Here is a 121,896-nt window from a genome sequence, read left to right on the forward strand (position 1 = left end):
GAGGAGGAAGCAGGCTCCCCACTGAGCAGAGAGCCCAATGTGGGGCTCAATCCCAGGACCCTGGGATCATGACCTGAGCCAAAGGTCGAGGCTTTAACCCACTGAGCTACCCAGGTGCCCCAATTTGAGAAATTTTGATATGGATTTGGTATTGGATAATATTATTCTAACAACATAACACTTCTTGGATGTGATAATGGTATTATGATGATGCAAGAGAATGAGAAAATGCTCTTCTTATTCTTGGGAGACACATGCTGAAGTAGCAATTAGGTAGAAAGTGGCATGATGCCTGCAATTCAATTTCAAATGTGTCACCAGACACATTCATATGTGTATCACATATGCATATATGGAGAGAGAACATATGTGCAAATCCAAAATGTGAGCAATTTCCAGGTGAAGGCTATACTAGGATTTATCATAGTTTACCTCTGAATGATTCCAAATGAAAAGTTGGGGGTAAAACATAAATCCCTTCCTATAACTCCACGCCAGATGTGCCTTCATCCCCAACACCTGCCTGTACCCCAATTCTTATATGCCTAATATGTCCTATCCCATAGCAAGGAGAGAGTGGGAGGTAAGGACTCATGAAATCAGGGAAAGCTTCATGAAAGCAGCTACCTCTGAACTGGGCCTCCAGGGATGGGACAGGACTTCACTAAGCAAAGATAGCAGGGAAAGAACTTTTCAGAAAGACGCCGCAGCTCAAGTGAAGCTCGAAGAGCATGGAGCAGAGGTCCTCAAGTTTCGTGTGCACAGAGTTATGTGAGGAGCTTGTGCAGATTCTTGGATCCCAACTCCAAATTCTGATTCTGTAGATCTGAAATGGGCCAGAAATCTGAAGGTTTGAAAAGCACTAAGATGAATCTGACGCAGGGGTTGGAGGACCGTGACTTGGGAAATGCTGACACGAGCAGTTACCTATTTCACTTACACAGGGAACTGGGCCCATCTCTCTCCTGAATCGGCCGAATCTGTCAAGGGTGCCTTGTCACCAAGGCTGCAGCAGACCTTCAGAGGAAAGCCCTCCGTGCTAGACCCGTTCGTCATGGTGCCTGCCAAGTCCAACACCGTGCTCGCTGCCTCCTGCTCAGGAAGGAAGGAAGGACACTGTGGCGCAGAGGTGACCGTAACTGTACCAGCAATAGGTCCTGCAGTTTGGTGACAAATAAGGTAGCCAGGGACAAAGGGCTCTGTCTAACAGGATTGATAGTAATAAGCTAAGGCGATCAGACCAACACTCTTTGGAACTGTTCCTGTAGACTATGGAGTGAATTTTCCAGTTGGTGAGAAGAGAACACCGCAGTTGGGGTGTTAAGCAGGGACAGTATACAAGAGGAGACCAAGATGCCGGTGGGGGGAGCTGCTTTGGAATCTAGTTGTGTATATCCTCACCGTAATCTTCTTCCCTTGAGGTTTCCTAAGCGGATTGATGCTCCCTATGATAAATGGGTTAAATGAATGCACCTTCTAGGAGGTTCCCCGTTCTTAGAGAATGCCTCATGGCCGCGCTGAGAAAAAAGCATGTTGCTGCTCACCTGAGGAGCAAGAGGAACAGAAATGAGCTAATCGGTTCCTAGTCTCTTGTCTCTTCAAGCAAACACATGTGCATCAAGAAAAGAAACCGGGAGCCCACTTTCTCGAGACACTTTCTTTTCTTTTCTTTTTAAATATGATTTATTTATTTGAGAGAGAGAGAGAGAGAAAGAGCATAAGCAGGGGGAGCAGCAGAGGGAGAGGGAGAAGCAGACTCCCCACTGAGCAGGGAGCCTGACCATGACCTGAGCCGAAGGCACCCTTTCTCTCTTATGCATGCCTGGGTCCCAAACACCTCCCTTTCTTATCCCTAGTCCTCCTTGCTTGGCTCAGGATGGTGGCAACCCCAGCTTTTATGAACTGCTTTTATGGACTTTTATGAACTGGTTTCTTCCCACCACCTCTGGCTCCAATGCAAGTAGAGCTCAGCTTGGTAAATCTATGCCCAGAAGTCAAGAAGTGAAACAATCATCCTCTGTTCCGACGAGAGCAACAGCTGCTGGAGGGGGCGAGGGGGGGTATAGCTGAAGCCGGTGGGGAGGTTATTTCCACTGCAACTCTGCCAGTGGGCAATTCGGCCAGGGGGACCGGCCATCTGGCTGGACTCCGGGAAGGAAAAACTAACCATCACAGGCCTGAGGGCACCTACACGTTGTAGATTTTGGATGCAGGGAGGGGAAGGACAAAGTCATGGGGACCGTCTGTCCCCGGCTCTTTGCTGTACACCAGTCGTTCCGCTGCTCTTCCCCCCCCAACCCCCGCCTTTATGGAAAGAAGCCCAGCACAGCTTGGCATTGACTTTGGTTTGCCCTTGGTCTCCTGAGGTTCTGTTTTCCAGGCAGGATGACCAGAAGCTGTCAAAAGGAAAAACGCTCATCCTAACGTTCCTTCTCTTCTTTCTCCCGACCCTGGGGGCTATCCTCTGAACTTGATACGTTTCTCGGCTAGGGAGATGCATTCTAGCCCCAGACCTGTTAGGAAAGCACAGTACGCTGCTGGAATGGTCACTGAAGACCTCAGCTTTCTCGAAGGGCGATTATGCAGAAAGCCTGTAATCACTTCTGTGGACAAATCATCAGGCCTTCTGGAAGAGCAGTCCTCTGGGGACGTGGTGAGTGGAAACGGCCCCGCTCCTCATTAGCCAGCTTCAGCCAAACAGAGAGAGCGATGATCTAACATCATGACAGAGCTGAAGATAAAAAGAGTTCGTAAATCATGAGAATGAAAGACCTATATAAACAGAAGGGATGTTGGAGAGTCTTGAGATGAGAAATCTCTATTGATACCGCTTGATACAAGATGGGGGTGGTGAAAATACAGACAGTGTCATGCTGGGATCTCACCATCGTACACCTCCTGAACCAGCAGCTATGGACCTTCGATCTAGAGTTGGCCAGTGTCCCCCAACGAGCTCCAGTTAGCTGGTGATTTGTGAACTATCCAAGGAGCTCCACCTGTCGCGCCCTCTGGGAATCCCTGTCCGTCAGTATGGATCTGCCCGGCTGCCGGGTCAGAGACAAGGGGCTTGACTTCTCACAGCAAGCGTAGTAGCCAGACTATAAAGATTTTCTTGTGTCACTTTCCCTTGTCTCCAGATTTCTCAGGAGCTCCTCAGAAGGGGCCAGGCGAGCCCTAGACCTGGTGTGGATTGTACGGCAGGAGAGCAACACTGAGCTTTGTGAAGCCGAATCGCTTATGACAGGCAGTGAGTATGCCTTTCCTTTGCTCCAGAGTGAGACACCACATCTTCCAAAGCTCTTCACTCTACAAATATTGTGGAAAAAAATATTCTGGGCCAGTGTCGGCTCAGAAGATGCACAGAAACATGAGAGACCCATGGGGGAACGGTCTCCCTTTGCCACCGTGACTACTAGAAGGTCCTGCTGTCTCACACATCCTGCCCCGTTCCTGCAACAGTCCTGTGGTGGCCAGTGAAGCCCCCTGTGTCTTTCTTACTGCCTTTTCTCACTCATCTGCTCATCTCCATCCACATCCTGTCAGGACTTCAGTCCCACTTAGTTCATTAATTAATTCTTCATTCATCAGACAAATATTTATGGGACACTGCCCATGTATCAGATACTGTGCTGGGGGCCAGCGATACAGCAGAGAATGAAAAAGATGTGGTCACCACCCTCATATCGTTTGCCCTTTAGTTGGGGAGATAGACATTAAATAAGCAAATAAGAAATTATTGGTCATCAGGAGAACATAATGTATGGAAGAGAGGATTATCCCATTTCCCTCTTTGGATCTGTACTGCCTCACTGAGAGACACTGTCCACATGGGATCGTATCTCTTAACCACTTTTCCTTGATGGAGTCCCTCTTCACTTCTGGGCCCTAACTAGGTGAAAGGTCAGTCTAAACTTGTGGACCAGCTAGGATGTAGAACACTGTCCAAGGAGTGGAGTCCTATTACTTTCCAAGACGGGCAGAGACACTGGTGAGAGAAAGGAAGGAGGGTCAGGGAAATGAGGCTTCTAGAATCTGCTGAGGACTTAAAAGAACAGATCCCAGTTGACATTCGCGGAGCTATCTTGAAGACAAAAGACAGCTGCCAAAGGAGCATTTGTTAACTGATCTGTTAGCCTTCACTCTTCAGGAACCTACAGAGTGCCCTCATTTTTCACAATTAGCTACAAAACCGCCTTCCCTCTCTTCAGAGGTCAGCCTCACCTCTGGCAGGTAAAGAAATGATCACGCACTCCAAACCAGTGAAAGATTTCATGGGTTTTCTACCACCCTTCCTCATCTTGACTGAATATTTTTTTCTCTCCAATAGGACTGTAAGAACCTTGAAGGCAGAGGCTGTATCTGACTCTTAAAACTCACTTCCATGCCTTCCCTTCCCAAGAGAGCCTGCATCTGTTCAGGGACATAAACAATCTGGTCTATAAATAAATAAATAAATAAATAGCTAAAAAAAGGAATGATACTGTGGAATGGAATGGTGTTTACCACAGATTCATGGTTATTTTATTTATAAAAATTCTCAGACTTCTCTGGTCAGTCACTTCCTAGGGTATCAACAAAAATATTTTTCCCCAAGTGTTTTGCAAGCCCAAATTGGTCTTCCTCATTTCACAGAAAGTCAGGTGTTAATTTGAACCAATCCTGTGCTAGTGCGGTACTGCTAGGAATAGAAGCAAGGAAACATTATCCTTAACTCTCATTTTAATCATTAGCTCGGCCTCTTTCTTCATCTAATCCCCTCGATCATGAGTCAGAGACCTTTCCGAGTGGTATGCCAAATCTTCTGTCAATGCTCCTCCCTAGGGCAGGGGGCGAATGGCGATTAACTTCGGGAGAGGGAAGGAGGGAGGAGGTCATTACCTCTCAGCTGTTGCACCATGGCGGCCTAGGGAACAGAGCAACTCTTTGGAGAGAATGAGATTGGCGGGAACTTTCAAAAATGGCAGCCAAGAGACCCACCCAAGAAGGGTCAATAACTCCTAACTAGATTCTAGAGAGGAAGGATGGTGTGATGGGAAAAGCATGGAATTTGGACTTTGACAGTCCAGTGTACTTAAGGAAGGTCTAAAATTAACATATTGACATACCTCCTAAAAACTATGAGAAACTTAGAGCACTGGAACTGTAATCACTTCTTTCCAGATACTTCTCCATTTTTTTAAAAGTTGGGAAATATACTTACAGATTTTTAGACTTTCTTTTTAAAGTCATTTTTAAGTTCCCAGCAATATTGAATGGAAACTACAGAGAGTTCCCATCTATCCCCTGCCCACTCCCCCACTATCAACATCCCACACCACAGTGGTACATTTGTTACAGTTGGTGAACCAACACTGACACATCATCACCACCCAGAGTCCATAGTTTACACTAGGGTTCACTTCTGGTGTCAAACATTCTGTGCATTTTGACAAGTGTATAATGATACCATTAAATATCATGCAGAATAATTTCAATCCTCTGTGCTCCATCTATGTATCTCCCCTCCCTAACCTTTGGCAGCCACTGACCTTTTCACTGTTTCCATAGTTTTTCATTTTCTAGAATGTTCTATAGCTGGAATCATACAGTATATAACCTCAGATTGGCATCTCTCACCCCATATATTCATTTAAGGTTCCTTCGTGTCTTTTCATGGCTCTAGAGCTCATTTCTTTTTAGTACTGGTTACAAACAAATTTGATGCAGAGAATACTGTTGTGCAGCCCAATGAAAATTTTCAAAAAGCTAACACCGGGGGCGCCTGGGTGGCTCAGTTGGTCAGTTGGTTAAAGCCTCTGCCTTTGGCTCAGGTCATGATCTCAGGGTCCTGGGATCAAGCCCCGCATTGGGCTCTCTGCTCAGCAGGGGGCCTGCTTCCATCTCACTCTCTGCCTGCCTCTCTGCCTACTTGTGATCTCTGTCTGTCAAATAAATAAACTCTTAAAAAAAAAAAAAAAGCTAACATCGTAGGGAATCCTACTACCCAGGTCAAGAAATAGAAGATAGACAGCTCTCAAGAAATAACCTTCTTCCCATGTGGGGAACTTCCAAAAGACAACTAGTCTGGACTTTTCAAAATATCAATAACATGACAAGAAAGGTTGGAAGGTTTGTTTTAAATTAAAGAAATCTGAAGAGACAAAGCAACAAAATGCAATACGTGAATCTTGTTTTGTTACTGTCTCTACCCAACCCCCTGACAAAAAAGATAGATAAAAGACATTCTTAGAGAAATTTGAATGTGGAATGTTTATTAGATTATACTATAGAATTATGTTAATTTATTCAAGAATGATAGTAGTATAGTCATTATGTAGGAAAATGTCCTTATTTGGGGAAGATGCATACTGAGGTATTAAAGGAAACTTTATCCTAATGTCTGCAACTTATTTTGAGATGGCACAACAACAAATATATATGTATATATATACATATATATTCCACTTCCAGCATGACCGTGTGAGGAGCTCTGTAGATCAGCCCTCTGATGAAACTGGTGAAAATTATGGAAAAATATATGCAATCATTAAAGGTCTCTAGAAATGATCTTAAGGATATACATCAAATTAAGAAACATCTATTCAAGAAAATCTGTTAAAATTTGGTGAGAACATGGAGTGTCTATGGTATTTGAACCAAGACCTATTCCCTCGAGTCTCCCTTTCTTAACCCTGTGAGGAGGGAACTCCACTCCAGATTGGTGCAGCCAAGAACCCAGGGCTCCAGCTTCTCCTAGCTCCCAGTTGGAGCACTATTTTCTCAGGGGGAGCAGGAGGTAAGCATTTCTCCTCTGGCCCTTAGCTACCTATTGCGGGGTCTTAGATCCAGTGACTGTGAAAAGGTGCAGGCTTCCTTCTTCCACCTAGCCCCACTTGTGGATGGAGGCATGGCACCGCTGAGAATATGGGGATCCCAATCACCCTTGCCCTGCCTTGTAAGGTGGTGATTCTGTGTTAGGAGGAGCAAGCTTGGAAAACTTGAAGCTACTGCTCCTTGTTTCACTGAGCACTAAGCTTCTAGAGTGGGGGTGCCATCAGAGAGAAATGCACCATTATGCCCACCCTCAACTCTAGATCCATGGCTCAGAGATTTTGCTGGGGGAGGGGGGCGTGAGAAGCAGGCCATAAACAGAGGTCTCTGAATGTCTTCCCAAAAGAACTGATTTCATTTGCAATGGTATAGAGAAGTTTTAGTTTAAAGGAGCCCTCAAAAATAGTGGAGGTTGTGATGAAAGGCAATTGGCAGGAGACTAGTAAATTCACTAGTTTTCTGGAGAGAACCTAGGAAAGAGACACCTGAGAGGAGTCCCTCTGGGGTCAGAACAAAGGTCAAAACACTTCCCTTGGGAATTGTCCTTTCTGAATTTGACTGGGTCAGTCTATGGAGAAGTTTAGGGCCCTGGGCATTGTTGAAAACAGCAGAGCAGTCTACTGACAATGGGTAGAGCTTAACCACTAGATGTGGTTAGGAAAAGAGATAAGAAGAACTCTGTGAAAACCACTGTCATCCCAGGGTGACTACTGAACTACCCAAGGCTGCACCCCGGTGAGGAGCAACATCAGAGCCTTCACACTGTGGTAGTGGTGGGTGGGGGACAGACTTCGCTTAACTAATCCAGATGGTCATGAAATAAATCAAACAAACAAGTAAACAAATTCAAATAACAAGCCATAGAGGGGAAACCAGTATCCAGAGTTGCTATAATATATTATCCAAAATGTCCAGTTTCCAACACAAAAATTATGAGGCATCCAAAGTAATCAGGCAGTTAAAAAAAAACAACAGGCAACAGAAACTCTCGTGATGGCATTGTGGACCGAATGTGCCCCCCCCTACAAATTCACATATTGAAGCCCTAACCCCCAACGTGATGGTATTTGGAGGTGTGGCTTTTGGAAGGTAACTAGTTTGAGAAGAGGTATTGAGAGTGGGGCCGTCATCATGGGATCAGTGTTTGTGTAAGTGTTCTCCACTTACCCCTGCCGCCACCACGCCATGTGAGGAAACAAAAAGGGTGGCCATCTGTAAGCCAGGAAGAGGGCTCTGGCGAACTGGCACCCTGAACTCAGACTTCCAGCCTCCAAACCTTGAGAAGTAAATTCCTACTGCTTAAGCCATCCTATCTACGGTACTCTGTTACCCTTAGCCTGAGTGAAGACCGATAGTGACCAGATGATGGACTTGGTAAAGACTGCATGGAAACCATTATAAACATGCTCAAAGAACTAAAGAAAATCATGATTAAAGAAGAAAAGGTATGATGACAATGTCACATCAAATAGAGGACATCAGTAAAGATGGAGAAATTATAAGAAGAATGAAATAGGGGTGTCTGGCTGGCTCAGTCAGTGAAACGTGTGATTTTCAATCTCAGAGTCTGTGAGTTTGAGCCCCACTTTGGAAATACAGATTACTTAAAAACAGAATATTTTTTTTGGCAGAGGGTGGGAGCAGCAGAGGGAGAGGGATAAACAGGCTCTCCATGGAGCAGGAAGCCTGATGTGGGGCTCCATCCCAGGACCCTGGGATCATGACCTGAGCTAAAGAAGGACACTTAACCAATTGAGTCTCCCAAGTAACCCTAAAAATAAAATCTTTAAAGAAAACCCATGTAATATAAATCCTGAAGTTGAAAAGTACAGTAACTGAAAAGAATTTCACTAAAGGGACTCAACAGTGGATTTGAACTGGCAAAAGAAAGAATTAGGGAGCTTAAAGACAGATCAATAGTTTATCCAATCCAAAGAACAGAGAAAAAAGAATGATGAAAAATGCAAAGATCTTTGGAGAAATGTGGCAAATCATTACACCAACGTACATGCAATGGGTGTAATAGAATGAGAAGAAAGAGAGGAAGGAGCAGAAAAAACTATTTGAAGAAATAATGGCTGAAAACTTCACAAATTTATTGACAAACATTTATTTATACTTCTGGGAAGCTCAAAGAGCTCTGAGGAAACACAAAATGAGACCAGAGCAGAAAATGAAAGAGATACAGAATGAGGAATATATAAAGAACTCTTACAGGTCAATAATACAAAGACAAATAACCCAGTTAAAAATTAGGCAAAGGACTTGAATAAATATTTCTTCAAAGAAGAAATGCAAATAACCAATAAGCACGGTAAAAAAGATGCTTGATATCATGAGTGATCAAAGAAATATAAATCAAGAGCACCTGGGTGGCTCAGTGGGTTAAACCTCTGCCTCCGGCTCAGGTCATGATCTCAGGGTCCTGGGATCGAGCCCCGCATCGGGCTCTCTGCTCAGCGGGGAGCCTGCTTCCCCCTCCCCTCTCTCTGCCTAAATCTCTGCCTACTTGTGGTCTCTGTCTGTCAAATAAATAAAAAAAAATCTTAAAAAAATTCTAAAGAAATACAAATCAAAACCACAATGAGATACCACTCACAAACATGAAGGTGACTAAGAGAGTCAGATAATAACAATTTTTGTCAGAGACTTGGTGAGGTTGGAGCACATATCCGTGGCTGGTGACAGTGTAAGTGGTGCAACCATTTCAGAAAACGGGCTGGCAGGTCCTCAAATGGTTAAACATAGAGTTACCACATGACCAGCCCTCTAATTCCCAGGGATATAACCTAAGAGAAATGAACACACATGTCCACACAAAAACTTGTACACAACTGTTGATGGCTGTAGTATTCACAATAGATAAAAGGTGGAACAACCCACACAAAAACTTGCACACAACTGTTGATGGTGGTAGTATACACAATAAGTAAAAGGTGGAAACAACCCAAATGTCTATCACCTAATGAATAGAGAAACAAAGTGTGATTTATCTATACAATGGAATATTATTCAGTCATAAATAGGACTGCAGGACTGTTACAGACTGAACTGCGCTCCCCTCCAAATTTATATGTTGAATCCCTGACCTCCAAGATGACTGTATTTGAACGCAGAGTCTTTAAGGAGAAAATTAAGATTAAATGAGGTCATAAGGGTGGTGAGTCAGTCTGATAGGACTGGCATCCTTACAAGAAGAGGAGAGGGCACTTGGGTGACTCAGTCAGTTAAGCATCTGCCTTTGGCTCAGGTCATGATCCCAGGGTCCTGGGATTGAGTCCTGCATCAGGCTCCCTGCTGAGCGGGGAGTCTGCTTCTCCATCTCTGCCCCTCCCCACTGCTCATGCGTGCTCTCTCTCACTCTGTCAAATAAATAAATAAAATCTTAAAAAAAAAAAAAAGAAGAGGAGGAGGAGATACCAGAGCCAGCCCTCTCCTTCTCTCCGCAGGTACACAGAGGAGAGGCCATTTGAGGACCCAGCGGAAACTCGGCCATCTGCCAGCTAAGGAGAGAGGCTTCACTGGAAACCAATCCTGCTGGCACCTTGATCTTGGACTTCCAGTCTCCAGAACTGTGAAGAAACACATGTTTGTTGTTTAAGGCACCCAGTGTGTGGTATTTTGTTATGGCACAGCAAACAGGCTAATACAAGGACGAATGCACACCGCAACATTTATGAACCTTGTAAACACTTCTCTAAGTGAAAGAAGTTAATTGCAAAAAACCACATATTATATGATTCCATTTATATGAAACATCCAAAATAGGGCTGGGAGGCTGAAGAGATAGGGAGTTAATAGCCAAAAATATGGAATTTATTTCTGAGGTGATGAAAATGATCTAAAATTGAATATGGTGATGGCTACATGTATTTAATCATGCCAAAACCCACCAGTTGTACACTAAAAATGGGTAAAATTTATGGGATGTTAATTATATCTCAATAAAGCTGTTAAAAATATATATGTAGTGGTACCTGGGTGGCTTGGTTGGTTAAGCTTATTTATTGTTTGTTTGTTTGTTTGTTTGAGAGAGAGAGACCATGAGAGGGGAGAGGTCAGAGGGAGAAGCAGGCTCCCCACTGAGCTGGGAACCCAATGTGGGACTCGACCCTGGGACTCCAGGATCGTGACCTGAGCCGAAGGCAGCTGCTCAACCAACTGAGCCACCCAGGTGCCCAAATAAATAAAATCTTAAAAAAACAAACAAACTTATTTTCACTTTAAAAAGAAAGAAATATGATTTTTAGACTTAGTCCCTCTAGGGGCACTTGCATGGCTCATTCAGTGAAACGTCTGCCTTCAGCTCAGATCATGATCTGGGGGTCCTGGGATCAAGTCCCGCGTCAGGCTTCCTGCTCAGTGGGGAGCCTGCTTCCCCTTCTCTCTCTGCCCCTCTGCTCCTGCTTTCTCTCTGTCACACTTGCTCACTCTCTCTCTCAAGTAAATAAATAAAATATTGAAAACGATAAAATTTAGCCATTCTAGTGAATGTGCAGTGATATTGCACAATGGTTTTAATTTGCTTTTCTCTGATAAAATTGAGGACATTTTTGTATGTTTTTGGTCTTTTGGATTTTTGCTTCTGTGGAGTAACTTTTTGTGACTTCTTGCCCATTTTTCTTATTTTCTTATCACTTTCCAACAATTCTGCATATGTCCTAGAACTCTATTTGTGAGGCATATATTGCAAGTATCTTCCGCTACTGTATGGCTCAGTTTTTCATTCTCTTCATGGTGTCTTTTCTATGAACTGCTCAGTTTTATTGTGGTCAAAGTCATCCATTTTTTCCTTCTATGATTAACAGTTTTGCATACTGTTTAAGAGGTTCGTCACTACCCCAAAGTTGTGACTATAATCATGTAGGTTTTATTTTTTTTTAAGATTTTATGTATTTATTTAATTGACACACAGAGAGAGACAGCGATAGAGGGAACACAAGCAGGGGGAGTGGGAGAGAGAGAAACAGGCTCTCCGCTGAGCAGGGAGCCCAAAGCGGGGCTCGATCCCAGGACCCTGAGATCATGACCTGAGCCAAAGGCAAACGCTTAACTACTGAGCCACCCAGGAGCCCCAATCATGTACATTTTAAAAACATAATTTGGCCCTCTAAATTTAGACATATAATCTACTTGTAACTCATTTGGGTGCATTCGTTGAAGTAAGGGCCCGATCTCTTTCCATTTTTCCATGTGGGTACCCAATCATCCCAGCACCATTTTTGAAAAGAACCATCTGCTCTGCTTGGCTCTTTTTTGAAGAAGAACTTGCCATCCAGCTGCCAAGAGAGTAGTGAGCAGTTGGCCTCAAGCTGCTGCACCTCGGAGGTCTGCTGGAGCATTCTTTAAACAGAAGCCAAGCCCTTCCTGGGTGGGCCCCAGCCACTGACAGAGTCTGGCAGGTATACTCCAGCCCCAGCCCACCAGCTCCCTGAGCAGTGTCCCTAATGCGCTCTCCTGGATGCCCAAACTCTCAGTCTGAGGTTCTCCATTCTCCATCTTTATCTTTCACAGATGTTACCCTCTAAGAAGTTATCTATTCCCCAGCCCCAGGCCCTCTGCCTCTCCACCCTTAGAAGCTGAACAAGTGCCCCCCTCCTTCCTTGACTCAGGGAGTCAAGAAGATTAACACAGTATGGTCTCTGGGGCCATAGAGATGGACAGCCAACAAGGGTGTGTGTATATATGCAGGCGTCTGGGCAAACTCTTATCCTTTGCTGAGTCTCTGGATCAGTGTCAGGTTTTGCAACTCATTGACTAATGGTCCCCAGAAGGAAGGACCCTAAGTCACCAGGACAATTACATACCATACACTAGCCCCGGTTCTTCCCCAAAGGGCCCTATGGCTATTTATATGGGTGGTTGTACGCTGGGGAAAGGGGGAACATTTAGAGGACTGCTGAACATTAATACCCAGGTCTGCTGGGCCTGTAGACCTACCAGGTGGTCATTTCCCTGCTCACTGAGTCTTCAGTGGCAATGACATGCTTAGCAGCTGGAGTAACCTCTGCTTATGTCTTTGTCATGTGTCATAAGAACTCCAGCAGTAGAAAGGCCAAGTCAAAAGTTCTGAAAATGCAGCCCATAGTTGGCATAGTAAATCAAAATCAATACTCAGCCCCCTGCCCCGGGACAGGGTATGGCATAGATCGGGCCACCTTTAAGGATCTCAATGATGAAGGGACAGTGTTCCCCATTCGATACACCAGTATAGACCCTGCAGAAACTGAATAGGCCTTGAAAGATAACTAGAAATGACTGCAAGCTCAAGAAAGTAGAAGCCAATCACAGCTTCTGTGGTAATCATGGTACCTTTGCTAGAGCAAATTAATTTGGCTTCAGGTACATGATAGATGCCCATGATTTGGCAAATGTGTTCTTTACTATCTCAATCAAGAGAGAGAATCGGATAGAGCTCACATTCCTGCCAAATGTATAACAATCTTCAGTTATAGTTTTGTCCAGGGATGTGCTATTTCTCCTGCCTTCTGTCATAACATAGTTCAAAGAGATCTAGCCTTTCTGGACATCTGCAGAACATCACATTGATCCATTACATCGATGATCTCATTGTGCTGATTGAGTGGGATGAGCAAGAGATGACTAGCACTCTGGGGGCTTTGGTAAGACACATGTGCTCCAGATTGTAGGAGATAAATCCTGTAAAGATTTAATGATGTTTTAAAGAATCCAGTGGTCAGGGGCATGCAGGAAAATCCCTACCAAAGCAATAGACAAATTGTGGTATCTTGTAATCTCTGCCACAAAGAAAAAAAGCACAACACCAGGAAGGACCATTTGGATTTTAGAGCAAGTCATTCCATACCTGGGAATACCGATCCACTCCATATACCCAGGGATGTTGAAATCTACCACTTCGCAGTAAGTCGCAGTAAGTCCTTCTTCGCAGGAACTCTGGGTGGTAGAAGCAGCCCAGCTGCTTAACTCCCGTGATCCAGCAGACCCTATGGAGTGGGAAGAGTAAGGGGTGAGAAGACACGCATTGTAGAGTTTCTGGCAAGTCCCAGTGGCCTGAGGTTACAATGGGGACAGAATAAAATAGGAATGTATGTAATCCGTTTGGACAACCCTTGGTGCTCCTTTTTCCTTGCTCCATTTTAATTGCAAATAGGCAAGGGCAGCAGCCCCAAACTGAGGTGTGTGTGGTTACTGGGGCTCGGGTTTCTCAGTAGTGAGGTCTTTACTCACTTCACCAAGTAAGGCACCGGGAGTAGCAGAGGCGATAGTGGAGGGTGAGAGTTGCTGAGGATGGATAGTGAGAGAGGAGACAATGGACTCCAGCTGTAGTTCTGGGACAGACTGTTATGGGTTTTTTCCACTAACTTCCCTCTTCTAAGTTTTACTCAGGAAGAGAATCCCATGGGAAATCTACAAAAACTTGTTCCCAAAAATGTATGGAGAAATTGATCCACTCAGCACCAGGGATGTACTATGGCAGCCATGGAGAAAGAGAATGGGAAAGAACTTGCCGTTGAACTTGGAGGGTGTGCTCCATCCTGGCAATTCTGCCCAATGTGGGGACCCCTCTAACTAGTCATCTTTGCTCTAGAGCTCCCTGTTGGACTGGCCAAAAATTGATCAGGTATGTATCACAGTTTGAGGCTCTTTGCTGCACAATCCTGCTTCCTTCTCTTTGATCTTTCACAGGTGATACTCACCCCACTCCCAATAAACGTCCCACATTTCTAACTCCAATTCAGCATCTGTTTATCAGGGGTCTTGAAATGACAAACCATCGTCTCTCCATTTCTCTGCAGTAGCATCTTTGTCATATAACAAGTCTCCATATATGTGGGTTGTTTTAGGGCTCTCTTTTGTCTGTCTGTGCCAGTATTATACCATCCTGTTTACTACAACTTTATAATATGGCTGATATTTGGTAAAGTAAGTCCTCTTACTTCTGCTTCTGCTTCTTTAAAAGCATCAACAATCTCTCTCTATCAAATAAATAAATAAAAATCTTTAAAAAAAATAAAAGCATCAACAATACCTTTTGTGTTTTTAGATACATTTAAAATTTAGCTTTTAAGTATCTCTATCCTTTCTCTGTGTTCTCTCTCTCTCTCTCTCTCTCACACACACACACACACACACAAATCATGAGGGGTGGTGACTGTAATTTCATTGAATCTGTATTTGGGGGAACTGACATCTTTACCATATGAGTTTTCTTATATCTCTTCTATGTAGATCTTCAGTGTCTCTCAGTAAAGCATTATAGCTTTCCATATAGAGGTCCTACACACATTTTATTGAGTTTATTCCTAGGATTTTTAAAAAGGTTTTATTTATTTGAGAGAGAAAGAGAGAGAGCACGAATAGAGGGAGAAGCAGACTCCCAACTGAGCAGGGAGCCCAACATGGGGCTCCATCCCAGGACCCTGAGATCATGACCTGAGCCGAAGACAGAGGCTTAACCCACTGAGCCACCCAGGCGTCCCTATTCCTAGAAATTTTAAAAACTTTTTATTTTGAAGTAATACCAGACTTACAGATAATGTGCAAGAGTGTATTCTATACCCTTCACATACACAGACTGCCCAAATTACCAATTTACAACATTTGCTTTCTCTTCCCCCATATATTTTTCTGAACCATTTAAAATGTAGTTGCAGATTGGGCGCCTGGGTGGCTCAGTTGGTTGAGCAACTGCCTTCGGCTCAGGTCATGGTCCCGGAGTCCCGGGATCGAGTCCCGCATCAGGCTCCCACCTCCATGGGGAGTCTGCTTCTCCCTCTGACCTTCTCGCTTCTCATGCTCTCTCTCACTGTCTCTCTCTCAAATAAATAAATAAAAATCTTTAATAAAAAAATGTAGTTGCAGACTTGATGTTCCTTCTCCTCTAAATAAGTATTTCTTATAAACAGAACTTCTCATATATAACTACAGAACAATGATCAAAATAAAAAAACTAGCACTGATATACTTTAATCAAATGTACTAATCTTAAATTTAAATTTCACCAATTGTCACCCTGGTCTTTTTTAGGGCAAAAGGAAAAACATCTGGTCCAGGATATAATCTCGAATCACACTGCATTTAATTGTCTTTTTAGACTCCTTTTAATCTTGCTTAGTTCCTCATTCTTTGTCTGGACCTTGACTTTTTAGAGAGTACAGGCCAGTTATCTTATAGAATATCCCCCAATTTGGATTCTTCTGCTGATCCCTCATTATTAGATTGAAGTTATGCATTTTTGCCAGGAGTAGCAGAGAGTGATGCTGTGTCTTTTATAGAACATCAAATTAGAGATACATGATAGTGCTTTGTGCTTTTGCTCACGATGTTTATTAACCGCAACCATTTGGTTAAGGTGGTCCCTAACAGACTTCTGCACTGTAAAGTTACATTTTATTCTTGGTAATTAATACATATCTTATGGAAAGATGCTTCAGTACTGTGTAGATATCCTTTTTCTGGTTATATTCTCACCCTCCAGTCTTAGCATCCACTGGTGATTCTTGCCTGAAACAAGTATTATTATGGCGGCCATCAAATGGTGATTTTCTAGTTCCATCATTCCTTCTACATTTATTAGTTGGAATGCTACTGTAAGAAAGGCTTTCTGTTTGTATCAGTTAGATTCATCAATGTTTGTTATATTCCATGGTGGGTTTTATTGTGAGTTTGTTTTTGTTTGTTTTGATTGTTTTTTTGTTTTTGTTCTTATGGGGTTTTTTGTTTGTTTGTTTTTGTTCTTTGTTTTAGTTTCCCCCCCCCCCCAGAACCTATGCAAATCAGCATGGTAGCAAATCTGTTTATGGTTGTAGCTTGGGGCGGTTATTATAGTTCCTTTGGTAAAATCTATATTTCCTTTCTTTTTTTTTTTCTTTTTTACTGTCTTACCTAAATCTTACTATCTGCGCTCTCTCTCTATATATATACCCTACACACACTTACAATGTTTATAATAGTGCGAATGTATCTTTTTTTTAAAGGTTTCCCTACTTTCCAATTTATTTAAAAATAGTACTTTTGAATGTACGCATTTCGAATACACGACTAAGAGTTTATATTTCATGGGTAGTTTACATATGGTTGGAGCAGTCTGCAGACATTAGAGGTAGCTTAGCATTCTAGAAAAGGCTGTTGTCACAGTGTCTAGAGCAGTACTGTATGCTTCCTGGGCCACAGTATTGTCTGATGAATTTGAAAGAAGCAAACAAGATATGGCTTTATCTTCTCCTTGACACTCCCTTGGACTAATTTTGAGCCTCAGTGGGAAGTCACTCAGTAGGTTCGTAATGTACATGACAGAAGTAAGCTTTACATACTGGTTTACCTTCCTTTAGCTTCAGAAATTTACCCTTGCCTTAGTTTGGAAAGTAAATTCTAGTCCTTTAATTCTCATTTGTAACAAACACATTAAAGACTACATTAAAATAATGCCTACAAGATTGTTCTTACTTAAAAAAGACTTGTTCCTACAATAAAAAAAAAAATTTTTGTGCATATTCTATGGGTTACATTTCACTACTATCATTATTCTGTTCATCAAATTATCCCATATCAGAAGTCATTTCAAGCTAACTTCATTCTTTGAGTAGCTCCTTATTTTCTGGCACCACAAGATATTTCTGTTGTCCCAGCCTTGGAATCAGCCATTTCTCCATGTAGCCCTGGTTCTTTTTACTAAGGAAGAGTAGATCTCAGATTCTGGGCATTAGATGTGCCCAAAGTCATTAGAGCATTATCAGTACTTGGTCTTACCAGTTGACAGAGCCAGAAAATATGCAAGTGAAACTTATTACAAGCCATGAGTTCAGACTGGTAGCTCGGATTGAAATCCAACACCACAGAGTTCATTCTAGCTTTCTTCCCTTCCATATTGTAACTTGAGAATTTTTAACCTATACAACTGAAAAAAAGCCATACACACTAACTAGAGTATACTATTTGGTTACAATTATTTTGTTTGAGGGTATATAGTCAAAAAAATGTGTTCAAACGTTTCTTGGGTTAGTTTTTTCTCCACCCCAAACCCTAAAGCATTTATATTATCTGTTTGAAATATGTCATATTCATTTGTTTCTTTTTGTATTCCATTTGGGGTTTCTGCCCTGCAGAGAGACATGCGAAGAAAAAAGAAAAATTGACTCATACAAAGGGGAAATAAAGTAGTCAACAGAAACTGTCCCTGAGAAAGCCCAGACGTTGGAATTACTAGACAAATATATGTATTTTTTAAGTAGGCTCCATGCCCAATGTGGGGCTTGAACTCATGACCTCAAGATCCAGAGTTGCATGCTCTACTGACTGGGCCAGCTGGGCATAGTAAGATGACTCATTATAAAGTGCTGAAAGAGGGGTGCCTGGGTGGTTCAGTGGGTTAAAGCCTCTGCCTTTGGCTTGGGTCATGGTCCCAGGGTCCTGGGATCGAGCCCCGCACTGGGCTCTCTGTTCATCAGGGAGCCTGCTTCCCTCTCTCTATCTGCCTGCCTCTCTGCCTACTTGTGATCTCTGTCTGTCAAATAAATAATCTTTTTTTTTAAGTGCTGAAAGAAAAAGACTGTCAACTAAGAATTCTATATCCAGCAAAAGCTTTCTTGAAAAATAAGGGAGAAACCAAGACATTCCCAGATGAAAACTAACGGAATTTATTGCTGGATTGCTGGTAGCCCTGACCTACAAGCAATACTAAACGGAGGTTCTCAGGCTTGAGTGAAAGAACAGTAGATAGTAACTTGAATCCACATTTAAAAAACTGATAAACTTCATTATATAGGTAAATATAAAGACAATACAAGTGGGTTTTTTTCTTTATAATGCCTTGTTTTAATCACCTCTTCTTCACCCCATCTGTGAAGAATGGGTTCCCCAGTGTGGAATTATGAGGATGGCCAAACACATGACACCAGACTGTATGTAGATGAGACTAACGGTAGTTTCTAAGTCACATATACTCACAGTCCAGGGGAAGAGGACACCACTTGCCATGGACGGACATATGGGGTTTGCACTTGAGAACAGAATGAACAAACAGGGTCGGTGGGAGGCAGACTTTCTAGTATCAAGAGGGTGAGGTGACCCTTGTTTCCCACAAAGGATGTGATTGGCTTGTTTGAATAATTCCATGGGCTGGCAGGGAACTGAGCCCAGGTACTCAGGGATAAACAAGAACTGTGCCAGCTTCCCCATGATGATAAGAAGTTTTTTGTTTTGTTTTGTTTTGTTTTGTTTTGTTTCTTTGGCTAGGGGACCTTATCCATGGGAGCAGAGTGGAGAGGTGAATTTGTGGTTAGTCTATTTGAGGCTTTCCTGATTTTACCAGCTGTCAGGGCAGCACAGAATATTAATTTTAGGACTGACATCACACCTGACCCCATGAATGTCTTATCAATTTCAATCTTGGTTATGACTGAAGTTTTTAGGGAGTAGAAGAGCCTCCCTAGGAAGTGAACTAAGTACTTGACCAGGAGGAAGAGGGCCATGTGATGAAACGATGGTCAAAAAACATGAACTTTAGAGGGGTTCCCCTTTATGTCCCAAAAAGGCATTTGAGGGACCTGTGTGGCATTGGTACAGGGAGTGCATGTCCCCAGAAGCCATGAATTTAGACTAATCAATGTCTATGGATATAGTGACACCCAGTGGGGGGGGGTCCATTTGCCACTCTGTAACTTAAATAAAAGTTATCTGAGGAGCCCATAATGCCTTTCAATTAAATCAACTCCCTGCGCCCTATAGGGGAAATTGCACTGAATGCCTTCTTTAAGAGCCAGCATTGTATATTCTGAGAAACGAAATGAGTGCCCTTGTCACTAACAGTAATATAACAGTAATATAACAGTAATATCACCAAAGGTGATAAGGAACATCCTGGTACAAAATGAGTGCCCTTGTCACTAACAGTAATATAACAGTAATATCACCAAAGGTGATAAGGAACATTCTGGTAAAGCCTTGCATTGTGTGTGGCCTTAGCATATGTAGAGACACGTGAGCTTCATTTATATTTTGGATATCTGTGAGGGAAGAGATTTCCAGAGTTCTTTACTCCAAAGGGGGCAACTCTTTTTTTTTTTAAGGAGAGTCATATTTATTTATTTATTTATTTAAAAGATTTTTATTTATTTATTTGACAGACAGAGATCACAAGTAGACAGAGAGTCAGGCAAAGAGAGGGGGGGAAGCAGGCTCCCTGCTGAGCAGAGAGCCCGATGTGGGGCTTGATCCCAGGACCCTGAAATCATGGCCTGAGCCGAAGACAGAGGCTTCAACCCACTGAGCCATCCAGATGCCTCCAAAAGGGGCAACTCTTAGGCAGTGGCCCAAGGGTTTTTAAAAATGTGCAAATGAGGGGCACCTGGGTGGCTCAAGTTGGTTAAGCTTTTGCCTTTGGCTTGGGTCATGATCCCAGGGTCCTGGGATTCAGCCCCTGCAGGGCCCTGGGATCGAGCCCCGCATCGGGCTCCCTGCTCAGTGAGGAGTCTGTTCCTCCCTCTCCTTCTGCTCCCACCTCCTGTTTGTGTTCTCGCTCTCTGTCAAATAAATAAATAAAATCTTTTTTAAAATGTGCAAATGGTACTATTTGCTGGCCAAGCATCCAATGTTAAAATGACTACCTGAAGTATGGCCAGTTGTACTGACTCTTGGTGTTGCCATCCTTTTCAGGGACTCTCCGTTATGGAATGAAAACGATCAACATTCTACTGAACTGCATCATGTATGATGGTGCAATACCATCCATAAAGTGTCTGGACTCCCATTCCTGGTCACTCAGTTGATCCTAAAAGAGTCCCTAGGTAGCCAAGGGTCTGGGAGAAGTTTGACCTCCTCTAGCATCATGGCCTCTAGCAAGTGACTGAGGATAGAGAAGGCCAGCCTCCTGTACGTGGGATCTACCAGAGGGTCCAGGTTTGGCTCCACCTAGTAGCGAGGAAGTCTCAGTAGCTGTGATCTGCTTGTGGAGTACTGCTTCCATGACACAAAGCATAATGGGCAGCTGGGTGTAGAATGTTACAGGCTAAGGGACTGTGAGAGCCTTGACTTTCAGGAGATCTCTGTTTGTGGCCAGCAAATTGCTGCCCAAATAGTATAGTGCAGGGCTATGAAGGGCAGTTTCTTATATTAGAAGCCTATGGACCACTTACTGTCATCATAGGTTGTCTGGAGATTCCAGAAGGCATGAAAGGAGGCATGAAGGAGTGTCTGAGGACACTAATAGGAGTGCTTGTTGATTTCAATTTGGACAGATTCTGGAGCTTTTTGTTGGAACCAACAAGGTGGCTCCAGTTTGCAAGCAACAACATGAATGAAATAAAGTAAAATTTGTAAATGAAGAATATGGTATCTCCAGAACACCCCCCCCAAAAAAATCCTAGAAGATATTGGACTTGTATTAACATTGCGGGTGCTAAAGGGTCAACAGGTATTTTCTTAGGTGTCAGAGAAGGAAAAACCCTCAGTTTACTAAAGAATTTTCGGGAATGCAACAGAGATGGCGGGGCCTTGCACTATGTGTGGCAATGGTCTGTCCCCTTTTTGTGAGGTCCTTTATGAGTATTTGTATGTTGTTAGCAAATGTGTTAAGTGAATCTCCCTGGAGGAGGTGGTCATCAAGGTAACATCGTGTCTGTGTTTCTAGAGAAAGGTGGTTGCAGTTAGGATACCGCTAGCAAAGACCGTGTGTAATGGCAAGGCTGCTGAAGTACCCCATGGGTAGCCTGGTAAAGTGTGTCCTTTCAGAGGTGAAGGCAAACAGCAGCTGAGAGCCTGTTGAAATAGACACTGTACAGAATATATTATTCAAATCTAACTAGCAAAATATTTCCTAGTGGATGGAGTCAGTCATTCCAATAATCAGTATTGGCTACGGGGGTCTTGATGGATGGGGCCAGAGCACTGATGAATTCATTCCATTCATTCTTTCCAGGTTTAAGAACAGGCCAAACTGAGATGTTAAATGAAGAAGCAGTGGGGATAATCACCCCTTCACTAATTAGGTCTTCTATAATAACTTTTAATCCTTCAGGGCCCTGTTTTAAGTTGCAACGGGCCATCTTAACTTTTTAAACTGGGGAATCCATGGCATCTCACTTAGCCAAGCCAACTGATAAGGGCCAGAGACTTTATATAATTTTCACTTTACTCAATTGGTCAGAATGTCTGTTTTTAAAAACCCTTAGGACACTGCCTAAGAGTTGCCCCTTTTGTGGAGCTGGACCAGAGTGGGCAGAGATGGTATCCAAAGTTAGAAGACACTTTCACTAGCACACAATAAACCATCGTTGCATACTTGCTATGCGCCAGATGCTAGAAATAGATAAGATTCAGATCCTGCCCTCAAGGAGTAAACAAGTAGGGGAGAGAGATTTGTAAATAAATTAAAAAAAAAAAGATAATTTCAGCACAGAAAACTAGATGCAGTGGTAAAGGTGTATGCTGGATACCGAGAAAGGACTGAGAAGGGGTTTCTAACCCAGGCAAAAGAGATGAGAGAAGTGGTGCCTGATTTAAATATTGACTTAAGACTGACTCATTCATCCATTTTCTAGGATGTAAGTCCCATGAGCTCAGGGACTTGTTTTGTTTACTGTTGTAAGTCTAATGCCTAGATCCGTACCCAGAATGTGGTAGGAGCTCAATATTCACGGAAGAAATGAATACATGCCTACTAAGTGCCAAGTGCTTGGGAGATTTGGGGGAGGGGTGATGGAAAGGGAAGAACCAAGAAAGATTTCTAGGTTTCTGGCTTGCGCAAAAGGATTGTGTTAAGTCTTCTTTAAACTTCTGGTAGCATTCACCAGTGATGCTTTCTGGTCCTAGGCTTTGTTTTGTTAGGAATTTTGACCACCGGTTTGATGTCTTCACTTGCACAGGTCTACTCAGACTTTCGATTTCTCTGAAAGTCAGCTTTGGTAACTTGCATCTTTCTATAAATTCCTCCATTTCATCTGGTTATCTAATTTGTTAGCATACAACTGTTTATAGCATTTCTTTTTAAAAAAATTTCTAGGGGTGCCTGGGTGGCTCAGTCTTTAAGCGGCTGCCTTCAGTTCAGGTCGTGATCCCAGGGTTCTGGGATCGAGCCCCAGATCGGGCTCCTTGCTTGGCAGGAAGCCTGCTTCTCCCTCTCCCACTCCTCCTGTTTGTGTTCCCTCTCTCACTTCCTCTGTTTCTGTCAAATAAATAAATAAAATCTTTAAAAACATTTCTATATGTTTGGAGGTAATGTCCCCAACTGTTATTATTGAATTGTTTATTTCTCCCTGCAATTCTTTTTTAAAAAGATTTTATTTATTTATTTGACAGAGATCAGAAGTAGGCAGAGAGGCAGGCGGGGGTCGGGGGGAAGCAGGCTCCCTGCTGAGCAGAGAGCCCTATATGGGGCTCGATGCCAGGACCCTGAGATCATGACCTGAGCTGAAGGCCGAGGCTTAACCCACTGAGCCACCCAGGCACCCCTCTTCCTGCAATTCTGATGGTGTTTACTTCACATATATGGAGGTGGCCTGTTTTTAGGTGTGTATATATTTATAATTGTTGAATCTCCTTGAATTATTGACCTTATTATTATTATTATAAAATCTCCTTCCTCGCCTCTACTAACAATTTTCGTCTTAAAGTCTATTTTGCCTGATATTAGGATCTCCATTCCAATTCTCTTTTGGATACTATTTTCATGATACATCTTTTCCAGCCTTTTAGTCTGAACTTAATTGTGTCTGTGAATCCAAAGCACGTCTCCTGTAGACAGCAAATAATTAGATCATGCTTTTTTATCCCTTCTTCCAATCTCTGCCCTTTGATAGTAGTGTTTAATCTATTTGGATTTAATGTAATTATCAAAAAGGTGAAATTCACGTCTGCTCTTTTGCTATTTGTTTTTTCTATTTCATGTCTTTTGTGCTCATCAGTCCCTCCATTACTGCCTAATTTTGTGTTAAATGGATTATTTTCTGGTCTACCATTTTGATTACCTTATTGGTTTTCTTCTTTTTTTTTTTAACTATATTTTCAGTTATTTTCTTAGTGGCCTCCCCGGGTACTGAAATGAACACATTGACCTATAAAAATTGAGTCAAAATTCAAGAACTTTGCTCCAAGAGAGCTCCATTGCCTCCTGCCTCCTTTGTACACTAGATGCCCATCAATACAGGTTAATCACGATTGTTTTGTGCAGTTGTCTTTTAAATCAGAAAGGGGAAAAAGGAATGTGATACATAGTCTAAAATTAATATTGCATGTTGCTTTGACATCTGGGAAACTTCGGAATGCCTCCAATGGCCTAATGGCAAATTTCTGTCCCCACTCTGCTTCCACAGCTAAGGACCTCTGGCCAAACAACCCTCCTTATCACGGAGACCAGGCAGGGTACCTACTTATCCCCGAGTAGTGGGCTTTCATTCCCTGCCAGCCCATAGAATGATTTCAACAAGCCAATCACATTCTCCCATGGGAATCAGGGGACACCCCATCCTCTTGATACCACCAAGCCTGCTTCCTTCCCACAATGCTTGGTTGTTCATTCTGATCCCACGTGCAAACTTCGTATGGCTCTATGTGACATACAGTGCCCTCCTCGCTCAGGCTATAAGTGTCTATGACTAATAAACAGGGTCAATCTCATGTGGCCAATGTTGGGTGTTGTGTGTTCAGTCATCCCCATAATTCTAGGGAAGAATCCCTCCCTCATCAATGAGGTGAAGAAGAGGTGATCAAAACAATTGGCATCCTGAAGAGGATAGACCAATCATGACCATAGACAGCTGGTTAGTTTTAATTAAGGGGTCATGGCTAATTAACTGCTTCCATGATATGGCAAATGCTGTCTGGGACAGAGATGCCAATTGCTGATGAACTTGCTCTTCAGTGGGACACTCTATGCTCTTTGCCAGGTATTGGTGCCTCTTCTCACTCGAAATGCTCCAATCCTCATGACAAGCATTGCTGCTAATTGACTTTACCCTAGTATGACATACCATTGGGTTTGGTCTGAGGTTGGCAGCTGGTACCTGAGACTTCTGACTGTGAAAGCAGCACACGCAGTATCCTAATCATTTGGCACTTGAGTCCCAACTACCAAGGATGAGGCTATAGCACTCTGGTGACTGTGTGTAGCCTGGTTATTGTCACTGGCTGCTTGGGCAGCCATGTCAAACTTGTCTGTGATTGTGCACTGCCAGGATGGGCCTGGGGACACCTCTTCGTAAAATTTCTGGAAAGGAAGGAGGCCACCATCCTGGGAGAATGAAACATGGCACCTCAGTTGCCTAACCATCATTGTTGTTCAGACGAGTATCTTTGTTTCTTTCAGGAGGTGCTACTTCCCTTGCTGTTGTCATGTATGATCTCCTGACCCCCCCAGAGATATTGAGGTGCACATCCAGTGGTAACCCATGGCCTGGGTACTGACTTTTAAAAAGGGAAGGGGTGGGGCGCCTGGGTGGCTCAGTGGGTTAAAGCCTCTGCTTTCAGCTTGGGTCATGGTCCCAGGGTTCTGGGATGGAGCTCCGCATTGGGCTCTCTGCTCAGCAGGGAGCCTGCTTCACTCTTCCTCTCTCTCTCTGCCTACTTGTGATCTCTGTCTATTAAAAAAAAATCTTAAAAAAATTTTAAAAAAAATAAAAAGGGAAGGAGTATGTTGGTACTTAATTGCTTTCCCAATGCATAAGCCCCCAGAGTGCCTGGACTTTGCCTAACACTGCTTCTCACCAGTGCGCCAGAGGGCTAAACTTGTGATCATGGGACTTGCTGGATCCCATGCAGGTCACAGACAAAATGATTTTACTCTATGTGTACCTCAACCCAGGGAAGATTCACTGGCATTCTCTGGAGGAAGAGAGAGCTCCCTATGGGGCAGGTATCGGGGTCCCTGAACATTTCCCCAAACCACCAAGAAGGTCCACATCACAGATGAGTGGGCAGAAACAAACTAAAAGTTGAGGCTTTACTTGGCTAGAAATCTAAAAATTTTTTAAAAGATTTTATTTATTTAACAGAGAGGGAGAGAGCACACAATAAGGAGGAGGAGCAGAGGGAGAGGGAGAAGCAGGCTCCCTGTGGAGCAGGGACCCCCCCCAAGGCGGAGCTCAATCCCAGGACCTCAGGATCATGACCTGAGTCAAAGGTAGATACTTAACCAACTTAGCCACCCAGGTATCCCAAAATGTAAATTCTTACTAGGGACTTTTTACAGAGAGAAAAATAGGAGAACAAAGGGAAGCCCTTGTGGGGAAAAGAGTAGGATCATGGTGGAATTGTGTACCCAAAGCTCTTCTGCTACACCATTCTGTTGCTTATGGCTCGATGGCAACCAAGAGCTCACTCCTCAGGGCTACAAGAAAAAAAACTAAATTGAAACAAAGGTACACAATTTGACACTATTGGAAATCCAAAATTTACTAAAAGAATTATATAGCAAAAAGACAAAAGGGCACTGATTGGTTTTGCGCCCCCATAATATAGGCTCTGAATTAATGTCAGCATTTGCTGAAAGGCACCAATTGGCAAACCTACATGGACTTGATCAATACTGAGACTCAAATTACAGTTATACCTGGGGACCCATTAAATTTAAACAAGGTACTCTCTATAATCTTCAGGGAGTTACTGAATATAAAAGAAAGGACAAATAGGTATGACTCACCTTAAAGATTAGAATTATTATTTTATCTAAATTCCCATGGTCATAGCACCTATTACCCTAAAATATCATCTAGTTTTCTGTGCTGAAATTATCTTTTTTTTTAAATTTATTTACAAATCTCTCTCCCCTACTTGTTTACTCCTTGAGGGCAGGATCTGAATCTTATCTATTTCTAGCATTTGGCACATAGCAAGTATGCAACGATGGTTTATTGTGTGCTAGTGAAAGTGTCTTCTAACTTTGGATACCATCTCTGCCCACTCTGGTCCAGCTCCACCTCTAGGCCTCCCCAAAAGCATACACAACTTAATGCGGCTGGGAACACTCGTCAGTTTTTTGTTTTTCCTGGATTCCAGATTCCTTTCACATATAGGGTCCCAGGGTGTTGCCTCCAGCAAAGCCTAGAAGTGAGTCTTGCTTTCTCTCTCTCTCTTTCTTTCTTTCTTTCTTTTGAAATCCTTGTTTTATTCTTTGGCTTCCCCCTTTCTTCTTCAAAATAACTATTTCTCTGTCGCTCTCTCCTTTAATCACTGGCACAGTGGGAATTCCCACTCCCCAACCTGTGCATTGTCCCACCGGGGAAATCCTTCCCTACCGCCAAGACAATAGAAGGCAAGATAGCAGCTGCACCCACCTCCAGCGAGGGAAGCTTTCTCCCCCATGCATGGTAGCAGGAAGGTGGTGCTGGTGGAGGCTGTATTTTTCCTGTTGCTTCTCCCTTGACCTTTTCCATGTCTCATTCCTCCCTCAAGGCTAGGAGTCATAAAGTACTCTCAGCTACACGTGGAGAAGATACTGCTCAACGAAGATACTGCTCAACGCTTTCTTTGAGCTTAGAGAGGGTTTGGGAGATGCTACCCATTTTAATCTTCTTGCTTCCAAAAGGCTACCCTTTCCAATGTAAACTGGGTCCTTAATAATTCCAATCACTGCCCTCATCCCGGATCGGATCCCCGTGGTGATATGAGAGTACGCTCTGGAGGGGTTGTATGGCCATTTTTCCAAACTAGGAACCAAAGATCAGCAAGAATTTGTGCCTAGGTCATTCAACCTCTTTCTACTCCTGGGGCAACATCTCACACCACAGATACTGTTGAGGACAGTGCAACAGAGTCAGTTTGGATGTAAAGCATACTGTGTCATTTGAATGGTGGGACATAGCAGTCACCTGACTCCCTGCTGCATTTTCTACCTGTTAGAGAATGTAATACTGATGACAGAATTTCTGCGAGTCAGTATAATAGCCTCTGTGCTTCTGATGGAAAAGTAGGCCAAGAAGGGTTAATTAGACCAGGGGACTCTGGCCATTTTATGAGGAGAGGCCATTTTTCATTCCACTGAAGCCTTGAGAACACCTCTGGGGGGGGGGGGGCGGAGCGGGGGAGGGACGCCTGTGTGTATGGGCGAGCGTGTTGGAGGAGGCTGTCAGGGAAGGCCTTGAAGCTGGGGAGGGGTAGCACGACAAATGACGGATCTGAGGGACCCGGGGAATGGGTAATAATGATAGGAGGGGGTTAAAGGAGCAGACAGGAAAGACCCCGGGGGTGAGAGGGAGGCTGACAGCCAAGGTCCTCGGAGCCGGCAGGAACTGACAATCTGACAGTGATGACCCACTCAAGAGCCAGAGGGGGGCTGCCCGTGCTTGCTGCATTTCCTTACTAGTTGATCCAGTGTCCTAGTTGGGGCCCCCTGGGCTGTACTAATAATGTACGTGCCCCACTACAATGCCAACATATCAAACAAGCCACCATTAGAACAGGATCATTTTCCTGCAGGCAGCTGCTTGCTGCAATCATTCTGCTGATTAAATTTCATTCTGGAAAGTACTGCACAGACATTAATCAGGTGTCACAGCCCCTCCATCCTATAGAGCCAAAGCCTCTCTGACCTTTAAAAATACACCCAACAGTTGCTAGAACACATCTCCCAGGGGAGGACTGGTCCTCGGGCCAGCTCTCAGAAATCCATGCTGTCCTCACCCCCCTTCCTCTTCCCTGGTGACAGAAAAGGGTAACAGAGACCTTTCTGACATTTTTGCCTGGGGACTCTGGTCAGTCTTCTGTCCTGGTGGTGCCAGCAACCCCCTGCGTATGTGGATTTGAAGTCTGGAAGGGTTTCCCCATCTCAAAATAGCTCCCCCCCCCCCGCCCCCGGCCTGCTCCATGGCCTGACATTTTCGCTATAATAGGCACTCCTCCCTGTTAAAGCACTATAGTCTCCAGAAATCCCCTCTTCAAACAAACACAAAATAAAGCTGGCTTAGCTGGAGGAAGAATCCATAAATAATAACAGCACCTTATACCATCACGGAACACTGTTCCTTGCTTTCAGTGTGCTTTGCTGTACGCTCTCTCATATCATCGCGCATCAACCTTGTGAAGAAGGTACTTGTATTAGCCCCATTTTGCAGATGTCAAAATGGAGGCTCTGAGAGATCGAAGTGGTCCAAGGCCAAGGGCTAGAAAATGGTCTCCTGATGCCAAGCCTTCAGCACTGTCATGCTAACACAAATGAATCCTGGCAACTGAGAATTCTTAAAAAAAAAAAAAAAGAGATGGGCTTTGGTGGGGGTGCAGGCAATGATCGAGATCACCCCCAAATAGGGGGGCAAAGAAAAAGCCTTTTACATAGCCAGAAGGCATGGCGGAGACCATCAGCACCTGGGTAAGAGGAGGCAGACGGGGGTGGGGGGTAGGAGAGGGGTGGTAAGAGGGGGCGGCAAGCAGCCTGATCTCCTACCATGCGGGCGTTGGCATTTGTGCTCCCCTATTTCTTTCCCTCAAGCCAGTAGGTAGGCAAATAAGGTGCCTTGCTCTCTAGCTGGGCTTTCCTGCCAGAAGTCGTGGAGAGAGACTGGAAGTGAACGGAGGGAAGGTCACATATTTTGGTCCCCGGGCTGGGCTGCTCTGGGTGATGGTGCCGGGTCCGCCCACTCTCTTCAGCCTGTGCGCATTCAAGTAACCCTGCATGAGTAATGTAAGACTGCGCAGGGTCCTCAGCGCGGAACGTCGCTTAAAATGCAGAGGGTAGCAGACTGCAACTTAATTGGCAAGGATGCCTTGGACCATTCGGGATGCTACAGAACATTTGGCATAGCCATTAAAAACTGTTCTCCAGAGCCCAGGAAACTAATTGCAAATGGTTAGGTAATGCACAGCTGATGGAAAGAAGATTTCCCCTTAAATTGATTCCATGGTATATGTACAGGGATATTTACTGCAGTACTGCTTGTAACTATGAAAAACTGGAACTAAATTAAATGTCCAACCACGGGGGGTTGGTTAAATAAGTCTGAGACGTTCACACGGTGGAATGTTAGGCAGCTGCTGGGGGAAAAAAAATGAGGTACATCTATACAAACTGATGTGGAAAACTGCCCATGAAACAGAATTGTTTTTTTTTTTTTTTTTTAAAGTTAGTTGCAGCATAAGAGTTACAGTTTGGCTCTATTCTTGTTCAATACCTACGCGTGTAAATGTGTGTGTGTGTGTGTGCAGGTGCACACCTGTATATGCATAGGAAAAATGGAAAAGTCTGGGGAAATACACACCAGACTTTGAACAGAGGTTGCCTCTTAAAAGCGAGATGGGGAAGGGAAGGACTTTTCCCCTGTAGTTTATACACTTCTGGGCTGTTCGGCATGGAGGTGTCGGCTGTTTGCTCAAGGAAAGCAGGCTTTTTTGAACAACCCCTCCTCGTTATAGCGGGTCTCTGGGCTCCTGGGCAGAGCCGAGGGCCAGGTCTGGAGTGAGGGGCATTCCATCTTCAAGGGAACTTCTGACGGTTCCAACTGAACTGCAAAGCTGTGTTTCTTCTGAGCAGTCGGACGCTAAAATGCAACCTTACCAAAGGCGCCCTCGCTAATAAACAAAGCTGCTTCTTTTCTCCCTCTCTCTGTTCTGCCTTTGCCTCAAATTCCACCCACCCACCCCAACCCAGGCAGAGTTCCTTTTATCTTCCCAGACAGGTCAGTCTCTGAGAAAAGCTCTTCCTTTCAGGCAATCCGCAGAGTAGATAGCCCCCTACCGGCGTAATTTCAGGGGCATAGAAAGAGCTGGACCAGAAAAAGTACTTGGCCCCTGCCAGCACCAACAAGCCTTAATAATCATGCGATGAAAGAGAAATACAAATTTCTTTGAAAGAGGTGACAGGTATTGTCTGAAACTTGCACATTGTCTGAAACTTGCACTCGGGCAAGGACAACTGAAAGCAGAGCCGTGTGTTTGTGTGTCTGTCTGTCTGGCTGGCTGTGTGAGAGACAGAGAGAGAGAGAGAGACAGAGAGAGAGGGAACCAAATCAGGGGAGTCCTGAGCAGCCCCAAGCCCATACTGCAGGGAGGACAGAGTGTAATTTATGAAACATTCACCGGTCTATTTAATTTGTTCATAAACTAGAACTTGCAGGGGCGGGGGGGGGGGGCTCATGTTGATAATACATGCTCACTGAACATATTTGGAAAACACGGAAAAGTCTAAAAAAGAAGGTAGTCATCTATAATTCCACTCCCCAGAGTTAACTACAGTAAATATCTTCATGACTTTCCTTCTGGTCACTTTTCTCTGCAGATATATGCAATTTTAAACAAAATTGAGTTCAAAATATACAACCCACTTTTTCACTCATTACTGGGGATATTTCTATGCCCTTAACATTGGAAAACACAATATTAATAGCTATATAACATATGCACCATATGGCTGTGTTATCTGGTTAATCATATCACTAACTTGGGGGCATTTCAGGGTTTTTTTTTCCAATTTTTTCCCTTATTATAAAGAACATTGCCATGGACATTCTTGCACATAAATCTCAGTTCAGACTTCTCCTTCCTTAGTGCAGATTCCCAGAAGTGGAATTAATGGGTCACGGAGTGTAAACATTTTTAAAGGCTCTGTGGGGCAGTTTGAATTGGGAGCAGATCTATTGATTCCCAGAAACTACTGAACACAAAAATCCTCTCCAGTTCAAACCTGAACCAAGCAGTTGGATGCCCCCTCCCCCACCCTGCCTGTGACAATGCCACATCTAATTAGATGTTTAATGGATATTTTTTGATGGGGATACAGGGAAAGGATGTACTCAGCTCTGTAATTAATTAGAGGAAGGAAACAGGGCAGTTACAGCTCAACTGAACGCTATTCCGCCGTCCCCAGCAACCGCCATTTCTAGCAGGTAAACCAGACATCCAAACTGTGAGACCCACCAACTGATCCTCCAACCCAGTCCTGTGGCCTTAAGGCCACTCACTCTCATCCCCTGCCCTTTTCCCCCTGATTAAAAAGTAATATGTGTGGTGAATTTTTCTGTATGGATTTTCCTTCGATAAATAGTTTACTGTATAAAATATGGTAATGATGTTTACCCACTGACCAGTCTCGCTCTAACCTTAACATTCGGTGACTATTAACCTCTGTTAAATTTATTTGAAAATTCACAAAAGCATTATTTAGCCTTTTCGAATATCAAGATTTCCCTAGAGTATTCATTGATGCATGCGTTATTGTTCTGTGTTGCTGGTTTATGCCTTCAAATTAGGGAAGTGTGAAATTCTGTGAAAAAACAGACTTTGATCTTAAAAAGAAACCCTCCCTTTGGTAGTAAGAAACAGATGTTTTTCTGAACTTTCCTATCAAGAATACACTGGAAGCATGTATACCTCTCGTATTTGGACGTTTTTGTTAATTTTCCAAGCAATGTGCTTTGAAATCACAACCATTTCTTTTTTTTTTTTTTTAAGATTTTATTTATTTATTTACAGAGAGAGACACAGTGAGAGCAGGAACACAAGCGGGGGGAATGGGAGGGAGAAACAGACTTCCCCCTGAGCAGGGAGCCCTAGGCGGGACTCGATCCCAGGACCCTGGGATCATGACCTGAGCCAAAGGTAGGCACTTAACCCATTGAGCCACCCAGGCGCCCACAACCATTTCTTTATATTCATCTTCATAGACTTCACTTGATGCTCTTCATCACACATTAGTGATCAGATACGAGTTGTAATTTCCATTCCTCGCTCATAAGAGCTAAGTAGTTATTGTAACATAAATTGAAGAGAGTTTTGTTATGCAAGCATCACTACTGTTGGGTTTGATGGACTGAAGATAATGCAGTGTATTTGAGCACTATTAAATGGAACTTATAACGCTTAACAAAAAAATATTTTCTTTTATTATTGAAAAGTTTGCTTTTAAAAATGGAGTATTTCATTCTCAAACCGACAAAGGCATGCGTGGAGAAAAAAAATCAGGGAAATGCATCTTAGCCCCTAAATTGTTATCTCTGGAGAGTAGAATTGAGGGGAAGAGGGTAATTTGCTGCTTCATGTGCCTCTGCAGGTTGGAGAATTTTTACAGTGTCATGTTTTAATCCAGGAAGCAGAAAAAAAAAAAAACACAATGATTTAAAGTGCCCTATATTCAGCAGGTATTTAAGTCCCTACTACAGACTAGGCATGACTAAGTGACCATTACAGAAATTCTGAAAGCTACGGAAAAAGAAGACTTTGGGGTGTGTGCTACACAGCACAGTGATGAACACAACAGGGAAAACAACTAAGCAGTTGGAGGTTTCTAAGGTTCTTGCGGAGGGTGACACTGTGTTTTCTCCCTACTGGGACTGCTCTCAGCCTCTGCCTCCTCGACCTGTGGTTCCCACCCAGTGTACTGGGCCGCTGAGCTCCCACCGAGCTTCCCGGCTCGCCCCTCCCATCGCTGGCTGTAACCAGGTGTGTCTTAAGTGCACAAACATCTCCTGCACAAGCCAAAGCCAAAGCCAAGAGACTGTGGGGATCCACACACGTGCTGGACATGCTGAGGGTGGGAAGACCCTTTGCTACAAAATACTTTGGAGGACAGTTTGGGAATATGGATGAAAAGCCTTAAAAACATTCAGCGCCTGGGTGGCTCAGTGGGTTGGGCAACTGACTTCGGCTTAGATCATGATCTCAGGGTCCTGGGATCGAGACTACTTCTCCCACTGCCCCTCCGCCTGCGCATGCTCTCTCTCAAATAAATAAGTAAATAATAAATTGTAAATGAGCAGCTGACAAGGGGAACCAGTCAAGCCTCGAGGGGGAAATCAGACCCTCAAGCAAGCTCTCCTCGGTGACGATTCCGCTGTTTGTGGCATAGGCACTGGGGACCAGGCATTGACCTAAAGTACAACTCCAACCTCAATTAGGGATGTTTGGACTCTTTGAGGTTCTAAAGGATTCTGAAGCTCCCTTCTATTCTTACTCTACTCAAGCCTACGAGCAGAAAGGTGGGTGGTGCTAACCAGAGTGGACGGACGATGGCTGGGGCGTTTCCATGCATGTGCGTGCGTGCTTTTGGGAATACTTGTGTGGCCACCATTCCAAACACGCATGAACGCCCTGACGTGCATGTATCCATGTGGACAGGACTCCTCCAGCCCACATCTCTCAAATTTGGAATCAGGAAGGCTCTACAGTGATTTGGTCAAACTGATCTTCAAAATAAGGCAGTGATGGAGCGCTGCGGCTACACCCAGAGTGAATGTGTGAGAGACAGAGCGCCCTCTGGCATTTTTCTAGTGGTCCAAAGGCTTCCGGGGAATGCTCTCATCATCTGAAGAAGATGGAGAGAAGCAGGCGCATTTCCTCGTGCTATAAAACAGTTTGCAACCTAGGGCAACATCATATGCTTGATTAAGCTTGCAATGAAAAGGATTTATTTTAAGCCATTTTAATAATTTCTTCTTTATCAGAAGCTAACCAAGCAGTTTTAATAGTAGCCTTGTGGCATGAAAGACCTGTTCCTTCATCTAGGTGGCTCTCCTATTGGTAGATTTTACTATGAGGCTATTACCGTATAAAATATACATGCGTTCTGACTATGAAAAAAAAATCTATGAAAAAAAAATCAGTGTGGAGCCCATGAAAAAATTGCCTCTTGCTTTCTAATTGTCCAGATCATTCAGAGTAAAATACACTTTTTTTTTTTTTTTTTGAGGAAAGGGGTTCTTTGTACCAGGCTTGGTTGAAATGTGGGTTGGTTTTTTTTTTTTTTCCTCCTTTTCTTTTCCAAGCTCCCATTCTAGTCCCTCCCCTTATCCCAGATCCTCTGTTCAAATAAGCACACCATCTCTGGAGAGAGGACTGCCACTACTCACTGAGCGGCTGCGGCTGCAGCTGCTGCTACGGTCACTGCTCCTGGTCTCAAAGTCATTTTTAACTTGACTGAGAGCCTGCTGTGTTCCAAGTCCCATAAGGTACCCCAAGAGACAGGATGAAGGAAATATAAGTAGGCAGTTCTTCTAAATAGCCAGCTCCTCTCATACTTTTTAAAAAATACCTTTTAATTTTCATGCAGGATTTGGGAATACAGATGTTGCATAAAGCAAGCCCCCCCCCCTTAAGGGTACCTCACTCGTTTATGGCTTTGATTATGGCTTCAAATTACATGGGCCCTCTGTGTCATTTAATGGGCAGTGTGCTAAAGTTGGAAAGGCCTCTGTCCACCGACACCAGCACAGTAACAAGTTTCTATTTGGCTTCTTTGGGGATCTCTAGCTCTCTGGTTGCTAGAGGGGAGCCAAAATCTCCAAAGAATGTGGAAATCTGTCTTTCCCAGCCTGTGTAAGCCCTCGTTTCTTTCTTTCTTTCTTTTTCTTTCTTTCTTTCTTTCTTTCTTTTTTCTTTCTTTCTTTCTTTCTTTAAGATGTATTTACTTGACAGAGAGATACACAGCGAGAGAGGGAACACAAGCAGGGGGAGTGGGAGAGGGAGAAGCAGGCTTCCTGCTGAGCGGGGAGCCCGATGAGGGACTTGATCCCAGGACCCTGGGACCATGATCTGAGCTAAAGGCGAATGCTTAAGGACTGAGCCACCCAGGCACCCCTAAACCCTCGTTTCTTCAAGACTAATTCCACAGAAACAAAACCAGTTAGCTATGAAGTACTCCTGAGAAATCAGCGCTGGTTGCAGGAGATCTTCACATTAGGTACATGAGATACTTAGCGTGAAGAGGGTGGGGAGAGATAAGTAAACAGGACTGAAGACAAACGTGGCAAAAATATAAGTACAGGACTGTTGTCTGCCCTTGTGGGGCTTACGGAGACTAACACTCGAGCCAAGCATGCTTAAGACACACATGTGTACACCAGTGGGCATCCTGTCTCTATCTAAGACATATATCGCAGATTTCTGAACCACATCTACAGTATAAGGCTGCTGATAAAACCCTCACGGGACATTCAGCAGGACCCCCGGGGGCCCAAGTGTTTTACAAAGGGCTTCCTTTTTAACCTTTAGGAAGCATCTTCTTCCTTCAGAAGACGGGAAAGGGCAAGGGCTCTTGGTTCCTTTTGTGGATAAGGAAACAAAGCCTCCCAGTAGATCAGTAAGAGCTGGAAAGAACCTGAGTTCTCTTCCATTCCACTGACTCTCAGGAGAGTTTTGTACTTGATTTCTTTCTTTCTTTCTTTTTTCTGGGAAGACATGGAGAGAGCGTTGCCCCAGTCATCAGGGGAGGTGGTTGGGAAGAGACCTGGCAGTGAGGACCTGGGAGCTCTCACTGAAAGAGAATGGATGCCTTCAAACAGGTAAATTCCGTGGGATGCAGGGCTCACAGGGCTGAGTTGCCGGAGGGAACTGCCAGCCAGCTGTTAATCTCTTCTTCACCTTCTGCCTCATTCTGTTCTGCTGCTGTTTTGAGGACTCAAAGCCACCCTCTGGGCAGACAACATAGTGATTCCAGCTCAATATCCTAATAGGGCCTGGAAGGATCGGTTAGGAGGGGCTTTGCTGTCCTCCAAGATCAAGGACAGTCCCCCTTCACCCTCAGTTTCCCTTAGCAATCCACAGTGGATACTGGCAGCCATGACTGTTTCACTTTTTCCAAAGCTACTGGCGTTTTCATCCTGTTGTCCCCCTTGGGGCTAGAGTACCTTGAGTTTTCAATATGCCATATAGAGTAATCTTCCTTTTCAGCTGCCATAGCAGCAAGAGCACTGACCTGGGAGTCCAACAGATCTAGGTTCAAATCCCACCTCTGCCACTTACAGGCTGAGTGGTTACAGGAAAATTTCCGTGCCTTCTCTACGATTGAGTCTCATCATCTGTAAAATGGGATTATGGATACTTCCTCTTCCTGCCTTGCATGGCTGCTGCTATGAGAAAACGAGACCCCTGACCCAAAAGCATCTTGAGCAAAGCACAGACTGGAATGGTGCTGATGCAAAGTCGTATTTGCTTTAGCTGAATCTCCTTCTAGCTCTTAGGGGGTTGTTGGTTCTAGAATTCTCAGATCTGGTGAATAAGGCTGTGTTCCCTCTCTCCATCTCTGCATAATTTTATACACTCTGGTCACATCCCTTCCCAGCCTTCATCTTTCTAGACTAAAGAGTCTGCGTTTGTTTAATCTGTCTTCATATGGCAGCCCCCTCTCCCCTCCCCCATCCCCTTGATTATAGAGTGGCCCTTCTCTGGATCATCTCCAGCTCCATTATGTCATTCTGGAAGCACTAAGACCAAACCTGCACAAATGTGTGTGTGTGTGTGTGTGTGTGTGTGCCCCCGCGCGTGCGCTCGTTCGTGTGTGTGTGTGTGTGTGTGTGTGTGTGTGTATTCATCAGCTCTGAACCTCTGACTCTGCCCCCTACCCCAATTATAAATCCTAGAACAGGACGTTTGCCCAAGACCCTCTCTCCAAACTACAGAGAAGGCCGATTGGCCCCAGGCTGTAGCCTCCCTCTCTCTCTCTGCGCAGCCCTGAGCCCCAAGGGGCTAAAACGGCTCCCTGTCTGGCTTGGGAGGCTGGGAGGTGGATAACTAGGATGGGGGGGCCGAGGGGGGAGGGAGCGGGGGGTCTTGCGCAAGCGCACGCCGCTGCTCGGACCGCCAATGCTGCTGCCTCCCGGAGCAGAGGGAGGCAGAAGAGGAGGGAGGGAGAAGAGGGGAAGGGAGGGGGAGGCGGCACTTGGGCTGCAGCTCGCAACCAGAGGCAGTCTCTCTCAGCTCTCGGAGGGACGGGGAGCGGCAGCCGCGGAGTAGGATGCTCTGCGGGGCGCCCTGAGCCGGGGGCGCGTGAAGCAGCTTCGGGGGCCGGGGCCACAGGGCAGCTTTCACCATGCATCAGTCCCTGACTCAGCAGCGGTCCAGCGACATGTCCCTGCCCGATTCCATGGGTAAGTCCAGCCGCCCTTCCTAGGGGCGGCGGCAGCTAGGGGTGAGTGCACTGCCTTCTGGACTATGAGCGCCGGGCCGCCCCGGGAGCCGGGAAGCGGGGCTAGGTAGGGGTCCGCGCACCCCAGCGTCTGGGTCGCCTACCAGAGCCCCAGGGGAGCGGCCCGGCGGGGGGCGGGGGCGACGCGCGGAGATGCGAGCGCCAAGCTTGCGTCGGAGTATCCCTGCCCCGGAGTGCGGGTGTGTGCGTGTTTGTGTGCGTGTGCCGACAGACTTGCAGCCAGTGGTAAATTCCAGCTGTCTGGGAATCAAAACACTTCCCTGCAACCTGCGCCTTCGCTTTCCATCCGACGCTCCCTCTTTGCAAAGTCCCTGTCACTTCTAAGAGCTCACGACTAACGACATTAGAAGAAGCAGAGTCCTTGCCCCCTCCCAGTTCTGTCGAAGGTGCCCAGAAATTCAGAGCTGCAGTGGTGGGGGGGGGGCGGACTTGCACCTCGCTGAAGGGGGGGGGGTTTGCGCAACCCTGGGGGATGGGAGGGGGTGGGGGGAGATGAAAGGAGGGGGGCTGGCGGGAGGGGAATTCCTAAGGAATCACTCAAGACAGCCCAGCCCTGCCATCTGCAGCAGCAGGATCAACATTCCTTGAATTTGATTCCTATTCTGCTCCAAATGCATGGAATAAAAATGCGTGAGTGTGGAAAAAAAGGGGGGGGGGACGAGTGAGAGCGGGAGAAAGAAAGAGCCAGAGCGAGCCCGCGCATCTTCTGAAGTCGCGCTTTCTCTCTCGGGGTGGAATGGAGGGGGAGGGGGGACCCACTAGCCTGATTTGGTTCAACACTTTTCCTCATCACATCTGGGGACAGCTACCTCTGGGCATCAACTTGGCTGCCCCTCGAAGCTGCTTTTTGGTAGTTAGAGACAAAACACAAACCCAGTCCCCCTCAGCTGTTAGGCACCTTCCCAAATCCTATGATTTCACTGGGCGGAGAAATTAATTTGGAGCCCGGGAGAGCGGGAGGGGATTGTCAAACCATGATCCCACCTAATCTTAAAATTCGCCTCGGACACACTCTAACCAAATCGGATTATCTCTTGCCAACATACTTTACATTCTGCAAATTTCCTCCGTCCAGAATTCCTGCTATCCAATCTGCTTAGGTCTCCGATGAATTTGCGGGAACATCTCAAGAGGAGGGGGCGGGAGGAGGGTTGAACCCCCTATGTGAGCTCCCTATTGCCTGCGTAAGACTGGATCTCAACAGAATTCGTTCACCGGAGGGGCCCCAGAAAGTGTCATCTCTCCGGTGGTGGGAAGATCCGTATATTCAACGCTTTTGCATATTCAGCATAAGAATTTTTTTATAACTATTATTATTTTTAAGGTCTAGTTATTTGCAACGTGCTCCAAATGAGGCCAAGGACTTGGGTCCGAATCCAGAACCCAGCAGTACCAGATTCTCTCCAGCTGTCTAACACAAGCTGGCACACACACACACACACGCACACACACTCACTCACTCACTCACACAGACACACACGCACGCGCGCGCACACAGGAACACGGAATGCACTCCTCACCTTGGCCAGCTGTGGCGCCAGCGCAGCCCCTGGCTCCCCGACGCCAGACTGTTGCGCCGGAGAAGGTGGGTGGGGGTGGGGGGAGAGTGCGAGCGCCCGCGGCGCGCAATCCCGCGGCGGGCCACAACCACCTGCAAAGCGGGCCTCCAGCGCTGGGCCGTCTGCCTGTAGGGGAGCGGGCGGGTTAGGGGTCCAGGGCTTTAAATGTGGCTGCTTGACACACGGCTCTGTGGGTTGGGGGAGCAAGACGAAGAGAGTTCTTTCTTGGGTTCCTAGGGGCCCTGGGCTAGTCTTGCGTTTTCTCGAAAAGTCTACGCAACAAGAAGCTGAGTGGGCTTCGCCCAGCCCAGACTCGATACTGCGGGAGGAGGATCATAGTGCCCTTACAGACGCGCGAGGCTGCTCCACGCCTCCCGCTTTGTAAAGTCCGCAGACCGAGGGCACTAGCAAATTCCTGAGTCGAGTGGTAACCCTGGGTTTCCACAGTTTGGACAGGGGAGTCTCCCCGGAGTTCCCTGGCTCGGGGCCCGCACAACCCAGGCCTGAATCAGCGTCTAGGCTGTTTAGGAGCGACTCCCACTTAGCTCTGGCAACGCCACCTTCCCTTGCATGGCGGGGGAGGAGAAGTGGAGGTGGGGGTTAGGGTTTCAGCCCCCAAGGGACGGCATTTCTGAGGGGATTCCCCCCTACAGGCAAGACACAACCGCAGCCCAAACAATAACATTTAAAACACACAGACACACACTGCACCAGGGTGCCTGCACACTACGTTAGCTGGCTGCCTGGGGATGAGCAGTTAGTACAAGGCTGGGAGCAGAGGGGCACTTGGCAATATGAAGATGGTCATTTGAACAGCGCCCCTACATCCCCCTCCCAGCAACCCCGCCTCCCTTTTTGCAACACCGCCCCCAGGCTCTGAGGCACCTCTGCTACTGCGGGGCCCTCTTTTCCTCCCAATAACAATTCACCAGCGGCCTTGGACGCCTCTGGTTAAAGAACTGCAAGAGGGGGGAGGGGCGGGGGCGGTGCGGGATATCAGCACCTTTAAGGAAATGTTTGGGAGATTGGCAGAGTCTTGAGGCTCTTGTGTGGGCAGCCACCTGTTTCCAGCTGCTTGAGGCTGGGACTTCCCAGGACCCTCCTTGTGTGGCAAAGCTGACTCAGGTAAGCAAAGCCTAATTGGTTCAAAAGAGGAGCCCCCCAAATTAGCCAGTCATCAACAACATAGTGTACAGGACAGGCTACTGGGCCCTTGTCCTGGCTGCACTCTGATAGCCATTATACCCTATAATCAAGGGGGTAATCAAGAACACGCACAAGGTAAAACATGAGTAAGCAGAGACAGTCATCCCACCTTCTGGCAGCCCACACCTTCCTTCTTGTCAGCTACATTATCCTGGAGCTGGATTTATCATACGGGCTGTGTACCAGACCCACAATTACAACGGTGATCGTAGCGGTTACAGTTAACATGTGTACTGAGCAAAGTATATAGGGACTCTGGAACATGAAATAAGGAGCGATTATAATACAGTAGGCTTGGGAAGAAAAACTTTTGGAGGAGGTGAGTTTTGAGCAGGTTTTAGAGGAAGGGAGGGACTCACATTCAAAGACTGCAGTGCGGGTGGGGACTCTGACCAAGGGGGGGGGGACCAGGCTGTATCTGGAAGGGTGGAGACAGCAAATAATTGGGTGCTTCTAGAGCGTCACGGGGAATCTGGGGTGGGGGTGGGGCACTGCAGAGAGGGAGGGCTGCAGTAGCTCTGCAGGGAGGCTGCTGGGGGCGGAGGGGGGCAGGCGATGCCAGTGACGGGATTTCAGACTCTCCCACTGCTGTTGGTTGCAGGGGTGGCTGTTGTCCTTTAAACAGAAATGTCCTGGGCGCCAAGTAGGCAGGCCAGTTGAGAGACACTGGGGGTGTGTGGTACCAGGTGACCAGAAGCCTTTTAGTTCTGGGGACCCCGTCAGGTGTGCCCTATTTTAAAAAATCATCTCTACGAACACAGCTTATATTTATTCATACAACCCCCACCGTCTTTTTGATTAGAAGGGAAACAATTCTGATATGTTGCCTCTTGTTTATTCAACAAGTATTGACTGCTCGCTAGGTATCAAACACTGCGATAGGCACCCTTTTCAAGTACCTCCAGCTTTGTTTAAGCACCTTACTGTATCGGCTAGAGGTTTTTGGTGGGTTGACTAACTAGACAAAATCAGAATCAGATGTTCCTGCGTTCACGGGAACATCTAAGGCAGGCCCCAAATTGTGCCCTAATAATAGGGCTCCCTTCTAAAACGAAACAACCACCAGGAAAATGTCCTAAACAGACACAACGAGCTACCTTCTAGAAGCCTGAGCCACACGTTCAGAGAACAGGTGTGTCTTATTCTAAGTAGATGTGACTTTTAAGTCGAATTGACACTAAAGGTAAATGGAGAGGTGATTCTTCACTTTTTAAAAGCATTCGGCCCCCTCTCCAGGATTCCTTATGATGGTCAGCTCCCCAGGTGCCACTAGAAATAATTTTATCTTACACAATTATACTCCTTCTAGTGACTTGGGGGAGGGTGCGAAGGAGACAGGGAAAAGCTGTTCAACCTAGTGATGAGAGAGTTTTCTTAGGAATTTTCAAAGCAAATCCCATCCGGAGGCAAGGCCCCTGTCAATCTGTAGGATCTTTGCCCGAGTTTCTCAACTGACTGGATGTTCAATTCAGGTTCTAAAGCAGGGGGGAAAAAATAGATTTTCAAATGACACCATGTGGTTTGCTGAGTCACTTTTCTGACCTGGCTCCTGTGCTTTTAAGAGCTAGAGTGATATTTGCAAAGGAGACCCAAGAGCTGTGAATAGGATTTAAAGCCACTTGGCAGGGAAAGAGCAGGTGAGTGATACTGGAAAATATTAGAAAGACCATACACACGCTCCCCCGCCCCCCTTTAGTCTCTAAAGTTGTGTGTTTTCCGTGTGAAGTGTTGAGACACTTTTGGTGTCACAGAGATACCCTTGTTGTCTCCAGATGTTCCCTCACTGTCTTTTGTTCATTTGAGGCAGGGGAGCACTAAGATGGGGTGAGAGACAGAGGAGAAGGCAGGTGGAATGCGGAGGCGATGTTGATAGGTTTAGGTTAGAGCCCTCTGCGAAACCAACTCGCAGATTCACCGAGAAGCACCCATCATCAAACAGACTCGGAGCCCCTGGTTTAGACATTCATTTAGCCCGCCCCCCTCCCCGCAGATGCCGACAAAGGATAACTAAGCTTCAGGTGAACAGGAAATAAATCTTGGGTCCCCCTTCCCCTGCCCCACCCCTCCAGACCGCCTCTCCCAGCCCTGCTCCCAGCGTTTCGACCAGTCAGCTTGCCATTTGCATCCCAAACAGCCATCTTTCACCAAGGGCCCTGATGTCACAGGTGTCACTAGTGGTCCTTTATGGAGGCTGGACTCAGGCCCCACTGGAGGGGAGCCTCATCTCCCATCTCTCCCCACCTCTGCTCCCAGGTCGAGGTCTGGCTCTTTATAGTCTGTGGGTACCTATAACGGCTCCGGCTACGTCTACATTTCAATGTGAAATAGTCTCAGAACGGGATCGCATTAGAAATGACCCTGATGAGTCATGTCCCTCACTTTCCAGGCTGACGTCAGGGGAGACCGACAGCCCCTCCCACCTCCCTTGGAGCCCTCGGCAGGGCCCCGCACTGGGGAAGACAAGATGGATGGTGGCTCAAACCCAGGGTTGGCACTCCTGGCACTCTGCGTCCACACCAGGAGGGCAGAGCGGCTGTGGGCTGTGCGGGCTGGGCCACAGCCCTTCCCTCCCCCACCTGGCCTGGGTCTCGCTCGCTGTCTCGCCTCCCTCCCCCTTTCTTCTTCCCCTCTCCCCTCCCTCCCAATGGTGCAGTCTGGGCAGCTTCAAAGGCGGCTGCTGCCTTGAGGCTGCAGTGAGGCCTTTCAGAATGACGAGGTCCTGGGAGCAGATTCTAGTGGCCTCTTTAGGCCCATAAATGCCACTCAAGCTGCCTGGGTGGGCAACCCCATCATAAGGCTCCCCGCTGCTTCATCCTTCTCGCTAGAGAACTGGACTCTCCCACCACCACCAACCCCCCCTTTGCTTCTGTTTACAGAACTCCTAGGTGGGAACTCATGCCTGGTACTTCCCGCTGTGAGTCCCTTTTCCCAAGCCACAGAAATGCAGGCAGAGTGTGGGGCGGTGCTCGATTCCTTTTTTTTTTTTTAATTAAATTCAAAAGTGAGTCTAGATACCATTTTTCTATCTGACTTAATAAGCCTGTTTTCAAAAAAAAATATTGGTTTGCGCTATCGTGTCTGATAAGCACTGAGTGGAACGGGTTTCTTGTCATTTATATTTATGTCACCCTCACATAAGCCTAAATGTGTATAAGTTATAATCTTCCCCATCTACCTCCCCTGATACATATCTTTGTGGACTAATGGCCTCCAAACACTTACTTTATTACACACATTTATTATGTGACAGATCTTGCCAACACACCATTTTAAAGTTTATACATGAGGTGGCAAATGTCAGAAAATAAATGAAAAAAAAATCCCAGTACCTGGCTTGGTTGTGATATTTACACTGAAAATGAAATTTCCTATCTCCAGCTTATGAAAAAACCCTCCTTGGTCGCATATTGGCTTTAAGATATTTTCATTTAATATCTCCACACGCACACTTCCCATTTATCATACACCTCATAATTTAGCCTAAAAAAACACTCTACTAAGTAGGTATGACACATCTTTTACAGAATGCTGAAAGCCCCCAAATTTGTTTTTGTTTCATTTCTATGGAACTGGTAACATTTCTTCTGTTGTTCATTTTCCAAATGGAAATATGGTTGTTGTTGTTGTTTTTTTAAATTATAAACGTGGCACGTGACCATGGCAAAAAACCTGAAATGCCATCCTTTCCCAGTCATTCCTCTCCCCAGAGATAACCCCAGCGACCAGCTGAAGTAGGAAAGGAAGACCTTCCTAATGATTTTTCCTTTAAGTCCATTCCTTCTCTGGCCGAAATGAGCAATTTCAGCTTCTCTGTGTGCTTTCAGGAGCCTTCAATCGAAGGAAACGAAACTCCATCTACGTCACCGTGACCTTGCTCATTGTGTCAGTGTTAATTCTCACGGTGGGCCTTGCCGCCACCACCAGGACCCAGAATGTGACCGTCGGAGGTTATTACCCGGGAGTTATTGTAAGTATAAAAGGCATAGGTAGGTCTTAGTGGCTTTCTGGCTCATCTTTCAGGTTCTACTCTGACGGTTTTCAATTCTGCTTGAGTTTCTAGTGTTTGCTCAGTTTTTCCTCCTTGAGGTTTCCCTATATGTGTTTAGAGAGGCAACTCTGGGCCCATTAAGAAGAGCTCTAGAGGGGCACCTGGGTGGCTCAGTGGGTTAAAGCCTCTGCCTTCGGCTCAGGTCATGATCCCAGGGTCCTAGGATCGGGCTCTCTGCTCGGCAGGGAGCCTGCTTCCACCTCTCTCTCTCTCTCTGCCTGCCTCTCTGCCTACTTGTGATCGCTGCCTCTCAAATAAATAAATAAAATCTTAAAAAAAAAAAAGAGCACTAGACTGAGAATCAGAAGAATTGGGGCTCTGTCCAGAATAGTGGTTGATCCCAAGCAAGGCACCTCATTCCTTAGGACCTTGGTTTTCCGGTCTAGGAGAGGTTACTAACTAGCAGTGTTAACCTTAGCCTAAGGTCCTTTTCTCCGGGGCTCCCCGGATCTTCCTGAAATCTGAGGACAGCTTGGTGCTCTGTGACTGACAGCACTGGTCTCCAAAGTACTCCTACACTGCTATCAGAAAATATATGTGGAATATTTACTTCTAAAATGTATGTATTTATTCATTTGTAAGTTTTAGGCATGTTCCTAAAACATACAAAAATGGAAATCCAAAGATTAGATTAAAAACGATTTTTAATACCTTCATACTAACACTAAAATTTCAAAGGATGAACGTGAAGGATAGTGACTATAAATCCTTATTTGAAATACCCTACTAGATGATTTTGAATGTTTTGGGCCTACATATCAGATATGACTAGATTATCATTGGCATTAGTTAAAGATTTTTTTGTTAATTTGAGTAGAGTTGACACACCATGTTGCGTTACTTTCAGGCATACAGCATAGTGATTCAACATTTCTAGACATTATGCTGCTGCTCTCACCACAAGTGTCGCTGCCATCTGTCCCCGTATAAGGTGGCATCCTTGTTTTTTAACGTCAGTCCCACAATGTGGCTGACAAAAAGCTCATCCTGAAAGAAGTGTCAGCTCTGCCATTTTCTTGTGGCTTGCTTCTGCTTACATTATTAGGGTCATCTTTAATTTGTGCTTTCTTAGCAGGAGCCTTTCCAAAACACTTGCCCATTTTGTAGGGACTGGTTTAGTTAAAACTAGATCACACGATCCGAGTACACATTAAATGCTCCACCATCAACAACAACTGGTCGCTGCTAGGATCTTGCTTTCCTCCTGGCAAGGTAGCCCACCTTGGCATCTCACAAGGGCGGGGTGGGGGAGGGGTGCCAGTGACAGTGTTTCTTGAAAATTTGCAAGGCTTAATTTCTTTTTTACCATTTTAGATAAACAATAAATGGGAAACGAGAGTTCAGGTAGTTTCTTCCATAGATCAGTGGACTGCTTTATTCATCCATCTCCGGGGCACACGCAATCCGCTCTGGAAACCCCTGGACTCTTAATATACAAAAACCTCATTTTATGCCAGATTGTCATGTTGTGTACTTTAAACATAGTCACTTTCATTTTCCATTTATACCTCAATAAATCTGGGGAAAAGAAAAGAAAAACAAAAACAAACATGAACGTCGTTCAGATCAGCACATACTGCTTGTTGAACTCAAAAGCCTAACTCTAGAGGTTGGGTCATATTTCACTAGCAATCGTATGACTTCCCAATTATAATTTTCAATTAATTGTAGAGAGCGGGAAGGAAGTTTAGAACAATTTTTTTTTTTTTAAAGTACAGCAAAGAGGTCAGATGTATTTGTGTTGTTGGGTTTTTTTCTTTTTTCTTTTCCTTTTTATTTTTTTGGAGAGGTGGGGTTGGAGAGGGAAGTCAAGGGAGAGGAAAGGATTAAAGATGGATGCCTTTGACAAGCCCGCACTGTGAGTGACCAAGCCTGACGCGGGTTGCCTAGGCCACGGGTTCCACAGTCAGTCTCCTCAATTGCCCAGGTTAGCCAGACTCGGGCTGCGCCTCCCACCTCCCAGGAGCTGAAGGCTGCCCAGTAAGTTCCTTCCCCACTCTTGGCCCTTGGGCCGGCAGGGCTCCCCCCGGCCAACGGCAGGTGTCCCGCAGACACCATTCAGTGCCCTCTGTTAAACATGTGATATGAGAACTCACCCAATCCACTTCCTGTGGTGAGGCAAGAAAGCCAGTTGTCAGCAGAATTGGGTTTTATTTTTAAACACAAGCAGGGGGGTGGGCGGTGAGGAGGAAAGGGGAGGTAAGATTGCACTTTGGTGGCTTGGAAAGGCAATTTATATAGGGTCTGTATGACTTTGCGTGCCTTAGGTAGCTGCGCTTTGTAGAATATTTCTGATGGAGGAGCAAATGCTCGGGCCAAGATTCATGGGTGAGGAAAAGGTGCTTTCTGTGTCGTTTAAGAGTAGGAACTCCTATTCTAGAATGGTGACTGTGAGCCTTCTTTGTAGAATATGGGCCCATGGGTGGCTAGGTTAGAGTACATTAACAAAGGAAGGAGGACGAGTGATTGTTGTGATTGTTGTTATTCGGGTACCTGATGTTCAGCTAGCCAGGAAGCTGAAGCAGTGGTGTGTGTGTGTGTGTGTTTCACTAAAAGCTAACATAGAAATGTTAAGAGAAGAACCATCCCTAAAGGACATTGTGCCCCCACGGTTTAACCTTTTAAAAAGGTGGGAGTTCCTGTAGATTGTTTCTTTTAAAATGGGTTTTAATTATCGAAAATGAATGGGGAAGATTGCAGATTGAAAAACGGAAAAATGCATTTGAGGTCAGATCCCGTGGTAACAAATACAGTAACCACCCAGGCCTGAGAAATCCAGATTTATCCAGAAATGGAGTGCTTTTACTAATCGAATCTTTTGGTTATCAGAGAGGTAGGTACTATATAAACTCTAACCCAATGGTTTCCCCACCTTTGTGTGCATAAGAATGAGCAGGGGAAGCTGGGGAAAATGCAGACCTCAGCTCCCTGCCCCCTAGAGAATCTGATCCAGGAGGTTCAGGTAGGGGTGGGGAACCTGAATTTCCTTTTGATGAGCTAACTTTTGATTGAGAAAGTAATACACATTGAATCTGCATTTTAATAATAGCCCCAGGAGAACCTAATTTGAGTCAACCGGCAACAACTGGGAGAACTAAAACCTAAGAACTAAAATATGTTCAGCCATAAAACCTGAATGAACGTAGTAGAGTATTTTAAGATTGGTCACTTGAAATATAAATGATTCTTGTATAGAAATGTGAAAAATATCAGGCTACTTGGAACTCTGCTGTTTTGGGGTTAACTATCATCCTAAACTTCCTTTCTGCTCTCTCCAGTTAATTTGCTGGTTAAATGTGTTAACAGTACACAAGAATTTAAATTTTTGAAACAGACAAATCAGGGAGCTGATATTAGATTAAAAGAAGAGTTACCTTACATGCAATCCATTTAAATATTGAGATCTCGGGCATTTTAAAATGTAATTATATTTGCACAGCTTAAACTCAGGTGAAACTTTTCTAGGGCATATATATTTTGCCAAGCGAGATGCCTTTGTACAGTGAGGTGAGTTAAAATCGAGCCTAACCCACTCTCTCTGAGCTAGAATGTGGTACCATCATCCTAAGACACACGTACACACACGCATCTTTAAAGACGTGTGGATCTGTACAAGCTGAACTTTGCTATTTTTTTAAAAAATGAAAACCGATAAAGACAAACTGGCTCATGGTTTTTACTGTCCTCGAATGTTCGAGACGTATTCCATTCCTGAAGAGTTTTCCGTGAGCTTTCTGCAGCGGAGGCCTAAAAAAACAGGGGGCTCGGTTGTTGTTGTATAAAGCTGAAAAGGGCCAGAGGGAGAGAGCCTGCTCCTTCTCTGTAACGCTTTAACCTTAGATCCAGGAGAATGAAGCCTTGAAATGTGTTTCCCCAGCAACCCACAAGATGGGGTTGGCCACCTGATTAGCGTAGAAATCCTTTCATTCTTGTACCCTCTCCCCAGCTGTTGTTCGTACTGTTAAGGCCCATACCAGCCTGGGGTTCCTTTCAGGAAAAAATAAAATAAAAAATAAGAGTTTCAGCCCCGTTTCCAAGGGGTGTGTGTGTGTGTGTGTGTGTGAATTGAAAAATTGTATCAGAGTTACCATGGGAGAGTAGGAGACTGAGACAACAGGCATCATTTGAGGCAATAGCCCAGAAACTTTCTTTCGGCAAGTGTGGCTTGAGCTTCACATGTGAGAACCCTTGCTAAATCCAACAAAGTGTAGATTAAAAGAATTGACTGCTAAGGAAATGTACAAAGCTCTGGATAGGGGGATTTTGTGGTTTTTTGTGGACTGGGCAGAAATTTTGTCTACCTCTTGTTAAAAATATTTCTAAAATATAAGATCATTCTAAAAGTTCCTATCTTAGAAGTCCATTTCAAAGATGAGACTCGAATCTGGATTTGCTCAATCAGATGTCTAATGCCGGCAAGTTCTGTCATTGGCTCCCTGTTGCCTCCTTACCATTGTCATTCAGGGTTCACTGAAGGTGCCCTTGGCCTGCTCTCCCATTCCCCTTCTTTTGCCAAAATTGTCAGTTCCTGGCCCTGAACACAACTTGGGGTTTTCTGCCTTGTTGCTGTGGTTTTCATTGTTTGCCCTGGTCTGGAATGTTCTCCCTCAGCTCTCTCTCTCTATTGATCCAGATGTTCTGTTCAATCCCAACTTCAAGACATGGCTGGGACGTTTTTTCAACCCCAGGCGTCCACAGTGGTGTCTACCATCTTTGAACTCCCTACCATAGAGTTCTCCTACTCATGGTTCCAGATAATACCTACATCCCCCTTTATGGCATCTGTTGCACCATATTCTTTGGCTTTATTTATTCAGGTCCATCATCCCTTATCTGAATCCTTGGGCCAAATGTGTTTGAAAATGTAGACTTTTTTTTAATTTGAGAAAGATAAGACAGTGCATATATTATGTTATCTAACATCCCGGTGAGGTCTTAAGAACCCCCCCCCCATAAGCAGCTCCTTCATATTTCTCTAATAAACTATGAATTTTTATACTAAGTAGATAAAGATTATAAAATAATCTCGCATCAGTCCAAGGTTTTGCCACCAAGTTAGTTACCAAAAAACAAAACAAAACAACCTTTTGGTTTTAACAGCTTTGTGGATTTCAGGATTATGGGAAGAAATTGTGGACCAGTTTACTTAATTACAGCTTCTTGACGTTGGGTCTCTTTGATCATGGTATCATAACCCAGCCCCCCAACTTCTGGCCTCCAAATCACAGATCTAGCACAGTGCTAGGCTGCATAGTAGATGTCCAATTAACATGTATTAAATGACTAATCCTTCTGAGCGTCAGAGCTGGGTGTCTGCCGCAATGACTGGGAATCAGCCTAAGTTACAGGGCCCAGTCCAAAAAGAGCCCTTAAATCTGACTTTGATTTCTAATGGTTTGACTTTTTCTTCAATGAGTGGAGGGCAGCCAAAACAAAGCAAATTGGTTATTTATTCAGGTAATGGGGAATCAAGATGGAGGTCCAAAGGTCTGCATTTCCCATGATTCCATGCAGTTCTTAAGGGGTGACCACAGAGCTTTCCTTTCCAAGGCCTCAGGAGAGTAAACAGTTGACTAGAAGCAACTGCCCACTTTCTGGAAGTCCTGTTGATTTGTCCTTTTTAATTTTCAACCCCTCGGCTCTTCCTCAAATAGGACTTTTCACTCCCTCCTTGCAGGGAACTTCTTTCCTGGAGAGGGAGGGGCAGTGATGAAGGGCACTATTCTACTAACACACCACAAATGCAGCACAGTGTGGCTGAAAGAACACCAGCTGTTGGTCAGGGGACCTGTGGACTAGTCCTGGCCCTGTCATTAACTTGCTGTAAGCAGGGATAAGTCCATACAGTTCTCTCGGCCGCCATTTTCCTGTCTATCAAATGGGAATGGCATCAGCTCCGGTAAACTTCCATAGCGTTACTGTGACCAAAATGGAGGACACATGCTTCTTTAAATTCGATGTGTTTCAAATGTACGGTAGTTTTAGCAACACTGGTGAGTTCATCAACCTGCCATCCAGGTGAGTGAGTTCTTCCAGCCATGACTCAAAAGATGTTATAGTTCCCTGCCTGGTGAACTCTACCTATCTTTGACCCCATTTAAAATGCCTCCTCCTTTGTGAAGTCTTAGAACTACCATTTATTTAGCATCCTACCTTATGCGACTCACACCTCATACTTCCTTTTTTTTTTAAATAAAGAGAGAGAGAGAGACAGAGATAGCAAGAGAGAGCAGGAGCAGGAAGGAGAGGGAGAAGCAGACTCCCCACTGGGGCTCCATCCCAGGACCCCCTGATCATGACCTGAGCCAAAGGCAGACGCTTAACTGACTGAACCACCTAGGTACCCCCCCACACACACTTAATTAAAAAAAATTTTTTTAAATTTGGGTATAGTTGACACACAATGTTAAACTAATTTCAGGTGTACAACATAGTGATTCGACTTCTCTGTACATTATGTTCTGCTCACTACGAGTGTCGCTCCCATTTGTCCCCATACAATGCTAGGACAATACCATTGTCTATAGTCCCCACTCTGTGCTTTTCATTCCCATGACTTATTTTTCCATAACTGGGAACCTGTATCTCCCACTCCCCTTCGCTCACCGCCTTCCCCTCTGGCAACCATCCATTTGTGTTCTGTATTTATAGGTCTGATGCTACTTTTTGTTTGCTTGTTCACTCATTTGTTTAGGTTTTTTCAGATTTCACATATAAGTGAAATCATATGGTATTTGTCTTTCTCAGTCTGACTTATTTCACTTAGCATCGTACCCTCTAGGTCCGTGCATGTTGCCACAAATGGCAAGAGCTCATCCTTTTATGGCTGAGCAACATTCCCTTGCATGTATATACACCTTGTCTTCCTTATTTATTTGTCTATCAGTGGACACCTAGGTTACTTCTATATCTTGGCTATTCTAAATCATGCTGCAATAAATGTAGGGGTGCATAGATCTTTTTGAATTAGTATTTTTGTCTTGGAGGGGTAAATACCCAGTAGAAGTCACACTACATATTTTATCTCCTTTCATCTTCCTGGCAGCCCCGTGTGGTAGTTAGTTGTGATTCCCATTGTATAGATGGGGAAACTGACGCGCAGAGTGGGTAGGACTAGTCCAAGGTCACGCAGTTCACGGATAGTGGGGCCAGGGATGTAATACAAAATGAATGATCATCTTCTCCTATAGCACTATTTTATCCCTTTCTTGTGGCCTTAACCCACGGTCCGTCTCTCCTTCATTGGACTACAAACTGCTGGAGGGCAGAGGTCATGTCTTATTATCTGACACAAGTATTTAGTGAATATTAAAAAACCAAATGAATCAGAGTGGATTTGAATGGAACGGAGAGAAAGGGAGGGAGCTGGATAAAGTCACTGGCTGACCTGAGACTTCAAGTCCCAGGTGCCTTGTCTTTCCAGTCAATTCCACTAGGCTTCAGCCACCTCTTCTGGCCACTACCATCAGGGAGTTACTTGAGAGCACCTGGAATGTTGGGCGTTTTGCTTCCCATCTGAAGGCCAAGCCTGCTGTTGGGGTTCAGGAGACATTAAGCGAAGCAGCTGCGGATACTGATAAACCACTCAGACTTAACCACTCAGTTCCATGTGAGAAGCTGCCTCCGACCTTCTCTCCATCTTCCCAAGTGGTCCAGAATGGCACAAGCACAGACTAGTCACGGAATTATTCCTGAAAAATAAAAGCTGTGGAATATACTGCAGGCAGGGGAAAGAGCAAACATGAAGCTCTCTTATGAAATTGAGCAAACAATGATAGAATTTTCCAGCTCAAATTAGGTTAGAGCTGCTCAAAAGGTAAATGTCTTCAAAAATAGTAAAAACCACGGGAACAATATGTACTGAGTACTTACTGTGTGCCAAGCACTGTGCTAAGTTCTTGGGATGTATCTTCCTGGTTCATGCTTGCACAAGTCCAATGAGGTAGCCCCTGCTAGAGTCCCCATTTCCCAGATCAGGAAACTGAGGTTGAAGGAGGCCAATCCGTCTGTTCAAAATCCCACAGACAAAGGTGGAAGAGCTGGGGTAGGAACCCAGGCTGGTTCGAGAACCAGGTTTTAATCAGTATACTTTACGACAAGACATTTAAATTACATTTAAAATAAGAGCCAGCGGCGAGGTGGGCGGAGTTTAACTGTTGAGTGTGGATATTCTCAGTAGAGTCTTGGGGGGCGTGGGATATACTCTCGTGCACATCGGCATCTATTTCCCAAGAAGTGTTGCTGGCTGAGTGGCCAAATGAGTCCTTGGAAATTTGTATTCATCCCTTCCGTTCATTCCCTTTCATTCTTGGGTTTCTGAGACCAGCACTCAGTGCCCCCACGTTGCCCCACCCCATTTCCCCCCGCCCTCTGTCCATTAGATTTCCAAGTTCAGCTGTAAGGCATGGGGGGCCTCAGATGGAAATAGATGCCCCTGTGAGCCACGGTAAAGCTGGAAACCTGGCCCATCAGGGAGGCTAAAGAGACCTGTAACTACATCACCGAGCTTGTGTTAAGATTTATTGGTCCGTGCTCACCACTTTTTACTTATTCCATTTTTATCCCTACCTACAGCCATCGGTTAGGGATTGTGTGCAGCTGAGCCTGGCTGACTCAGTCCACTAATGGCAGAAGGGAGAGGAAAGCGGGACCTGCTACAGTGAGCCATCATTCCAGCCACTTAGACAGGGAGATTGTTTTTTTAGGGCTTTACACGGCCATTTCTGTTCACCCTCTAATGAATGCTTTCTGTCCATAAATGAAGCAGAGATGGAAGAAGAGGTGAATAAGTGCTAACATAAATTGCAGTGGGTCAGCCACAAATACAGGCTTTCAAAAAATAGGTTTTTTTTTTTAAGTCTAGGTTAAGGTGCTTGCTGATTTCTAAAGCACTTCCTGGGTTTGATTAGTGGGCCGGATGCATCAAAAATTGCTATTTCAAATCTTTACTTTGTAATCCATGTATCAGAGTAGATGATCTCTCTCTCTCTCTCTCTCTCTCTATATATATATATATATATATATATATATATCAGACTATAAAGTGTGCTTTTCACCATTATGTCTCTTACTGAGTCTTACAGTCACGCGCTAGGTAATAAATATTGACATTGAAATAGGCAGACTCTGAAAAGCTCTGGTTGACCTTTGCTTTGAGTTTTTGGGCACATGAGTTTCTTCTTAGGTCTGATTCGTTTCTACAAGGAAAGATGGACAAATGGTGGGAGAAATACTCTTATTGAACACGCCGTATCTGTGTAACAGCTGCATGTGTCGTATCAGACCTTGTTCGTTGTCCTGAATCCCATCCATTGCGTGGGCAGGGCAGGCTGATCACCTTCCCATATGTTTGCCATGTTGCCTTGCAGCTCGGCTTTGGATCATTCCTTGGAATCATCGGATCAAACCTTGTTGAGAACAAACGGCAGATGGTAAGTTTTCATCGCTATGGAATCGTACTCTTCATCTGGAAAAGCTCAATATTCATATGAGTAACTAACATGCTTCTTAAGGTTTCCCAGGTCAGGCCACAGAAGAAAATGCCCTTTTGCCTTTTCTCGTCAGCCACCAAGGAACTTACTCTAAAGTGACCCTGTGGTATGGGACTTGTTCCCGTCTTGCCCGACACTCCCTTGGTGCCCTGGTTAGTCTCCTTAGGTGAAAGTTATAGAATATTCTGGATCTTGCCCTTTGCTTTCCTCCTCCCTCTCTGATGCATAAATCTGTGGGAAGTTTTTGCAGAGGATTCCTGCCTTTTAGGATACTACCCTCTAGGAGACTTCAGTTACAACAAATGGGCCCGCCAAAGACAAAACAGCGAGCCAACCGAACGTATTCCCATTACCCAGAGCTGAAACTGAAGTGTGTTGTAAGGTTTGAAGGCAGAATGAGCAGATAATAGGAGGTTCTATGTCCTAATGGGGGCCCACAAGGGCAAGCTGCTGGATTTCCTGGCACTGACCGAATTACAAGCATATTACAGTTGTAGACGCTTGTAAATGAGGATGCCTGGACAGTGGTCAGATGGTGCACTGATTAGGCTCCCCCAGCACAAGCCTCTGTGGCATCTAGACTTTGATAATGGGGTCTATTTAACGGCAAGTTTAATCAGATAATGTAATAGCTCCAGGGAGGAGAACTCCAACCATCTGTTCTCCCCCAGCAACGTGGGGAATTCCCTCAGGGGAGCGCTCCGCGTTCTCTTCTTCCATTTCACCTGGACTCCCCGCCTCTCCCGCCAGTGCCAGTCCTGTTTGCTCTCTGGGCTTACATTATTCAAAATAACGGGGGAGTTTTAATTGCAGGGCTGATCATCGCACAGCTAATAATGCCAATTTCACTACAGCGTTCATCCATTATTTACCAATTCTCTGTAGCGCTGTGAAGTGAGATTGATGGGCAGAGGCTTCTGAACAATCCTGAAGGAGAGAAGTATTTCCTCCCAGCCTGCTGAGAAGGAGAACCTTAGGGTAGCTTTGACTTTGATTTGATTTTGCCCTGGAGAGCAGTTTAATGCCATGCTCTTTTCCCTCAACAAACACCTCGAGGAAGAAAAGGACTGATTCTGTGTCCTTCTGAGGATCGACCCTGGGCAGATGGTGGGTTTAGGGGACACCCATCCCCACCCCCACCGGCCAGCCCTGGAAGCACCTTCCCCCACATCAGCTTCTGCTATCTCCCTTGTATCAGAAGCCAGATTATTAGGGAAATTTGTTATCTGACATCATCAGAGTATAGGGCCGTCTGGTGCAAGCAGACCTTTTTCTTAAAAATTTTCCTAAGTACTACACAGAGTTGATCGGTTCCAGAGACTTCCATCCTTAGGAGACGTCTTCGATATTTAAATCTTAATAAGTTGAATGTGCCTTCCTCAACCACGCAGAAGGCCAGGTGGGGTTGTGTGGGAACTCAGAATCGTCCCCATCTCCATTGCTACCCACAGTGAGGGGTTGAGAGGAATGCTGGCCTGGGGGTTGGTGGGCACCGGGCTCTTCTGTAGACTGGATGGGGACCCCGGGCGCACCACTTCCACTCTTTGAGCCTCCAACCCCACAGTAAATAAAGCAGGGGTTTTGGCTACGAGAATGTCAAAGGTGCAACATCGTTCTGCGTCTGAGGAGGGAGGGACACACAGTCAAATTCCTCCACAGGGAGAGAATATTCCTCCGCAGACAGTATGCTCGGTATCAGCAAAGCTTCCTCTTGATCCGGTGCTCACAGACTCACAGAGTGGATTTCTTAGCTTGCCCCAAAGATGTAAAAAATGCCTTCAGCGGCCCCTAACCCAGCCTCCCCCGGCTCCCACTCATCCTGAGAGATTGGAAAAAAAGCACCCCCGTGGGGCTACCGGCCACAGTTCACCTTTGGCTAGCTTTCTCTTGGGGGTCCTGTAGTAACCGGGAGCAGCAAGAGTGGAAGGCTAACAGACACCTGTGTTGTGTCCCCCCCCCCCCCCCCCCCGCAGCTGGTGGCTTCTATCGTCTTTATCAGCTTCGGTGTGATTGCGGCCTTTTGTTGTGCCATCGTCGACGGGGTCTTCGCTGCCAGACACATTGTGAGTACTTTCAGCCCTGGGTCAGAGGAAGCGTGCCATAGAGCAAGACTTCACTGAACGTGTGCGGGGTGTGTGTGCTAAGGGCTGTGCCGGGTCCAGAGGAGGGGGAAAATGGGATCCCTGTCTCAAGTCGCTGAGCGTCAAGCTGAGGATGCCGCTCAACCCCCAGTCATCTAGAGAACTGGGGCGAAGCTGGGGGTATGAACTCTAAGTGCCAGAGCCATTTCTCTTGGACTCCAGTAGCCAGGACAGGCTTCCCTGAATCACCTTTGACATGAAAGTGTGATTTGGAAAGGCAGAGGCAAGGGCACTGAGGCCGGGGAACGGCTTAGAAGGGATGCTGGGGGCATCCCTTCTAAGGGTAGGGAGAAGCGGGAAGGCGTATGAGTTCTGAGCGCCTTGGAGGTTTCAGTAGCAGCAGGAACAGACCCTGAGCACAGAGTCACCTCTTCCCAGATTCCTGAACGTTGCTGTCCCTATAACAGGGGTTGGTGTTTAGTGATGTGACTGTGGTCCAGAGAAAACCCTAGGGCTAGAAGCTTCCACTCAGAGCCCAGTCCTGGAGTTGAGGGCCAAATCCTCAAAGCTATGCCTTGAGAAAGGCCATTTGACTCCTGAAACCCAAACTCGGGCTCTTCTCTGAGGAAGCCTGGGGTACAGGGCATTCCTAGTGGCTCTCCACAGGAGCCCTTGCCCCTCTTTTCGTACTTGCCATTCCACACTATTCCAGACTATTCTGCCTTCTGGCTGACTTCTCCATTGGGCACAATGGGCACAGTGCTTATGACCCATGGTACTTCCAGGGTTTCATATAAATATTATCATTTCTTTTCAAATCAGTAGAAAAGGGATGAGTTTTTAGGTCAAGGAGAAGTTTTCACGTATAAATATATTTGTCTTTATACCAAAGCAGTCATTAGATATAATTAAAATAAAGAAAATAGAATTTTCACTATCTTTTAATGGAGAGAGGGGCCCACAAAAGCAAAAGTGCCTACGTCCCAGGGCAGTCATAGCATAGCCCTGATCGCTCACAAACCAAAATCAAACGCAAGCCACGGCAACTTACTGGGCCCCCATGACAGACACAGATACTCCTGTTCAGAAAATGAAAACATCTCGTGAGCTAGTTGGAAATGTTTTGTTTTCCGAAACAGCCAATTTAGATCAAACCTATATTACCCGAAGCTTCTCTGGATTAATGATATTGGCAAATAGTGCCGGTCGTCCTGAGGCAGTGGCCTGAGTATGGTCGTATGAACGTATGGCCGTCGTTGGCCAGGATTAGAGGAACTCATGCGGTCAGTGCTGTCCCACAAAGAGTTTCTGAACTGGTGACTCAGGAGGTCATTTCTGGGCAGGGGGCAGAGTCAGGGGTGGGAGAGAGAGGCTCTTGGCCCAGTTTTCTTTTCGGGGTCAAGAATTTAAATGTAGGCCCTGATATCAGACCCAATCCTTCTGATCTTAGCGGAGGGCAGCCATCTTCTTCGTCTTTTTCTTCTTAGAAAGAAGAAAAATGACATGTGGGGAACTTGTGACATCCACAAGCCTACCACCTTCACATAACAAGTCTTAGCATTTCTGCATCTTACCCTCTGAGTACACACCTATTCGTTTAGTGAGCTTACAGCCAATCCCAGCGTGGGTGCTATGTTGCATTCAACAGGAGCCATTTTCGTAACAATAATGCCTTGTTTTTGTGGAGCGCATTTAGCTTTTCAGTGTGCCTTCCCATCTATTATCTCATTTGAGACCCACAGCAATCCTGTGAGATATGTAGGGCAGACATTATTATCCCCATTGATAAGAAGTATTCACTCCGAGGCAGTCTCCATGGTAACAGAGGCCTAGTGGCCAAGAAGCCTGTAGTAGATTTTGACGGCATCATGCGCTAAAATGGCTTCCTCCTTTTCCCTCCTCCTCCCACTCCTGATGTGTATTTTTTTAAACAGCTTTATTGGGTCACCTGGGTGGCTCAGACAGTTAGGCATCTGCCTTCAGCTCAGGTCATGATCCCAGGGTCCTGGGATCGAGCCCCACTCAGCGGGGTGCCTGCTTCTCCTTCTCCCTCTGACTGCTGCTCTTCTTGCTTGTGCTCTCTATCTCCCTGTCAAATAAATAAAATCTTAAAAAAAATAATAAACAGCTTTATCGAGATATAGTTCACATCCCATATAATTTGCTCATTTAAAGTGTACAATTCGGGCACCTGGGTGGCTCAGTGGGTTAAGCCGCTGCCTTCGGCTCAGGTCATGATCTCAGGGTCCTGGGATCGAGTCCCACATCGGGCTCTCTGCTCGGCAGGGAGCCTGTTTCCCTCTCTCTCTCTCTGCCTGCCTCTCCATCTACTTGTGATTTCTCTCTGTCAAATAAATAAATAAAAATCTTTAAAAAAAAAAAATTAAAAAAAAAAATAAAGTGTACAATTCAACAGGTTTCAGTATCTTCACTGTTACAAGCAAACCATCACCACATCAACTTTAGGTTTTCAACACCCCGTAGTCTGGGCTCTCACCTCCCTATGCCCCATTCCCCTCATCCCTACGCAACCACTAGGCTACTGTTTCTTCTCTATAGATTTCCCTACATTAATTAGCCTTTCATATTAATGGAATCATACATATTATGGTCTTTTGTGACCTGACTTCTTTTCACGGAGTGTGATATTCTTGGGGCTCATCGCACTGCGCCATGTGATTCATTTCTTTTTATGGCTGGGTAATATTCCACTGTATGGATATACCACACTTGGTTTGTCCATTCAGTGGTGGACATTTAGGTTGTTTCTGACTTGTGGCTTTTACCAATAGTGCTGCTGTAAGCATTCATGTACTGTGTGGTCTCATGTTTTCATTTTCCTTGGGTATATGCCTGGGAATGGAATTGCTGGGTCATAGGGTAACTATGTTTACCCTTTTGAGGACCTACCAGACAGTTTTCCAAAATAGCCACACCATTTTGCATTCCTGCCAGAAGCGTATGTACAAGAGTTCCAATTTCTGCTCATCCTTGCCAACTCTTACTATCTGACTGTTTAATTCTAGCCATGCTGGTGGGAAGGACGTGGTACCTCCTTGTGGTTTTGACTTGCATGTCCTTGATCCTCCTCATGTATTTTTGATCACTGGCCTCCATCCGAGGCAATGGGGAAAATTCCAGTTATATTTACTGGAAGTTTCCTCTAATGACCGCCTACCTGTCTCTGACTCCAGGCCCTCAGTACTTCCTAGAGTTAGTGGCCTGCAGTAGGGCTTTGGACTCAGAGATTTGGGGTAAGGCTGGATGAACCTTCCTGCTTATGCTGTATCTGTCCTTTGATATCTGCCAGTCCTCACGGACACCCAGGGAGTTTTGAGGAAGAAGGTTTTGATTGACAGATGGTGATATCTATTGGCCAGTTTAATGAAAGGCACTTTTGGACCCTAGCACTGCTTGGGTGGGCTAAAGCCAGCCTTTTCTTTTTCTTTCTTTTTTTTTAATAAATAATGTATTTTTTTAAAGATTTTATTTTAAAGTAATCTCTACATCCAACATAGGGCTCGAACTTACAACCCGAGTTCAAGAGTTGCATGCTCTGGCTGCTGTGATGGCCAAGGCGCCCCTAAGCCAGCTTTTTCAGTTGTTGGAGTCCTTCAGTGCCATCTTGCCCTGTTCTTTGGCTTGGGGGTGGGGGGCGTGTGCATTTCCTCTCAAGACCTACCCTTCTTACACACCCCTCTAAATGTGTCTTGTTCCTTCTCTCTTTCCCGTCTCCTATTTTCCTTCCCTTGCCCTCCCGATAACACGGCCATTAGCCAGCTGGGAAAGTTACTTTACCTTTTTGTGTCACAGTAACCTCCCTCTCAGGCTTCGTCTGAGTGCCAAACGAAACGATGGGTGGGAACCGCCCTGAGGGGGCCTGGCACAGAGTAGCCACTCACTATTGCTCATGAAGCAATTTTCATTTCTGTCTCTTCACTCAGGGATTGGTAGCCCTTCAGATTAAAAAGGTTGCCGAGCCTGAGCTGAGTGACTTTTTCCTACCTCCCGATGGGGGTCCCAGTGCGGCACGTGGGCAACCATCACGTGTGAACGTGTCTGTCTTCATTTAGTTGGTGGCTGAACACTTTCTGCAGAACCGGAAGGTCAGGAGGGCTGTGACCAGCACATCAAGCTTCCCCTTTCTCAAGATAATAAGGGCCTCTGCTACTTCCCAAGCATGGAAAATAAACCTTGCTGTGTACGAGCACGAGAACCTTCATTCCTTTCCAGCCTGACTCCAGCATAAACCAACGCTGGACAGACAGGAGGGTTCACGTAGAAGCTGCTGATGGAAAGTCCTGGGACCTCGGTGGGGCTGCAGGCTGGGAGGCTGGGAGGCTGGGTTCCTGGGGTACCAGGAACAGGAGATGGCAAATCATGTGTGGGGAAAAGCAACCGCCAGGGTTATTAAAATTGGTGAGAGAAGTGGGGACAGGAGGGAGGGTGCTTTGGCCAAACTCTACAGGTCACTTTGCAGAAACTGCTTGTCCCATCCTAGCCTGCTTGTGGCCAAAGCCCCCTACCCCTTGGGGGATGTTTAGCATCACCCCAAAAGTGAACAGCATCCCCTGCCTGCAAGTTCCCAGGCAGCGCTGGATCGTGTCTATCTGATCAACCCCAACCCCCATGCCGGAGAGCTCCCTCACCAGGAAGCTGGCCAAGCCAGGAGTCAACTGTCCTTGAGCCCCATGTCAGTCTTCTGGGCTTTCGCGGTATTTTCAGAGGTCACAGTCTTCATCTAATCTGTGTAGTTGAGTGAATGGCTCATAGTTCAGCTGAGTTAGAATCTACAGCAGTCTCAGCAGCTGCTCAGCCCCCTGGGGCTTGCTTCCTGAGCTCAGGTGATAATGAGACCTCATCTTGGGAGCCGGGCTCCCTCCTTTTGGGAATACCATGTTGCAGGAGTGCTGCATCTTGTTCCCTGGGGACTCTGGGCAGGAAGATGGAGACTAGAAATAAAAGAAAACCAGAGAGAAAATTTCAAGGAACTGATTTCTCACTCAATTTCCTAACTTCTCATTAACCAAGTGGCCCGGTGGAAAGCAGTTACAAGAACATTTGTCTCTAATCCTCAGATTCTTGGGCTCCATAGATGAGCCGCTCAGAAACTAACCCAACCCGGTGCCTGCTCGTGTGTGTGTGCATGTGTGCGTGCACGCGCGTGTGCGCATTTTCAGATGTTTTATTACCAGTCAGAGCACTTGCTGCTTTGTTTTCCAAAACCCAAACTCTTTGGTTTGCTGTTTCCCTTTCCAGGATCTGAAACCACTCTACGCTAACCGGTGCCACTATGTCCCCAAGACATCCCAGAAGGAGGCTGAGGAGGTGAGCCCGAATGAGGCTGCGTGCCTTACCTTTTGGGAGGGTCTTCTGTTCTGCTGGAACCCCCCTTTCTTTTACTCCTTTTCACAGGCCTAAGGCTTGCCACTAGGTGTCTGTAGTTGATTTGCTCAGTGGGTCAGAGCACAAGTGCTAATGAGGCCACGGTCATAGGTTGGAGCCTCCTGAGACCTAATCAGATTTACTTTGCTTTGTGGCCACAGGCTGCCCCCGTGACCCCAGCAGGCAGCTTCTCAGTGTGTGGCTTCCATCCCAAGAGGCACAGCTGAGTTCAGGCCCCAAGGCAGGCCCCACCCCCGGCTCTGCAGATGATGGTTTTGTCGCTTGGATTAGGTGGCCAGCTGGAAGAAAAGCAGGAGCCCCACCAAAGCCCAGCGTCTGGACTAGGGAGGCAGAGCCTGAGTGCCACACACAAGACAAGTCAGGAAGCCAAATGAGGGCCATTGAGAAGTCTGGGTCACTTTGCATGGCAACTTCTCCCTTCTTCCATGCCTCACGCAGAACCAGAGGCAGTGGGCAGTGAGGGGAAGCTCAGCTCCGGGTCATTTTCAGAAAGTGACCCAACCCACTGCCTGCTCAGAGAACACATAATAATTGCCCCCCAACCCAGAGAGCCCTCAAACATGAAACTGCCATTCGACATAAAGTACTGTCTGAATGGAGCCCAAGGAATGGGGCCCTCCTCCCAAGGCACCAGGGCAAATACTTCTCTTATGGCAATGCCTTTCACCTGCTCCTCCCCGGCCCTTCCCCCCCCCCCCCGCCATTGCAAATTCATCGTTTTTTCTAACTATCCTAGGGTTCGAAGGGAGGAGTAGAAAGGCGCGTGTGCTGACAGCTTACCAAAAAGGCAGTGAGCATTTACATGAAGGACCAGATATTTAAAAAAAAAAAAAAAAAAAAGTGTCCGCTTACAAGCACTTCATTGTATCCATATGGGGAAGGGAGTCTGGAAAGGTTCTTGAAAGATGGTAAATGGAAAAACTGATCTTTTAAATTGTTTGCAAACTCGAGATGTGTAAAAATGTCATTGATGTTCTCTCGATTTCGTGCTGATCGCTTTCTTATGTTAACTTGGTGACTGCGAAAATATTAATAATGACTTCCATAGGTTTGCTTGTAACCCTGCTCCCCCTAATCCTATTTTTCCTATATAAGGTCATAAGTTCCTCAACCAAAAATTCTCCTTCCGCGAGGGTTATGAGGAACCTTACCCAGGCAGCTAGAGAGGTACTATTGTACTTCAGCCTGCATGTGCTCCCCTTCTCCCCGCCCCCATCCCCTGGCTCCCGGTCCCCACCTGTCCTGTTTCCTACTGTCATTTGTTCTTCCATCTGTCCTTCCATCCACCCTTCCTTCCTCTGCATCTCTGACCTTAGGGATGGGGCACTGAGGGCGGTGGCCGGGGTTGGAATTGACCCCGGCTCCTCGGTGGCTTGTCTCAGGCGCAAGTTCAGACAGCCCAGGGCCCAGCCCCATCCCCCTCCCGAGCGGGGGTGTTCATCGGACAGCTGTCCATACCGTCCTTGCCGTCTCCATCAGTCACTAACTCATATTTCCAGTCCCGGAGGGTCATGTCCTCATCCCCGCCAGCCCGCCCCCTCACTGTTGTGTGTGCCCTCAGGTGAACTGCCCTCACCTCAGCCGAGGATTCTGCACGCCTCGTATCCGGGGCAACACCTGCTTCTGCTGTGACCTCTACAACTGTGGCAAGTACGTACTGGGCGGCCAGGCTCCAGGAATGACAGTCTGACCCCAGTGGGGACTCTAAGGGGCAGGGAGGCAGAGGGGGTGCGGGCCGACAGAGTGCAAGGGCACGCTGCTGTCCAGATCAGAGAAATGCAAGATGTTGATCTGTCAACAGATTTCGGCTAATAAGCGTTACTTGCCTCCCCTGTGCCAGGCGCCGTGCAAAGTGCTTTGGAATATTTGATCTCATTTAGTCCTGATGCATGTAGGATGATCTCTGATGCATGTAGGATGATCATCTCCATTTTACAGATGTGGGGAGTGAGGAGTGAGGCTCAGAGGAAGCAGACACCTGGCCCAAGGTCACACAGAACTCGAAATGGTTCAAATCCAGTTCTGTCTTAACTCCAAGTTCAACAGCCCTCAACAAAGAGTTACTGAGCGCCTTCTCTGGGGCTGGCCCTATTCTAGCCCCTGCTGATTCAGTAGCAAACAGAATAAAAGTCCTTACCCTGATGAAGCTGATATTTTACTAGGGAAGACAGCAGATAGCATGTGAATATATATGTCAAGGGTTGATCAGGGGTCTGAGAAAAAAATGAGCCAGGGGTGGTAGATAGATAGTGACAGGGTGACGAACCTGTGTGCTATGTGAGACAGAGTAGCCAGGGAAGGTCTCTTTGAGAAGGGGACATTTGTGCAGACACCTGAAGGAAGGCAGAGGGCAACCCAAGTAGATACCTGAGGAAAGAGTATTTCAAACAGCAGGAACAGCAAGTGCAAAGGCCCTGTGGCAGGAGCAGACTCGGTGCTAATCTTGTCACAACCACCCTGGCCTCTGCCCTCTAATTGCAAAAACATCACTTATTCCTTCTTTCAAAACACATTTAGGGGGTAGGAATACAGAGTCTACCACTGAGGAGCTCACAGACTAGTGGGGATGTGTGGACGACTGATTACATATGCCAGAGTGTGACGACAAGTAGAGTGGGGATTAGTAGGCACATTGGGGACCCTGGTTACCCAAATGACTGAACTCAGAGTTGCTGGGGGATAGTGTCAAGGAGGAGGTGATGTGGGCACTGAAGTTTAAAGGATGAGTAGGGAGTTAGGAAACAAACCAAAACGGGGTAGAGGTGGGGAGGGCATTCCCAGCAGTTGTGACCCCCTGTTTGGCAGGGGTAGGAAGCGACCACAGAGGGCTCACAGGCCATGGGAGTGACTTTGGACTTGACCCTGTAAGCAATTTAGACTCAACGCCAGACCCCATAAGCCACCAAATGCTAGAATGTGGAATATGGGGCTCTGAGGGCCTGGAGAGGGAAGAGAGGAAGGGAGTTGGCAGAGGGGGCCTGGCTGGAGCTAGATCCAGAAGGATCAGATAGATGCAGCCCCCTCCTCACTCCCACTCCCTCCTCTGGGTATTGGCGGGGGCGGGGGTGTCACTCTGGTTTGAGAATCAAGACCTGGCGGACTAGAGGCACGGAGGAGACATGCGGGACTCACACAAGCCCTCTCCCCCCTTCCCGTGTACGAGCCTCATTTCGTTAAAAGGTTTGGCGGGTGGAGGAAGAGAAACTTAAAGACTCAAATGAGGTTTGGGGATTATCTGGGAGGTTCAATTATTCATGTTGTAATAATAACTAACACTTGCAAAGGACTTCCGTCCCTCGCAGCGGTGATGGAGAGGCTGGCTATAATTGTACTTCCTGAGCTCATCCTTCCAAAAATGATCAAAGGAATGTAAAATAGGTCCCACGGGAATTGGGGTTATTTTGCTATCTTTCCTTTTCCTCCCCTTGCCTCCCTTGCCCCACTGCTGTCCTTCTCTCCCCTTCTTCCCTCTCTCTCACGGTCTCCCTGCTCCCCCCACTCTGGTCCGCTCCCCCTCTTTTCCCACTTCCTGGTTGGGGTTGGTGGGGGGGCGGGGCGGGGCAGGGTTTGGGAGCTGGCCAGCACCACAGGTCTGAGACGGAAAGAGGGGAGGCCAGCTCGGGGAGGGCTGCAAAGTGATTCCTTGCGCACACACCTTTCTCTTTGCAATTAGGTGTGTTGCTGGAAAAGGTTTGCACAAACTAAACCCTACTTTAAATTACATTCAACTGAGTCCTCAGGTGAAATTTTTTTTCCGAAAGTGGAACCCCTGTATATCTTCCTGTCAATCTGAGCTTGATAATAACTGACTTTCTTACTTTCTTAGAGCAACGTAGGCCAGGATGGTCTTTAAATTCTCTGAAGGAATTTTATGAGGAGCGGTGCTAAACTCTGGGCTGTCTAGAGGCAGGGAACATGACTTCATCTTATCTATACCCCCAGGCCCCAGCACGGGACCAGGCATTAGTAAAGACCTAATGAAACAGGAGTGACATTTTTGGGAAAGTACCAAAAAGAAGAACACCTTCCTTACTAGTAAAATAAAATATTGGCCTAGGCAACTAAGAGCGGTTAAGGGATATTGTCCCTAAAGATCTTCAAGCCTGGAAATGGTTTTTACCTACCTGATGCCCGGAGACCAGCCCCAGGCATCAGTCAAGGCCCTGTCGGCAGTGCTGAGTTTCCAAAGGCAAAGCCACTAGGAAAAGACTTCCTGAACCTTCCATCGGGAAACAGTCTCAGTGGGGTCATAAACTAGGGCCACGAGATTTGAAGAGGCAACGATCCTACAATAGAGGGGAAAGTTTTTCCTTGTCCATAGGCTTTTTCCAGTCAGTGCCAAAGAGACCTGAACTCCAGGCCTAAATATAGCTAACAACAAGCATTCTGAGAGATGTGGGGACTTTAATTTTGCCGAGTGTGTATTTGTTTTCCTCACACGAAACCTATTTTTAATCAATTGCCAGCTCCTCCAGTCCATTTCCTGGAAAGGAGGCCAAGAAAGAAAGAAAAAAAAAAGTGGGAACAAAAACATCAGGCAGTCATTTGTATAGTGCTATGGAAACAGAGTTTCTACTGTCCCCTCAAACCCACAGACCTTCTCTGACGTCAAGGCAGTGAGGTTTTAATACCAAACATAGATTATTCCATTTAGCCTTGTGCAGGAAGGTGGCTTTCTCTAGGACGCAGCTCCTCAAAGCCCTTCGCTCAGCTTCCGAGAGGTCAGGTCAATATCACTGGTTGCCAATGCGTCACCTAAAGGAAATGGAGGTATACGGGGTAGTCTGTCAGCTGTCTCCACTGGTAATAAAACAGAAAGAGATAGCTTACTTTCATTCATTCCTCCCTTCAACAAACTTTTACAGAGCTCCTAAAATATGTGCCAGGGACTGTTTGAGAAGAATAGGTATGGAGAAAGCATAATTTGACCCTTTTGGAACTCAGTTTACCAGTGGGGGTTGTGGGGAGGGCAGCTTAGTCCCGCATGCAGATTCCCAGGGTTCCAGGTCCCTATGGAAGGGTAAAAGGATGTCCTGCTGCCTTATCCAAGGTCTATTGCCTCCTCCTTTGTTAAATGATGACTGAAACACAGAGAGGTTATCTGTTTCTCCACGCGCACCCAGCAAGTTGAGAGCAAGAGGGTGAAAGCCTATATTGGGCAATCAAGCTCATGATCAATGCCACCATCAGTCTTTGAACTCAGTTACTCATTCACCAGGTGTTTATTGATGACTTAGAATGTTTCCACTACTGTGCTAGGCAGTGAGGGAGACGCAACAGAAGTGTAAGAGAAGACCGTCACCCTCGAGAGGTTACAATTTAGGTGGAGATGTTATGTCCAACTTGACTGTAACCTCTGCACCCAGCCTAGCTCTTGGCACTGAATGGGCCCTCAATAAACATTGGATTCAATGACTAACTGAATTACTGTCATTTGCGAAGTGCCAGACTGAGAGGAACGTGCTGTCTGAGGCTGTGGGAGTCCAGGGAAAAAGCCAATGAATGGGGCACTGGAGTCCTTGTAGAAGACACTAGAGAGATGGTATGGAATCTTCGAGTAGTGGGAGAGGTTAGGATAGGCAGAGAACAGAAGGCAGCACCCTCCATGCAGGGACAGAAATCTGAGCATAGGTTTGGAGTAAGTAGCCAGCATGGCCAGGCTGGGGCTCCTGGGGGCTCAGGCTAGCTGGAGGGTGGACTCCCTTCTAGAGTCAGATTATGGCAGCCTGGGGAATTGGAACTCTTTATCAGGAAGGTAATGAATGGAGAGCCACAGAGGATTTTGATTAAACGAATGATTTAGTTTTCAAAATGTTCAAAGAAGCTTAATCGGGCAGTGGTAGGGTCTGGTGAGAGGGCCTTACAGTCTAGAGACTGAACCAAGTGGAATCCGGAATCTCACAGAGAAACAAACCACATTCATTTGCTAAACCCTGAACCAGATCTAAGCATTAATGTTCTTTCGCTTCATGGTTAAGTAAAAAATACTTCAGTAGCTGCTGAACCTGCTCAAATTGGAACCAAACATATAGTATCTAAAAGTATTAAATATTTTTAAACAAACCACTAACCTATCATGGTGGTGTGGTCTGTGCCTTTCAAGTGTCAATGCTTCTAAGAACAAGAGTCTAAGGTTCATTGCCAGAGGCTGGCTCTTAGAAGGGGGGGGGGGAACAGCTACATATTTTGCCGGGGGCTCTTATTAGGTGCTGGAGTGGTGCTTTCGTGCATTCTCTCATTAAATCCCCCAAGCTCGGAGAGGTTAAGAAAGTTGCTGAGGGTCAGACAATAAACGACAAGAGCTGGGATCCAAACGTGGTCCCACTCTAGAGCCTTCTGTGCAGTACTGCCTGTCTGTGTGTACTCCCAGCCTGCCCTTTGTGTGTTAGGAAGTAGACAAAGATAACCTGGGGGAAGTCAGAAGCTGACTCTTCAGCCTCTCCTGGGCCCCGACAACCCCACACTCACCCTTACCCACCGGCCTGCCTTTCGGCAGTCCTGTCTGTGCCTCTTTTTGGCAGTAAGCTATCTTTCTTTTCACTGCATAAATCTATTAATAAGTGATACTCTTGAGAGTAATGCCTTAAAATCCCAATAAATACGGGATATGTTCATATTTTATATCAGAAGCAAGAATTTTTCAAGAAGATAATGAAATAGGTCTTCTTTCCAATGTTATGGCTTGTGGTTTTGTATTAGGTTCAATGAAAAAGAAAAGATACGTGCAAGTAATATCCAAAAAACGTAGCATGAAATATAAATCTGATTTGCTTGATTGTAATTCATAATGATAGAGTAACAGAATTCCACAGTGTTCTATGTCAGTGGCAATCAGTTTTGATTTTGAGAGGCAACAAAATGTCATGGTTAAGTACAAACTCAAGGCCAGAGTGTCCGAGTTCAAATCTCACCTCTACCTCTTAATTTCTGTCTCTGCCTTGATTTTTCTCATCCGTATGTAACAGGGATAAAACATAGCCCCTACCACATAGAGTTACTATAGAGATTGACTGAGTTAGTGTTTGCAAACTGCTTAGAGTAGAACCAGGTAATAGTAAGGACTATAGCACTTTTTGATATTATAATTGCATTATTCTTCAGAATTGTAGATTTGATCGACATCTCTGATGATAGCTAGATATATGTATTCTTATTTGATACTCTCAAAAACAAAATATCCTACCTGCCACGAGTAATAATCACTTTGGAGTTACTGTGTTCATGGATGTACACAGGGAGTCACAGGTCTTTAAGCTTCAGGTAATAAGATTTCTGTGTATCTCTTCCTGCTTATGGGTGGGTTCCAGCTTTGCCCTTGAACATACTGAAATCCAGTTCAAATTCTGATGAATGAAGACACCTTTAAAATCTTACTATAGAAGCTTACGATTTAAAACAGTGGGTTTCAGGGCACCTGGCAAGCTCTTGTCCGGGGAAGTGTGTGGCTCTTGTTCTCTGGGTTGAGAGTTGGAACCCAGGTAGGGAGTAGAGTTTCCTTAAAACAAAACAAAACAAACAAACAAAAAACAAAACAGTGGGTTTCAAACATCAGTGAGCTCGTTAACACAGATCCCTGAGACTCACCCTAAGACATTCTGCCCAATTCTGTGGGACTGGAGCCAGGCCTGGGAATCTGCATGTTGAAGCATCTCTTTCTCCAAGACATATGCGCGCACAGACACACAAATAATGCACTGACACACACAGGCAGGCGCGCGCGCACACACACACACACACACAAACGCAGATGGTTCTGATGCAGTCTGTCCTGTAACCGCGCAGATGGCAAGTCCTCAGAAAAAACACTGAAAACACTGATAGTAAAGAATCCCAAGATAAAATCATCTGTGATGCTGAAAAGTCTTTTCTGGCATGAACAATCCCTCCCTTTGGAGGTTAACCTTCAATTTTTTTAAGAGGCACAATACTGGAGATTCGTTAACGATTCCCAGGCCAAGTTGTAAGCTAGTTTGCAACATCCAAGAAGACAGGAACTTTCAGTGAATCAGCTCAGCAAGTGTTTATGTAGCCCCAGCTACATGTCAGGAACGTTAGTGAACAAAACCGAGCTAAACAAACCGGGAGTCCCTGCCCTAGAGCTTCCATTCAGGTCCAAGAGATAGACAGGAACGAGTAAGTGCTGGAGACTAGCAATCCAAGGAGGGTAAACCTGTCAGGCAGCTCGGGCTGGGCTGCCGTGGTAAATACCATAGTCGGGGTGGCTTCAACAAGAGACATTCATTTGCTCGGAGTTCTGGAGGTTGCAAGTCTGAGATCAGGGTGCCCACATGGCGGGGCCTGGGGAAGTCTCTCTTCCTGGCTTGCAGACACCTACCTTCCCCATCCCCCATCGTGTCCTCACCTGGCCTTTCCTCGGTGGGTACAGATGGAGAGCTCTTCCTCTCTCTCTTTCTCTCTCTTCCACTTTCTATAAAGCCATCAATCCTATTGGATTAGGGCTCCACCCTTCTGACCTCATTTAACCTCAATTACTTCCTAAAAACCCTGTCTGTGTCGGATTGCAATCCTAGTGGGGGCTAGGGCTTCGACTTGCCAATGTTGGAAGGGGACACAATTCAGTTCACAGCAAGTCACGTAAGAGATGGTGGCCGGGCGGGGAGGACCTGGGGGTGAGATTCAGGTTTTGGGCAGCAGCTTGTCTTCAGTTTTTTCCTGGGACGGTGTTTTTGTATTTGTTGCTGTTTTATTTTGAAAGAGGAAATGGGGAAACCTTTGAAGCCTGAATTCAGATGCCAGCTTTTCTACTTATGACTTGGGCAAGCCCCTAACCTCTCTGTGATTCAGTTTCTTCATCTGGAAAATGGGAATGGTGATAGGACCCACCTCATAGATTAGCGTAAGGATTTGCCGTGCTAATAGAACTTTCTGCAGTGATGGGAATGTCTGCTCCAGTGTGGCTCTTAGGAGTGCAGCTTTTGAGCACTTGAAATGCGGCTGGTGAGCCTGAAAATGGAATTTTTTGTTTTACTTCATTTTAATTAATTTAATTAAATGGTGCCATGAGCAGTAGCTACCATATTCAACAGCACAGATTTCATGAATTCACATACGTAAAATGCTTAGCACTGGGCCTGGCACGGACCAAGTGCCCACATATGCTATCTAAGACTGAGCACTGTAGCCCTTTTTGCTATTATAATTGTATTATTTTTCAAAATCATGGATCCGATCGACATCTGTGATGATAGATATGCATACATGTTTTGTTAGTGATGGTGACATGGGTTTCTCTGGTCAGTAGGAGGTTTTGTTTTTCATTTATCTTTTGGATAAACAGCAGTCACATTTTATCATAGCGCCTCGCTCCCCCAGCACATTCACGGCTGTGCTGTCCCTCACCAGAGCTCCCCACCTGCTCACCTGTCTTTTTGCTGAGCTGCTTGATAGCCAGAGCCCTGGGGGGGTTGTGTGTGGGAGAGAGAGAGAGAGAGAGAGAGAGAGACAGCCTGCTCCCCTGGGACTGACTGGTGTGTGCCTCTCCCCGTCCAGCCGCGTGGAGATCACCGGTGGGTACTACGAGTACATTGACGTCAGCAGCTGCCAAGACATCATTCACCTCTACCATCTGCTCTGGTCTGCCACCATCCTCAACATCGTCGGCCTGTTCCTGGGCATCATCACGGCTGCGGTCCTTGGAGGCTTTAAGGACATGGTAAGGAAGGAAGTGCCTTCCCATTCCAGAGGCCCCTGGTGGGGGCCAAGGTAGAAGCTAGGAGGCTGGAGGTGATGGGGAACTCATGTTTTGAAGGGAGGAATCAGAGGCAGTCGCTTTAAGAATATAGACGCCTTCAAACAACTCAAGTTGAAGGAGCCAGGCAATGTCGTTAGAGTGCAAACATTTCTTGTTAACATGAGTTGCCCGTGTTCTTGAGGCATGTTCTGGGGGCGGGGTTGAGGAGCTGGTGGCCTCAATTCTCCCGTTCACGCTGGTTATGTAAACATAGCCTTTCGTGCTGCCCCACCCCGCCACACACAAATACACACTGTTAGCAGGAAACCTTTCTGGGTAGTTTTTCCCTTAACAGACTGGGGAGAGATGGAAGAAAAGAGGGTTTTTTTGTTTTGTTTTGTTTTGTTTTAGCTCAGGTAAGAGTAATGCTAGTCTCCCCCTCCCCAGGAATTTCACCCTGGAGTTTCTCCAGAAAGATCATGTGTGCCAGCCCTGGGCTAAGCTGCTTGCGCAGTCTTGCCCTCAGCCTCAACCTCCCTGAGTTCCCGATCTTCCCTCTCAACCTCTCGCCATATTTATGCGTGTGTGTGTGTGTGTGTGTGTGTGCGTGCATGCACACGCATACACCATATAAAAGTGTGGGAGGACTCAGCCCCTAGGAAGTAAGTGCCCTATAATAATGGGCTTCTTCCTTCCTTTGCTTTTAAAGCATTTTAAAGCATTTCTTTGCTCATTTAACAAACCTTGACCTCTGATTATGGGGATAATAGCTTTAGTGCTACAGTTGTCAACCTCGCTTCCTGTTAGAATAGAATCCCCTGAGGTGCTTAAAAGAGCCCAGATGCCTGGACCCCTCCTCCAGAGCTTCTAATTTAATGGGTCTAAATTGAGGACCTGTCATCAATATTTTTTTAAAAGTTCCCCCAGGTGGTTCTGTTCTGTAGCCAGGACTGAGCACCACCGCTCTAGAGGGGTCCCACTTGTGTTTAGGGAATTATTTTGTACCTCAAAGAGGTTTTCCTTTGACCCCGGAAATGAGGCAGATAGCCCCTAAGCCCTGGGCTGTTTCTGTCCCATTTTGGGCTCCCTGAGGAATAGGAACCTGAAAGGCAGTTTGTAATTTGACCTTGGACGGTCACCTTGGACGGTCAAAGGCTCAGCAATGGAAAGTGAAAGGCGGGTAAGACAAGGGGAAAGAAAACACTCTAGAGCTGGACCAGGTTGTCAGGAAGTTGAATGTTCCTGCTCCTGACTCCAAGTCAGGAGAATTCCTTCCTTGCTCACATCCAGTCTGTCTGTCTGTCTTTTTTTCCTCTCCCTCTCTCACACACGCATTTCCCCTTTTTTCCCCCACTTTTTATTTTTTTAGGGAGAGAGAGTGGGGGTTGTGGTGGGGAGGAGGGAGAGGGAGACAGAGAATCTCAAGCAGACTCCACGCCCAGCGCAGAGCCCGATGCAGGGCTCGATCTCATGACCCTATCACAATCTGAGCTGAAACCCAGAGACAGGCCCTCAACTGATTGAACCACCCAGGCACCCCTCAGACACACATTTCTCATTCCTACACCCCTCCCCACACCAGGGCAAGCTGAAGCATTAAGGGGTGGGGGACACATCAGCATAGGTGGGACCCTCGGAGGGAGGAGGTCTTGTAGGTCTGGGCCTGAGGGAGCTTTGGGGTGAGAGGGCTTTCAGGAAAGCTGTTTCTGGGTTGAGCAAAGAATACCCCATGTTCTTGGAGACTTTCCCCAAGGGGATGGGTGAAAGCTGAGGTGCCATGTAGAATGTGAGCCAGTCTGGCTGGAGGAGAAGCACTGGGGTTGGCGAGTTGGGGAGATAGGACAGCGTGATGGGTGTTAAGGGTTCTCTGGAAGGTTCCTAGTGCTTTCAGACCTGGGCAGCTGAGCTGCCCTGAGGCTCAAATGCAGTGGGTGGCGGCTACTCAGCAGCCTCCATGGGGCTCCTGCAAGGAATCGGTTGACCTTCAATGTACAGATTTATTTCTGGAATCTTCATTTCACTGTGACTTTTGATCTTTAGGGGGAAAAGGGATTTGTTGAGGGTCTGTCCTGAGAGGTAGCAGTGATGGTCCTTTACTTGATACAAAGAGTTTTTGCACGATTACTTTCTTCACTTCTCCTCACTCTTACTACCTGATGAGGTAAGTATTTAACAGATGAGGAAATGGGCCAACAGAGGTCAAGTGACTTACCCAGAACTAAACAGCAGAGCTGGGAATGGAGCCCAGCTTTGTCCAATGCCAGAGCCTTTGCTTTTTCTACTGTACCCCAGCTGCCCAGGCCAACATTTGGACATCCCTTTCCGGTTCTACAAGTGCTTTAACACACATTACCTCCTTTGTTTAGCTGCTTTAATTTAGAACAGTTGAAAGCGAGTTGTTTCCAGCTGTCCGGAGCTTCCTTAGGAGGGAAGGGGGCGGAGGGCCAGGGAAGTACAAATATCGGGCCTGGGAACTTGGTCAAGGACCAGTGGGGAAAACCAAAGACTAGAGCAAAGATCAGGGGCAAAGAATTCAATTCCTGAGATGGGAGAGGGCTCAATCAAACGAAGGGCTCCTTCTTGGGAGTGAAAGATGGGGGTGAGAGCCATTCCTAGGGAGTGAGGACCGGAGCCAAGGGCTGGGAGCTGGCAGCTGTCAGGAGGATCAGCTAGGAGCTGCCGCTTCCAGAATGTGCCCTCCTGCGAGGGACGCAGATGGATGTCCTCATTCCCTTACCAGAGGAGGCTTGGGGAAGAGGATCTTTGAGAAATATTTGATGAAGTGTCTTTTGACCCAAGATAGAAGTTGAGATGGGTCTTTAAAAGGTGACTGTATCTTGCCGTTTTCTCCTCATCGGTGTCTCTGGTTTGGAGGAAAGTGGGAGGCGTAAAAGTGGCACGCTTTGCAAAGTCCACAATGTCTCGTCCGGGCAAGACCGCGTTCACCATTTCCTGGGCCGCCTCGTAACCTCTTGTTTCCCTGAAGCTCAGAATGCGACCGATCAGTAAGGGGGAGTCTCATAACCTCGGAGCCCCAGAGATTTTTCTTTTAGATTTTATTTATTTATTTATTTGAGAGAGAGAAAGTGAGAGAGAGCGAGCACGAGGCGGAGGAGGGTCAGAGGGAGAAGCAGACTGGCTGGTGAGTGGAGAGCCTGATGTGGGGCTTGAGCCAGGGACTCCAGGGTCATGACCTGAGCCGAAGGCAGCTGCTTCTCCGACTGAGCCATCCAGCCCCCCACCCCCCAGGACCCCCGAGTTCTAACAGAAATACACACACTTCTGGGACACAGAGACCAGATCTGTCATAAAATCACAGTTAGCAGTGTAAGGCCTCACGAGACACTTACTTGGAGCCATCTCTTCGGCTCCTTCCCTGCCCAACCGTGTACCTGTCTTTGCTCTCCGGGCCTCTCTTGCCCTGTCCATTCTGTCTACACTCTCTACCCTTGACTCTCCTCTCTCTTGTGCCTTTCCTGTGCTCACTCAGTCTTTCCTTTGCGCTGCTGTCTCTGTAACAGTCATCTTCCTTCCAAAGATGATCTCGCCTCCCTCTTGCCACCCCGCCGTCCCTGGCTTCGCTGAACACACAGACATTTTTATAGATAGAGTTTACATTGCATGATTGTTTCTCTCTGGCTAGGTTTAGTTTATTTGCATAGAAGAACTGGTTTCATTTGGCAAGAGCTGGAGGGTGTGCTTTTAATTGACAGAAGGCCAAGGGAACATGCTTTCTGGGACTTCTTTGGGGATGAAATTTCTTCTTAGCATTCTGGTGGAGAGGTAAGGGTGTTTCTGAGCACTCTTTCTCTATAAAGCGAGCCAGCCCTTGGAATGGTCAAGAATCTCAGCCCTCTCCCATACGTGGGAGGGGCTGACAAACATTTCTCTTCTTGTCTGGGAGCTGCATTGTAATGCCTGACGTTTGTAGCTCTTCAAACCTCCGGGAGATGTAAACAGTAACCCACTCCAAGGAAGAGAGCAGCAGAACTGTGTTGAAACTTGCTATAAGGAAGCTTCCTCTGCCAACACTCCCAACGTGGCTGCCTGTAGCCATTGCCAAACCTGCCCACATGTTTTCATCACTCCGGAGGAAGCTTCTGCTCTCCGCTAATGTGCAGTAGATAAGTACCGAGAATCGAGACCCATTGGTTTTGCAGACAGCTCTTGGTTACCCACACATATGGCGGCAGTATTAACGACACGGAAAATCAGAAAAACATGGACCCTACACCTTGACCTATGTGGCACTCATAAGGGCCTGCTTGGGACAGCTGTGTTTGGGAACTAATAGTCAGTGGTCACTTCCTTTAGCGTGTATTTTGGGTCTTATTCTTTTGTCTTTTTTTTTTAATTGATTTCAACTTTTCTATAGGTTTGAATTTTTCAAAATAATAATTTTGGGGGAAAATTACGCCAGTAATACATATTTAAAAAAAAAAGAGGACCACCTACATGGCTTAGTCAGTTAATGGTCGAACTCTTAGCTCAGGTCTGGATCTCAGGGTCATGACTTCAAGCCCCAAGTGAGGCTCCATGCCCATTGTGGAGCTTACTTAAAAAAAAATGGGGCACCTAGGTGGCTCAGTGGGTTAAGCCTCTGCCTTTAGCTCAGGTCATGATCTCAGGGTCTTGGGATCAAGCCCCGAGTTGGGCTCTCTGCTCAGCGGGGATCCTGCTTCCCCCTCTCTCTTGCCTGCCTCTCTGCCTACTTGTGATCTCTCTCTGTCAAATAAATAAATAAAATCTTAAAAAAAAATGAGTGGTCCCCATATACCTCCTCATACTGCTCCCCTCTGCAGAGATAACCACAGCTGACAGTCTGTTGTGAATCTTCCCAGGTTGATTTCTTTTCATTTACAAACGTACATACATACATAGTTATTTGGGCCTTTGCTTTTATGTAAGTCAGGAATCATGTTATGTAACATAGTGGGATTTTTTTCCCCCCAAGATTTTATTTATTTATTTGAGAGAGACAGAGAGCATGAGTAGGGGGTAAGGAAGAGAGAGAAGCAGACTTCCTGCTGAGCAGGGAGCCCTGCACGGGGCTTGCTTTCAGGACCCTGGGATCATGACCTGAGCCGAAGACAGATGCTTAACCCACTGAGCCACCCAGGTGCCCTCACTGCGGTTTTTTTTAAAGACTTCTTTTAGGTTCACAGCAAAATTAAGAGGAAGGTATGGAGATTTCCCATGGCCTCGGTGCTGCCACCCCACACGTAGCCTCGCCCATCAACCACATCCCCAGCAGAGTGGTACATTTATTATCAAGGATGAACCTACATCGACAAGTCATTATCCTCCAAAGGCCATAGTTTACCTTAGGGCTCACTCTTGATGTTGTAATTCTGCGGGTTTGGACAAAAGTATAATGACACATATCCATCATTATACTATCATAGAGTAGTTTCACTGCCCTAAAAGCCCTCCACACTCTCCTCACCCCTCCCCCAACACACCCCCTGGCCACCACTGATCTCTTTATTGCCTCCTTGGTTTTGCGGGTGGCTTTCTATTCTTCTTATTATTTAACACTGTCTCCCGGTGATGAACGTTTATGTTGTTTCGCATCTGTGTTCTTCTACAGAACCCTACTCTGCCGGCGCTGAACTGTTCCGTTGAAAATGCCCATCCGACGGTTTCTTACTATGCTCGTCCTCAAGTGGCGTCGTACAATACCTACTACCACAGCCCTCCCCACCTGCCGCCATATTCTGCTTATGACTTTCAGGTATGCTTTGAGAGAAAAAGAACTCTCCGTGACTCTTGCTGCTGTTCGTGCTGCCTTGTTCTCTCCCTGATTACGGAACCTCCCTACCATGGACAAAGTAGCTAGGCCCTCAGCCCGACAGCCATCAGCAGCCTGTGGGGACTAGTGATCAGCTTACGGACAACAGCAAGGCAAGATAGGAGAGATGGGGCGGGGGTGGGAAAAACACAGGAAACAGAGAGATGGGAGAGAAGGAGCAAGGATCGAGGTGTCCCAGAGCGCCTTGACCGGCACCCAGGAGAGGACGTCACTCACTAGTACATCAGTAGGGACCCCTGCCCAACTGTGGCTTTTCCCATTCTTCTGCCACTGAGAGAGGTCTAGTCCTGCTCTTTAACACAACAGACTCTGGCCAATGGATTGAATAGCATCTGTAATAAGGAACAATTCCCTGGTTTTCCTCCAGACTTCCTTAACTAGGACTATACAGAGAAAGGTTTTTTTTTTTTTTTTTAAATAACAAACCCCCCTCCCCTTTTTTGCCTTATTATCTCAGAGATCCGAAATAGAGTTACCAAATTTGCACTTTCCCTTTTCCTTTTGAGCTGAGACGAAGCACAGAGAAATAGAACCAAGAAAGACACTTAATTAAAAGGCCTTCATTGTGTGCCGAGCACTGGGCTAGGCACTTCAAGGAAACAAGCAAAATGGTCTTTTCAACATTTACGGTGATCGTCAACCCTTGACCATAGAAGAGCGGGATTACACGGAAATCTGGTTAATTGAAAATTTGAGAACCAAAGGAAATAACCTTTGAAAGGAGAGGAGCCCATAATGAATTTGCTTCTCCGAAGGGCCCCTGGGTGCTCCAAGGGGACATAAAGGCACGACTGATTGGGGATACTTCCAATTAGCCAGCCAGTTTACAAACACAAAGCTCTTGGGCAACCTAATTTCAGCTTTAGATTCACAAAATAATTGAACCTGGAAAGCCCCGTTTTGTTGAAGACAGTGCCCTTTTGTTCAGCTCCGATGCTGTGCATGGAGGTCTAGGCCGGTATATTGCAACAGTAATACATGTGACCATGGACTTGTTCACTCTTATAAAATGCAGAACCAGAACAAGGAGGTGTCCATCAAAGCTTGGGAACAAATAGTGCTGGAACTTGTTCTAAAGCCTACGGTATTTACAGGTAGACAACAGAGGGAACTCATTCCCCAAATAGGTATAGACTGGGAAACACAAATCTGTTCAAAAAAGCCATATAGATAATTCCAGCAGTGACAGAGGCAAAAGGAGTCCTTTAAGAGACTACAGGGATGGGACCCCTGGGTGGCTCAGTCAGTTAAGCATCTGCCTTCAGCTCAGGTCGTGATCCCAGGGTCCTGGGGTTAGACTCCCAGCTCAGCAGGGGATCTGCTTCTCCTTTTCCCTCTGCAACCCCCTCATGCTCTCTCTTGTGTGTGTTCTCTCTCTCAAATAAAGAAAATCTTTAAAAGAGAGAGAGAGGATACAGGGATGCTGAAATTAACACAGGAGTAAAAAGTAATAAAAAGTCATCCCCGGGGGGTACCTGCCTGGCTTAGTTGGTGGAGCACACAACTCTTGATCTCAGGATCTGAGTTCAAGTCCCACGTTGGGCATAGAACTTACTTTAGGAAAGAAAAGGTCATCCTGGGATGGAAGGGCCACAGATACATAGGTCCAGCCCCAGAAGCTGTCAGATTTTAGGAATTTTCACTTTCTAATGAACTCCAAAGTAGGAACAATCATCCCCCTGGTGATGGTCCTTGTACACTCTAAGATAGGAAGCCTGTCTATAGGGTATGGAGACATTTCTCTGTCCATTGTTCCTCATTTAGACACTACCCCAGGGATGAAAACAAGATTGACAATGCCAATGGTGACTTGGGCTGTTGGCTTCAGTCCCGTCACTGTTTACTCTGCTCCCATGTGCAGGCACTGTGCTAAGAGCTGTGGATATAAAGATCGATTGCATTAAGAAATCAGGGACTTGAGGGGCATCCGGGTGGCTCAGTTGGTTAAGTGTCTGCCTTTGGCTTGGGCCATGATCCCGGGGTCCTGGGATCGAGTCCCACATCGGGCTCCCTGCTCAGCTCACCCCCTGCCTTTGCCTCTCCCCCTGCTCGTACCTTTGCTCTCTCTTTCCTCTCTCACAAAAATAAATAAATAAAACTGTAAAAAAAAAAAAAAAGAAATCAGGGACTTGAATGGGGAATGGTCAGGGGACAGCAGTGGAGACAAAAAATAAATAGACAATTACCCAGAGTGCTGTGGAAACCCAGAAACAGGGTCCCTAACCCAAACCTACACTACCGGCAGGGATTTGTGGAAGCCTCCTCTTTTTAATAACAACTCCCATTCCTTGAGCCCTTGTTCCGCACCAGCTGTGGTGCTGAGGTCTTCACGTATGTCATCCGATTTATATATCCAATACAAACATCATCCTTTGGGGGAAAGTTCTTGCCATTGCCCATCCCTTGTCTTTGGAGTCTGTCTGACTCTAGATTGGCTTGAAGAATTCTTTGGGGGAAGCTATAAATCTGACCCCAGCATAGATCTTTTCCCCCAGTTATTTTAGGACACTTATTTTTTTTTTTACCAATTTAAATTACGGGCTTCTTAATCATGACTCAGAAGGAGTCTCTAGAGAGTAAACTCTCTAATAATTTAATTATTAAATTGCTCCCCACTCCAGGAGTTGCTGGGACACTTCTCATACCTCTCCTGGTTCTTTTTCTAGATTTGAGCAGTCTCTGTGTTTTCTCATTGGAGACTTCAGAGTCGGGTGGTGTGGGTTTTGAGTGATGTGGGTTTTTAAATTTCTTTTTAAGACTTTATATATTTTAGAGAGAGAGAGAGAAAGAGAGAGAGGGCACCTGGGCAGGGGGAAGAGCAGAAGGGGAGGGAGAGGAAGAGAAAGAATCTCCAGCAGATTCCGCACTGAGAGCAGAGCCCTGGCTCAGTCCCAGGATCCCAAGATCATGACCAAGAGTCAGACACTCAACCAACTGAGCCACCCAGGCGCCCCAAGTGATGTGTTTTTAGGTAAACTGTTTCCTTCTGGAATTTCAGTGGTGTGCTTGAATTGAGCTTTCTTTTGTTCACCAACTTTCATTCCCTTCTAGTTTCTTTTATTTTTTTTTTAAGATTTTATTTATGTATTTGACAGACAGAGATCACAAGTAGGCAGAGAGGCAGGCGGGGCAGGGGGGTGGTGGAGGGGAGCAGGATCCTTGCTGAGCAGAGAGCCCAATGCGGTGCTCAGTCCCAGGACCCTGGGCTCGATCCCAGGATTCTAGGATCATGACCTGAGCTGAAGACAGAGGCTTTAACCCATTGAGCCACCCAGGCGCCCCGCCCTTCTAGTTTCATAGGAGGAAATACCAGTCTTTACCCAGGAAAGCCAAGGGGATGAGGGAACACCTTGCTTGCATTCCTAGATAAATAGAAAGCAATCAGCAAAACCGCACACCAGCTCTGACGATAAAACTTCCAGAAGGACAGACCTACCCCACTCTTCCCTGCCACCAAAAAAGAGCCAGAGCTTCCTTAGGATCTTCTCAGATTGAAAAAGGGCCCACATCGCAGATGACTTTTCTAGACTTTCTTCTAAATGACTTCCCCATTCGGGTCATTTCTAAATAGGACTATATATGTAACTTTGTGTTTGAAAGCTATTGCTCCTTTTTACTCCAAGGCTGATAGAAGAGAGAGGAAAAAGAGGGATAGGATTTTATTTTAATCCCTCCAAGTTGTGCCCTCGTTGGGTAGCTGTCCAGTTAGGAAGCTTAGGAAATATTCCTTGTGGTCAGACACGACGAGGGCTTCGCTCTGGCCAGATGGCCCTGAGGAGGCTGTGAGGGCTGAGCAGGGAGAAACGGGACTCTAGCAAACATTGGACTCCACGGTGTCCTCGCTTCATGAGCTCCCCATCCCCCAAGGCAGGAAGGATCGAAACTGAGGCTACCTTGGCCTCCTCACTAACCTCCCCACTCACTTCCGTTGCCCCGACGATGCTCATTTCCCTCCTACTTGTACATTGGTTTTAGCCAAGTAGCCCAAATTCCGCAGGGTATAAGGCATCGGGTTCTACTTGCGCTGGGAAATTCAACCCAAGGGAGCTTTATGTAACAACTCAAGGGTTCCAGCTGTGCTTCCCAGTCCGGCCCACCAGGTGGGTCCCCCCCTTCACTCACGGTGAGCTGCCTCCTCTCCTGTCCGCCTAGTAAGCAAAAGTCTCAGCCTACGCAAAATGCAGGCGCCTGTGTTTATGCTCGTTATCAAAGCCTGTGAAGGTACCGTAGCCACCAAAAATGACCCACTAGAGATTGGACCCATTTAATGGGAGGATCGCTTTAGTCCTGGGGGAGGGGGTGCATGGCACGGGCTACCAAAAGCCTTAGAAGGCTGTGCTGCCCCAGTTTCTCTCTATTTCCCCCAAGTGTGTTCCACCAGGTGGTGGAGGGGCGGGCTGGGGGGTCATCCTCTGGTAGCACCCTCAGCCTGTGGCTCACCCCCCTTCTCACCCCCCGCCTCCAAGGAGCGACTGGGCAGGCAGCAAGCTCGAAGTGATCATGGTGGCCCAGCAGTAGGCTATTTAGATGCTTTTCATGCTTTGTGGTGTGCGAGGATTCAAAGCTCTGTTCTGCTGAGCTGCCTGTCCCATTAGTAAAGTCGACTCCCACTCCCAGGCAGGAACCAAAAAGCACCAGGCCAGCTCCCCAGCTGTAACAAAGCCAGATCCTTCCCAAGGTGCCTGCTGGTTGCTAGGAAACTACGAGCGGGTCCTGTGGGCCTTGCCCTCCCCGCCCCCGTCCCCCCCAACCCCGGGCCCCAAGGGTGTGTGGACTGCAGCCAGTTAGCTCCCTAGCTCTGCCAGGAGTCCTTCAAGTTTATCCTTAAGACTCCCAGCGTCCTCAAAGGGAAGTGAGAATCATACCACTCCCGGCCGCTTGAATTCTTCCCAAACATGAAAGCAAGAAGTGAGAACCAAAGGCCATTGTGTCACACACACACACACACACACACACACACACACACCCCTTTTACTATCAAAGTGTGCAACTGCCACCCTCGGCAGCTGCTGCCCACAGAAGCTTCTCGCAGCACCTCCCGGGACAGAACTGCCTCTTGCTGCGCTGTTGGAAGCTTGCGCCTCCTGTCTGGGAGCACCTAAACCCGGCCTCCTCGTTCTCACCCTCCCGTGGCGCCTTTAGGAGGGCCAAGTGCCACGTCTCCAGTCCCTGGCATGGAGACTCTTGTCCCCACTGGGCTGAGAGGACAGTGCTCTCCCTTGAAAGCAACAGGGGAGGAGGGAAGAAGGGAGTCCTGTAGTGCAGGATGGAAAACTAGGAAGTCCTCCCAGAGTGGAGAGACAAATTGGGATTTTAGCAAGGAATCGGGCTTGTCTTAAGTTCACTGACTCAAGTTGTTTTGTCTTTAAGGGTTCTGCAGGTCCTTTGACCCTGTCCATTCCTTCACTCAGGGCTGGAAGAATGAATGGGGTGAGGCAGGAGGAGGGAGTGACGGGAGCCTCATCCCTTGTCGTCCCAGCACAATGTGGTTGGATATTTTAGTGCCATGGGCAAGACCTAGATACCTGAACAGCCCTTTCTAAGGAGTGCAGGGGTGAGAACTGGGGATTAGGAAACTCAGCCAGGTGGTCTCAGGCTCCAGAAATCTCATTATCAAGGCCAACTCTCGGTAGCCCCAGACCTTTAAAAATAACATGATTGACTCAGACTGGCCAGCCAAAGTAAAGGCATAACCTCCGGCAAACAGCACTCGAACTGTTGAGAAATTGTGGTGTTAAGTGGGTCTCTTTGTTTTTCTTTTAAAAGCCATATCTTAAAAATTATTTAGTTATGAGAGAGAGAGAGAGAGGGAGTGGGGGAGTGGGAGGGGAGGGAACAGATCAAGCCGACTTCCTGCTGGACCTGGAATCCAACCCTGGGCTCCCCGAGATCAGAACCTGAGCTGAAATCAAGAGTCAGTGCTTAAGCGACTGAGCCACCCGGGCGCTCCTTTTTGTTTTTCTTCTCATGTACCAGTTCCTCCTAGAACTAAGACACACCAGAAAATTGCAGTTCTCCAACCCTATTCATTGGCTTATTATGTTCACCCTTCCTGAGAGCCTAAAACCAGCCTCTGGCCCCCTGTTGTAGTCCCCTCCGGTCTCCAGGCCTCAGCCATGCTCCACCGCCAGAGCAAGGAGAGGTACCCACTAGATGTGACCGGATTCTTTGAAAATGTGTTTTACTTTTAAAAAACATGCCAAGTTGGGGCATGTGGGTGGCTCAGTTGGTTAACTGTCTGCCCTCAGCCCTGGTCATGATCCTGGGGTCCTGGGATCGAGTCCCATGTCAGGGTCTCTGCTCAGCGGGGAGTCTGCTTCTCTCTCTCTCTCTCTCTCTCTCTCAAATAAGCAAATAAAATCTTTTTTAAAAAGAACATACCAAGTTCATCTGATATACTCCCGAGGTTAGGGTCACTCATTCAACATTTATTGAGTACCTACTACTTGCCAAGCACTGTTCTGAGCTCTGGGGGATATATCAATGAACAAAATGAAAACAGGCCAACTCTCCTTGAGCAGGAAAGTCATCAGGGTCAAGGGTACACATGAGCCAGGGAAAGAGAAGTAGCAATGACTCCCGATGTGTCAAGTCAATCTTTTTAAAAAAGAAAAAAAAAATCTCTATCCTCTCTCTTCCCAAAGACTACCAAAATCAGACAACACGAAGTAATACTGAATCCCACGTCACTGCAACCTGGCAGGTTGTTCCTTGTTCTTACCATTGGTGTTCTTTTCTCTGCGCCCATGCTCCTCTCTGCTCTCCGACCGACCCCACGCTCGGGCGGGTGGGCCGCAGTTAAGATGAAACAGAAATTGTCAGACTTGGAAAAGCCCAGATCCAAGAAAGCCCAATTAACCTCTCTGACTTTTGTTTTTGTTTGGTGTTTTGGTCTGTGACCTATTCTGGCGGCCAAGACTTTCCCAGGCATTACTGGCTTAACCTCTGAAGTTCTTAAGGCCCAAAGTAGCTCTCCGAAGACTAGCGGGGATGCTGTTGCCATAGCTCGAGGGAGAGGCACTGAAGGCTTGGGCTGTCAACATGGACAGGGAAGTGGTGGACTGAAGGGACAACACAGAAGTAGGAGTGACCAGGTGACTGGATGCAGGGCTCAAGGGGCTGGGAAGGAGGACCCCATGCTCTCCGCGCAGGGGCTGTGCAGCCTGAGTGACTGCGACAGCGGGACCCCCCTGCTGATGCCCCGAAAACAGAAGCACACCTGGTCCACATTCGTTTTTTAAGTAACGATGGGCTGGGTGGGGGTGGACTGCAACCCAGCTGCTTTAACTGATATTTCGTTTTTATTACACAGCATTCCGGTGTCTTCCCGTCCTCCCCGCCCTCCGGACTTTCTGATGAGCCCCAGTCCGCCTCGCCTTCGCCCAGCTACATGTGGTCCTCGAGCGCACCGCCCCGCTACTCTCCCCCCTACTACCCGCCTTTTGAAAAACCACCACCTTACAGCCCCTAAAGAGGAATGCCTGCTGGCTATTGAGATTATCGTGGCTTTTGTATTTCTGCTTTAGTGGAAGTGTGTAGGGTACAAAATTTAAAGTGTGATTCTTATGCATAAAGTTTTATGAAGGCCTGCCAAGCTAGGGAAAGATAGGGATGAAGCTTACTCATGTATCAGTGCAGAGCAGGGGTGGCTAGGCTGAACCCAGCGCTTCCAAAAAGGGCAGTGTGCACTCTAAGCAAGACTGGGGAGCCATCCCAGCAAGAAGCTTGTCCCGTTGGGACCTGGACCTGCGTTTCCCTATGGCTCCGCCTCGGTCCTCTGCGGCAGCGGCAGCGGGGCTTGCCACCTGTTCCACTTTGTGTAAATGCAATGTCGTCCTCAAACCCTCGACAGACCGCCACCCTAGCACCTTGGGTTAAGCACCCGGCTTATCTATAGGCCCTATCTTTCCCTATCACTGAAGTCAGTCCCTAAGGAAAATTTCCCAGCTGGAGCTACCCAGTGGTTCCAATGCAGAGAGTTTTGGCTAAGATTTTGTTTGCTTGTGTCTGGATGTCAAAAAACGCTGCCTGTATCTTGTACTCTTTTCTTCTCTGTGAGTATTGTAAAAATGGCTGTTGTGATCGTTCAGCTCAGCTTTCGTTATCAGTACCTCCCAAAGGGAAAAGTGCAATATTCCCTCGAGTAGTGGGAACAGGACTGATTGTTTAGGATGCGCTGAAATACAAAGACCAACGTGTGGGGTGTTCTGAGTCGATCTCAGTGACACATTCGATAACTTAAGAGACAGAGGTTCTGCTGCGTGGTGCAGTGTTACAGAAGACATTGGCTCTGGGAGATCTTACGGTTAAAATTCAGAGTTTAAAACGCTAGGCTAGGTTCTTGGGTAGTGATGATGAATTGTTACTAATCTTTGTGACTATTTAATCTTCAAATATTGTGCTTCAATCCCAGCAAACCGCACGTATCCCGCACCCCACCCCGAGAGAATCATCTGTATTTTAATGCCACTGCTCTTACTGGCCCTTTTTTCTGTTGAGACCAATCACAACAGTGTTCAAGATTATGAAAGTGTTACAATGCCGCTTTAAGTCTGCAAAACCTCAAAAGTAGCCAACTTGACAAATTCTTAGGTGTTACCGTAGATTTCACATCCATCTGGCACATTGTGGTAGGCGTTTGTATGGTTCTTTTAATTATGCATAGCTTTAAACCATCCACCTGACGAATTGAACACTTCGGCACCCATGCCTTCACTTCAGAAGGAACACTTTCACTGCGATCTTATGTAAACCTGAGACTTGAGTGATTTAAAGGAAGATGGATAATCCTACACTTGTATGATGTAAAAATACAGGGGCTACAGGAGGGTAGACCTAATTAGTTCTGCAAACACAGAACGCATACTGGAAAATTTTCCGGCCGATTTCGCTACCTCCCGACTTGATGGATTAGAGGTAGCAGGCAAATGCTGGTGCTCCCATCTACCTTGTAGACACCCAGCCATCAAGAATTATCAAGGCACAAGTGCCCTCATTGTTCACAGTAAATGTTTGCAAAGCATTCGGTTTAACTTCCGGCATTATGAATGATGTCTCATCCAGAGTTCAAATCAGGAAAACTAGAATCCTTTTGCATTATATAAAATTACTATTATTTTCTACAGTTCTGAGCATATTAAATTCTATTGGATTTCAAAAAGGGACTAACGACCAATTGACTTACTATACAAATACCAACTTGTAATAATGAAATTTCTTGCCATTGTTATTACACTCCCTTTTGCTTTAGTGAACATGAGTATTTAATTTTTTAAAAGGCACCATTACACAGTATATCCTACATTTATCACATTTCTTAAAGTGTTGAGACTGACTCATTTCTATGTATTTTTCTTACTTTACAAAATAACTTGAAACAGAATAGATTTTGTAACACTTAATTTGAGCAGCTTCTTTTTTTATTACATTGAATTATATAAAGTGCATGTTACCTTAGAAAAATTAATATTTGCTGCTTTACTCTTTTGCAGAACATTTGCTGTAATGAAGGAATTTGTATTTCTGATATGTACCTTGACTGCATTTTGTAATATTTACTGCTTTATTCCTAATTCTGCTTTGAAGTATTGAACTGGGCATGAAACATTAAAATATTAATCCAGAACCTCTACAAACTGGATGTTGCTTAAAATCTGTATCACTGCCATGTTGGAAACCCAGACTGCTTTTGTGATGTTTCAAATTAATAAAACTATCCTCCTCCGTATGCACTTACACGCGTCTTCATAGAACCCACAAAAGTATCACAAACACTCCAAGCAACTGACAACAGCCCACTCACTTTTGACTATTATGGTTCAAGGAACAATGGGAATGCGATGACCCAACATGTAAAGCCTTTTAGAAGGTATAAGAGGGACAGTGAAGTATCCTCCAGACTGAGAAGGCATTTTGAGACCAAACAAAGCAGCAAGCCAGCGAAGCAAGCCACTCCATACCGCGGACAGTCTGATTCAGGGTAATTCACTGAGGCGGGTAGTTGGGGGCGGGGGGGGGGCGGTCACTGTGGTGTGGGCCACAATCCAGGCACTGCACAGCTGCTCTCCAAAGTCCAGACCTCAACCCAGAGATTTTTTTTTAAAAAGATTTTATGTATTTATTTGGCAGAGAGAAATCACAAGTAGATGGAGAGGCAGGCAGAGAGAGAGAAATAGGGAAGCAGGCTCCCTGCTGAGCAGAGAGCCCAATGCGGGGCTTGATCCCAGGACCCTGAGATCATGACCTGAGCCGAAGGCAGTGGCTTAACCCACTGAGCCACCCAGGCACCCCTCAACCCAGAGATTTTACAGAGCACTGTGGTGAGGCCAAAGTATAGTTATCTAAAGTGGTGCCATCTGGGGCGTCGGTGGCTGAGCTGGTTAAGCGTCTGCCTTCGATTCAGGTCATGATCCCAGAGTCCTGGGATTGAGTCCCGCATTGGGCTCCCTGCTCAGCCGGAAGCCTGTTTCTCCCTCTCCCCCTGCTTCTGTTCCTTCTCTCACTCTCTCTCAAATAAAATCTTTCAAAATAAAAATAAAAAAATAAAGTGGTGCCATCTGTGTGCCAGAGGGGAGGGGAAGGAATTGTTAGCTCTCCTAGCTGTTTCGACAACTTTAGGAAAGACCAAAACAAGCCTTCCTACGTTCTGGTCAGGGCATACGTTAACCTCCAAGGGCCCTGGAACGTGTAGCCCTCAGGGAAGTCACTGCGCAGACATGAAGAAGACGGAGAGCCAAAGATGAAGTCAGTACTGTCAGCACCCCAAGAAACCTAGTGGGGGACTTTGTTGTGCTGCCATCAGAAATACCCTCTGAACTGAAAAACAAAATAGTAGAGTCTATGTCATTTCTTTCCTTTTTTAAAAGTGAGCTCTATGGCTAATGTGGGGCCTGAACTCATGACCCCCCCCCCCGTATGCTCCACCAACTGAGCCAGCCAAGTCCTCCAAGTCTGTATCATTTCTGAAAGATAACCTTGTAAAAAATACACTCGAAAATCAGAATTATAACATTTTATTTTTGCCATAAGAAGCTCTACGAACTAATACCAGGAAATGGTTAATGAAAAGTAGAACTTAAAGTCATATGATAGGAAAGATTGTACAAGTATGAACATTACAGTACTGGGTGGAAATGAACACGGTTTCGTATGATTGACAGAGGTGAGGAAGCCAGTGCTGTTGAATTAACATTTAATCCTTTAGATTAGGCATGCCTTGACAATACGAAATACCTTGACCATTTTTAACCATTTATCTTTTTGGTACAATGGGAAAAAGACAACATCAATTCCTCATAGTAGTTGCATCTGGGGGATCAGTACCGAGATGACAATGGTTATTTAAAATCTATTTTAAAGTAAATCTTGCAGGATTGCTATGGCATTTTAAAATCTTTGCTTAGTTTGGGCATTTTCATTTTGTCATCTCTTTCAGCACATTGGTATTTTCAAACGGTTCCTATCCAGAAGGTTTACAGGTATTTTAGTGTAGGAGCAAATTTGCAGCCAACTTGAAAGAAAAAAGAAGGAATTTAGTAGCCAGAAAGCGAAGTACAAAATAGGAAAACACCATGGTAAGTTTTAAACAGAATCTTGCTACAGATCTCCAACCCAATAAACACGGGGAGTGAATGGTTTTAGCCCCAAGGGAGTAGTTCACACAAACTCTTAACTTTGGATATAGAAACTTCTGAAAAAACTGAAGACCTTGACATACATGCAAGGAAGAGTCTTCTGGCAAAAATACAAGTTAACTTTCCAGTTTTCTTTCTCCCCAGAAAACTCTAGAAGACAGCTTCATTAGGCACAGAGTTTAAATTTTATACTCAAAACTGACACAGAGCACAGTAGCAGGGCATAATTCTGTTCTTATTCTTCAGAATGGACAGTTTTCCCTTACAGACTCAATACCTGGTTTGTCCTAATAGCCTTGTTAGAAACTCTTTAAGTTTTATTATGATCAACTAATTTTCCTAGCAGGTAAATTTGAAAGGTCTGGAAGCTCTGCTGGCTGTCAGTATCATTCACACTCACAGAAGTAATTATGTCTAACTGGTGAAAGAGCATTAATGAAACTCACAGATTTCCACCGGAAATATTTCTGAGTGCACCTTATAGTCAGAGTAACGTTGTCAGTATCTGCACAGAACCGAAACAGATAGTGATTCCAGAGATCCGAGTCTTAAGTTCTAAGGTAACTTAAACTTTTCCAAGGATTAGTTCGCAAAATGGTTTGAATGTTAAGACTCAGAACAGAAAACAGACAGATGCACATCATTCTAGCCCTCGGTAAGCAGAAGATTATAGCATTTTTCTTTCTCGTGTTATTGCAAATACTGAGGCCTGATACCCTCCGCTACCAACTGAAACACTGAAACCATTATCTTTGAATCTAGCTTACCATCAGAAGAATGATGTATACGTGAATTATGATTAAAGCTTTAAGTTCAAAGTCAAGAAATAGACTATTTTTAAAAATACATAGTTAAAGAGAAAGAAAATATCTATGTTAAGAAATATTTAAGTAAGGTTACAAAGGACTAACAACTATTCACAACAATCTTTTTCAGTATCTATTAATTTCTTTCCTTTGCAAAAAGTAATTTACAGAAGTTCAACACATTAATCCTGTTATAAAGGCTAGGCTATATATTTGTTCCAACCTGCTTCCTTTTAGTACTATCACTTCAGTGAGTTTTGACTTTATTCTCTAAGTGTTTTAAATATGTGTCACCTGAAAAGGAAGAAAGGTACACGTATTGTTCGCAAGATAAACGGGAATCAACAAGCCTATATAACATTACATATATAGTTTCTGATTGCTATAATATTGCAGCACTTTGCAGATGGAATGGAACTTACTTTAGAAGGGGTAAAAACCTAAAAGGTCTTGTGAAAGGAAAATCCTAGATCATGAATTCAACTATTTTGAATGAAAACTTTCTATTAGAAATTCTAAGTAATATGAACATTTAAAAATATATACCGGTAGCCTCCTGCCTAAAATATGTAGGAGTCTCATTTATGGAATCTATCATTTATAAAGATTTATACATAATGAAATATTTATTTGGTGGCTTTCGGATTCAAACTTTGAAATTTCGGAAGGGGACCGTTTTTAACCAGATGAACAAAAAGGGAACTCTCCATTCACTTCCACTCTCTATCACGTAAGAACACAAAATTCAAAACAAACGCAACAGAACTTTCCTCCTGTCTGCAATACAGAGATGTGTTTTCCATTAACATCTCTGCCCACAGAGGCCACAACTGCGAAGGTATATATACAGTAGTCCAGCCACCAAAGTTTTTCCAGACAATGGCAATAAAAGCAAAACTCAATTCTAATTAGCTAAAACTCTTTCTTCAGATGAGACACTTGTCTGTGCGGCCATTTTCATGGCGGGAGGGAGGCAGGAGGTTGCTATCCATTTGGACTAGCAGAATACACAACCAAGCAGACTTATTCTGCAATTTTCCAGAACAACTTTAGAAGTTCTTGTTTACTTTTTATGCCACATCCAAAACACAACACGCATTTATAGTCTCAATATGAAGAGAATTGAGAATTCAGCAGTAAAGTGCTAACACGGAAGGGGAACGTTGTAAGATAAACTAGGGTATGCTAAGAACTCCAGTTATTTTCAAAAAACATTCAGACTGCTTCAAATTCTATTCAGGAAACTATCTCTCCAAGCTTTTTTTTCTTCTTGCCTCTTTAAAACGAGCTGAAAGCTAAACTATACAAACAGATACTCGGGCGGGGGTATCTCAATCTCTACTCAAACTTTCAGAATATTTTGCTTCTAAAAATTATCAACAAATAATCCAACTAGACTGCCTTCAGATGATGTGGCAGATCAAATAAACTCGTTTTCACCTTAATTTGTTTTACAGATCTTTTGAAACCCCTGCCCCTGAATGCAAACCCAACTTTTGGAGTTTTCAAAGTTCAGTAAGATTCTGGTATTATAAATTCAAACTCGGTACTGCCATCTGTTACATTCTGTTTAAAAATTGAATCATTTTCCTGCTGAATAAAAATATCTTCCCAGGTCATCGGCTTGTTCTGAGGAGTAGATGCGGTCCCTGCTGCAGGGTCTTTCCCAGCATCGACCTTATAGCCAACAGCATCATCCTTCATTACAGGCATAGTGCCTGACCTATCAGAAAGATACGCATATTGTCTGATCTGCAGGGACCTGCATGGATGTAAACGATAAAGCTTTGAGTCTCCAGAAGGATCTTGACTATGAACTGACTTTATGTGCGAAGACATAAACTGATAGTTGATGAAAGATTTGCCACAGGCCAAACACTGGTACCTTCGCTCCCCTGTGTGATGAATTTCGTGTTTTGTGCGATATTCTGCAAGAGGAAATACCTTCTCACAGTAACGGCAAGGGTACTTCTTCTCCCAGGAATGAATGTTAAAATGTCTCCGCAAGCTTGTCAGACAGACATAGGACCTTTTGCACACAATACAGATATAATAGACCCTCCCATCTACTATTAACTCATAGTGATCATCATGTTTTACTTTCATACGTTTGTTGGGCGTCTCACCGCTAGATGTTTTTGGTATCTCATTCTCAAGTCTGGCCTCCCCTTCGTCAGGGTCATCTTTGACGGGGATCACTATGTCATAAGTATCTTCTCCGATATTTGCATAAACCTTGCAACCCGTCGACAAGCCTTCAATCTCGGTAGCTGTGTCTAAGGTAATGATCTTCTGACCCTCCATTAGATGCTTTGATCCTAAACCTGTATCATTAGTGTTTCTAGTAATTATATCTGAAATTTTTAAAGAATTGGAAAGTGGCTCTTGCAGAAGTGTAGGAATCTGCATCTTCTGTACCAACGATCCATCAAAAGTGGCATTCTGGGGGATCTCAGCCTGGGGGACCAAAGATGTATTACTGACCGCCGAATCTGGACTGGAGCTAATAGTGTCATCATCATCGTCTATAATTTCCTCCTCCTCCTCTTCATTGGCCTTGTTTCCTGTTATAACAGCACTGTTTGGTGTCTGCTGATTCTGCACAAGCAAATTGATTGAAGGAGACATATGATTTGGAAGTGATGAAGTGACATTTGGTGGTGTAGTAAGTGGTGTCTGATTTAGCAAAATAATGTTGGGAGTCAGATGTGTCGGGGCTGAAGATACCAGCAATTTTTCACTTCCTTGCGTCTGGCTCAGAGTTGCCTGATTCACAGATGTAGGAAGTTTCTGAGTAGGTGTGAGATTTGGTAAAGGGGGAGAGTTATTACTAGCACCAGGTGCAACATCTGAAATGGCAACGGAACCTGGGTTGGGCTGGACCTGAGCCACTGCATTGGTACTCGGCAAAGTCTCCTTTGCAGGCAGAATCTCAGAGCAGAAAATGACATCATCGTCATCATCATCTGAATCGGTAACAATGATCTTTTTTGTCTCGTAATCTTCAGCAGATAAGGAAAAAGACTCGGTTATAATAGGCATTATAGTGGCCCCGTTATCTTGGGCTTCATCTTTTGACTTTTGTATTTCAAGGTTCTTGTCACCAGAACCAGGAGGTACGGTTTCTGCATTACCGTCCTGAGAAGTACCTGAGATGCTTTTAACCTGTGACAATGGGACACCAAGTTCTGCTATAAACTTAACCCCTAACAGCTGCCCTGATTTAATCAATTCATCAAGTAAATCCGATCTAACACGAACAATTTTAGAACTATAGATATAATTGAGAATTTCGGCAAAGATCTCTGCTCTTATAAAGCTCAGTTCAACAACTTGCCCGGCAACTGAGAAGAGCTGATGGAAGTAAGTACTAGAAGCTGAAAGAATATTCCTGTGGGCCCGGAATTTTCGGTCCTCCACGATAACGGTAACGTCACAGAAGAGTCCATGGCCACGCTGCTCATTCAGGGAGTTCAGCAGACTGCCCGAATATTGAATGTCTGTAGCAGAAATCAGTTTTCTACTCTCCATGCCTATAAGAGAAAGGGAGGAGGAAGGGGTAGGAGAAGATTAGAAAAGAAAAACAAGAAGTACTTTATCATTTCAGAATGTAAGCTGCAGCACCATTCGAAGGTGTATTCAAATTTTAACTGAAGTTCGGCATAAATTTCTGGCTTGCATATAAACTGTTCATACAGGCTGGCTTTTGTACCATGCGTCATATCTCATGACTTCCCCCTGAGAAGAGACAAGTGAGTTTTTAATTGATCTACAGATCTGAGCGGTAATCTCTTCCTCTGAATCTCAGATACATGTGTCACCACTAAGCAATTTTTTAAGATTAGAATTAATTTTCTTAGTTCCACTTTTGGGTTCTGTCCCCAAGAAGACTCAAGGGTTCATTTTTAACAATCTTAAAAATTTAGGGAAAAAGCCTTCATCGTGAACACACAAAAGTTATTGCACCTGTAAACGAATGATTTAAGTGTCAGAAAAGCTTACTGTGTGCAACAGCCATCCTATACTCTTCCTAAATTTTAACTGATCCTAAGAACACATTCACAAAGTTCCTCCCTACAGCCAATGACCAAACTGTTTATAAACACTGACAATTATTACCTCCAGACTGCTGGTCAGTTTTCTGTTCTTATTTAAATCGGGGTGCCTCACCTAGATAAACTATGAAACATCTTTTTTGCTCTCTTCCTTGCCCCTTCCCCTCACCTCTCTACTCTTACAATCTCCAGAGGTGAAATGTTAGAGTGCCAAGCGAAGTCAACAGATGGTACTGTGAAAAAAATAAGACAAAGGAAAGGTCACCATTTCTTAATGCTTATTTGCATGAAAACATGAAACATTTCAATTTGTTGGTAAAGAATTATGTAAAGAATTACACACACTGGTATGAAAACTTTTTTTATACCAGATGTGTTAGTGAAAATGAAAACATAAACTTAATGGAGCAGAGCAGTTCCTCACTCTAGAAAAGGGGGTGGGGGTCAGTAAAGAGCAATGCTGTGTACCACTCCAAAACATTCTTTTTTTGCACGTCACAGAATACATTTGCAGTAACAAGGGTGCCTAGTAGCTTAAAATACATACATATATTATATATTTAATTTTTATGTATTTAACTTCTATAGAATATCTATACACACACACACACACAATTGGCTGATAAGTACTTTAGGTAGAGAAACACTTTTATTGCTAATATTCTTTCCCTTTAATGTTACCAAAATAGTAGCACTGTCCTCACAGTGCTTAAGTTATATACACGTGGAAGGCGGGGCGTCTCAAACATCTTCGAAATTTTCAAAACTGCAGCTTAAAAACAAAAAGTAAGCAAAAAGTCTAGAAATGAGGATTTGAAAGATCATTTGTTATAAGGCATTGCTCGTTTAACAGTACCAAGGAATTCCAGGTTACCCTAAAGGCACTTATTGCAAGGGTGACCTTTGGACAGCGAGCCAGCCACCAAGGCTTCCGAAAGACGGGGATTTCGACAGAAGTCGCTTTTAAGTAGGTAGACAGGTTTTCCGAATACGATTTTTGTCGTTTGCAAATGCGCTCTTGGAAGGAGGCAATGCATCAAACGTACGGGTCCAGGTGACACTGGGAATTGGTTTCATTTTGTTTAGATTTCCTCCCGCTTTTCCCCGTCAGGGTGGGCCCAGGAACCGCACAGATCGCTCTGAACCCACCCCGAGATCTGCGACCTGCCTCCGGAAAAGCCATTCCGCATCGCTGGGAGACAAACCCTTGACGGAAGGCAGGTGAAGGTGGAAAAGAGAGAAACGCCATCCGCGAGCGAGTAAAGCCAACCGACACGCGGCTCCCTGCGGCAGCTGAACCCCATCTTCCTTACTCCACCCCCTCTTCCTCATTTGCACCCAGCCGGCTGCAACCGAGGTGGGTTTTTTTTTTTCTTTTTTTTTTTTTCACCCCAATTCACACGAAAAGGCAGCTTCCTGCAAATCCAGATGGAGGTAGGAACGCACCGCCAGGGCGGGGGTCCGCCGACGAGCCGGGGAAAGTAGAAGGTGGCGAACGGGAGGGTGGGGTGTTGGGAGGGGATGAGGCCAAGCAGGCGGCATTGTTGTGCCCAAAGAAGGGGACGCAAGGGGAGGATGGGCCGGGCAGAAAAGCTCTAAATCAAAGTAGGGGCTAGGAGGAGAAAAGGAGGCACAAAAAGGCAGGCGGAAGGCGAGGAAAAAGCCAAGTGGGTCCCCGCGGTGGGCTCCCCATGCGCCGGGCCTACCCAGGGCACCGGCAGCCCCCCGGTCCCTGACGGCGGAGGGGACCGCGCCGCGGCCCTCGGGCTCGTCCCCTCCTTCGCTCCCGGGCCCACACAAAGAAAGGGCCGGAGCAGCGGAGCCTCCGACTCCGCGGCTTCCTGGTTCAAGTGAGGAGAATGCAAACGCAGGCGCGGCCCAGCGACGGAGGCAGCGGGCGCGCTCCCTCGCCGCTCCCGGCCCCGGGCCGGGTCCTCACCTGCTTCCCGGCGCCGCCGCTTCTCCTCGTCGGGCCGCGCGGACGGGTGGGAGCCCTCCAACGACCAGAAGCCGGACTCCGCGGCGATTCGGCTCCTTCTTTAAACGTCGCTCCAGTCTTGGTCGACGTCGACGCGGCTGCCGCCACCGCTGCTACAGCTGCCCCACGCCACCGACAGAGGGCACAGCGCGGGGGCGCAGCGCGGAAGCCGGAGGCGCCCTCCTCCTCCGAGCGCAGTTCGGCTCTTTCCGGAAGGGCCCGAGCTCTAGGCGGCCGCGTTTCGGCGCCCGGCGCTGCCTTCGGCTCCTTCCGCGGGGGGCGGAGTGAGACTGGGAAGCTCTGGGAACGTTCGGCCCTTTCCGGAGGGCGAAAGGGTGGGAAAAAGGGAAGGGAAAGATGGTGTTATGCGGTCGGTGTCCCGCGGCTGGGATCCTAAAGTCGGCACAACCTTCTAGGGCATGAAAACTTTTGGAGACCGTACGAGTTTCATTTCTTTTACAAGTTTGAAACGGCTCCGTTAGCCCGTCTCTTAGACGATAAACCACCTTGAAATAGAATCTGAATAAATATCACCAAGTCGAATCGATGGACTCAGGATGACTCAAGTTCTAGGATGACAAGTTAACAGCGGCATCCCACTATTTTTAAGAACTCAGTCTAGGGTTTGGACACCAGACTGCCTTCTAAGTTGAATACTAAATGATGCAGTGCTATCTTAATCCCTTCGTTTCAACTATCGTTTACTGACCACCTGTTTGAGCTATTCCAAATCTCCCGTTAGGTGCCGTGGAATACAAAAATGAGTAAGCCAAGGTCTCCTTTCCAAAGATCTCAGTAGATGGTTACACCAACGTCGACAAAAGTACCTGTGCAAGGTTATAGAACACAGAGAAGGAAATAGCAAACTAAATGTTCCCATTTGAGCTGTATCTTGAAAGAGGAATAAATCAACACTTGCACTGGTTTGTTTCTTTTTTTTTTTTAAAGCATTTTAAAAAATATTTTCTTTATTTGACAGAGAGAGATCACAAGTAGGCAGAGAGGCAGGCAGAGAGAGAGGAGGAAGCAGGCTCCCTGTCAAGCAGAGAGCCCGATGCGGGGCTCTATCTCAAGACCTTAGGATCATGACCTGGGCCGAAGGCAGAGGCTTTAACCCACTGAGCCACCCAGGCGCCCCTGTTTTTTGTTTTTGTTTTTTTTTTTTTTAAGATTTTACACATTTATTAGAGAGCGCGCGCTCGAGTGGGGGGAGGGGCAGAGAGAGGGAAAAACAGACCCCCCCCTCCCCCGCTGAGCAGGGACCACACAGGGGCTGGATCCCAGGATGGAAGGATCTCAACCTGAGCCCAGCCATTGAACCACCCAGGCACCCCTAAATTAATACTTCATTGTTAATTTATTATTTTTATTTACATAGCATTTCCTTCTCAGGTGGTTTTGGTGTCTGACGCATAATCGGTGTTCAATAATTGTTTAATGAATGAGTCCTGGTAATTTTTTAAATTTTATTTCTTTATTTGGCAGAGAGAGAGATCACAAGTAGGCAGAGAGGCAGGCAGAGAGAGGGAGGAAGCAGACTCCCTGCTGAGCAGAGAGCCCAGTGGGGGGCTGGATCCCAGGACTCTGAGATCATGACCTGAGTGGAAGGCAGAGACTTTAACCCACTGAGCCACGCAGGTGCCCCGAGGCCTGGTAATTTTTGAAAACCCTCTGGTAATACACTTCTGACTGAGTACCGTGATGAACTGAGCAACAGAATGGGTGTTTGGAGAGCAAAATCTCTCCCTTTAGGCTGATTATTGATCATATCCAACTAAGGAGCCAGAATATTAGATTTTGTCTTCAACAGTTAAGGCCTTTCACTACCTTCATACTCTTTTTTAAAAAATACGTATAGGATATGTCCTCTATTTCCCAATACTTGAATTTGCCCGTTTATCTTTCAGTCGGAATCCCTGTGCCTCCTTCGTACAAAAACCTTGCTGAAAATGTCCATCAGGATATTCCAGAATGAAAACAAATCTTACTGTATCTAATTTTCTTCAACATGAAATCAGACAAGAATGTCACCATTGATCCATCCCTAATCTATTCTACATTGTCAATAAAGTAAAGCCCCATAGAAAAATACCAAAGTGGTGTAATACAGTTGTATTTTCATGCGGAAATAAGAAATCCACATGAAATTCCTTAGGCTCTTCAAGATTTTGTATTGTGAGAAAACAGTGTGCGAGTTACTGCATTATTGGGCTTTTTAAAAATTAGGACTTAAAATTATGAGTTTCATTGTTTAATATAAAGACATTTCACAGGAAATAAGAGTCCACTATTGTTAAAGGAAACTAAAGCAGGTGGTTAGTATTTTCCTGGAACTGAGCACTTAACAAAATGAATTAGCAGATTTAACAAAACTAATTAGGAGATTAATGACCATTAATGACCATTTTCCAAAGTCATCCTCACCCAAAATTTAGGAGCAAAAAAAAAAAAGACGTTTTTAGGAACCAGGACAAAGTACTTCTTGAAAATTTAGAAACTCTTTGCCTTTCAGTAGCTTAGTTGACTAAAACTAAAATGAGATGTATCTTTGAAATACAGGTCACAGTGGTAGTAGCTGCACTCTTGATATAAAATGTTTGTTGGTTACCTCTCAGTAAACTGGAAGACATGATGTCATTTCTTTTACACCAGCATTACCAGCACCAAGGTGGCCAAGAGAATTGCCTTGCCTTTTCCCCTTCCCTGAAAGGGCTTTAAAAATGTGGAGCCCTGGGCGCTTGGGTGCCTCAGTGGGTTAAGCCTCTGCCTTCAGCTCAGGTCATGGTCTCAGGGTCCTGGAATCGAGGCCCACATTGGGCTCTCTGCTCAGAAGGGAGCCTGCTTCCTCCTCTCTCTCTCTGCCTGCCTCTCTGCCTACTTGTGATCTCTCTCTCTCTCTCTCTCTGTCAAATAAATAAACAAAATCTTTTGAAAAAATTTTTAAAATGTGGAGCCCCAACTAAGGTATAATGAAAACCTGATATTTAAAGGCAGGAAACCTTCTCTTCCCTTCTAGTCATGTCCCTCACCTGCCCCCCAGCCCAGCAAAAACTAAATTAAAATTTAAAAGCTACCTATACTCAAAGGGGATTCAATGATCAGGAAAGGAATTTTATGGTAGGAAAGCAAAGGACACCAAGAAATTTGAGTGACCTTCACGATTGCCTCTTGGACAAGATCACTGAAGAGTTTCATCACTTTTCTGTTTCTTGACCAGTCATTTCATCTTTCACTTTCTTTTTATCTGTAGGCTTAAGCCTACTTCAAATAACCCAGTAGATTTCAAAGGTATCAAGCATTTCACATTCTTGGGAAGGTTTTTGATTGGCTGATAATGGAATCAGTTAGGTTTTATAACCACATTGTCAGTGTTTGCTTGCCTTGTTTCAACTTGATTATGAATTTTTTGAGGCCAGCAACTGTCCTCTCCTGTATTAATATGCAAAGAATCTTGTGGGCGCTTAATATATATTCAATGGATGATGATAAAAGATTTAAAAAATGGCATTCATTCGGTTCATGCATAATAGAAATAATACCTTCCCACAGAATTGTTTTGAGTTTCAGTTTCCAAACCATGACATGCTGTTGACTGCTTCCATATCTATGCCTGGAACCCTGAGTCTGGAATAACCATTCATTTCACATCCAGAATTTGTCTCCTGTTGGTTGGCAGGTGCCTGGTTTTCCAGAAAGATGCAATTCCTCACTAACTTACTCGTGAAGCCTGACTTGATCCACTCAATGGTAGATAAATATGGCTACTTAATGTTGCATGAACGAGCGTCAGGTATGGAATGAGAGCTGGATATACATTTGCTTGTTCATCTCTATCCCCTTTTCTACTTAATCCTAACAATTTGCTCTTTAAGTGACTTGATACGGCTGCTTCTCTTTTTCTTCTTAAAGCCTTCCAAACTCAATTAGATAGGGACAGATAACACTCCAAATGGGAAACAGGGAGTGGACAATTGCTAACAATAATAGAATCTACAGAACAACACAACAACAACCAGGTAGCTTATTTCAAATATGAAAAAAATCGAGGGAAAATACTACCCATGAGTTCTTTGTGAAAAATTACTTGGCAATGTGAAATAAACTCAAATAAGAAATGAGTCAAAATAAAAAATTAAGAACTGACATTTTGCAGTAAGCCAATCTATTTAAATGGAGGACTAAGACCAAACAATGACTATGTGACAGAATGAAACCATTATAAACCCTGACACAATAAAAACCCATTTGTTCATATGTTCATTAAATACATATCATTTAATACCTGCTCTGTGCCAGGCAATGTTGTAGGCAGTGTGGATACAGTCAAAAAGATAAAGTCTCAGTCTTCATAAAACTTAGATTCTAATGGGAGAGACATATGATAAACATATATGCATATATTATCTAAATGTATAATATCAGATAATAATGAATGTTGTGAAGAAAATAAACAGTGTTAAGGGATAGAGAACTACCAGGTGCCACTGTAAACAGTGTGGTCATGGAAGACCTCTCTGAAAAGATAATGTATGAGCAAAGAACAGAATAAGGGAAAGAGCTATGCATATATCTGGGAAAGGACATTCTAGGCAGTGGAACATGTCAATTCCCCTCAACCAAAGATCACCAGGAACATGCCCATAGTTGACAAGTTGGGTTTAGTATTCTTTGCAGGGAGGGAGAAGGCTCACCATAGGGAACTGTGGGGTTGTTTCAGTAAGAAGACATTAGAAAGAACCTATTGTAGTATTTGGGCAATTTAGGGGATGATCTAAGGAAAGGGGAGCTCCTTCTAGATCAAATGCTGTCAGAAAGCAGCACTGTATGATTGGGCATCTCAATAAATCTTATTTCTAGGGAGGGCAGAAGAGAGCAGGAATAAAGCTGTAATTGATAAAGTAGCAGTAACCCATTTTGGCCAAGAGAGGGGATGTCTGGTGTTTTCTGAGTGACACAGTGACCTTTTTTAAAAAAGTCTATGATTAGAAAAAATTACAAATTGGTCTTGTTTTGCCTTAGTTCAGTCTCCTAGTGACTTTGTCTTAGGTTAATGTTATGTCCAACAGAAGAACATGGCCTGAATGCCCTGCTAGCTTCCAGATATCAGGGCTGCCTCCCCTTCCCCATTCTCAAACAGCAAGTAAAAAGCTATAAGAAATAAAATTTAGAGGACGTGGAGGAGGTACAACAGTGTTCTTCTCATCTTCAACCAAAAATAGTCATTTAATACTGCATTATTATTGTGCATGACATACTTATATTGGGTTGGCGGCCCTGAGAATGCAGGAGGAACAATAAAATGGCCTCCAGGCCGCCATCTTCCCCTACCCAGGACTTTCCTGCCAGAAGAACATCTGTCAAGGACACATCACCCTGAGTAAACCAAACCCTATGCGAGAATCAGAAACTAGCCACTTTGGGACTTTCCAACCCCCAACCTCTAACCTTACCAAATATGGTCATGAGCCCCTGCCCTGCCTTGGCCTAATAAAAGCTCACTCAACCCCTTCCCCCGCACGACTTCCCTGACTCTCTTTTCCTGAGTCGCGGAACCTCGCCCAAGGGCGCCTTTAATAAACCTTGCCTTGCGCCTATCTCGCCTGGTGTCGTGTGTATCTCACCTGTGAAACCTTACTTTTGGTGCCGAAACCCAGGAGGAGATTGAGCCCCCACTTCGGTGAGGAGGCTCTCTCCTGTCCCTATCTGGACCTGGACCTGCCTCTCCGAGCACCACTTCCGAGACTGTGGTGAGTTTCCCCTGATTCCGAGTCTCTCCGGAAAGCCCTGTCCAAATCGCGGCTGCATCAGGGCTGACCCCGCCGGTCACCAGGTGACCCCCATGACTCCGGGAGTTGGGAGACGTCCTAACCTCCACGGCAGTCGATACAGTCTTTCCGCAACCCAGTGTTGGACGAGGGGACGCCTTCCTCCAGCCCTTGGATTGCCCGGCACCGAATCATGGGGACCTCCCAATCCAAATTCAACTCCAAAACACCCCTAGGGTGTCTACTGGCTAAACTTAAGACCCTGGAACTGGACCAGGACCTGCGAAAATGACGTCTCATACATTGCGGTACTGTTGCTTGGCCACAATACCGATTAGACAATTAGTCCCAATGGCCTTTGGAAGGCACGTTTGATTATCAGATTCTCATGGACCTAAATAACCTCGGCAGACACCAAGGCAGATGGGCAGAGGTCCCTTATGTTCAGGCTTTCTGAACCAGTGCCCTCGTCTACTCCTACCCCTCCCCACTCCTACCCCAACTCCTGGAAAAAACTTACCCCTTCCCATCCTGGTATTGCCCCCACCGACTCTCCCCTTTCATCTCCTTTGAGGCCAACCCCAATAACTACATAAAGGGATTCAAATATCTGGCCCAGGCCTATGACCTCACCTGGCATGACCTACATGTGGTCCAAACCACCACCCTCACCACAGAGGAGAGGGAGCACATTCAGGCTGCTGCCCGAGAACATGCTGATCAGGTCCATCCCCCTGATGCCACCATGCCCATTGGCACTCAGGCGGTCCCAGCTGTAGAACCCGGATGGGACTATCAGAATGGCCAAGGTGGCTGCTGGTGCCACGACCGCATGGTCCAGTGCCTCACTGCATGCGGGAAGCCTCCAACAAGGCCATCAATTATGATAAAATTAGGGAAATCATTCAGGAACCAAATGAAAACCCAGTCATATTTCTAAACAGACTTACTTAGGCGCTGACTCAATACACTCACCTAGACCCGGCCTCCCTGGCAGGGGCGACTGTTTTAGCTACCCACTTGATTTCTCAGTCAGCCACCAACATTCGAAAAAATTAAAGAAAGCAGAGGAGGGCCCTCAAAATCCCATTTCTGATCTGGTGAAAATGGCATTTAAAGTCTTTAACTCCTGAGAGGAGGCAGCGGAACTTAAGCGCCAAGCCAGGCTCCAACAGAAGGTCCAACTGCAGACCCAAGCCCTGGTAGCAGCCCTGAGGCCAGCGGGTTCTGGGGGTCAACAGAAGGGAGCACCTAACTGTGCCCCTCCAGGGGCCTGCTTCAAATGCGGAGCCGAGAGATACTGGGCCCGTCACTGCCCCGATCCCAAAGCGCCTACTAGGCTGTGCCCTCAATGCTGCATGATGGGCCACTGGAAATCGGACCGCCCCAGCCTCGGGGGATCCCTGGTGCCTCCACACGGGGGTGACCCTGAGACGGTAAGTCCCGCCTTCCAACTACTCGATGGGAGGATGATTGATGAGGCGCAGACTCGGAAATCCCTCTCACCCACACCAAGCCCAGGGTCACACTCCAGGTAGCGGGTAAGTCCATTTCCTTTCTGTTGGACATGGCGGCTACGTATTCCGTCCTGCCTTCCTACTTGGGTCCTACTCGTTCCTCCCCGGTTGCAGTCATTGGAATTGACGGTACTTCCTCCACTCCAAAGGCCACCCTCCCCCTCACATGCAGCCTGGATGGATTCCCCTTCTCACACTCCTTCCTCATCATCCCTTCCTGTCCTGTTCCCCTACTAGGCAGGGACATCCTCCACAAGCTTCAGGCCACCATATGTCTCTCTCCCTCTCCTTTGACTTCTCACCTCATCCTTCCCCTACTCACCTCTGACTCACCCTCTATCCCGGACTGCCTCCCCTCTGTAGGCCTGCAGGTATGGGATATTTCCAGACCTGTAGTAGCAACCCACCACACCCCAGTTAAGACAGGACTCAAGGAAGAGTCTACATTTCCATCCCACCCACAGTTCCCTGTCTTGATGACTCACCCACGAACACTTAAGCCTGTTATCGACCGCCTCCAGCAGCAGGGTCTCCTTATCCCCATTAACTCTCCATGCAACACCCCCATCCTTCCCATTAAAAAAACCCTCAGGAGCCTATCGCCTGGTACAGGACCTAAGACTCATCAATGAGGCAGTAGTCCCACTCCATCCGGTGGTTCCCAATCCCTACACCCTCCTTTCCAGTGTCCCCCCATGCACTACCCACTTCTCGGCCCTGGGTCTCAAAGACACATTCTTTACTATCCCCCTCTATCCAGACTCCTATTTTCTCTTCGCTTTCACCTGGGAGGACCCTGAAATACATATCTCTGGACAATTAACCTGGACGGTCCTGCCCCAGGGCTTCTGAGATAGCCCCCATATCTTTGGTCAGGCCCTGGCCACAGACCTCCAACAAGTGCACCTTCCCCTCCAACAGTGGACCTTCACGGCCAGCACTCTCCTCCAATATGTAGATGCTCTCCTCCTCTGCTGCCCCTCCCTCCTTTCCTCCCAGGAGGATACCGCCACTCTGCTCAATATCCTGGGCACCAAGGGATACCGAGTGACACCTTCCAAGGCCCAACTCTGTACTCCCTCAGTCACCTACTTGGGAATATTACTAACTCCCACTTCCAAATCCCTCACAGGAGATCGTATCTGCCTCCTACAAGATCTACAACCCCCTCAGAACGTGGAAGACGTACTGTCATTCCTAGGACTGGGGGGGTTTTTTTAGACATTGGATTCCCAATTTTGCTATTCTGGCCCGGCCCTTATACCGGGCCGCCAAAGACACACCACAGGGACCTCTAACCGACCCAGGCTCTGTCAGACGCCTGTTCTACCAGCTCAGGAACCACCTCATTTCGGGACCGAGTCTGGCCTTGCCCAACCCTTCAAAGCCTTTTCATCTTTTCACAGACGAATGGTCTGGGCTGGCCACCAGCCTCCTGGCCCAACCAGCTGGTCCCACCTACGGGGTAGTGGCCTATCTCTCCAAACAACTAGATGTCACTGCCCAGGGATGGCAGCCCTGCCTCAGGGCCCTAGTGGCAGCCGCTTCTTTTACAAAGGAGGCCCTCAAACTTACCTTAGGACAGCCCCTCACGGTCTTCTCTCCCCATCGACTGGGAGACTTAGTCAGCCACAAGTCCTTGACACAACTCACTCCTTCCCGTCTTCAACTCTACCACCTGTTGTTCATAGAAAACCCCCAGGTCACACTCTGTCTCCCCTCACATAGATCCCACCACTCTCTTGCTGACACCCTCGTCTACCCTCACTCCTTCCCACTCCTGCTCTCAACTCCTGGAAGAACTTACTCACTCCCATCCAGGACTTTTGGATCGGCCACTGCCTGACCCTGATCACACTGTTCGTGGATGGGAGCTCCCTTATAGCGTCGGATGGACAGCAACACGCTGCCTATGCAGTGGTCACTCTAGACGCTGTCATAGAGGCAGCCCCTCTTCCCATTGGGACTACCTCTCAAAAGGCAGAACTTGTGGCTCTCACCAGGGCCCTTCACTTATCTAAGGGCCAATGGGTCACCATCTGTACTGACTCCAAATATACCTTCCTTATTATCCACACCCACTCTGTCCTTTGGCGAGAAAGGGGATTCCTCACGACCAAGGCAACCCCCATAATCAATGGGCCTCTCATTCCCAAACTTCTTGAGGCCCTCAATCACCCTACTGAGGTGGTTATCGTCCACTGCCATGGCCATCAGACCTCCAAGGACCCCATCTCTTTAGGGAGCAACAAAGCCAACCCTACTGCCCGATAAACGGCCTTAAACTCCTCACCAGGCCCCCTCCTATTTCTCAACACTCCCTACAGTCCCTCGTACACTGATGAGGAGATTCGGGCCCTTGAGACATTAGGTGGCAGGTTAGGTGACAAGGGATGGTATTATGTCCAGGACAAAATTGCCCTCCCGATTGGCCTAATCCACACCCTCATTACTGACATCCACCAGTCCCTTCACATCGGTCCAAAGGCCTTATATCAATTTCTCCAACCTCTCTTTCACCACCCCCTCCTCCAAAAGACCATTAAGGACGTACACCAGGCCCCCAAAACCTGTTCTGTGGTCAATGCCCAGGGTGGCCTCCGCAGACTGGGACCCACCCATCAGCTCCCTGGACACCTTCACAGGCTGGATCAAGGCATTCCCCACCGCTAGGGAAACAGCAGACGCGGTCACCACAATTCTCATCAAACACATTATCCCAAGATTTGGGCTCCCTGGAACCCTACAATTGGACAACGGACCAGCCTTCATTTCCAGCAACACACAACAAGTCTCTGCGAGCCTCAGCATTACCTGGAAACTCCATATCCCCTATCATCCCCAGTCCTCAGGTAAGGTCGAGAGGGCCAATGGCCTCCTCAAGGAGCAACTCACCAAATTCACACTCGAAACTTGCCTCTCTTAGGCAACCCTTCTCCCACTAGCACTCACCCGACTCAGGGCCTCTCCTCGCGGACCGTCAGGACTCAGCCCCTTTGAACTCTTGAACGGCAGGCCCTTCCTGCTCAATCACAACCTCCCTGCTTCTCCTCCACCCCTCCTATCCTATCTTCCCCATATGACCCTCCTAGGAGCCCTTTTAGGGCCCCATGGTGATGTGACCATCCCCGCCTCCAACAGCCTGGGTGGAGACTTCCCCCAGTCCCTAAACCCCGGGGGACCAGGTTCTTCTACCAGAATTTCACCCCAAATCTTTACAACCCAGGTGGACTGGCCCCCATATTGTTATTCTTACAACCCCCACCATGGCAAAACGTCCGGGACACCACCCGTGGGTACACATTTCCAGCCTAAAGTGAGCTCCACCACAGGATGGCTGGACTTCCCAGACCCTAGGGCTTACACGGTTGCAGATTTCCTACACCACTTTTCCTCACACTCCTCCTTCTACCCCCTCATAGCCGCCCCTCTGGTGACCCTGGTTTCAGGTGGTGCTTCTTCCTAGTGGAAACTTGGACTCATGGGAATACTACACGGTCTAGTCAGCTGGTCACCACAGATTGCCAGCCTGGAGGGTGCCAGCCCTAGCGGAAATGGCCATCCTCACTACCCCCCTCCCCCAATAGAAAAGGGCTGAATTACTTCCCCTGGTCATCAGGGGTCTCCTTAGCATCTTCCTTAGTGGCCACCAGACTGGGCACTGTGGCCCTAGCCCACTCCATAGACGCTACCCAAGATTTATCTGAACAGCTCTGGACAGCTGTCGAGGCCTCAGCCGAGTCCTTGGCATCCCTACAGTGGCAGATTAACTCAGTGGCCCAGGTAGCTCTACAGAATCGAGGAGCCCTGGACCTTCTCACCGCGAACAACGGAGGAACCTGCATGTTCCTCAATGAAGAGTGCTGTTACTATATCAGTGAATCCGGTATAGTCGAAACCAATATTGACACCTTGGCAAAAGTCTGTGACTCCCTCCATAGCCAGCCCTGCCCCAGAGCAACCCTCTCTTAATGGCGGCTCTTCCCCTTGACGACCTGGCTCCTCCCGATCCTATGTCCTCTTATTCTCCTTTGCCTCTTATTACTAATCATCCCCTGTGTTCTTGGCTTCATTCAGGCTCACATACGTGAGGTTTCCAGGGTCACTGTCATCCTGCATCCCTACTCCCGCCTGCCCACATCCGAGGAACCCTATGGCAATGCCCCCCTGCCAGCAGGAAGTAGCCAGATCTGAGTCGCTGCCCCTATTACACCAAAAAGGTCAGAATGTTGGGTTGGCGACCCTGGGAATGCAGGAGGAACAATAAAATGGCCTCCAGGCCGCCATCTTCCCCTACCCAGGACTTTCCCGCTAGAAGGACATCTGTCAAGGACACATCACCCTGAGTAAACCAAAACCTATGCGAGAAACAGAAACCAGCCACTTTGGGACTCCCTAAACCCCAACCATTAACCTTACGCATGCCCCTGCCCTACCCTGGCCTAATAAAAGCTCACTCAACCCCTTCCCCTGTGCGACTTCTCCCACTCTTCTCTCCTGAGTGCGGAACCTCCCCAAGGGCGCCTTTGATAAACCTTGCCTTGGCCTATCTCCCCTGGTGTCGTGTATCTCGCCTGTGAAACCTTACAACTTATACTAAAACATTGTTCATTGTTTATCAGAAATTCAAATGTAAGTTGGTCTACTGTATTTTTTCTTTTTGCTAAATATGACAACACTATAATAAATACTCTGTCAGCTGAGTAGAAGTACCTTGACTACTTTGTGCTTTTTCCTCCCATTCCCCATTTGGATTTTTAATTCAGGGTAGACTCAGAAAAAAAGATGTGATTCGACTTCAGCCATTCCTATATATCATATATGTACATATATACACGTATATCTGCATATATTATGCATACATACATATATACACATATCCATGAAACACACTAAGTGCCCAATATTATAGAATATGTTACACACAGAGACTCACAGAAAGCACCTGAAACACAACGGAACTGACTGTGTTGTTGATATGGCCATTCTGTGAAATGTACCTTGTGGCCAGTCATCCTTCCCCTCATTTCAAGTGTAAGGCTAAGACAAGATCTGATCCGAACGAGACCCGCAGAGTCTCCTGCGGAACTGGAAGGACGGTCGCTCCGAGCCCATTGCAGCAGCGGCGGCTTATTTACACGGATACACCACCCGTTTCACATGGGCTGGACGCCACGTAGCCCCGGGGAAGTGTTTTGCCGACGTACCCGGAACGCTTTCCACGTTTTTCTCAGCTTCGGGCGGTTGCGCAGGTGGCTTCTGGGAGCCAAGGCAACAGAGATTTTCCCAGGCTCCTGAGCGTGTTCCCTACTTTGGTGGCAACGATGGTTCCAGTGTCCCGCTCTGCGGTCCGGAGACGGAGACGTCGGGATCCGAGGGGAAGCGTCGCGGTTGTTCGAGAAAGAGCGCAGAGCCGGGCAAATCCGCCCGTGCGCCGTGGGGCCGCAGCTCTCGCTCGCACTCTTGCTGGCTGCGCGGGCCCCGGAATGGCCAGCGCCGTCAGGGGAGTGGTCCCGACCGAGCATCCGAGGATCCCCCACACCAGCCCTGCAGATCCCGTTCGCTTTCTTGCTCTCCAGAGAGGCGGTCTGCACACACGCCCCCCCCTACCCCCCCGCCGCCAACTTCGCTTCTGCCTCCTGGTCCGCTCCCCGCGCCCCTCCGGGAGCGCCCATCCGCGCGGCCTGACCTCCGGGACGAGGAGAGGGAGGAGGTGAGTGAGACGGACGCACCTTCGCCCCGAGGAGCCCGCCTGCCTTCATCGTCCATCCCGCTAGCACTTGTCCCCCTTCTCCCTTCCTTGCGCCCATTTTCATCTTTTTCTTCAGTCTGCGCACCGCAGTCGCTTATTTGCCTCTTTCCAACCTTTAATGCTCGCTCATCCTTGGGCGCCCTCCTCCAGTGCCCCTGGTGTCCCATCACCTCCTTCCACCCCAACTCCGGTCCCCAGCATCGTAGCGGCGGTGAGCAGGGGTCGCAGATTTATGTGTAGCATTTATTCGCGTTATGTCTCATTCATGAGCATTATTCTCTACTGGACTGAGTTCGTGGGAATGAGGATTTTATTCATTACAGAATACACAGCGTCTAGCACTTAGTGAAGAGCTCAACCACGGTGGGTTGATTGAATGAGCAGATCGGTTTGAGATGATAACAGAATATGTAAACGGAAATTCTTTGTAGGTACTCGGGAAGGGTTGAGATTATGGTGATTTTTTTTAAGTACTTTCTATGCTCCAGCTGACAACCCCATGATCAAGGGCTGCATGCTTTACCCACTGAGCGAGCCAGGCGCCTGGAAACGGGTTTAAATTGTAAAGTTAGAAGAACCTCCAAGAATGTTCTCTAAAAGAACATTCCTTTAGAGTGATTGGGTGAATGTAGAAAAAGTGATGTGCTCTAATGGAGATGAGTCTACCTAGAAAGGTCTTGTTAAAAGGGGTCTCAATCTTGATCTTGAGAAATGAAGGGAGGGTGAGATTCAGTTTTCCTCTAATGTAAGTGAGTATTGGAGTGGAAAAGTAATTTAAGAAGAAGGAAAAGAGAACATTATGGTTATGTGAGTGTTCATTGAGTGTGTCATGTACTATACTAAGGGCCTTCCTTGAATGTATTAAAAAAATTAGGGGTGCCTGGGTGGCTCAGTGGGTTAAGCCGTTGTCTTCAGCTCAGGTCATGATCTCAGGGTCCTGGGATCGAGTCCCGCATCGGGCTCTCTGCTCAGCAGGGAGCCTGCTTCCCTATCTCTCTCTCTCTGCCTGCCTCTCCATCTACTTGTGATTTTTCTCTGTCAAATTAATAAATGAAATCTTTTAAAAAAATTAAAAATTTAAAAAACATTACAGGCATTGAGAGGTAGGTTGAAATTACAACAGCTGGGCGATGTCTTGATTCTTTTTCTTCCAGCAGTGGAGGTAATAAGGCATAGGAGGCTAGTCCCTGGATTCAGACTGCCCGAGTTTGAAGCCGTATTTTGCCACTTAATCCCTGTGTGGCCTTGAGTGTGGAGAGTTTCTCCAAGCTACTCCATGGTGCTGCTGCCTGGGCATCCATTTTGTTTGGCCAAGTGGCTTGCAGAGACCTTAAACTTAACACTAGCCACTCCCGACCCATGCAAGCACGTGCCCTAGATAGCAGCCCGAAGAGTCACAAGCAAATGTTAAGTTCCTGATAGGATTTCCCCAGTAGCCCTTGTGATCAACAGTCTCCCCTGCCTCCCAGTGCTTGTATGGTCCCTAAGATAAGGTCCCTGTGGGGCTTACCAAAACTGCACTTCTCTTTTGCTTTAGATTGACTGATCTCACCCTAAACTGGGAACTCGGAAGCACCACACCCGCAGACCCTAATGAAAGCGCATACCCCAGGCCCTGTCTCCATCTGTACTCTGCTTTGACCTCCTTGTGTGGCCTCTGGAGGCATTCCCTGTACTTCATGTCTTGTGAGTAATTAACTGCTCTATTTTAATTTCTCTTGTGGTCTGTTGTTGAACTTGGGCTCACCATCCAGCACCCTGTGCCCTACTTAACAAATGTTATTTGAATTCAGAGTCAAAACATCAGACAAATTACTTCACCTCTCTAGCTTCATTTATTCATCTATAGAAAGGGGATAAAAATAGTGCTGATATTTTTAGAGTTGTTGCAATGAGTTAGTACCTGGAACAGAATATACATTCCTGTTAGCTACTAGGGTTTCATGGCCGGGAGCAGAGAGAGTAAAAAGAGTTCTGAGTATACTGAAGACATACCTCTTCCAGTTCTATGTTTCATAAGGGTACTCTCAAATGTGTGTGCCAAACCAAATAGCTTCTTTTATTCATATACACACACACACACACACACACACACACACACACACAAAAGAAAAATCACAGCTTCATAGGTACAACTTTATATATAGATATATATAAAGATATGTGTATATCTTTATATATATACACATATCTTTATATATATGTGTGTGTATATATCTTTATATATGTGTGTGTGTATGTATATCTATATATCTATATCTATATATAAAGTTGCACCTATGAAGCTGTGATTTTTCTTTCTTTTTTTAAAAGATGTTATTTATTTATTTGAGAGAGCATGGTCCGGGGGTGGTACAGAAGGAGAGGGAGAAGTAGACTCTCTGCTGAGCTGGGAGCTCAACACAGAGCTTAATCCCAGGACCCCAAGATCATGACCCGAGCTGAAATCAGCCACTTAACCAACTGAGCCGCCTAAGCACCCCAACCAAATAGTTTCTAAAAGATGCAAGAACAGCTTGGGTGAGATTTGCATTTGGGCATGACTTATCTTACTAGTGCAGATGAAACCAGGTAGCAACAGGGACTATTTTAATGGTCTCCTATTCACCTTGTTGGTCAGGGAGGGCTTTCCCTCCTAGGTTATAGGGAGGCCGAACACAGGACACCTGACACTGGGCAGATGAGATCCGTATGCTGGCAGAGTACTAAGACCCACCACTCAGGGATAATCTGGAACTGTGCCTGTTCCCTATGATGAAGAGGGTTGTTTGGCTAGGGGACCTCACGTACAGAGGCAGAGTGGGGAGAGAAATTTGCAGTTAGGTCAGTGGAGGCCTCGCTACTGGTTTTCCGAGATGTCAAAGCAGTACATAGTAGTGGGCTTTAATTTTAAGCCTTACGCCACAAGAGCTGCCACAAGAGCTGCGTGCCTTTACAGGCTGGCAGGCATCACTGGCCCCTGTACTCCTCATGTATTCCAAGAACTGTTACTTGTATGTTTATTTTTAGATTGCTCCTCAAAGTCGGAGACCTTCTGAGTCCCACTCTGCATAGTTCTAATACCTTTTCTCCTGAAGAAAGAAAAAAAGAAAGAAAGAAAGATAAATTTATTCAAACAATGAAACAAAATACATTTATTTGTAAGGATTTTTTGAAAAACCAAATGGAGACACAAGCAGCTAAATTTTGGAGCATTATGCCCCCCTTTTTTCTTCTCAGTTTATGCATAACAATAAAAATTGAAACAGAAGGAATTACAAACAAAGAAAATTATTTTGGTGTCCTCCAAAGAGCTATAGACAATATACTTTTCCAAAAAGGAACTAAAGGGAAAGCATAGAGCGGGAACAGCCTTGAATCTCAATGAATATAACTTTCGTGACCTAGAACTTTTCTTTTCAGAACTCCCTTTATTGTTGTCTCCTTAAGTGCTTCATTTTTTTTTTAATTGTCTTTACTGATTCTTGGGTTTCTGAAAACTAAAGTGTTAACCAAATTGAAATAGACTTCTTCTTCCTCTCATAACTATGTATAAACAAATGAAGTTATTTCCAGGTGTAAAACTGTTTGTGTCACATATTGCAGAAGACAAAATAAGCAACTAGGAGCTATGTAATGTGTGAGGCAGAAGAAATGCACCTGACAGCTTCCCAGCTTGCATTTCTAGCCTGGTTGCTTGGGCTGACTGCAGTCTGTACCATTTGCACTATCAGAACATCAGATCCTAAGTGTTGAGTTTACATTTATGTCAAGTTTTTATTAATTTAAAGTTTAAAATGTAAAGGGAAAATAGAACTTAAAGGGACCTATCAGATTAGAGACATATATGCAAGCACCTTACAATCTAGCCACTGAGTTAACAATTTACATGCCAATATCTTCTAGGAGATTAGAGTGAGAGAGGATTGAAGATTTGGGAGCTCCTGAAGTATGAAGACTATTTCCAGAGAATCCTTGTTGTAGACTGAATTGTGTCCCCCCCCCCCGATTCAAATTTGAAGCCCTAATTTTCAAAGTGACTATATTTAGCAGTAAAGCCTTTAGGGGCACCTGGGTGGCTCAGTTGGTTAAGCATCTGCCTTCCGCTCAGGTCTTGATCCTGGGGTCCTGGGATTGAGGCCAGCATCAGCCTCCCTTCTCAGCTGGGAGTCTGCTTCTCCCTTTTTTACATGTGCGCACACTTGCTCTCTTTTTCTCTCTCTCATATCATATGAATAAATAACATCTTAAAAATGAATCTTTAAAAAAAGAATTAGGGGCACCTGGGTGGCTCAGTGGGTTAAAGCCTCTGCCTTCAGCTCAGGTCATGATCTCAGGGTCCTGGGTTGGAGCCCCACATCGGGCTCTCTGCTCAGCAGGGAGTCTGCTTCCTCCTCTCTCTCTCCCTGCTTCTCTGACTACTTGTGATCTCTCTGTCTCTATCAAATAAATAAATAAAGTCTTTAAAAAAAAGAATTAAAAGAGGTAATTCAGGTTAAATGAGGTCATAAGGCTGGAGCCTGAATTCAGTAGGACTGATATCCTTAGAACAGGAAGTGATACCAGATATCTACCCCCCACCTTCTTGTGTGTGCACAGAGGAAAGGCCATGTAAGGACACAGGGAAAAGTTGCCAATCTACAGGCCAAGAGAAGAGGTCTACCAGAATTCAGTTCTGATGGCACCTTGATCTTCATCTACTAACCTCCAGAATGGTGAGAAAATAAAGGCCACCCAGTATGTGATATTTTGTTATGATATTCTTTTACTTTACAAAATAGAAAAAAAATCATTTAAAAAAAAAACGTGGAACATATGTAAAATTAAAACATGTTGCCAGTGGATTTTAGCTAAATGTTTTCTTTAAATTATAATTCATGGGGTGCTAATTTCTTTTTCATAGAAGGGTTCAGTTTTAATGATACATATCTATTATTTTGAATTTCTCAGCTAACTCAGTAGCAGATTGCTTGTCATATTTTAGCATTACAAAGGGATTTCTTTTTTTTTTTTTTAAAGATTTTATTTATTTATTTGACAGACAGAGATCACAAGCAGGCAGAGAGGCAGGCAGAGAGAGAGGAGGAAGCAGGCTCCCTGCTGAGCAGAGAGCCCGACGCGGGACTCGATCCCGGGACCCTGAGATCATGACCTGAGCCGAAGGCAGCGGCTTAACCCACTGAGCCACCCAGGCGCTCCACAAAGGGATTTCTTAAAATGAATATACCAGTATGGCTTGGTTTAGTTAATTTTCCTAACATCAGTAGTCTCTGAAGGCTTAATGCTGCTGCTTTTTCCTTATTTCTTTCTTCCTTGGTGCTATTCATAAGCATTTTTTTATCCCCCCTCAGTGATCTTTATGTCTAACATGGGCTTCGAACTCACCACCCTGAGATCAAAAGTTGTGTGCTGTACTGACTGAGCCAGCCAGACCCCCTACCTCTCATCTATTTCTGGGTCTACTTTAGGTTGAGTTGAAACAATGTGCTTTGACAGAATTTGTAATTTGTGACAGGGTGATAAAGGATTATCAAAAACTTTTTTCTTTCTTTCTTTTTTTTAAAAGATGTATTTATTTATTTATTTGACAGAGAGGGAAATCACAAGTAGGCAGAGAGGCAGGCAGAGACAGGGAAGCAGGCTCCCTTCTGAGAAGAGAGCCCGATGTAGGCCTCCATCCCAGGACCCTGAGACCATGATCTGAGCTGAAGGCAAAGGCTTAACCCACTGAGCCACCCAGGCGCCCCAGAAACTTGTTCTTACAGGGCACCTGACCAGCTCAGCTGGTGGAGCATGCAACTCTTGATCTCAGGATTGTAAATTCAAGCCCCATGTTGGGCATAGAGCAAACTTAAAAATAAAATCTTCTAAAAACAAACTGGGGGCTCCTGGGTGGCTAAGTTGTTAAGCATCTGCCTTTGGCTCAGGCCATGATCCCAGGGTCCTGGCATTGAGCCCCACATCGGGCTTCCTGCTCAGTGGGGAGCCTGCTTCTCCCTCTCCCTCTGCCTGCCACTCTGCCTACTTGTGCTTTCTAGCTCTCTGTCAAATAAATAAATAAAATCTTTTAAAAAATAAAAATAACAAACCAGAAAACTTTTTCTTAAAAGAAATGATTTTAAGAACCTGAAATCAGGGGCGCCTGGGTGGCTCAGTGGGTTAAGCCGCTGCCTTCGGCTCAGGTCATGATCTCGGGGTCCTGGAATCGAGTCCCATATCGGGCTCTCTGCTCAGCAGGGAGCCTGCTTCCCCCTCTCTCTCTGCCTGCCTCTCTGCCTACTTGTGATCTCTCTCTGTCAAATACATAAATAAAATCTTTTAAAAAAAACCCTGAAATCATAGAATTTGAGTTGGAAGAAACCCTAAAAATAATGTTATAGGCAATACCTAAATTATTCCGGATATGATCTCCAGAGGAAAAGATTATATGATATGGAAATTCCCTTTTTAACTATTGTAGAATTTTAATAATACTCATTTTCAGAATTCTCTACAACAGAATGAAATCTCTTTTTCCTGTAGTGTGTTAGCTTCTTGCTCTGGGGAGAGAATGGTTGCTGCTCTACCCTATGTCCTTGCAATCATGAGGTCTTCCTTCAGTCTTCCCATCTCTAGTTTTTTCCATCTTATAGTTTCCTGTATTGGCCCTGTGGTTTCATTCTGAAAAGATAAATCACTTTTTTTTTTTCTTGAGCAGTGTAGGTCCACAGCAAAACTGAGCACAAAATACAGCAAAATCCCACATACTCCCTGCCCCAAACATGGACAGCCCCCTTAACTGTCAGCATCCTTCACCAGAGTGGTACTTCCGTTACAGTTGGCGAAACCTACACCAACACGTCATAATCACCCAAAGCCCATAGTTTACGTTAGGAATCGTTCTTGATATTATACATTCTGTGGGTTTGGAACAGCTGTATAATGACATGTACTCACCATTATACAATCATGCACAAGAGTCTGACTACCTTAAAAAGTTTTCTGCTCTGCCTATTCATCTCTCTCTACCCTCCAACCACTGACCTTTTTACTGTCTTCACAGTTTTGCCTTTAGTAGAATGCCGTATAGTTGGAACCATATAGTATGTAGGCTTTTCACATTGGCTTCTTTCACTTAGCAATATGCATTTACGATTCCTCCATGGATTTTTTGTTGTTGTTGTTGCTCAAGTATAATTAACATATTGTATTATGTTAGTTTTAGGTGTACCATATAATGACTCAGCAATTTTTCTTATCACTCATCTCAGTGGGTGTACTCTTTTTTTTTATTTTTAAAAGATTTTATTTATTTATTTGACAGAGAGAGACACAGCAAGACAGGGAACACAAGCAGGGGGAGTGGAAGTGGGAGAAGCAGGCTTCGTGCCGAGCAAGGAGCCAGATGCGGGACTCGATCCCAGGACCCCAGGATCGTGACCTGAGCTGAAGGCAGATGCGTAACAGACTGAGCCACCCAGGCGCCCTGGTGAGTGCACTCTTAATCCCCTTTATCTATTTCATCCACTCCCCTACCCACCTTCTCTATGGCAATTACAGTTTGTTTTCTGTATTTCTTTTTTAAGATTTTATTTTTAAGTAATCTCAACATCCAGTGTGGGGCCCAGACTTAAAGCCCCAAGGTCCAGAGTTGCATGCTGCACTAACTGAGCCAGCCAGGAGCCCCTGCTCTCTGTATTTAGGAGTCTGGTTTTTTGTCTGCCTCTTTTTTTCTTTGTTCACTCTGTTTAATTTCTTAAACTGCACATATGAGTGGAATCATATGGTATTTGTTTCTCTCTGACTTATTTCACTTAGCATTATACCCTCTAGGTCTGTCCATGTTGCAAATGGCAAGATTTCATTCTCTTTTATGTTTGAGTAATACTCCATAGTGTATGTGTACGTATATGTATGTGTGTGTGTATATACACATTATTACATGCACGACATCTTTATCCATTTGTCATTGGACACTTGGGCTGTTTCCATAGCTTGGCTATTGGAAATAATGCTGCAATAAACACAGGGGTGCACATATGTTTTCTAGTTAGTGTTTTTGTTTTCTCTGGATAAAAATGGTGGAATTACTGGGTCATTTGGTAATTCTATTTTAAATTTTTTTCTTTTAAGTAGGCTCCACTCAGTGCACTCATGACCCTGAGATCAAGACCTGACCTGAGACCAGGAGTCAGACACCAAACTGACTCAGCCACCGAGGTGCTCCTCTATTTTTAATTGTTTTATGAACCTCCATACTCTTTTCCATAGTGGCTGTACCAGTTTGCATTCCCACCAACAGAGCATTAGGGTTCTTTTTTCTCCATATCCTCACCTGAAGTTGTTATTTCTTGTGTTTTTATTCTAGCCATCTGACAGGTATAAAGTGATACCTCATTGTGGTTTTAATTTGCACTTCCTGATGATGAGTGATGTGGACATTTTTTCATGTGTCTGTTAACCATCTGGATGTCTTCTTTGGAAAAATAACTATTCAGGTCCTCTGCCCATTTTTTAATTGGATACTCATTTTTTTGGTGTTGAATTGCTTGAGTTCTTTTTTTTTTTAAGATTTTATTTTTAAGTAATCTCTATACCCAGTGTGGGACTTGAACTTAGAACCCCTAGATGAAAGGTCACATGCTCTACTGACTTAGCCAACCGGGCACCCCAAGTTCTGTGAGTTCTTTATATATTTTGGAATATTAACCCGTTATCAGATCATTTGCCAGTGTCAGAGAGGCTACTGCCTGTGTTATCTTCTAGGATTTTTATGGTGTCAGGTCTCACATTTAAGTCCTTTATCTATTTTGAGTTTATTTTTGTGGATGATGTAAGAAAGTGGTCTAGTTTCATTGTTTTGCATGTAGCCAATCAGTTTTCCCAACAGCATTTGTTGAGGTGATTGTCATTTCTCCATTGTATATTCTTGCCTACTTTGTCATAGATTAATTGACCATAAAAGTGTGGGTTTATGTCTGGACTCTCTACTCTATTCACCTGATCCATGTGTCTGTTTTTATGCCACTACCATACTATTTTGGTTACTATAGCTTTGTAGTAGATCTTGAAATCTGGGACTGTGATACCTCCAGCTTTGTTCTTTTTCAAGATTCCTTTGGCTGGTTGGAATTCTTTTGTGGTTCCCTACAAATTTTAGGATTATCTGTTCCAGTTCTGTGAGAAATGCTGTTGGTATTTTGCTAGGGGTTGCATTAAATCTATAGATTGCTTTAGGTTGAATGCTCTTTTTAACAGTATTTGTTCTTCCAATCCATGAGCATTTGTTTGTGTCATATTGTGTCATATTCAGTTTCTTCATCAATGTTTTATAGTTTTCAGAGTTCAGGTCTTTCACCTCCTTACTTAAGTTTATTCCTAGGAGGGGCGCCTGGGTGGCTCAGTTAAAGCCTCTGCCTTTGGCTCAGGTCATGATCCCAGGGTTCTGGGATTGAGCCCCATATCGGGCGCTCTGCTCAGCACGGAGCCTGCTTCCCTTCCTCTCTCTGCCTGCCTCTCTGCCTACTTGTGATCTCTGTCTGTCGTATAAATAAAAATTTTAAAAAAGTTTATTCCTAGGTATTTTATTATTTTTAGTGCAATTATAAATGGAATTGTTTTCTTAATTTCTCATTCTGCCACTTCATTATTACTGTGTAAATGCACTGGATTCCTGTTGTGTGAGTTCTTATTGAATTCATTTATTCATAAAAGGCAGATTTTCCTTGTGTACTGTGGTGTCTGATGCAATGCATCCTGAACAAACTAGCAATTCGCTAGTTTACTCTAATGACTAAACATGGTCTGGTGTGTGTGGTCTTTCTCATCTTCTTCTAGTATCTTTAAGGATGAATCCTAAGACTTGGAAGCTTGTAATAAAGGAATTTTCTTTTAACCCCAGGTGTCTCTGGATTGGTGACATACACATATTTGTCAACATTTCCAGTAGGTGGAGAGGCAGGTGTTTGAGTTCTGTTGTGTACAGCTTTGAACTAAGACTGGAGTTCCTTTCTGGGTGCCTCCTTCTGAAAGGTATAGCAGTTATTGGATAACTGGCTTTTTGTTCTTATGTCCTCTTTGGAATGTAACAATAAAAACATTTTTTTAAACCAAAAAAATGGAAAATAGGCACCCCTGTTAGTTGTTGTTTTAAAGTCTATTTTGTCTGGGGCCCCTGCTGGCTCAGTTGGTAGGATGTGCAACTCTTGATCTTGAGGTGATGAGTTCAGGCCCTATGTTGGGCATATAGATTACTCAAAATTTTTAAAAATTTTTTAAAATAAAGTCTATTTTGTCTGATATAAGTATTGTTACCTCAGCTTTCTTTCCACCTCCATTTCCACAGTAAATCTTTTTCCATCCCTTCACTTTCAGTGTGCATGCCATTAGGTCTGAAGTGAGTATCTTGTAGGCAGCATTGAAAATATCAATCTTACAGGGCTCCTGGGTAGCTCAGTTGGTTAAGTGTCCGACTCTTGATTTTGACTCAGGTCATGATCTCGGGGTTTAGGATCAAGCCCTGCATTGTGCTCTGCATTAGGCAGAAAATCTGCTTGGGATTCTCTCTCTCTCTCTCTGCCCCTTCCCCCCTTCTCTCTGTGTCTCAAATAATAAACTAAGTCTTTTTTAAAAAGATTTATTTATTTATTTGACAGACAGAGATCAAAAGTAGGCAGAGAGGCAGGCACGGGGTTGGGGGGGGCACAGGCTCCCTGCTGAGCAGAGAGCCTGACAGGGGACTTGATCCCAAGACCCTGAGATTATGACCTGAGCTGAAAGTAGAGGCTTAACCCACTGAGCCACCCAGGTGCCCCAATAAACTAAGTCTTAAAAGAAAATATAAATCTTACATGTTGCTTTCAGTTTGAATAGTGTTTTGTAAATGCTAAAGCATGCAAATGTAAATGATTATTATGTTATTTTGAAGGTGGTACACTCTTGAACTGTACCTTTACAAAGTTATTCCAGTGTTTGCTTTTAATGTTCTTGGACAACCGGGGTCATTACTGAAATTTTTTGATTCTGTATTTTTATACTCCGTGATTCACGGTTTATCAGTTTTCTGATTCTTACAACCGTCTTCTTCAAATTCAGCTCTGATGAACACACACCAGTGGAGGACGATGAGCCGAAGAAAAGCACCAGTTCAGCTTCTACTTCAGAAGGTACTTTTTAAACTACTACAGAGCTGCTGTATTGAGAAGTTGAAAAAAATGTTTATAAATAGTCCAACAGTAGACTTTGCTTTTACAAATCAAGTTGCCTGTCATCTGTTCTTTTTCAGTATTTCAGATACAGTAAAATTGATAATCGTAATACTTGCCTAGAAGTTAATTTTGTATTTGTACTTCATGTAGAAGAAAAGAAGAAGAAGTCTAATCGTTCAAAAGAGAGGTCCAAGAAAAAGAGAAAGAAGAAATCCTCTAAAAGAAAACACAAGAAGTACTCTGATGACAGCGACAGTGACTCGGACTCTGACTCAGACTCCAGTGGTAAGAAGGCCGGCATCGCTCTGCAAGCCTGGCTTCAAAACTCGTTTTACTTCGTAGAACTGATTTCAGAGGAAGGTTAAGGACAGTAGCCGAGAGGTGCTGAGCGCTGGCCGTCTCGGTGCCAGGAGCCCCGCTAAGCGCTGGGTGTTCTCAGTGCTGTTCAGTCCACACGTGGCTCCAGACTACGTCTTAGAGATGGGGAAACAGGGCGCAGAGCCGGTTGTGACACTGCACTCAGGCTCACACAGCTGAGATCCAGACCCGAGCGCTGTGACCCCAGATGGGTGTTGTCCAGCCGTACGGGGCACGTCGTGGCGGCAAACCGAACCGAGGTCAGGCCGGGAGACGTGCGGCAGCAGAGCCAGCCCCATGGGGCTGCTTCAGGCCTGGGGAGCAGCTCTCTTGTGTCGTCCTCACACTCAGCGGGCACCTCTGTGCCATTTTCCAAAAGTGACACCGCAGAGGACCCCATGCTGGCTGGCAGCTGATTTATGGAGGACACCCCTCCCCCCAGTGGCGTGGTGCCTCACAGAAAGCCACCTTTTGTGCCTTCTCCTGGCTGATGATTGACAGGATGATTGACCCCCTGCCTCTGGGGACATTGCATAAAGGTGTCTTTTCCCCTCATGTCACTGGGGTTTCCTGGCTCCTGTTGTTGCTTTTCTTCCTCACTGCTGGAAGAGTAAACTACCTTTTTTTTAAAATAAAGATTTATTTATTTTGGAGAGCGTGTGCAGGTGTGCAGGTGGGAGGGAGGGGCAGACGGAGAGAATCTGGAGCTGACCTCCCCACTGACCATGGAGCCTGACAACAGGGCTGGATCCCGCAGCCCATGAAATCGTGACCTGAGCTGAAATGAAGAGGCAGCCGCTTAGCTGACGGGGCCACCCAGGTGCCCCTGATGAACTTTCTGAGAGCACAGATGTGAGCACATCTGTCCCCTACTTAAAAGTCCTTCGGCAGCTCTCTGTCGTGTTCAGGGTGAAGTTCGGACCCTGACTGATCCCTCTCTGATCGCACATGCCCTCTCTCTCTTGCAGCATCCTCTTAGCCCGAGAACGACTGTCTCCTCAGTCTTCCATGTTCTTTCTCTTGCTTCTGTGACTTGATACAGAGTCCATCTGCCTGCAGCGCCAGTCTCTCCCTGCATACGGCTTGGCTTACTCTCTTCAACAGTGGGCATGCAGTACTTTGGTAACAAAACTGATTTTGTTTTATTTTTACTTTTTGAAAAAATTTTATTTATTTATTTGACTGAGAGAGCATGCAAACAGGGGGAGCAGCAGGCAGAGGGAGAAGCAGGCTCCTCGCTGAGCAGGGGGCCCAACATGGAGCTCAATTCCAGAACTCTGGGATCAGGACCTGAGCCAAAGGCTGACACTTAACAAACTGAGCCACCCAGGTGCCCCAAAAGAAATGATTTTTTTTTAAGATTTTAGTTATTTGACAGAGAGAGTGAGTGAGCATGAGCAGGGGGAGCAGCAGGCAGAGGCAGAGGGAGAAGCAGGCTCCCAACTAAGTAGGGGAACCCGATGTAGGGCTCAATCCCAGGACCCCAGGATCATGACCTGAGCTGAAGGCAGACACTTAACTGACCGACTGAGTCACCTAGGTGCCCTAGTAAGATTGATTTGTAAAAGAACTAGCTTAACAGTTACCATTCCTGAAGCACCCTTCCCAAGCAAGCTGGCCTGATTATGAGACTTCTCTGTACGCCTAGAGTACCCCCATGCTTCCCTGTATCACTCCAGATTCCGATTATTTCTTTACCTCTGTCTCCTCTATTAGACTGAGTGTCCCTGACCCCAAACACATAAGGTATTTTTCTTTTCATTATGAAAATACTCGGGAAAGCAAAGGGGATAGTATAAGTAATACCATATACTTACCACTCGGGTTAGACATTTGTTAGCATTTTGACATAGTTGTTTCAAATATGAGTTTTTTGCTAAGGTAGCCAAAGTAAATTATAAATATACATTGATGCTAAATATCTCTATATGCAGGTCTTTAAAAAAA

General features: G+C 45.8%; 2 protein-coding genes and 2 long non-coding RNA genes across 5 annotated transcripts; 3 read left to right on the top strand and 1 right to left on the bottom strand.

Moving 5' to 3' along the window:
* The first annotated feature begins 37,298 nt into the window (after window positions 1-37,298).
* Window positions 37,299-86,546, top strand: TMEM255A (transmembrane protein 255A). Of its 2 annotated transcripts, XM_004762068.3 has the most exons (10): window positions 37,299-37,568; window positions 44,217-44,359; window positions 53,809-53,871; window positions 55,905-55,994; window positions 61,272-61,340; window positions 62,514-62,585; window positions 62,980-63,068; window positions 70,929-71,091; window positions 76,700-76,843; window positions 84,234-86,546. In XM_004762068.3, exons 1-10 carry the CDS (start codon window positions 37,511-37,513, stop codon window positions 84,390-84,392), a joined length of 1,050 nt encoding a protein of 349 aa, XP_004762125.1. In that variant the 5' UTR covers window positions 37,299-37,510; the 3' UTR covers window positions 84,393-86,546. The 2 variants fall into 2 exon arrangements, with proteins under 2 accessions (XP_004762125.1, XP_004762126.1); XM_004762069.3 differs by lacking the exon at window positions 62,514-62,585.
* Window positions 86,547-87,917: 1,371 nt separating this feature from the next.
* ZBTB33 (zinc finger and BTB domain containing 33) lies at window positions 87,918-95,584 on the bottom strand. Its single transcript, XM_045068268.1, has 2 exons — window positions 95,355-95,584; window positions 87,918-92,893 (listed from the first exon to the last, which is right to left on the bottom strand). The coding sequence occupies exon 2, from the start codon at window positions 92,889-92,891 to the stop codon at window positions 90,873-90,875; it is 2,019 nt and encodes a 672-aa protein (XP_044924203.1). The 5' UTR covers window positions 92,892-92,893; window positions 95,355-95,584; the 3' UTR covers window positions 87,918-90,872.
* Window positions 95,585-107,886: 12,302 nt separating this feature from the next.
* Window positions 107,887-115,767, top strand: LOC106006765. Its single transcript, XR_001181037.2, has 4 exons — window positions 107,887-108,388; window positions 109,965-110,113; window positions 113,006-113,121; window positions 115,710-115,767. It is a non-coding gene; the product is annotated as an uncharacterized LOC106006765 (long non-coding RNA).
* A 70-nt stretch (window positions 115,768-115,837) lies between these two features.
* On the top strand, window positions 115,838-121,111 carry LOC106006763. Its single transcript, XR_001181034.2, has 3 exons — window positions 115,838-115,874; window positions 119,480-119,550; window positions 119,743-121,111. It is a non-coding gene; the product is annotated as an uncharacterized LOC106006763 (long non-coding RNA).
* The last annotated feature ends 785 nt before the right edge of the window (window positions 121,112-121,896 follow it).

This window comes from Mustela putorius, unplaced genomic scaffold (assembly GCF_011764305.1).
Source record: "Mustela putorius furo isolate JIRA1106 unplaced genomic scaffold, ASM1176430v1.1 tig00003901_pilon_pilon_pilon, whole genome shotgun sequence".
In the NCBI taxonomy this organism is placed as follows: domain Eukaryota; kingdom Metazoa; phylum Chordata; class Mammalia; order Carnivora; family Mustelidae; genus Mustela; species Mustela putorius.

Coding starts and splice junctions, on each gene's coding strand:
- TMEM255A (XM_004762068.3), top strand. CDS start 37,511: ATGCATCAGTCCCTGACTCAGCAGCGGTCCAGCGACATGTCCCTGCCC. Junction 53,872..55,904: donor TTGAGAACAAACGGCAGATG/GTAAGTTTTCAT, acceptor CCCCCCCCGCAG/CTGGTGGCTTCTATCGTCTT. Junction 55,995..61,271: donor TCTTCGCTGCCAGACACATT/GTGAGTACTTTC, acceptor TTCCCTTTCCAG/GATCTGAAACCACTCTACGC.
- ZBTB33 (XM_045068268.1), bottom strand. CDS start 92,891: ATGGAGAGTAGAAAACTGATTTCTGCTACAGACATTCAATATTCGGGC.